The 102,140-nt window shown below is 42.7% G+C and overlaps 10 protein-coding genes across 18 annotated transcripts; 5 read left to right on the plus strand and 5 right to left on the minus strand.

Annotated features, from left to right (window-relative positions):
* Positions 1 to 3,815: 3,815 nt before the first annotated feature.
* map3k3 (mitogen-activated protein kinase kinase kinase 3) lies at positions 3,816 to 19,997 on the minus strand. Its single transcript, XM_041062227.1, has 17 exons — positions 18,613 to 19,997; positions 15,385 to 15,455; positions 14,716 to 14,837; positions 13,505 to 13,545; positions 12,931 to 13,030; positions 12,522 to 12,635; positions 12,189 to 12,309; positions 11,423 to 11,556; positions 10,938 to 11,011; positions 10,743 to 10,810; positions 10,173 to 10,268; positions 9,872 to 10,033; positions 9,368 to 9,516; positions 8,078 to 8,209; positions 7,329 to 7,458; positions 6,990 to 7,167; positions 3,816 to 6,078 (listed from the first exon to the last, which is right to left on the minus strand). The coding sequence occupies exons 2-17, from the start codon at positions 15,386 to 15,388 to the stop codon at positions 5,850 to 5,852; spliced, it is 1,854 nt and encodes a 617-aa protein (XP_040918161.1). The 5' UTR covers positions 15,389 to 15,455; positions 18,613 to 19,997; the 3' UTR covers positions 3,816 to 5,849.
* Positions 19,998 to 20,268: 271 nt separating this feature from the next.
* limd2 (LIM domain containing 2) lies at positions 20,269 to 30,618 on the minus strand. The gene is made up of 4 exons (XM_041063604.1): positions 30,420 to 30,618; positions 23,792 to 23,836; positions 23,418 to 23,554; positions 20,269 to 23,312 (listed from the first exon to the last, which is right to left on the minus strand). The coding sequence occupies exons 1-4, from the start codon at positions 30,420 to 30,422 to the stop codon at positions 23,153 to 23,155; spliced, it is 345 nt and encodes a 114-aa protein (XP_040919538.1). The 5' UTR covers positions 30,423 to 30,618; the 3' UTR covers positions 20,269 to 23,152.
* Positions 30,619 to 31,664: 1,046 nt separating this feature from the next.
* ddx42 (DEAD (Asp-Glu-Ala-Asp) box helicase 42) lies at positions 31,665 to 38,970 on the minus strand. Of its 2 annotated transcripts, XM_041063596.1 has the most exons (18): positions 38,914 to 38,970; positions 37,789 to 38,007; positions 37,502 to 37,652; positions 37,341 to 37,402; positions 36,864 to 36,900; positions 36,324 to 36,476; positions 36,096 to 36,200; positions 35,886 to 36,005; positions 35,606 to 35,782; positions 35,349 to 35,477; positions 35,142 to 35,241; positions 35,011 to 35,058; positions 34,831 to 34,928; positions 34,463 to 34,739; positions 34,036 to 34,262; positions 33,817 to 33,927; positions 33,469 to 33,588; positions 31,665 to 32,988 (listed from the first exon to the last, which is right to left on the minus strand). In XM_041063596.1, the coding sequence occupies exons 2-18, from the start codon at positions 37,998 to 38,000 to the stop codon at positions 32,392 to 32,394; spliced, it is 2,724 nt and encodes a 907-aa protein (XP_040919530.1). In that variant the 5' UTR covers positions 38,001 to 38,007; positions 38,914 to 38,970; the 3' UTR covers positions 31,665 to 32,391. The 2 variants fall into 2 exon arrangements, with proteins under 2 accessions (XP_040919530.1, XP_040919531.1); XM_041063597.1 differs by lacking the exons at positions 36,864 to 36,900; positions 37,789 to 38,007; positions 38,914 to 38,970 and having other exon boundaries at positions 37,502 to 37,558.
* Positions 38,971 to 39,008: 38 nt separating this feature from the next.
* Positions 39,009 to 48,396, plus strand: strada (STE20 related adaptor alpha). Of its 5 annotated transcripts, XM_041063598.1 has the most exons (13): positions 39,009 to 39,154; positions 39,774 to 39,837; positions 40,386 to 40,443; positions 43,269 to 43,297; positions 44,832 to 44,934; positions 45,082 to 45,203; positions 45,438 to 45,546; positions 45,680 to 45,803; positions 45,975 to 46,146; positions 46,277 to 46,381; positions 46,542 to 46,795; positions 46,903 to 46,945; positions 47,158 to 48,396. In XM_041063598.1, the coding sequence occupies exons 2-13, from the start codon at positions 39,826 to 39,828 to the stop codon at positions 47,311 to 47,313; spliced, it is 1,287 nt and encodes a 428-aa protein (XP_040919532.1). In that variant the 5' UTR covers positions 39,009 to 39,154; positions 39,774 to 39,825; the 3' UTR covers positions 47,314 to 48,396. The 5 variants fall into 5 exon arrangements, with proteins under 5 accessions (XP_040919532.1, XP_040919534.1, XP_040919536.1 ...); XM_041063602.1 differs by lacking the exon at positions 43,269 to 43,297 and having other exon boundaries at positions 39,140 to 39,154; XM_041063600.1 differs by lacking the exons at positions 40,386 to 40,443; positions 43,269 to 43,297 and having other exon boundaries at positions 39,010 to 39,154.
* On the minus strand, positions 48,222 to 50,913 carry rnf113a (ring finger protein 113A). The gene is made up of 10 exons (XM_041063603.1): positions 50,759 to 50,913; positions 50,053 to 50,132; positions 49,860 to 49,958; positions 49,561 to 49,668; positions 49,279 to 49,388; positions 49,083 to 49,189; positions 48,875 to 48,964; positions 48,701 to 48,794; positions 48,496 to 48,602; positions 48,222 to 48,369 (listed from the first exon to the last, which is right to left on the minus strand). The coding sequence occupies exons 1-10, from the start codon at positions 50,862 to 50,864 to the stop codon at positions 48,302 to 48,304; spliced, it is 969 nt and encodes a 322-aa protein (XP_040919537.1). The 5' UTR covers positions 50,865 to 50,913; the 3' UTR covers positions 48,222 to 48,301.
* Positions 50,914 to 51,452: 539 nt separating this feature from the next.
* On the plus strand, positions 51,453 to 63,887 carry rundc3aa (RUN domain containing 3Aa). Of its 2 annotated transcripts, none has more exons than XM_041062803.1 (11): positions 51,453 to 51,713; positions 59,800 to 59,927; positions 60,194 to 60,327; positions 60,484 to 60,569; positions 60,806 to 60,895; positions 61,283 to 61,363; positions 61,451 to 61,616; positions 61,706 to 61,863; positions 62,260 to 62,373; positions 62,476 to 62,582; positions 62,987 to 63,887. In XM_041062803.1, exons 1-11 carry the CDS (start codon positions 51,607 to 51,609, stop codon positions 63,127 to 63,129), a joined length of 1,314 nt encoding a protein of 437 aa, XP_040918737.1. In that variant the 5' UTR covers positions 51,453 to 51,606; the 3' UTR covers positions 63,130 to 63,887. The 2 variants fall into 2 exon arrangements, with proteins under 2 accessions (XP_040918737.1, XP_040918738.1); XM_041062804.1 differs by having other exon boundaries at positions 51,454 to 51,713; positions 59,800 to 59,915.
* Positions 54,295 to 57,373, minus strand: zwi (zwilling). 2 transcript variants are annotated; one of them, XR_005896345.1, is made up of 2 exons: positions 56,777 to 56,950; positions 54,295 to 55,709 (listed from the first exon to the last, which is right to left on the minus strand). XR_005896345.1 is itself a non-coding variant. In XM_041062805.1 (2 exons), exon 1 carries the CDS (start codon positions 57,202 to 57,204, stop codon positions 56,956 to 56,958), a length of 249 nt encoding a protein of 82 aa, XP_040918739.1. In that variant the 5' UTR covers positions 57,205 to 57,373; the 3' UTR covers positions 54,295 to 54,738; positions 56,777 to 56,955. The 2 variants fall into 2 exon arrangements, 1 of the variants encoding a protein (XP_040918739.1); XM_041062805.1 differs by having other exon boundaries at positions 54,295 to 54,738; positions 56,777 to 57,373.
* Positions 63,888 to 65,282: 1,395 nt separating the features above from the next.
* Positions 65,283 to 73,488, plus strand: fam117aa (family with sequence similarity 117 member Aa). Of its 2 annotated transcripts, XM_041063594.1 has the most exons (8): positions 65,283 to 65,793; positions 67,361 to 67,506; positions 69,898 to 69,993; positions 70,178 to 70,291; positions 70,589 to 70,705; positions 71,391 to 71,616; positions 71,720 to 71,894; positions 72,321 to 73,488. In XM_041063594.1, exons 1-8 carry the CDS (start codon positions 65,670 to 65,672, stop codon positions 72,532 to 72,534), a joined length of 1,212 nt encoding a protein of 403 aa, XP_040919528.1. In that variant the 5' UTR covers positions 65,283 to 65,669; the 3' UTR covers positions 72,535 to 73,488. The 2 variants fall into 2 exon arrangements, with proteins under 2 accessions (XP_040919528.1, XP_040919529.1); XM_041063595.1 differs by lacking the exons at positions 65,283 to 65,793; positions 67,361 to 67,506 and adding an exon at positions 68,919 to 69,349.
* An 822-nt stretch (positions 73,489 to 74,310) lies between these two features.
* On the plus strand, positions 74,311 to 80,245 carry slc35b1 (solute carrier family 35 member B1). Its single transcript, XM_041063099.1, has 9 exons — positions 74,311 to 74,841; positions 75,861 to 75,964; positions 76,050 to 76,180; positions 76,298 to 76,328; positions 76,890 to 77,050; positions 77,205 to 77,331; positions 78,660 to 78,766; positions 78,918 to 79,071; positions 79,543 to 80,245. Exons 1-9 carry the CDS (start codon positions 74,717 to 74,719, stop codon positions 79,593 to 79,595), a joined length of 993 nt encoding a protein of 330 aa, XP_040919033.1. The 5' UTR covers positions 74,311 to 74,716; the 3' UTR covers positions 79,596 to 80,245.
* Positions 80,246 to 81,049: 804 nt separating this feature from the next.
* ndufa4a (NDUFA4 mitochondrial complex associated a) lies at positions 81,050 to 83,051 on the plus strand. Its single transcript, XM_041063101.1, has 4 exons — positions 81,050 to 81,207; positions 81,974 to 82,062; positions 82,256 to 82,316; positions 82,787 to 83,051. Exons 1-4 carry the CDS (start codon positions 81,166 to 81,168, stop codon positions 82,841 to 82,843), a joined length of 249 nt encoding a protein of 82 aa, XP_040919035.1. The 5' UTR covers positions 81,050 to 81,165; the 3' UTR covers positions 82,844 to 83,051.
* Positions 83,052 to 102,140: the final 19,089 nt, after the last annotated feature.

Consider the following 102,140-nt stretch of genomic DNA (forward strand, 5'->3'; position numbering starts at 1 on the left):
TGGAGATGAGATTGTGACCGACTCTCTGCTCTCCTTCTGCAAATGTAAACCCCTGAGGACGAGAAGAATAAAGGCATTAAAGTCCTTGATTCTATCACCACAATCATGTTCTCAAAAACAACCTGCTTAATCTCTAATTTACTGCAAATATTGTGTAATTTCAGGAAGCTAAACATTTTGAAAAATAGAGAGGTTGTCAGACAAGTGAAAAGTATAACTGAAAATGTTAATAAAAATGGGTATAAAAGGAAATGTATGACCTAATTCTTCCTTTGACTTCCAATCAATTCCAAAAAAAGTGAAAAAGAAGAAAAAAAAAAAAACTTATTTTACTTTTTCATCTCAGTTTTCCTGTTAATTAACAATTTTGTGAACCATGATTTTGTGTATTGGGGATGTAATGGTCACTGTGATGGATTTGAACAGATTCCTGCATTATTTGGAATTAACAAGATAAGACTTGCAGAAACACTGGCAGGGTCACTGAACTGCTGTGTTGCTACAGGTAGTAAAACCACAACAACAGTGGGACACAAAGGTCGTCTTTGTTACTGGGTCATCAAATCACAGCGAGTGGAAACCATTGGCACCGGGAGACAGCGAATAAAGCGTATGACTCTACTATCTGGCTTCGGAGTGTTGTTTCTTTTAAAGAAGAAAAACAACACAGTGTCTTGAATTCCAATTGGTCTCCGTTAATAGAGGTTAAATGAGATGGCACACTGTAAGTCTGGCAGAGATTTGTTGATTTTAAAGGCTCCATCTCTAAGGATTAATGGCACGGTTGCATCATTAAGGCGACACTAATTGTTTCGTCTCTCTGGATTTTTTAGACAATCGCGGCCGTTGCCTCAGATCTGGTCACTGAGGTAATATGTCCCGAAGATTAAACATCCACACGGAGACAGGAGAAAGGGGTGGTGCGGACCTCTCCCTCTCCTCCCTCCCTGCTGCTGGAGTCGGAGGAGGGCCAAGTCAAACAGCTGATTCATGTGTCTAACATGAGGAGACCATCTCATTTGCAAGACTTACAAGGAAAAGAGGTGCAAGGCAGAATCTTAATGCTGCTGGATCCAGACTGATCTCAAGCCAAGGAAACATGGCTGCCAGCTAAGTTTGACTGAGTAATACCCAACACTCGCTTTGTGCTCTGGCATTTTACACCCAGAACGCCCAGTGTGAACCTCTCAGCTGCCATCCCTCAGCCCTACTGATGGCTGGATGTTCATGGCCACATACCAAACTGAATCCTGGCCAACGAGCTGGAAATACTGTCTCAGCCTCACCTTTGTCACTACATCAAGGAACAGTTCAGTGAAACACATCCAAAACTTTAGCTAGTCGCTTCTAATGCCTGTACTAAATTAAACAAGATTCAATCCAACCACCTGTGTGTGTCCTCATTAGTGAGAGTATCTACACATCACACACACATTGCAGGAGTGAAAACAGACAAAACAATGGAAGCAGAAAAAAGAACAAGCAAACCTGATGCCAAAAGCCTTTAACATTTGGAGAGAAAGTGTCACAGGTTTTCTTCGAGACACAGGACCTGGTATGTGTGAAAATGGTTTTGGAAACTACATGATTTCATTAAAAAAAAAAAAAATAGAAAGAAAAAGTAAAATGGAATTCGGAAATTATTACTGGTTTGGCTGGTGGTGCGCCTTAGTCATCGCCAAAATAACCCAAATGACTGATGGGATCCATGTGTGTGGCTCCATATAAAAACAGCATTAATCTAAAGTTAAACCTGCTTCCTCTGAGGTTTAATTTAATGTCCCCACACACCCAAACTCATTACTTAAATTTTACCTGGTTTGCAGCTCCTTTGGCTGAATTAACCGTGACGCTAACTGGTGCTAAAGGAATGTAACTGAGGTGAATCTGCTCAAGGAGTGAAGCTTTGAGGTGTTTGTGCTTGTGCTGAATTTAATTTCATGCACCTGAAGACTTTAATGGGCCATCACTCACACAGGTGTTTTCACTTACCTGGCAGATTGGACCTCAGAAAGACTGTGTGGATGTGCACAGACTGCTCTCGATTGACTTGTCCATACTGCCTCATGAAGTTTGGTGACCTCGTGCATGTCTGAATTCAGGACTTTTACCTGTAACTGAGTGTTTTTACTGTGTGGATTTGATAGTTTTACTTACCAAAGGATCTGAATGCTTCCTCTATCACAGGTGCTGACTCTCTGGACCTCTCAAGTGAGAGACATCACAGGTGCAAACAACACAGCTGAACGCTTGGGTGGCACTGAAGCAGCACGGCCCCATGGGAGCGGGCTGTGATGAAAATCAGGGGGGCTTAACTGGGACAGTTACAGACAGGCCGGCCATATGACTCAGCACCACTAGGTCCAAACAGAGTGCAGCCACAAAGAGGGCCAGTGAAGAGCCGGTTCAGACCCGAAGCTCCAGTCTGCCTGTCAGCAGGAATGCTGGGGGCCCAAATGTACCACACAGACAGATCTGCATACCACACAAACACATCACATAAAAAGCACAGTGCTCAGATACAAACCCAGGCTGTGAACTGCTCAAACCATACATGGCGAATCGGATCTTTAAATATGACTGATCAGATGTCACATTCAGGACTAACTATTAAAGAAGTGGAAAAATAGAAGGAAAGAAAGAAAAAGAAAGAAGGACAAGTGTAATACAGCACAGCTGCTAACCCTAACCCTAACCCTCCTCTGTTCTGGCTCAGTTTAAAAAGACATTTAAAAAACTTTTATCTACTGTATCCATGTTATCAGTCTAAGCTTTCCTTGTTAAGAGCAAAAAAAAAAAAGAGAAAGTGAATCAGTTCATTGAGGCAATAAAAACCAAACCTGTCAAAAGCAATGCATCTCTGTGTCACACCATTTCAAGAAAAAGGCCCTTTGTTCCACACGGTCTGTTTTCCCGTCTCACAGCCAGACACGGGCGCAGAAATCTCTCCTTCCTGTGTCTGCCTCCTGTTTTTTGTCATGAGAAGAGCGAGAGAGCAAAAAAGAGAGGAAGAAACAAAGTGAGAGAGCAAGAGGAAAAGCGAGTGCATCAGTCACATAGTTACTGCCAACAATGAGCTCAGTCTCCTGTGTCCTTTCATTTACTGGACTCACTGAGTCTGGACAAGCCACAACTGTAATCCTACACATGTAAACAAACTTTGACTTATTTTTAAAAACAATTTATTTTCCGGGGAGAGAGGCCATGACACACACACATTATATATATGTATCACATGTCATTAAACATATTATTCTTATTCTTTTCTTGCTGTAAAATAAATTTGATACATTAGACTTTGCACTGCAAGTCCTGTCATGATACATAATCATACATTTACATATATAGATTTCTAACAACTATGTCTTCATTTGCTTATCCCAGGGCCCTACTTTCTCAGAACCGCATCTTTGTCGACACTGAACATTTTTTTTTATTAGCTGCCTTTAGCATGTAGCAGCTCTACAGAAATATTTTTACTATTAGCGTTAAGGCAGCAGCAAGCCCCTTGCCCTGAAAATCATTTAATACTGGAGTCGTCTGAGCCCTGGGATAAACAAAGTCGTCATCTGGGTTGAACAGCGAACTCTGACATCCAGCACTGGCTCCAGTCCTGCTTGTCTTTGGCTCACACACACCCCTTAATTATGTTTTAATAACACTGAGATCACACAAAAAAAAATTATTCCCAGCAGCTTCTTTTGTAATTTAAGCCTTAAAACGTTTCATTCATGAGGCTGCATAGATGTTACAAAGTACTATGGCTAAATGATGCAAGTTTCCATAACCTGTCAGGTAATACTGTCATCTAAACGTAAAGCAAAGGATGCTTGGAAATGTTTTTTTTTTTTTTTTTTAAGCTGGAACAAGAAGCAGGCCGCCAGAGTTCGTTTTCCATCCATTTTTCATTTATAAACCCCAATTCAGTAATGTCTGCAAAACCAGCTGCTTTCAACGATTTACTTTTTTTTTTAACAACACTCTGTCCTGAAAGTATCATTAGATTTGACACAGTCTAGATATAAAAAATATATTTATACATATATATTTGCTTATAAAATCTAATTGGAACGGACATGGGGATATAAATAAAAGTGAAACAATTTTCACATTTGAAGTTAAAAAAAAAAATCTAATTTGGTAAAGAGAACAAAAAAAAAAACAAAAAACATTCATTTTACATAAAAGTGCATCTGATTTAAAATTGATCCTTAAGCTAAGGCTTCTCAGTCAGGGCAGTTTGGGCCAGACACACATGGACAATGTGATCTCTGGCGAAGGCAACGGGAATCACAAATATAAGGCCTTTAGTTTGTATTTTTTTCTGACCATAAAAAGCACTGTCTGCTTCACTCTCACAAATAACTAATACCAAGTCCATTCCACAGTCCTTTATCTGTCCCTTTTGGCACTTTGTGGACTAACAACACCTGTGATACCAAAGAGCTGCAAGAGGAGGATGGAAGGTAGAAGGACAAGTCACACCGAGGCATCAGGTAGAACGAGACCGGGAAGAGTCGCTTCAAAAAGCAAAATCTTCAAGGAAAAAAAATCCAAGCTCAGCTCCTCTTCACACTGTTACATGTCATCCTCAAGCTTTATATGATTATTAGATTCAAATTCCTAGATTGTACTGAAATGCACTGACTCTTAATTTTACCAGGCCGCCCCTGATTCAACCAGATACTGGACATGTGGAGTGTATGTGGCTCCTATGTTGGATTTCTGATTGTTAAGCTATGCTGAACGATGTCCTCTGTCTTCTGAGGGGCTGAAACCAAAACGTGTCTTAGCTTATTTACTACTCATGTTTTCAACAGCTGAAAATTATTTTGCTATTAAACTCCAGTGTAGCTACTCTACACATAGCTCCATGTGACGTCACTTCCTCTGCGTTTTACTGAAACTACACAAATTTGTAGCCAGAAACGCAAAGTGCATCACAAATAGCTTAACTGGCTTTCAACAGAGCTGTAACTGCAGAGCCCCAATTAAACTCCCAGCTGCAGACATCACGTAGTCGTGTGTTTGTACTACTTTTTAGTCCTCTTGGACCAACGGCCATTATTGGGCACACAGATGTCGGCGCAGAGCCTTGCATACACATGATGATGACATTTACATCCCTCGGACCTTAGTGGACCCTCGCGTACTTGTGGATGCAGAAAGTATAACACTAGCTTAAAGGCAGACTTTTCTTTGTTCCAAAGTGAGAACAAAAACAGGAAGAAGTTGCAAGATGCCAAAGCTGAGGAAAAAAAAAAAAAAGAGAACCTCTCCATTTAACACCATTGTGCACCAGTGGTGTCCAACTTCCAAGCTGAGCACTAGGCCTCCTGTAGCTTTAAAATGGTGCTCAGCTAAACATTTGAAAGTCAAACACGTGGGGCTTCCTGGCATTTCTCTGCCCAACAAGTGAATGTAAACACAGGAGTGGATACTTTCTGAAGACACAAATGGTGCATGAGCTATGACTCGGTGATGCTGCATTTGGAGAGTGTGTATGTCAGTGTGTTTGTCTCTGACAAAGATCAACACCCCACCAGATACTTCATCTGTGTTTTGATTCCCCCTGGTGGTGACTTTTGTTTTAACATGTACTTGCATTGGTTTTCAAGGCATTTCACTGACCGCAGCTGGCAAACCGTCGCCTCTTTGGATTTGTGTGAGTGGACACTGACTCTTCTTTGAAGCATTTGCTTGGCGGCAGACGCTCAGTGGGTTTGACGCTAACACCCAGGCCAGTTCCACGTCTGGTCCGCCGTCATGCTTGGGTTTCAAGGAAGCTACAGATTCTGCTGAGACTACTGTGCTACTACTGTGGTTAAAGTTCAGAAACCAGGCAGGTTTCAGCACAGAATCTGGGAGAAGGGATGCCTGAGCAGCTCCTCAGCACTGGGCCTGTGTTTGGCCTCCACAAAGATGCAGCGGATAAAGTCCCGTGCCTGGTCAGAGGTGTGCATGGGTAGCAGCGGGTTGGTGGGCTGGGTGGCGATCTTGAATATGGCTGCCATGGCCTCATATTCAGCCCACGGAGGCTTTTCTGTCAGCATCTCCACCACTGTACAACCAAGGCTCCTGTAAAAGACAGAAGTGATTAATTTCTCCTCAGTTTAATCTGCAGTCGAGTCACATTAACAAGCTGAGACAAATACCACATATTATGTCTCAGCCACTCAACACTAAAGCCTTAAAGGAATGTTTTGAGTGGAAACCTTCACGCTTGTCTGCAGAGGCCCTCCTCCACCTGTCTGGGAGGTACAAGCCCTCCTGGGAGAAATACTCCCCCTCCAGCCCGGGCTGAGAACCTGGAACATACCAACCTCTGTTACGACCTGTCTGACTGGCCTTCAGCCAGTCACAGCGCTCGCCTGGTTGGTCACCACCCATTCAGGCTGCATAAGGGAATGTTGTCTGCCCTGTGTGTGGGAGGCTGGTAGGAGCTGGGAAACATACAGCAGGCTCCACACTTTTTTTAAAAAAGTGTTTTGAAGCTGATATTTTCCCTCCTTTCACATTCACATGTCTCATCCTGTCAGTCCCTGGTAACTGTTCACAATGATCTTGTTGAATGACCTTTGCCCTTATTTCCAACTGAACTACTTTTGCGAAGAGATAAGCAGCTGGTAAAAACACACTTGCACGCAGATGTTTGCCATTCCCATCAAACTGTTGCTTGTACGTAAAAGTGTAAAAAGCCATGATGTCTGTGTTCGTGCAGATGTTTGTCAGCCATGCGAGTCTCAGTTTCACACCAGCAGCATTAGCAGGTTGTGACACCAGATTATCAGAGTGTCTACAGCAGTAAAATCTGCTCCACAGTATATTTTACTTCTTATGATCAAATCTATTTGAAAGAGAAAGCTACAATTTCAATATAGAAACCTTCTCAGCTAATAGTGATGTAGGTCGAGCAGGTCATCTGTCCAGCTGTGTGATGACCTGGGATCAAACTCTAAATTCAGCTGCTGTGTATTTCCTGGCCTTACCAGACATCGGCCTTCCTGCCGTAGCCCTCTCCACTGATCACCTCCGGGCTCATCCAGTAGGGGGTGCCGGTCACTGAGCGGATGCCGGTGCCAGACATGCAGATGGTCTGAAGCCTCTTGCTGGCACCGAAATCTCCGAGCTTCACGTTGCCTGCTGAATCCCGCAGGATGTTGGCACCTGAGAGCCAGAGTCGACGTGGAACATGTAAATATTTTATCTCACTTATCCTCTTCCACACATGGTAAGACCCATACATCTATAAATTAATACACTGTCCAAACATTTATCTAATGTTTAAACAGTATAAGGCTCAGGGCTCTGTAGGTAAACAGGACTACCTTTGATGTCCCTGTGTACGATCATGTTGCTGTGCAGATAGGACATGCCCTCCAGGATCTGTCTCGTGTACTTCCGGGTCACATTTTCTGTCAGGGCTCCATAGGCCTTCAGCTGGTCTTTGACTGAACCCTGGTATAAAGAAAGCACATGAACTGTGAATACATGCAGGTGTAAAGTCCAGCAACCTATTCTATCGCCAAAGTTTTGAGCCAAGGACGCAGGGAGCAAAGGAGCCAACCTAAAACCTGGAACCTGAAAGATGTCTGAGCAGTGTAATAGGAGTCCTGGAAACTGAACTCAAAAACTACTCAGTATAAATCTGTATGATACCTAAACTGATATTTGTATGAAGAGAAAAATGCCAGAAAGGACCTGCTCTATAATTAGTTACTCATGGATCCCAGGAAAACTAGCTGACTACTGGTTGACTGCACAACAAAGTGCAGACTCTTTTTTTTCTGGTTCTTTTTCTGTGTATAACTGCCATGCCTTATGCTTCTAGTTTTTAGACAAGTACGGAAGTTGGCCACACATTGTAACTATGGCCCAGGAACCCAACTGAAACAAGGTTCCTGTGAAATCCCTCAGTTCCTAAAATTGTTCCAAGAAAAGTTCCTGTTGCTTTTTTTAAGACTTAGGGAAAAGTGACGGGACACAAAGACTGAGGTTAGAGAACCGATTTCTAGTTTTTGACTTTGGGAAACGACCTTTCCTCTGAACCTGTCACAGGAAAGTCGCTGGAACTCACCCCTGGCATGTACTCCATGAAAATAGTGAGAGTCTTCTCATTGTGGTCCCTCAGACAGCCGTAGTACTGAACGATGCGCTCGTGATGCAGATTTTTCAGCAACTGGATTTCACACTCCAAAGCACTGACCTCCTGCACAGAAACACGGAGACGTCGGGAAATCACACACTGAAGATTCAAAAAACAGGAACGTGATTGAACGTAAAAGCTGTCTGGGCCTGAACAGTGCATCTTTGTTCATTTACTGTTTTCGTGTACAAACAAAATGCCTTTTTTTGGATATGCCTAATCCCTTCAGGCTCTCAGATAACAGGTTATTGTTACTACTGAAGACAAACAAATGCAACCAAACAGTAATTTATGACTGCATGTGGAGTCTGCCAAAAGTGAAACCTAAAGCAGAGTAAATAGAAGGCAACAGTACAGTTCCCCAAAAGAAGTTCCTGTGTTTACTTCAGAGAATGAGGCCACAACAGAGAGAGGCAGAGAGAGAGGGAGGAGGGGGGGGGGGGGTCCCAAAGTCCCAAAACAGAAGCTGGTTTAATAGAAAGAACCACTGATTCGTATCTGGTACAAGCTGGGGGTGGGAGCTGGGGGTGGGAGAGGAGGGGCTGTGTAAAAAGGGTGATGGAAGGCCAAGGCAACGCTGACCTGTCACCCTCCACCACCACCACAACACTTGGCTCCTCTCAGATACAGGAAGTGACAGTGCATGTTTTCTCAGTGGCAGACAGGAAAAGACATTAAAATGGGGAAGGGGGGGGGTGGAGGGAGGAAAGATAAGTTCTTCGATACATTCTGCTTCTTCAAGTATTGAATCCCCCCCCCCCCCCCCCCCGCACATTATTTTGTTTCCATGTCAGGGGTTAAAATAAAGTTTGTGGCTCAGCTCCAGACCTAAAAATGGAAGCAAATAGAAGCAAAATGTTTAAGATGGTTAACTCAACTGCCTGCATTCCAGCATAATGGCGAGATTAGCGTGTACAACATCTGAGGTAATTCTTGGCAGCACTGATGTGTGATCTGTTATTACTCAACATACTCAGGTTTAATATTTCACTGTAATGTTTGGAGACGTGAGCTTTACTTTCAGAAGAGTGAGGGAATGATGGAAAGCTATTTCCTGTGGTAGCAAAACAATCAACATGTAAAGTCAGCAACGTAAATAAACAACAACAATAAAGCAGTAACAGGAAGCAGAATCCAAAAGCAAGAGTGGAAATATTCTGAACAGTATCAGGAAGAAAAAGGAGGAAATCACCGTGTAATGGTAACTACAGAGTATCTCACCTTGCTGGTCTCAGGACTGTCGGGATCGAACTGGACTTGCTTGGCAGCCAGTTCTCTCCCAGTATCCACATCGTAGCACAGGTAAACCTGTCCAAACGCTCCCTGGCCCAAAAGCTTCCCCCGCCGCCATGTCACTGGAGCACTGGGTGCTGAAAAAACAACAACAACAACAACAACAAAACAAACCCGTCAAAACACTCTTTCCTCACAAGCTAACAGTTTCTCCCAGCTTTCAGCCTTTGTGCTAAGCCAGGCTAAACAGACCGTTCTCTGTTTTGGATGCAGTAAGCTGAAATGGATCTCTATCCTCTCATCTGACTGTGGGTAAGAAAGCAAGTAATTGTGTTTTCCAAAATGTCAAAGTGTTCCTTTAATTTGAACTGACATTTTTAATGAGGCACCGAAACTCATATGGTTCAAGTTTTAACAGGAATTCATTTCTACTTTTCTTATTTTACTGCCCTGGGTTCCAGTAGTTCACAGGGCAGCAGGATCAACACTCACACTTATGGGCAACAGAATGATCCTGGGGACGGAACCTGCCCTGGGCGTCGACCAGCTGCCAGCTGCCCAGACTCTCCTCGCTGCCATTGAGTGACCGGCGTGAAGGCACAAGAGTGAACAGGTTCCCCTGGGGGCGACGGATCCGTGGAAATGTTCGACGACCTGAGGGAGGTCAAGAAAGGGGCTGACTGAGGTTAATATCACACGACGAACAGGAGAGATTAAGGGAGGGAATACCACAGAGAGAGAGAGAGAGAGAATTAGAGACCAGGTACATAGTGGATTAACGGAGATATCTCACCTTCACTGTGGTCCTTATGATGCAGGGAGACATGGTACCTACGGGGATAGGTGCCTCCCTTTCCCGCTACCCTGTCATACACATGATTCTCCCTGTCTGAAAGCAAATAACCAAAAGTCAAAGATCAGCAGGATTGCTCTGTGATTCAATCACACTGAAGGTCAGTTGCACACTGAGTCACACACCATTCATGTGAGCTGCTTTATTACTTTCCTTTACAGCTCATACTCAACTTGAAAACACATAAGCTTTCAGCTGGTTAACACTGTATAAATTCAGAGGTCGCTAACAAACAAACACTATGAAGAGTAAATTTCTCAGTCATGTTGTACCCTCGGCTTTTTAAAGGCACTGTTGACATTACAGTGCTCGGTTTGCTGTAAACATGAACCTTCACAACTTTCAGCCACAGTCTTCCGCAGTGGTGCCCTGGTGGTTTTCAAGAAATCACAATGTGGCTATCACAATGTTTTATCCCCACAAGATGTGAATGTGCCACATTAACACAATGTTCCTGCATCGTTGCTGAAAGCTTTAAAGGATGGTGCTGTTGGAAAGACCTTTTCTTACCTGCGCACTCCTGACGGTTATCAGGGTAACTTTTGGCTCTGTGCATGCGAGACTTCCTCAGCGAGGGGCTGTGAGAGAAGAAGAGGAAGATCGTAGTGTGAGAGACGTTGAGCAGTAAAACATGTAACAAGCAGAGAGCTCCTGTGCACAGGCAGCTTTAAGTGTTCATGTTAGCAGGCATGGTTTGTTCCTCACCTATCTGAGCTGCTGTCCAGAGACTGACAGCTTCCAGAGACAGAGTTCTCTGCACTGCTCCAGGGATCCAGCACCTGCACGGGGCACAACTCAACATGAAGGATGTGTATACATATTTCCTTTGTGTACACGTTTCATAAAGAAAAATCCATCATAAAAATTCATATCTGGGGAAATTGGAAGCACAAACCCAATATTTCCTTTATTCTAAAACAGCTTTGCTGGCAATGTATGTATAAATGCATCATTCTGGAGAGTCAATGAATTCTGTTTGACCTTTTACTCACAAATTAATTGTGCCTCTTCATAACCCTTATCGTTCCTACTCAAAATGTTTCCAGAATCCCAGTAAATCAGTCATAGCTGTTGAAGCTGAGTTGTTTGTTTAAACAAATCTTAATAGTCTGAGATCGTAAACACGCCGCCTGAATTCTTTTTTTTAAGCTGGATTTTTTTCCCCCCGTAATTCTGAAGTTATGACTCACACACTGATCGCTGGTCTCAGGGATGAACTCCCCCTCACTGTTTATGCTGGTGTATGAACCTTGGCGGGCGATCCTCTGCTGGCGCTCAGGCACGTAGCCAGGAGGAGGTGAGCTACGCCCCGTGTTCTGAGAACCTGGGATTAGACAGCAGTTATGAGCATAAAGGAAAAGATTAGATATATGAAAAATATGAATTTAAAACAACATATGAAAAGTGTATGAAAAATGTCAGCAACGATGTGCTTTGAGCACAGTGACATTGTAGGAAAACTGCTTTGAAGAAACTACTGGGCCTTGTTTCTCTACACTGAGAGCTGGTTTTAGTATCTGTGGCCTGCTCCAGTCATAAAGTCCAGATCTCAAGCACTTCGACCCCCACCGCTCCAGGGAGGAAAAAAAAAAGAGATCCTAAACCAGGCCACTGGTCCACCACACTAATAGAACTCCATAATCTGATTGGCTGCTGTCCAGCAGGCATCGTCTAGTGATGGTGAACAGGAAAAGGAAGAGGACCCATTGCTAGAAGGGGAAGCCAAAGAAAGAACAGCCAGAGAGAGCGAGAGCGACGGCGACAGGATGGGAAATTGAGGTAGTAAAAAAAGAAGCGGCAAAGGCACGAACACACGACGGCTACCCATAAATGAATATCTAAAAAATGTTGAGGCCTTTGAGAGAACGAACATGTTCACGTTTCCTCTTTTGAATCAGTGTGTGAGCAATGTTGTAAGATCAGAGAGGACTCTGAATGATGGCTGAAGGTATGTACCGGTTGATAGGTGGCGCCCTCTGGGCTCAGCGGACTGGTACACTGTGCTAACGTCTCCAGTAGACTGGGAGGACTTGATCCTCACCTGCTTGCACGGCACATGGTGGGAGGGGGAGGAGGCCTACAGTTAGAGACAGGATGGGAAGGACAAGAGGTTTAAACACGACCACGACACATGATGAAACCACGGCTTTACGTCAGCAAGCGCGGGCTAGTGTAACGCAAATGGAAGGGGAACCTTGATTTTTCACAACATGGCTCTGTAATGAAGAAAGGGCAGTGGTGCAACGGCGCACTGTAAACGGACGCCCAGTGTGTGGATGTGTGTCTCACATTGCTGTGCTCCTGAGTGAGCAGCAGGATCCTGATGCTCTTCATGTTGGAGCTTCGGTCCAGCAGGTCGATTGCTTTGTCCAGGTCATCCTGACCTCGCAGAGGGATGGACAACTGCCAGGATACAAAACAAACACATTCATGAAAAATCAACAACAAAACAAAATCAACAATATATATGAACAAACAAAAATTCACAGGCACAGAAGGGCCGATCAATAAATCAAATAAGGAAGCACACGTATAGTATAAGCAGATTAAGCAGATGTTTACAACAATAAAGACAAATATGTTTATTAGATATCTCATAGGATAGAAAATGCACTGATAAATTGAGAAGATAATAAGCACAAATAAAAGTAAGTGGCGAGAGACGGGCGGTAAAACTGCACCGCAGCCTCCACTTTACCTCATTGTTCATGTAATGCAGGTCTAAGTGCTGCCCAAAGACAGTCTTAACTTTCTGCTGGATTTCCTCGAACTGCACAGGCCGTCCAAACATCAGGATCCTACACATAACAAGGAAAAAAAAGATTTATCCAGAAATCACAGAGACGGACAGATTATGAGAGATTTGTACCATCTGCTGAGGAAACTGCTTTTGAGTTACATGCACATGTAAAAGGAAAATACACATAAGCTGCTGTTTTTACTGAGCGCAGATTCCTCTAAGTGCACCTTGCATATTTGTGGTTTGTACTGGCAGCCGCACACTAACCACAGTCCTTTCCTCTATATTGTCCAGCTCACATACCGGTCTGAATTAAGTGCTGGAGCGAGTGAGTGACTCTGAGATGTGCACTTTCTCATGAACTACAACATGTGACAAGAACAGCATGTGAGTGAGTGTGTTTGTGCCTGTGTGTGGGGGTGTTTACGCTACTCTCTCTCACGTATGTATGTAGAATACATACACACACACACACACACACACACACACACACACACAACATTCCTGTAAACAGAGCATTAAACAAACTCACCTTCTCTCTCCCGAGAACTCAAATTTCATCCTGACATCGTCCTGGGGGAAAACAGAAACAGGAAGGTCAAGGAGCGGGCACAGGAGGTCATCAGAGGTCAACACATAAGAAAGACTGCTGAAATTTTAATTACTGTACCGTACCATGCACCAGTGATTTAGGTTCACTACAAACATAACTGTCAGATATGTGATTTCGCCAAAAGGATGCAACTCAAATAGTTTGACTTCTGGGAACTGCAGTACTTTTTTACACAGACTTGCATATGTGATGTCTTCACCTGTATGTATTACACAAAGATTGTTTGCTGGGAAGACATGTCACTTTGTACTTATCTCATTGCTTCATCATTTATGAAAACTCACTTCCACTCGCCACAAGCGCAAACTAAGTTATAGAGCTGGGAAATATTCTCTACAGCTGCAGCTCAACGATACGGGTAAAATGCAAAGGTGGGTGGGCTACCAGCCTCTTTTCCACACAAGCAGAATATATTTTTAGACAAGTAGTTGAAAATAACTGGATTTAATTAATTTCAGATGAATAAGTACCATAGTTGTGGGTGGCTACTTCTACAATCCATCTGTCATTATGCGAAATTAGCTAACTCTGTGAGCCAGGGGGAATACTACAAGCAATCAGACTATACCTTTGTGGTTATACACAATTACATGGTGTTTTATTATAGCAGTTATCCATAATAAAAATTCTATGGTCGACACACCCATGGTCATGAGGATTTAAAAAAATTGTGTCATTCATTTTGAAGGCTGCTGAATTTCAGAGGTCTCGCCCGGTGTGTTTAGTTTTTCCACACAGTGATGCAACTGTGTGCAAATGGACGGTTGAAGCTTTATTCAGTGGACAGAAGACTTTCCACTGTTTATCACATTTCACCTTCCACTTAACTATTCAGGACTCACAGCAGTTTTATTTAGATTTTATTTTGACAGTCAGCAGACACTCCTGTATTGCTGAGGGACACTCCAACAGAACACACAGCTGTTCATGGACAGACATCTGTGAGGTTGATGCTGAGAGCTGGGGATTTCAGGGTCTGGATACTTTACCTCTTCAGAACTACAGAACCGAAACTACTTCAGTTGTATTTAACTTGAAGAAAACTTTCATACGACTTGATTTCCGTGCAGGACCAAGATCTCTGAGGTAGAGTCAGGTTCAAATCCTGGTTTCTTGAACCGATACTGTACCTGTCTGTTCGTCTGAGCCGGTGTCTTGGGTTTGCTATTGTCATATGACAACACAGGCTGGCGCCGCGTCATCTGGAGGGCAACCAGGTCCTTCATTATAGAGTGGAGAGCCTGCCTCTCATCTGGAGAGGATAATGGGTTGGGGAAAAATACACAATTAGAGTGCAGATTGGAAAATGGATGGTCTGAGTGTGTATGTGTGACATAAAGAGGGAGAGATACGAGCCCTTGGCACTTAGCTCTGCACTAAAAGGTGTGTGGAGACAATTAGTCAGTCATCTTTAACTACAGCCATATTGAGACTATCCTGTAACATGGTATTTGAGCCAGGGAAGGACTGCACTGTTTTTGATATGCCTATTCCCATGTTTGATTTCATGGCAAGCTCTGCCTTGGCTGGACTAACTCACGAAGAGAAAATATTCTCCTTGTGTAGCTTGGACAGACATCATACAGCCCCCAGGCCAGCGGAGGGAACCAGACCCCCATCTCCACAACGCTGAAAACCAATCCTTCACCCGGACAGTGTCTGGAGCAGCAGCTCACACAGGCTTTGGCCTCAGGGATGGTGTTTGGTGTGTGTGTGCGTCTGTGTGTCTGTTTTTATCTCATGCTGTGAGGAAACCACGCACTAAATGTCTCCCTAACATCAGAAATCAGAAGACTCACTCATTGTGGCGACGATTGCGTGTGTGGCCTACAAGCCCGTCTTCAGAAACGTGTCTCTGCTGTGCCACAGCCTGTAGTGATAAAAACAGAAAACAATCAATAATCAGCTTGTAAGAACTGCTGTGATAAAGTTGGCAACAACCAAGGTTACCAGCCAGTCACACAAAACCTCAGCACCTTATCCTATAAAAAATTTATATAAAAAAATATAAATTACATGATAAAATGTTTTAATGTGACGCTAAACAGGGAGTCTAATTTTCATTTACAGCACAAGCCTTTTTTTTCCATATCTAATTCACTGCAGGTGTGTAAAAAATGTAGCCTAAGCTCACAGAACACAGACCTAAAGATTTTCCCGACTGAAGGCCTGAGTGGATGAGAGAGTGTGCAGTACATGAGAGAGTGTGTGCTGTGTGATTTGCCCACGAGAAAAAAAAAAAAAAAGACAATTGGAAACGGCTGAAACTCGAGCTACACTGGCAGCGATCGCTCTGGCACGGTTCATATGGGAAGAATGTTTTTACGGGGAGTTTTCTGCCATTTTAAATATCTACCAGCTTTAAACTTCTCTGATTGCACGAGCTGCAGAAACCTAACTCGGCTGTGTTATAACTCCATTGTTGATGTTAACAGGGCAACACAGTATTATCTGCACTGTTCAAGGCGTCAACAGCATTATAAACTGAGGCATTTCCTTGAATGGAGAGAGTTTCCCCCAAATTTATACCAATAAACCAAGGAATTTAAACTAATTTAACAAAGCTGAGCACAACAGGCCTTGTGTCCTTGTGAGTCAACACAAAAACTTAGTTTTCACAAATACAGTAGATGATAGATGTAAAGCAGAGCTTAGAAAAACAGACATGACTGAGTTTCCTTTACAAAAGGTAACAGAACAAAAAGACAATCCCTTACTCATCAAATCAGAGACTTGATTAAAATAAAGTGTTTTCTTCCCTGTTACAAGTTTCTGCTGATACCGAACTTGAGCCGATACCGGAGCTCTCTTTTTCAAACAGTTAATATCTGTGTACAGCACGGCATGAAACTCTGAAAGAAAAACCTTTTTTAACGCACAGTAACTTGAAGACAGGGATTGCTGTGACGCTAAAACCCGATTTGGCAGCCTGTGTGACTGACATGGACAAAGAAACCGCACACAGCGTGGATCTGACACATATGTCCGATACCTGATCTGCTAAATAAGACAGGTATTGTTCTGGTTAAATCAGTTGGCTGATCCTCTGCTATAACTATCATTGTCAGGGCACAGCACAGGTTTTAATCATGCCAGGATCACAACGACACGTTTAGTTTGACCATAAGCGATGGAAACAATTTCATATGTCTAAGTAACAGGGCAAATTATGTCATTTACAAACAAGATCGGCCTCTCGCACAAATCACTGGTCAATAATTTCCCATGAATGCTCTAAAAGGTTTTAGAGAAGAGGAAGATGTTAACACAGCAAGTGCTTCACCTTCCTAAGAAAAACAATATATAGCAGCAAGTCAGTCCATCTACAGTAACTCTGTGGTTAGGTGTTTGGTAAGCCGGTGACTAGTTTAGTTTACAATATGGCTATGGCAAGGAAATCAGGACAGAGAAATACCAGACATTGCTACGAAACATGTCTGAGGATGGAGCCTACGGAAGAGGCAGCAGTTGTCTGAGGTCTGAGGGTTGATTTGACACAGTCAGAAGAACCGAGCAGAGAACGGGAAAGCGGGAAAGTTACTTCTGTGCACGAAATGGGCACCATCAGCACCTGAGGCAACTCACTGACTCTGTGGATTTCTGGGTAATAATCACCCACAGGAATGTCAGGCACGTCCGTCTGTGGTCGGCAGAGCGTTGCCACGTCGCTTTCAAGCTTCCGCCACTCTCATGTTGCCCGGGAAAGCGGAGTCGGTGCCAAAGACTTTTGTCCTTCAACCCTGCAAACTTCATGCTTATGGTATTTCGTCCTCTACTAAATAGCATGAAGTTTACGAGGTGTGCAATTCCTCCACTAATTACGTGGATGCACAGTCACTTCAGGTAACACGGAACCATTCTGACCTGGTGCTGGATCCAGTACCAGATCCAGCTCCCTTCCTGGTGAGAAAAGCTCAAATTGTGTACCTCAAGGAGTCCTTGTAGTCAACAACACAACAACTAACCTCTGTGTCCAATCCCCTAGCTACCCTCCTCTCTCTCTCTCTCTCTCTCTCTCTCTCTCTCTCTCTCTCTCTTGCTTCTCCTGATTTTAATTACCTCCCAAGCGGAATGTGGGGAATTCAATGGAGAAGGAGGCTGCGCTCCACCAGCCCAGTCAGCTGTGCCCGCTTTATTTTCCTTGTATCACATTTCCAGGACTAGCAGGATTTACATGGATTTTCCTCCCCCCTCTCTTCTCTGTCTGCTTTGAGAGGTGTTTAGTCTGAGGCTGTTTTTCCCAGCCACAGTCCTCTCTCTGTCTCTGGCCAGTGATGCATCTGGACTCAGGGCTTCAGAGCAAAATCCCCCTGGCCTGACGACTCTCCTGTTTCAGGTGCACATGTGCTTTGGATTCAGCCTAACCCACCACATTTAAATATTACTGCAATCTCAACAAGTTGCGTTCTAGTACTTGCCTTGGCTAAAGTTTAATGCTACGTACTGCTCAAACACATACAGATACACTTACACAAATAAAATAAAAAGCTTATGTTCATTCTCGACAGGCACACACAGTGCGAGTTTTGGAAACGGTTTGTGATGCTGCTGAACTGCACTGAATCATAAGGACATGTTCTTCTATAGTCCTGACCCCCCCCATTAATATCACTGATAACTAAATAACGCCTCTTCGCAACACATCAGCACCACAAACTACATCCGCGAAAATTATCATGTAGTTGAATCAACACCTCCCTAAAACGCTTTCAGTGAAAACTGATCAGTATACGCTTCATGCAATCAAGATTTATTACAGGACGAGGATAGGTGTGCCTAATAAACTGGACGTACAGCTTTATGCTGGGAAATTCATTTCTGAACTACCTGAGAAGCATTTTGTATACTTTGTTTTGTACACTAAGGCTGCATTGGACTCATGACCCCAGTATTTAAAAACATAAACATCCTGGCTCCAGCTGCTTTCAAGCAGAAAGTTTGTTTTTCCCACATGACCTGAACGCAGCATGAAAGTCACTCATCATATACCTGTCATCCGTGTCACGTGCACAGCTCACGACCCTCACCTGTCGGCTTGACGAAATGGGTCGGGTCCCGCGTGGAGCCGACTCCGGTCACCGGTGCCTCGCGGCAGAGATGACGCAGTAGGTCCGCCAGTCGTTCACGTCCATCGGTGTCCTCAATCAAACCGACACACCGGTGAGTGTGTCTGTGCGCGAGGGCGCCATGGCGGGGCTGACCCCCACCCCCACGCCCCCAGGTAACGGGAGTGGGGGGGGCGGCTCGTCTTCTTTAACGGAAAGTTGGAGCAGACACACAAAGCGACGCTTCCCAGGTGGTGGAAAGCAAACACGGTCACATCAGACGGCTGTGAGCCTCACACGGGAAACGTTCCGGTGGAAAAGCCTACCTCAGACCGCTCCAGCTGCGGCACAAAGACAAACCTCTGTCCCGCTGCAGCCTCGGGTCGTTGGAAAACTCCAATTTCCAAAACATTTTCAGAAGTCACATCAGAGAGTCACAGGCTTGCAGGGGGGGGGGGGACTCCGGTCGTGTCCCGTCACCGTGTCAAACATGAACCGAAGACTACCAAACCAGGTGTAACAGTAACCGTGTGGCCTGTATGAAATCCATCTGTGAGTAACAGATTCTGACGGCCTCTGTTCCCGCTAAGTTTGCAGACTCTCCTTCTCCGTGTTACCAGGTTCGAGTCCAATATATTCTAGGCTGGAAATACCTTAACTTCGATGGCTGCGCTGGATAAAACCGTCTCGCATTGCAACCTGAATTCGGATCTAAACACAAAGGCCCATCTCTGACCTGTAACTGAAGTACAGAGAAATCATACTGCGGCACAGCGGAGTTTAGACCTGAACTGAAAACCAGCGTAAATGACACTGATAGGAAAAAAAGTACTAAGTGTTTATTGTACAAATTAAACTCGATTTGTTGTGTGAGGCGAAGCCAAGTTGGACAAACTCCGCAGAGCTTCGGACTCTTAAATTGCGGTTCCTGGAGAACTCACATGAGAACCAAGCTGACTTTTGTTTTTTGTTTTTTTTTTTATGTGGAAAAACAAAAAAAAACTCAGTCTTTTCCCAACGATCCCGTCACGAAGTTGTCGCACGACGTCCGTAGTTAACGAGGGTCCACAACTTTCGACAAACCAAAACAAAGCGAGAAATAATCTTCAGCCGAATACGTCAAACTTCCTGACAGAAAAATATCGCCACCGGAACCCGATTCGGTGCCTCCGACAAGTCGCGAAAACTCTGCTCCGAGCTTGCATCCATGTTTTCCAAACGCCTGAGCGTCCGTCGTCCGCACGTATGCGAGAACATGGATTTTATTCCCGGGGGGAATTTCTGATCTCTAAACTGTCTAAATTAGCGCCGTGCAGCCGCGGGGACGCGCTGTTACTCGGTCGAAGTCTTTCCACGGGAGCGCGCTCAATATATTATTAGAGAGGTGGGACCAGCTGTGACGTCGGTTGGAGTCATGCTCCCTTCACTGCTTTCGGAAAATCGGAATTTCAGCTCCTCGCTCGCCTTTCCTTCTTTTACTTAAAGAAACTGAATGCTTCTTCCACCACACCAACATGGAGTCACAGGTTTACAATCTATTGGTCATATTTATTTAATAAATTGATTGGTATCCGTAACCTCTTGGGAATTTAAGGATTTAGACACCTTGACATAAATAAACACAAGAAAGTCGATGCATTCAATCAACACCAGCATTTTATTTTTTTTTTCTCCAAAAGCATGTAAAAAACAAAAATAAAAGAAAGAAAATGCACAAAATGATTGTGTATATTTGCGCAGAAAGGGGGCGCTTACATTTTTTAAAATGTTCATACCACAGCTAAGCAATAGAGAGAAGGGAGAACAGAGGAGAAAGACTGCCAACACAGTCCAAGCGTCCTTTTGCTGTAAGGCCACCTCAATCCACAGGTCAAGTCTGTAATACAGAATACATTTTTCAAAGATGCATACATTTAAAATGTCTCCATGACAACAGCATTGAAAAGTAAGTCCACATCAAGTTTAGCACAAAAATGAAATGACTCACAGATTTAACATTTACCACGTTACACTGCAATCATTCACCTGAGCCTCTTGGCACCAGTGTAAAGTGTACCTTGTCTGCTCTGTTACACTTAGAAGTTGCAATTCACAGATTTTGCAGCTGTACCTTGGCGAACTGCTAACGGAGAATGACAAAACAGCATTTCTAGATACAATACTCTTGATCTTAAAGCATTCTCAGGGATCCAGAGGACCATTTTAAAATGACAAAAATGAAATATAAAATATACATTGTCACACACACAGTAGAACTTGAATTATTGTACATTACACGTGGCTAAAAAGTGGTTAGATAGAGAAAAAAATGGCTGCTGGTTGAGTGAAGTAATTCAATGATAAAAAGTGGGACTCAAGAGTAAGCAGGTCTGTTTCTGAAAAGGCATGATCAGGAGATTTCTTTGTAAAGAACTGTGCACTCAAAAGGTCTGGTTTGAAAAAGCAATAAGATCAGCTATTTATTTCTAAGGCTTCTCTTTAAAAAAAAAAAAGTAGCAAATATCCATCTTAAGTTCAGCTTTCTATTCTGCACAGCATGCTTAAATTCACAGTAAACCTTCAGTCACAAAAAGTACTTTGTGTCATTCAAGTGTCAGTCAAGTCTCAGTGGTATTCAGACATTTTCTAAAATTAGATATTTGAATGGCTTCTGACTCATTCTTTGTGTAGAATGAAATAAAGTTGTGGAAATCTTGTCTAACTGGATTCGTTTATCTTAGGTGCTGCGATTAAATAAGATCAAAAGTGGCTGGAGTGCAGCAGCTGCACTGCAGACTGAGGCAACGTATTAAAAAAAAAAAAAAAAAAACTTCAAATAAAGGCTATGTTGAGAAGTTCTTGGGCAAAGTTATGTTTTTTCCTCTCACACTCAACACTACTGTCACACTTTCCCCAGCAGAGGGTGCTCTGCATTGGGTTTTGCATGGAGCATGCAGGAGCACATCAGGGGACCAACACTGTGACAAACTTCCCATCCACCTACTGTAAATTCCATATTAAGAAATAGGTCCAGGTGCTAAGATGTATTTAGCTAATAAGACATGAGATGAGAACAGGAAGGCATTCATTTAAAAAGGAAACCTGCCCACGCTTACTAGGTGGGACCGGGGGGGGCAACGAATAACAACTGATGTTCAAGACACTATGTTTGGATTGGATCTATGTCCCCATCAAAAGTAGCAAGTTATAAGAACACACTCAAATACAGCGGGGGTGGGGGGGGTCATCACAAGACGCCAAGAACTGACAAGAGAGAAGTGACGATGGAACAAAAGTGTGTGGTTTCCTGCAAGGCTTAAGCTCTGTCCATCAACATTCTCATCTGTGGCACAGAACTGTAACTGAAGTAATCCATTTAACCACATTTTTACAGCTCTTCTTAAAATGTTTCCTACGATGTAGTGACGGGTGTTTACGGACGAGGCCTCGGTTTCCCTGTTATTATCAACATCTTGTCTGGTGATCATGTGTGGTTGCGTGTGCAAGACGAGAGCACAGTATGATGGGGAATGTTCACTAGTCACAAACTACAGCTCTATGTACAGATAGTATACAAAACACAATTTGAGAATTCCATTAAAATTTCAACCATAAAAGCTCAGAGAGGATCAACTTATGCAATGACATCAATCGAATCCAAACTCAAGTGCCTCTAAAAACGTTAAAAAGTGAACTGCTATGCATCAATGAGACAAATAAAATCATTCACAACACAAAAGGTCGATAAAGTCGTAAGATAAGGCTATTAAGACCCAGTCATACCAACATGCAACGATAAGACTCGAACTGGTCGTTAAAACAAGAACAAACCATGGGATGATGCGAACAATAATAAAACTAAAATTAAAAACACGGAGGTGAGCTGTTGCTGATGTGCGCGGTTATTTTACAGTACTCTGTACCCTGTTTGTTCCTCAAATATCTGAAACCTGACAAAAGTGTCTCTGACAGCAAAGTCACAATACTGAGGACTATTATTTTGATTTGTGTTTTGCTAAAATGAGGAAATATGCAATATTTTTAAGAATCCTTGGGTGAAAATTGACCTGAGTGTATGCTCTACTGCAAAACATGGATGCACTGTAACCCCTCTGATATGTTCGCCTGAGCATACAGTTTTCCAAAAAGAACGGGTGCAAATTATTAAAAACAAAAAAAAAAAAAAAAGAAGAAGAAAATAAAAGAAATTATTATTTTACTCCCCATACCAGAGAAGATTTTTGGTCACAATCAACTACCAATTCCAAACAGGAAATTGGAAAATAAAGTAAAAAAAAATACAGATTATCAATAAAATCAAACCCAAAATATCCCTAAAATGAATTTTTAAGTGGTATGGATTAAGACTGGCCAGTCATTTCCGAACTGTTTGTGCATGTATCTGTTCTGATGGCATTTAAAAAGCGAGTGAGCGTGTGAGTGAGCCCCAGCATATGAGGCATGTGCTCATTGTGATGTATTGGAGGTGTTAGGAGGAAGCAAAGGAAGAGGCAAGGCTGGGATGGGACACAGGGAGACATGATTATGCTGTCTTTGTTATATTGTCTGTATCCTTGGAGGCCCAGAGCTCTTTGTGCTGTTTGCGTCCAAAGCCCTCGTCGTAGTTGCCTTTGCTTTTGAACAGCTGTTGGAAGTGGGGTTTGCAGTAAAATTCACCTTGAAGAGCTGCAAATGTGCCAAGGCTGCCGGGAAGGGAGGGATTACACAGTTATATACAAACCAAAGGAGTCAGGAGAAGAAGAAAGTCAAGTAAACACACAAAGAAACAGTGAACTGTATATAGTCACCTGAGTTTGGCGTTGCAGTGCTTGCAGCAGAAGCATGCTGAATGGAAGACCTGGTTGTTGGCAACCAATCTCTCCATTGGGTATACCGTTTTCTCACATGATGAACAGACTTCCTTTTGAGTCTTAAAGCTGAAGGACTGAGCATAAACACAGATTTACCATCAGACACACAAACAGGAGGTGATCTAAGCCTTGATCTTCAGCAAGACGAAAGCTGGCTTTGACAAAAGACACAAAATGCAGGAAAGACTTCCTCCGCTCTCTCCTGAGATCAAAGGCCGATGAAAGTGAAGTGGGGCAAGAGCAACACACACAGACGAACAGAGGACAATGTATGAGAGATGAGAAAGAGAAGACGGACAATGTATATTTACCTTTGATCGCTGGACAGGTTTCTCTTCAGTGGGGGTTCTGGTGTCCTGGGAAAGCAAAGGAAAACAAATTTAACATGAACAAATGTGTTTAAACGTGTGTACAGACGTCCGTTGTGTTCTACAGTGGAACAACAAATATGGGTCGACATCAGCAGTCAATATCTGACCTATTAGGTTACAGGCAACAAAAGAGCTTCACAAGGACGGATATTTTGTACTGTCCTCTTATTACCTTTATCAGCGTGTTAGTATTGTCAATCTGATCTGTCTTTCTCTCCCCCTCTTTCTATTTGCTCCATCTGTCTCTTTGCACCCCTGGGAGAGGATCAGGTGCCTTCTGTCTGGTCATGTGAGCCGAGCTGCGGGCGACTCCGCACGGGGCTGCAGCTCAGAATCGGCCTACCGGTTAAGAAACTTCACAAGCCAGTATCACACGAAATCTCTTACAAAATGTTGGGAGATTTCTCAGTGAAGTCACATGACTGACACCTATTCTGCCGGTCGTTACCTTTGAAGCTACCTTATGCTTTTACAGCTTTGTAATCCATGCATGTAATGAAGCATTTCCTTCACTCAAGCCTATAATCATGCAAAACTGTGGCTTTACTCTTTAATTTTCAGGCTGCCATTTAACACAGGTCATCACATTTCTGTGCACACTGTAGGCGTCGATGTTTTTGTCACATAATTGCAGTTTGGTTAGCAATGACAGGAGGAACTGACCTCGCCGAGGCACTGAGAAGGTTAAGAGGAAAGAGAAAAGCTTGCACGATCTCAAGCTGGAGGAAGTTGCACACGAGTAATGACTGTATCTGCCCTCTGGAGTATTGCAGCCGGTCCCCAGGAGCAACAAGCACAGCCTCATCTTTAAGCAGGACTAACAGGTAGTTCAAGCAGATAATAAACAGAGAGACATTCACACGTACACAGTGACTGCCATGGAAAAGCCAGTGTGCGGGGAAGAAGGGCAGCCCCTGTTCAGGCGGGGGGGGGGGGGAAGTCCACTGCCGACTCTGCTAAAACCCTGTTATGTAAGGCAGTTTGGCTGGAGCTGGAGGTAGGGGTGGATGAAGGGGGATTGTGGGGCTGCGACCAAACTTGCAAAGAGAGTGAGTGAGAGAGCTTTGGCATCAGAAATAACTGCTGCTTACTCCTTGAATCGATTTGTAGGAAAAGAAATAAGAATAGTAAATAAAAATAATGACATATAAATAATGATAATAACAATCACTTAGCAATCCAATACTGCTGAGTCCTTGTAACTTGCCGAAAATATTACAGATTGTAAACAGTAATCAAGGCTTTACCAGAGAAACTTTTCATTTAAATATCAACTCTGGCCCAAGTGTGGGTAATAAGAAGTGCTGAAGCTAAGCATGCAACAAGTTTCTCTTCAAAAGGTGTCACCGTCATGACCAGCACAAAGTTTTCAGTGTGCATTAACCACAAAACTCGTGCTGACCCAGAAGTCCTGCTCACTGATGTGCAACACTGCTCCAAAGCTAATACAACCAGAGATGTTAAAGTCACAGTGATCACAGTTTAAAGAGCATGACGAGATCTCTGGGATTCACAAATTCATATAGTCTCACAGTGTATATACTGTTATTTCATGTTTCCTTATCTGTAGATCAGTTGTGAGTTCATCTGGAGGGAGCAGTCTACAACTGCATGAAAGCTGCCTCTGTGTTGTAATTTGCATACTATTTTTGCCCCTCTTGAGTGGTACATTAGGGCAACAGCAAAGTACGATGAACAGCAAGACTGTTATCTGCACTTATGGGAACCGGATGACATGCTTTCGAAATAATTGTCTCATTAACAGTGAGGCCACGGAGCTTCCTGTAGATGCAATCATATCTGTCTCCTCTTTATCCCTGGATCCTCTTAAGTTCAGTTAATGTTGCTGTGAGCAGCCCACACTTTGCCGGTTGTCTAGAGTGCTGCATGCTAGACCACTTCCTGTTGGTGCAGCACAGCTGCTGAGCCATTTGATCTTTTCAAAATTATTGAACATAACTGAAGTTTGAATCTGTAAGTTCTCACAGTACGTTTACAGAGAAGGTTTACTTCGGTGGGATGCTGAAAACGAGGTCAGTCAGGGGTTCATTTGTACATATGAAATCATGAAATTAATGTGGCCAAAAAGGGAAAAGTGATCTAAGTGAAAGCATAGAATTGCCAATTTCTTTTTTTTTTTTTTTGGTAAAAAGAACGCAGCAAGCTTAGTTACCATGTTAGGGGATAGGCATGCATTCCAAACACACACAGACACACACATACACAGACATCCAGGAAGACTTCAGATTAGCCTGTGCCATCTTGTCTTCTCTTGCCTTATATGTACATGAGTCTCAATTGCCACCAAACGGCACAAATGTGACAGGAAGTTGTTATGACACATCTGGCTTCCTCCGAGTCCCAACGGGGACAGCAGCAGCTAAACCCCTAGCTGACATCCATCCCAATAAATGACTCCTAATGACCCTTTGTCCTGTATGAATGCTTTGGGGTACAGGGGGCATAAACTACAAGAGAATCGTGATATCCGCCCGGAAACATACTACTCACAAATTACCACAACAGTCCTCCTAACTAATACAGGAGATAAGAAACTGCATGGAAGTGCGGGCAATGAAAAGTGAACAAAGTGTCCAATGTAAAGTTGAATAAAGCAGGTTTGTGGTGTATGTAATTAGCTCTGCCATGCCCAGCTCTGTTTTAACTGTGAAGCAATTTGACATACCAGTGTGTGAGAGAGGCTAGAGCCAGCTGGAGAGTTGTATCTTACCAAACAAAGACCACTTTCACACCAGTGGTGAAATCTTCTTGCAACAGAGCCTCAACTCTTACCTCACAGCATCAATCCCTCACAGTGAGCCCTCGCTTCAGTTTTAATCACACCTGCACATGTATGCCTGTGTGTTTGTGTGTTTCTGTGTTCAGGTTACAATCACCCCAGAGCTATCTGATGGAGGCTTTCTCTGTTTATGTGTTTAAAAGGAAAAGTATTGGGAAATACAGTCATTTGCTTTTTTGCCTTTCTCGCCAGAGTTAGATGAAAAAAACTCAGATACCACGTTCATGTCTGTAGGGTAAGTATGAGGCTACAGTCAGCAGCCAGTTAGCTTAGCTTAGCATGGAAACAGAAAAAACTTCTTAAGAATTTCTTGAAGAGAAAGTCTGGCACATAACTTCTGTGTAAAACCACAACTTGACATTTTTTTTTACAAATCAAACAAGATATAAATGTTAGTATGTGGATTTTTTTTTACCCTCTGACAGAGCGAGGTTAGTCCCCCACACAGTACACACTGTGTGCACTGCAACAGGCCCCTAGAAGGGAAGGCAGGCCTTATGTTAACAAATGTCTTATGTCATTAATCCAAAGCAAGGCTCAGACTCTCTCTCATTCCTTATTATATTTAGAAACAACATCATTGTTTAATCGTTTGGGACAGCAGGGAGGAATTAAAAAGAAAAAAACAGATGTGAAGCACCTCGTCCTTTACACACATCAAAACAGTGTTAATAAGTCCATCTGTCCGATGTCAAGGAGTTTGACATGAATATAATCATAACAAAAAACATTTTCCAGTCCAATGCCAGCAACATAAACCACGAGTCTTAAGATTGCATCTTACTGCGTATTGCATTTTCTGGACCTGCAAGCCATGGCACTGATCCAACAACTAAAACTGCTGCTGCAAGGAAGATATATAGCGTCTCCCTGACAGCAATCTTCCATTAGTAACTCTGAACATGCAGAGACCAAGTAAGTTATGTGGACGAGATGACTGAGACAAAAAACACTCATGTCTGGTATGAGCTTAATAAAAAAAGTTTCCCTGTGATGGAAAATTGAGTATGAGCAGAACATGAGGTTTTGACACTTGTTGGGGAACTAAATGAAAGCAGAATGAAACAGTCTGATCCGTCTGCATGCAGACAGAGGCTCATCACACCAGTCTGTGGAGCGATTGGTCAGCCACTACTTCTCTACCCCTTTAGAACTTCCTGTATACAACGAGATGACGGGGCACTTTGCTGTGTTTGACTGCAAAGAGACATTTGGTCTGTGTGTCTCTCTAGCAAACTGATGGACACTTGTTTTTTCACTTCCTGTCTGCGGAGGCTGCTTATCCAAACATGCAACGATGTTAATGTGGGATAACAAGCACTGCAACACTGGCTGTCACGAAAAAGGTGGAGAAATAAGGGCTACAGCTAACGTACAATTTCTCAGAGCACAAGATGATGTTTTCAAATGTTTTATTTGACCAACAGTCCAAAACTAATTGAATAATTACATTTTTGTTTCAGCTCTAGAGACAGTGTTTATGAAGTTTTTTATTCTTTCTGTTGATTCAAAGAAGAACTGAAGCTTTTCAGGTGTTAGGGAAAAAAAACAAATTTTACTATGCATCGTTTGCATGTTCCATTTCTGAGAAGCAGGCTGCCCTTTCAGATAGAGAAAAGTGAAACTGATTTTTCACTTTTAATAAGTCAGCAACTTTTGCTCCCATAAAGCTAAGTTTGGTGCTGGTATGCTGCAGCAGCTGGTCTGGTTATATTTTCTTTAAGTGCAAAACCAGTGTCAGCCTGTGAAAGAATGTGTCGAGGACCCAGAGCCTGTGTTGACTTGACACAGTGAGAGGTTGCTGGATGGAATCTGCAAACTCTCTGAAGGTTGTGAAGAAATAGCCTCAAGTGCTACAAATGATCAGATGTTATCATGTGCTGCAGGAGTGGGAACCCTTCACAACAGAACTGTCCTTCAGGACTGGAATTCAAGACAACATGCCCTATCCTGCCTTTGAACAAAAAAAAAAACAAAAAAAAAAATCTTACATGCAAAGATCTCCCCAGAGGAGAAGAGAAAATGAGGTAAACTTTAAAATCATACATTTATAAAAGGTTTCTAAATGTTTTTAATTGGTTCATAGAGTGCACTCGTACACATATACTGTATGTGCCAAATAGGCAATCAGACATTTGTCTGTTGTCTGAAAAAGATTGACCTCTAAACTACACACAGCTGATTTGGCTTGCAAAAAAAGTGTCCATGTCCAAGTGCAGCACACGTCACAAAACACAATTAAGACAAAGAAAAAAATCCACGAAAATGTGAATAGACAGGTATGCTGCTAGTTAAAACTATTTCTATGACCACTTTTGCCTGCAGCTCTGTGGCTTGGACCTGCTGGCGACCCATTTAATACTGATCTGCACATCTGACAGCAGGCAAACATCCCCCCCCTTCTCAGCATATGGCACTTCTAACAAACAAAATCAGATTTTTGTGCCGTTAATGGTAATTGTTTGACCGGTGAGCACACGGTCAAACAAAATAAATGTTATTAGTCCTCAATGTGCAGCTTTGTATAATGTGCTTTGTCTAAATCCGCATTACTTATTTATTTTTTGGACAAACGAGTCAGTCAGTCAAATTGCAACAGCAGCCTCTAAAATCCATCAGAACACTGGCGTAAATCAGCCAAAGGAGCAGGGCGTCAATCTGTGCTGTCAACTCTGACTGAAATTACAGTCAAGCAGTCCACTGACAGCGGCAGCAAATGAAAATGACCATATACTTACTTAAGCCTTGTCACCATATGCCAGGGTTATAATGACAGACTGCTGTAGATGTGGTGCCCTGGATGGATAAAAAGTGGTTTTACCAGACCACAGAGCAGCTTATAAACTACTTGACAAAACAAACACAGGCGCTACATTTGTATAAAACGGAGCGTTTTGATCTAATGCTGAAAATCCAGTCCCCTCATCCACTCATCTGACAATCACAGCAGCTGTAGGTGAGTTCATAAGCTGCAGTGGATATTTTATGAACCATTTAGTTTGAATGAGAATGGCTGCATACACACTAGTGTCCTTAGATAAACCGGTATTCAGCAGGTTTAAAATGAAAGCACTGCTCTCATCGCTGTGCTTATTTGTTTAATTTGGTTTGTTTAGGGTTTATAGGGTTAAATTATTTGCAAATCTCTTTCACAGAGTACTTGACTGTGCGGACTTGATTTACTACATGCACCACTCAGCAGGCCAGCTATAACCCTGATCTGCAAATACACAAATTCATCTGCTGTGGTTGGAAACTGCTGCTCAAACAAAACAAAAACACCACATAAAATTAAACCACTCATCAATTTACAATTCGGCCACTACGAAGAAAAAAATTATTAATGATCAGGTAGAAAAAGAGGTTCTCCAGCAAGCAGGGATAATGTGATTTAAATGTATTATTGACCTGATTTAAATCGCATTGTTAGTTAATATTAATTAGCCTATCAAGCTAGCTACTAGGCGTTAAAACAAGCGGCGCATTGCTAGCATTTTGAGGAGCACGGTGGCGGGCGTTTAAATATCCTTTAAATAAACAAACTCTTCCTCTAGTGCCTAAATACTGCATTTAAACCCAAGATTAACACCGTGGCTTACACAACAAACCGGCTCTTGGTTAGCTAAACCACGGGTGAGCGGACGGACATCATCACCTCACCTCATCTCATCTCACCAAAAAAGAAAAAAAAAAAAAACAGGAGCCGGGAGGAGAGCGGCGGAGGGAGGGGAGGCTGCAGACACACAACAGCCGAGCAAAAGCACTCACCATCTGCGCTTCTTGTCTGCGGCACACTGGCTGGAAAACGCAGAGTCTGTTCACTCGGTTGGCTGGAGGTGGATATCGGCTCTCTCATTCACTTTTCTGGGAGGCTTTGTTGCAGACGCTGGCCCCGGAGCCGGTGAGTTTCTACCCTGCGTTTCGCTCCTCGTCTCGGTTTTCAACAGAACGTTTTTTTTTTTTTTTTTTGCTTCGACAGGATGTCGCACGCTATTGGTTCACATCTGCTCCCGATGCCTTCAGGGGTTGTCGGACAAATCATAACTACGTCTGGAACACCGCATGTGACTTTCAAGCTCTCATGTAAATATTACCCTTCCACGCTTCCACTTCCACATTTATTTAAAGAGTTTTAAGTCTGTTTTAGTCTGTCCTACAACAACAGACGGGTTCTCGGGTGAATAATGAAGCAGCATGTGCTTGCTGTAATAATCCCTCCTGTTCTTACCTACTTCCATTAAGAGATCTCTTCTTAATGAGCTTTCAGTGTAAGTGATGGGGGACAAAATCCACAGCCCTCTGCTGCAGTTCAAAAGGGAAACACGGTCCTGTACCCACAGAAGCCTCAGCTTGTTTTTCTTGAGCTATGTTGTGGTTTGGATTTTGATGCCTGCTGTGGATCATTGTCCTGTAGTAGAGCCCAGACTCTTTTCAGTTTCACTTTTTTTGACTGACTGTGGGACATTTTTATCCAGAATTTGCTGATATTTGGTGGAATCCATTTTCTCACATCCACATTTCTTGTGCAACTGGCTGCCACCCAGCCTCAAAGCAGAAGCACTAGGGTTCACTGCCCTCAAGTGGGGAAAGTGAGAAACGATATATATTTGTAACAAAGACCTTCTCCATTTGTTGCTCATTATTGGTCTGTTTATCTCAGTCATCAACTGTTGGTAAAAACTGTATTAAGATAATAGTTCTGGTATTAGTTTATTTTTTAAATGTTGTTTATACTGAAGACTGAATGCATGGTATTTTATAATGTATCCTCCAAATGTAAAATATTCTCTTTTTAAAGCAGTCAGCATGTCTGTTGCTCTGCCTCTTGAATTTCACATAATAGGTCAAAATAAAACAGTATTAACTATGTAACTGCTTGAAAGAGCCAAGTATTGCAGATGAATTAAGTGATCAGAGAATTTTCAGAAGTGAGCACAAAACCTTGTGTTCTATGATAAAACTGAGTGGTTGACACAGATTGACTGTCATAGAAAACACATACGAAAACAGATGCCAAAGGAGTATTTTTAATCAAAACTTCACATTTTCCAGTTGTGAATGAACACATGAAATCCCTCTCATACAAATAAATGCATCATCTTCTTCTTCAAAGCATAGACAGACTAAATGCCAACAGAAGGCACTTTACTAAAACTTGAATACCAGACACAGAGAGAGTTATACATAGTTTTTTTGAAATGCTCTTGTGTGACTGAATCATCACAGAGTGCCTTCAAAAATCAAACAGTTCTAAGAGTTAAGCTTTGTACATTAACAAAATTCAAACACACACAAACACACTTGGCAAAAATCCATTAGGAAAAGATAACACGTCAGGTTTGCAAGCACAAAAGCATGTTAGGAGCTAAGTGAGAAGATACAAGTAACAACCAACACATCCTAACGTTGAATTGTTCATTGAATGCAGGACTCATTGCAGCTCTATTGCTTGATCCTACTGACTTACAATAACAACAGTCTTGATGGTGTATGTACAGTGGCTGTCTCTGAGCTGCTTGTGTTGATCTGTCTGACACACACTGTTGAAGCTCTGACCACATCATGAGGTCCTAGCCAAGCTGACAGTAGCATCAGTACACTTCTCACTTATTTGGTGTTCACAAAACCCACCCTACAACCCTGTGCTTCTGCCATCCTCTGATATCTGCCTACAAAGACAAGCTTGTCATGGAGCAGTTGGTTGCACATATTATTCTACTGATGTGTTTATGTTTTTTCTTTAGTTGTCCCACCTGCTCTTTCTACGCTTTGGTGGTTCAGGGACCGCAAAGCTATCATCTCCTTTGTCCCTTCCCTCACTACTCCCCCTGTCTCCCCCATCTCTGTCACTCCTTCTGTCATCTCTGTCCCTCTTGCTTCCATCTCCGTTACGACTATCGCCGTGGCGGCTGCTGCCGTAGCGGTCCCGGTCCCCGTAGCGGTCACGATCTCTGTCTCCATGCCGATCTCGGTCACTGTAGCGATCCTCACTGCTGTGCCGGTCGCTCCTCTCACTGTGGCGGTGGTAACTGTCCCCATGGCGACCCCGGTCCTCGCCATGTCTGTCCCGTGAGCTGTCTCTCTGTGAGGGAGGTGCAGGTGGTGGGTAGCTGTGCTGTGAACTGGTCTGAAGGGTGGGCACTGAGCTCAGGGAGCCAGGGCTGGTGAAGCCAGACATTGACAAGGTGGCACAGTGGGACCTTTCTGAGCCATTGGCAGCCTCTGTTGGCACAGAGCTCAGACTGCCAGCACTGGTCCAGCCTGACGAGCTGCTAGACTTGGTGCTGAGCTTAGGAGGGCCACTGGATGCAGCCACAAAGTGGCTCTTATACTGAGCCTACAAGAAGAGGAAACATTGAGAAGAAAAGATTAGCTTGGAGGCAAAACAAGGTGCAATAAAACCTCAAAGTAGAGATTTTATTGCCTTGTAACATGAACTGAAAACAAAATATATCTGCACAGTGGTGATGGGAGTGTTAATCTGCTCAGTCATATTAACATTTTTGCCTGTGCTCTCTGGAAACTTCAAAACCTAGAGTTGCAAGTGAGAGAGTGGCAACACAACATGTCATTCCTTAGCAATTCATTTCGGATCAGCGCAGCACAGCATTTGCAATTGGCTAAAGGAAATCCTAATGCAGCAAACAGTAGGCTGTTTAACACGACACGTAACAAATGGAATGCAAATATTAGTTCTAAGTTAAAGTAACTATGGAAAAAAAAATGATGGAAACAAAAAATCGTAAATAGCCAGAATGAATTAAAAATGAAATTGTATGAAATAACTGCAAAATAAATGTAGTTGAAAGACCTTTACCTGGAAGGCTTGTTTCATCGCAGACATGCGGTCTCCCATTGCCCCAGTAGCTGGTTTGCTGTAGCCCTCGAAGCTACTGGTGGACGACAACAAACTGCTGCTGCTGCTGCTGCTCCGTTCCTGCTAACACAACAGAGCACTGCTAGTATCTTTCTGAATTTTAAACAAATACCATCAGTCTCCTCAATCCAGAAGAAATATCTTAGCCATCATGGAGGTTTCAATGCCGTCACAGTTCCAGAGTTCAGGGGTTTAATCTGCATCATTTCTGTTTCTTCATTATTTCACAGAACACAGATCATTATGATCATGAAAAGCAGATTTAATGTCTAGTGGTCAGTAACTCACCGAACTTTCAGCCCCCAGTCCTGGTCTCTCTCTGTAACCAAGACCACCTCCACCAATGTTCAGCTTCTTTCCTTTACCACCCTTGAACCTGGATTTCCTAAACCACGAATTCTGAGAAAAAAAATGTGAAAAGAACAAAGTTAAACTCCACTCCAAAAAGCTAAATGTTTAGGCTGGTTACTAAAAAACATTTCTGATTCTCTCACTTATTTATCTCACCTGCATGGCTAAATCCATCAGTTCTTTAGAAACGGCTTGATTTGCTCCCTCCAGATTTCTCACAAGGTCTCCAGCAAATGTGGTGTCTTTGCTGGTGAGGAGAGTGTAAGCCACGCCCTTCTCTCCAGCACGACCAGTTCGACCAATCCTGTGTGTGTGAGTGTCAATGTCTCGTGCCACATCGTAGTTCACCACTGTGCGAATGGATGGGATGTCCAGACCACGAGCTTGGAAGGAAAAAAAACAGTAGGTCAGAAATGTTCATTTGTGTTAAAACAAAGTAGACAGTAAACAGTTTCTTTACAAATCAAATGCTTGAAATGGGACAAGAATAGGTTCATGTGGATGTTTAAATGTAACCCCACAGGAAGTAAGTGGAACATACAAAACCTCTCCCATCTCCATCACTACCTAGTGTTGTACTCACCAGCTACATCAGTGGCCACCAGAACGAGCAGATTCTTCTTCTTGAAGTCACTGATGACTTTGTTCCTCTCGCTCTGGTCCATATCTCCGTGCAGGAGGCCAAGGCTGTAGCCCTCCTGTGTCAGGTTAGTGGCTAGTTCTTCACAGTTAGCCTTCTTGGTGACGAAGATGAGGACAGAGCCAGCGGAGGTGAACTCGATCAGCCGCCGGGTCAGCCAGCCCCATTTATCTGCCCCGCTGAGCAGCAGCTCCACTACCTGGGTCACATCCTCATTGGCCTGGTCGGAGAGTAAACACACTGCATTTTTGCTACATTTCTAAATATAAGGGCTAATTTAGCGTTGGCAGATGATGTGTGATTCTATGCACCTCTCCAATGTCTCCCTGCACCACACGGATAGGATCTATCAGGATGTCTCTGGCAAGCCTCTCTATCTTCTTTCGAAAAGTAGCGCTGAACAGAAGAGCTGTGAAGGAAATCATATTAAGAATTTTTTTTTAAAGAATTATTTTATACTCCTGACTATGAAACATTGTGTTAATACTTACTCTGTCTATCTGGGCGGACATGGCTAGCAATAGATCTGACCTGATATTCTGAAAGAGAAAAGAGAAATAAGCTGCAGTGCATAAAACAGATTTACAACATCTTTGTAACAGAGCTGATATTTTCAACCCACCAAAGCCCATATCAAACATGCGATCTGCCTCATCAAACACCAGGTATGTCACTCTCTGCAGGGACGTGGCCTTCTTTTTTACATGGTCGATCAGACGACCCTGTGAAAACACACATTAGTAGTAAACCTGTTTGCCGCAGCAGTGGAGCGTGAATTTTCTTCATAGGAGCAAAGTTAAAGACAAAAGGTGGTAGTCTCTCCTCATACCGGAGTGCACACCACAATCTCTGCCCCCTCCTGCAGAGCTTTGGCCTGCTCCCACATGCTGCCTCCTCCATAAACTGCCACAGAACGCAATGAGTAGGCTTTCCCAAAGCGCTTACATTCTGCATGGATCTGGAAAACATTTGAAGTGACACGCATTAGTGCATCAACTGTCTGAAAAAAGTATTTTTTGTTATTATTGCAGCAAAAAGAATTAATCTCTCAAAAACTGACTGAAATCTCTCCTGTTCTTTCTTTACCTGCTGACACAGCTCTCTGGTGGGACACACGATAACTGCAATGGGACCCTCTCCTGCTTCCAACTCCTTCTGGTCCATGATATGAACCAGCATTGGCCAAATAAAAGCTGCAGTTTTGCCACTGCCAGTTTTTGCAATACCAATCATGTCACGCCCGGACAGAGCGATCGGCACGCCCTAGAACCCAGATTCAGAACAAAAACCACGTAAAGTCTTCATCATCGTTAAAAACATTTAATATTCAATTATGTTGCAACCTTGAACTAAGCTTGCACTATACCTGGCACTGAATAGGTGTAGGCTGAGTGTACTCAGACTTGCGGATTTGGTGCATTAGCTGCTCATCAAAGCTGAAGTGGGCAAAGCTGGTGCAAGGTTTTGGAGGGGCAGCACCAGATACCTGAGAAAGAACAGAAGCAGGAAAAATGTATATCACTTTAGCTATGTACCATTAATATACTAACATTCATGAAGTGAGTTGTGGACTTGCCCGCAAGTTCAGTTTCTGCCTTAATTCCAGCATTTGAGCTCCAGTCAGGTTGCTGAGCTCCTCATGCTCATTGTAGAAGTTTTTCTCAAAGGGTGGGTAATCAATCTATGAAAATGGACAAAACAGGTTCCAAAAAGCAAAAAACTCTTCATATAACACATGTTGAATGCATAAAAGCTGATCCACCGTCCTGAACTGTCCATGTTCCTTCAGTATTGTCGACTGTACCTCAGAGTGATCAATAGGAGGAAGTGGCATGATGATTTTCTTGGTGGTAGAGGCAATTGGGTTCCCATCACTGTCATAGTCAATGTTCTCCTCCTCCTCCTCCTGGGTCAGCCCGGCTGTGGGATTCTCTGCCATGTAGCGGAAGTAGGCTTCCTGCAGAGAGCACAACACCTCATGTGAAAAAACTGAGCCGGATTGCTGCTTACCACAGCATCCAGGCACAAAGAACAAAGGGGCTCACAATATACCTGAGGAGACATTCAGCTTTGAAAAGCAAGGATAAATTACTGTTCACAATTTCATATCAACTATTCTGTGACTTATGTGATATATAAAAACATGCTTTACACAAAACAACAATAATAATGTACAAAGGAAAAACATCTCCATCATAATGATCATAAATATGCAACCTGTATGGTCAGATAGAGGGGAAGGCAGGGGGCTTTATAAGAACAGAGAGGGGAAAGAGAATAATTGGTCTGGAGACCTCTCTGATCAGCGATGTAGTGGATTAAAAACTTTGGAGGGCTCACTCACTTGTTCATCTTCTTCTTCAATGTCATCACGAATACCCCTGAAATGACAAGTGGAGAAAAAAAAAACTTCCCTGCGGCTCGTTCATACACCCAAAACAGCCCACATCCCACTATAACTAAGGTCGCTTTGCTTACCTGATGATATCTGTTAAGCCAGCAAAAACACTGCTCTATGTGCCATTCTTTGGGCCAGTAATTAATTAAAAATTAATATATAATTTCTGCATAAAGCTAAATTGATATTGGTTTATGACCTTTGTAAAAGCAATGAATAGTACAAGAGTTAAATAGAAATGACCAGTATGAGTATCCCAAATTAGTGGGCTTTTGGTTTGATTCACAAAATAAAATTCTGATTCAATGGTGGGCAATCCTTTTCCTTCTGGTCAAATTCCAATTTAAACACCTACCTAAGGAGTTCTGAAGCGACTAAAGAAAATCTAACTAATGAAAAAATGTGAACAAATTTAATTCTTACTTGGCTGATTTTTTCTCCTTTTCTTTTTCCTCTAGTTTCTTCATGTCTTTAGCTGCTTGGTTCTGAAGGGAAAAAAACAAGGTTTGTTACAGAAAACAGCAGATTAAGCATTTGGAAATATATACCAGTTTGTCTCTCCCTAACTGCAGTTCTCTTCTCACCTCAACCTCTGCCATGAAGGCATCCAGTGGGTCATCCTCACTGTCTGAGCCACCACCAGACTGCATCTGCTGCCGTGTGGGCGAATTCTCAGCGGGGATGTACGGCAGATCCACATTGCTGCTGGCCTCCTCTTCATCATCTTCAAAATATCTAGTTGAAAAAGACAAAGCTGCACCTTTATAATCAATCAGTACAACAAATCACATCACACACTGAAAGTTTTCTCTGGGGTTGAACTGAACATACGTATAAATACATGAACATGAATGAGAGATGTAATACTCACGCGTTTTCCTCGTCAAAATTAGCTCTTTTCGTTCCTATTTTGTAGAATGATGGGAGCTGCTGGTTCTTCCCATATCCCCCACCTGATCCTGTGGCTCCAAATGATGTGTGAGACTTTTGAGCAAGGCGGGGTTCCTCTTTTTTCCCTGCAAGAGAAAATCCTCCAAACCCAAACCCTCGCTTCACACCTGGACCACCTTTGCTCCAGTTCATGGCTGTGCTGTGAAAAGGAGAGGAGAAACAATATTATACAGTCTTAAAATCCCTCTATTATTGTCCCAAATCTCATTTTAAAAATGTGGTACCTTGGTTTTATGTTTAATTCCCAACAAAATGTGAAGAAGAACTTGTCTGAGCATAAAAATCCCTTTCCATCTTTCCATTTAGTCAATAACAACCACTTATAGAAGGTATATTTTAGTGGACAATCAGGTTTTCACTGTTTATGATAAAGCCAGGTAGTAAATCTCCCTGATGGCCTTTTACTTTGCCAGTGAAATCAACAACGTAAACTTTCAGATACTTTCGCTTTAATTGACGAGCACTCCCCCCACCGCAGCACCATTATCAAGACCAGGACTACCTAAAAAACATAAAGTATAGCGACGTATCTACGTAGCAGTGCAGGTTAAACATAAGACGAATGTTACAATAAATACTCGCAAATCATGGAATATTTTCATTCATGTCCACTGAGGCTTGCATGTCTGCCAAAAAGCAATAGTACAATTACCAGACATATTTTAAATGGGGTTCTGCGGGAGACGACGCTATCAGTCTGAGAAACGTCACCGTGTTAACATGAAGCTAATTAGCCATCTACGAAATACGACGGTACAAAACAATACGGCAGTAGGGTTTTCCTGCTGGTTCCGGTCTGCTACTTTTCCTTACAGCAATTTCATAACAACTGATCACTGGCCATGATTTTTGTACACACAACGCTAGCGTTAGCTCAAGGCCGCAAAATGAGGCCGAGGAAGGGGTGTGCGAGACTGGGGTCGACACTGCCGTGAATGTGGCTTCGTTAGGGTTCCTTTCAGAGCTTCGTGGAGCTCACACCAACGTTTTTCCTTGACTGAAAGTATCAATAATTTTGTAACGCTGGCCAAAAGTGGGTAATTACCTGTTTCGGGCGCCAGAGAAAGCTCCTATGCTGTCATTAGAAGAAGCGGCGCCTACGTCATCAGCGCGCGCTAAGTTTATCCGTGGGCGTGTCGTCGTTCGTGCGCGACACGGCAGCCAGCCAAGAAAGCGTAGTGGAAAGCTGTCAAAAACATCCCACAGGAGAGAATGGGCAGCTAAATAAGTTGTCCTAAAATATAATATTACTCCAGCCAGGCAAAGCTGTTCTAAACATCATAAAGGTAAGTCATTAAGACATTAAAATAATTAAGTTTCTTGTTAAAATAAGTCATAGTAGCTGCTTTAGCTAACGGTAATTTACTAGTGCTAGCTTGCGCCCTCCATCATGGCAACATTAGCGAGCCATTAGCAAGAGCTGAGCTCTGCTTGTGACGATCCTTATCAGTATTAGTGATTTATTTTTTTCTTGGACTGTTGCAACTACTTTGTATCCAATCGCTATAAGTCCGCTTATGTTTTTGCATACTACCCACCTATACTCAACCTCAAAATCAACACGAATGAAGAAAGCAATCATAAAAAGAGAATAGTAATGTTAGTGAAACTGTTATATTACATTTTCAGGTACTATTTAAGACATTCAACCCAGAGATTTATAATACGAGATATGCAAATCAATGAAATTGGGGACTATTAGTGTTAACAGAAATATGGGCTAAATAAGACAACATTGTGCTGCATTATTAGACACTAATTGAAACATGTAAAGAAGAGGCACATACATAAAAAATCACAGTACATAAAATACATAAATCACTCTGACACAATAGCAGGAGACTAAACAGAGACAAATTTTCTCTTTCACATGTTTTATTCATATTTATTCACTTGTCTTTACAGATATTCCCTGGATGTGTTTTCAGCATTATATGTAACACGGTCAAGAGGATCCATGTCTTTTCTTGTAAGTATTTGCCAAGTTTGTCCTATTTTAGACATAGGCTTACAGGGCCTGTTACCCAGACAAGGATTAGATATTGTGGTAAACCTGTGATTAAATCTAAAGTAATCAAATGCTTTCCATTGCTATTTCCATTGAAGTCTTTGTTTAGTCCAGGAGGAGGCTTAATCCCTGTATGAGAAATCATTCTATAATCACATCTATGACAGCTTTTATTGCATGCAGCCAGAAACTATTGTTATTATGATAAGACAATTATGTACAGTCATATTTATAAAGTTCTTGCAGAGACCAATTTTCCCATTGACCCAACACTGCTTACAGACAAGAAAGGCTGCATGAAATTTCTAGATTTTTAAAAATACCTCTTTCTATGACTTTCTCTTCCACAGAAGTGACAGAAATTGTATATAGCTGCAAATTTACCATCAGCATGAACTGTCTTTATTCAACAGCTTTTTGTTTATGTTTCTGTGGAACCCTTCCTTATTCTTGCTTGCATTTTCTCTCTTTTTTCCATGTCTGTTTTATTAACCCTCTGTGTCTGTCAGCGTTGGGTATCTGAGAAATTGAGTGTGGAGAGCCTGCGGGATTTGGAGTTATTTGGAGGTGAGGTTCAAGGCAAACCAACTTACAACAAAAGGGTTCATCATTCCTAAATCACTGTTTACACACCAGGCCCTTCATCAGCACAGACAGAAACATTCAATTCTAGATGAAGCTTTGCTTGAAGTGAGTGTTTGCTTCCCAGACATTATCCTTGAATTACAATTATGAAAGTTTGTCAGTCAGTCATCTGTCACCTGTCTTGAGTGCTGTTGCCTCATTGTTTCTGTTTGCTACAATAATTTATCAGCACAAGCAAAATAGCTTCTTAATCAATGTCTCATGGGCTTGTCACATACAAACAGTCTGTGCTAATTTATTTAATGCTTCTTATGATTTGTGCTGGTCTGATGTGCTTATCTTGTGTGTTAAAAAAAAAAGGGTATACTTGTTTTTGGCAGTCGAATATTTTTGTTTTGCGGTTGTGCCTAAAATGGACTTTTCCCTCTTGTGGAGACTCCTGTTGTTTTTAAACACATCTTGTTGTAACAAGTTTTGAGACAGCAGTTTTTAGCCACTGATTTTCATGCTTCACTGTTGCACTCATACTATAATGAAATTATTATAAACATGAGCAGATAACTGGAAAACCTTTCACCTCAGTGGTAACTATGAATAACATGCTTGTTTTCATGTGGGCTGGTGTATCTTATGGTGTCATGGTTTGCAGAACAGCACAAGTTATCAGTCTAAGATGAATTCAAAAAGATCCAAGAAGAATCCAAATTACAGTTATGTCTATGGTCACAATAATACAACCCATTTTGCAAACACATTGTATGTAAAGTAAGAACTACCGGATAAGAACAAGAAATGCAGCGTAGTTCTCTTTATTAAGCCCCCTTTATTTTTAGCAACTTAAAGCTGACAAACTTTTTTTTGTCAAGAGCAAGGAGATGTTCATGAATGCACTTCCTCATTTAGATACGGTGCGGTATTATGAGGGCGTTCCTGGTTTTACAGGGTTCACTGCTTTTAAATTCCTAACAAGCGCTACAGTGTCTTTGAAATTCAAACATGTAATTCAGTTAATTTAATTGGGGATTCAAGAAGCGTTATCAGCTGGCTGCATGATCCACAGCTTCAGTTAATCAGACCCCTGGGGTTTGATACACTGAACTCTGTACGGCAGCAGCAAGACATCCCTGTTTTGATCCAAATATCAGACTTGGCCACTCACTCCTAGTTTATCTCACTTCTGCCCAACTGACATGTTTACATACATCAGTTACATCGTTGTGTGCTGAAATACTGTAGTGCAAAGCAAATATGTTAGGAGGAGCATGGTGATAGGAGCGATGACGGTCACTCACTTGCAGAAAGAAAAAACCTTGATAAAACTGGGAGCCTGTCACTTTATTTCAGCCACAGTACGTAACCAGTTTTATTCTGCCACAGTGGAAAAGAGCAGTAAATAAATGTTTGTGGTAGGTAAAGGAAATATTGAGGCTTAGTTCTGCTGTGTGAATTTTGTGTGCCAGTCCTCCAGACAGCTAAGGATAAATCTACACTCTTGACGTAATGAAGGTCAGATTGGGAATAATTTGAATGTTCATCCAAGTAAAGAGAATGGAGCTGGAATGCTTTATTATTATTATTTTTTTTTTTAACCAAGTACTGAATCCACTGATGGGTACAGAGCTGCCTCTGGCAACTGGAGGTTAAATGTCTTGTTCAAGGGCATCCTGTTAGATTCTTATTCACTTTTTCCTGCTCAGCCTTTCCCAGCAGTCTGTGACCTGAGCCTCCTGTCTTCCAGTCATCAATCTGTCAGTTCCTGCAGGGCTGGCTTGATGGATTGCATTTTTAGAAAAGAAAAACATAAATAATTATGCTGGTATTGGTCAAAACCATGCAAGTAGAGTAATCATGTTATTTTTGAAATGGGACATTTGAACTTGAATTTGTAGAATTGCTTATTAGTCAGAAGCTACATTTACATTTCTCAGCCGGTGCTGGTGGTGATTCCTCACTATGACTCATGGCAGTGGTTTTATTTTTTCTGTGATATTTCCAGCACTCAGTTTAAGGCCAGAGAAAGCATATGGTTATGATAATGAGCTGAGCAGAAATATACTAAATGCAAAAGTAGAATGAAAGAGTCATTTTCAAGGCTGTAGTTTGTGAGTTACAAATGATGCTTTTCCAGGTGTCCTGAAGCTAAAAGACAGTATGTTTGTGGCTTTTTATTATTGGTTTGTTTATCTTTTTATGTGCTATATTTCTCCATACTAGCAATAAGTATAATTTCAAGCATACTTTTTATGTTTTATGGAAAGGTTCTGGAGTGGATTATGCTTTCTTTGAAAGCTTTGCCTCATTTCCTCTCTGGCCCGATCATTGCTCAATGTTGCATGTTTGTTCAAGTGTATCATTTCTGTTTTGGCTGTGCGGTGTTCCCATTGCCTTACATAATATTTGGGAAGAACCTGCTGGGTTTAGCAAAATAATTTTTCATTTTTTTTCATTTGCTTTGGTGGGAAAATATTTCATTAAATCATTCATGCAGATGTAAGCACTTTGCTGGGCTGAGAATTCATTTTTGCTGTTGCAGTGCAGTTTTAGTTTGATCACGTTCCCACAAGTTATCATGAAAACTGTCTGTATTGGTAATGGTGCGTCACAAGGCAAAGCTACTGCTTCTGACAGATACTGTTAGAGACAGAGAAACCAACAAAGGTCATCAATGAAATTCTGCAGCATGTGTCAAACTCTGACTACCAGGGGCTGCTTCCCAGTTCAAGAGCTGCTCTAAACACAGATCCTTCTCTTGTTTTGTGTGTGTGTGTACATGTCTTTATGTCATTGATGTGGTTTTTCTACCCCAGAGCAAGCTCAGGGACTCTCTCACAGGAAAGTAAGTGTGGTACTCCTGTCACTGCATCATTATCCCCCATTTGCCCTCTGTGTATATGCGTGCGTGCATGTGTATGTGCGCATACAGATTTAAATATAGAAGGAATCCACAAGCACCTGAGGCTTTGCACATTTATGAATGCATGAGTGCTCAGTTTCGTGACACACGCTGCACATGCTTGTAGCCCAAAGGCCATTTCACCCCACTCACCAGGGCTTCTGTTGGAGAGCGCGGGGAAACAGTAGAGTGTGTAGTGAAGCTTTTTCCCTTAAAGAGGTCAAATAATTCTCTCATACAGCCGATGTGAATGGTCCTGTCTGAGTCCTCAGTGTGCTGTTAACGTTCAGGAAACTGCTGCTTTGTTTGGGTTTTGGTGTCTCACTAAAACTCTGAATTGTTCTAAGGATTTTGGTGTTGTGAGTTCTCAGTGTGTTTGCGTTGTGATACTGCCTGTCCGTGCTGACGGCTTGTTGATTTGATGGTGAGCTGATAAAGTGTCACACTTTGATATCAGCCACCGTGCGTCCTTCCAGGCTGTAGATATAGAGACTTCCATGTGTTCAGCTTTTGCAATGCATGGCAACCCCTCCTGAATCTGATCACACTGGCAGTCTCGAGTGTAGCCCATGTGATTAGATCAACATTTTCGGATGCTACCTTAACTGATGGCTGCCATAGCATGTTTGACTTTACCGTCATGCCATGTTTTAATTAAAAGCGTGTAAAGTTTACCTGTGGCAGACGGCAGTATTTGAAACTGACCACACATGGAATAACTCCTGGTTTTATCAGTGAGGATATTTTCAGAGTCAAGATCTCGGATCTTGAAGTCATCTCTGACTCGTAGGACACAATTATGCTCGAGGAAGTGCACTATTCTAATTTTGAATGTGTGTCTTCAGCCTGGTCACCATGGAAATACATGTTGCCTTCATTTCCCTCTACAGCTTGCTGCTGCAGTCTGTCCATTTCCATCATTTGAATGTTGATAAATTGATGGAACTCAGGAGTCCTCACTGCCAACAATAAGAACTGTTTCTTCTATGTGTAGTCCACACTTTGTGATTCTGTATTTATGTGATTTTTCGTCACTACACGATATTATAAAACCTTCCTCAAGGAAAAAAACACGTATTATTGTTTCACAAATACTGATACTGTCTTTAGCCATAAAAACAACATGCACTGCTTTATGTTTGCTCATACTCTTGTTTTGAAATATGTTTAATTACTAAATCTACAGTAGATACCTGTGTATTTTTAAAATATTTTGCCGGTGGTGGTTTGAGTGCCAGTATGTGTCACTAATGTCCTCCAATTCTTGTTTTTTTTTTTTTTTTCCTTCTTTGGCTAGTGCCATGGGTCATGCTAACACACCTTCATAACACTTTGGTGATTTTTTTTTTTAACAGATATCACACATATGACCAAGCCTCTGGTTGTCACTTACAAGCCCTTAATCCTACACTGTAACAAGTGAAGTCAGTGTCACAACCGATCTTCATTTGCTCTGTTTCCTCCCCTCTACCCTCAGGCCCATGAGGACAGTCAGGAGAGTCTGACCTCCCTCCCTCGTCGGGACACCATGGGCAGCTTCCTCCCTGACAGCGGCTCATACGAGCTCCTCGCCGTGATCGGTATGTAAAGGCAAGGTTTTTGTTTGGTTTGGTATTTTACAACATCTTTGCAGCAGAAGTATTCAGTAACCAAAGAGTGGAGGATACTTGTGTGACAGTGACATGAATATTTTTTAAATGAAGTCTTTGCTGTCTTTGCTGTTTTAGGCCGGGGCTTGGATGACTTGATGACTGTGAACCTGGCTCGATACAGACCCACAGGGGAACACGTGGCCATCCGACGAATTGACTTGGAGTCGTGCACTAATGACATGGTTACCTACCTGCAGGTCTGCATCATTCTGTCATCTTCCTTCAATCCTGTCAGTCTGCATGGTCCAGCTCCTCTGTAGTTTTTACCGTTCTGTTTTTAGTGCATAAAACTCCCCTTTCTTATGTGTGTGCTCTAATTAACTTCCCCATCTTTACCGCTCAGCCGTCAGTTCCAAATTAGATTCAGAATCATCTTCTCTGCCTGTCGTCCTGACATAATAAGATGTAATTTCCTTTCCTCTGCCTCCCAGGGTGAACTTCATGTGTCAAAGTTATTTCACCACCCCAGTATTCTGCCCTACAAGAGTGTCTTTATAGCTGAAAATGAACTGTGGGTCATCACCCCCTTCATGGCTTATGGTAAGAAATGCACTTAAACGGTCGCTGTATTTCATCATACATAACACAAGTATGTTAACGATATTTTTAAGCAGTGTGTAATAACGGCGGAGAGCTTTCTCACCATGAGTATCTGCGTTTGGTCATTTTTCAGGGTCAGCCAGAGATCTGATCTGCACACATTTTACTGATGGTATGAGCGAGCTGACCATCTCATACATTTTACTGGGCATGCTAAAAGCTCTTGAATACATCCACCACATGGGATATGTGCACCGGTAAGACATACCTTCAGACTGGGTTTGAGTTTTTAAAGGAAGACTCTCTGCTCTTCATTATTTCTCCTTTAGTGCTGGTTTCTGGACCTATACTTCCACTAGGTTTTAATAAATTGACAAATCTGATAAACCAAACACCAGTGTAACCTTACTGTGTCTGGTTACGTGTAGGAGTGTGAAGGCCAGCCACGTGCTGATCTCAGCGGATGGACAGGTTTGTATGTCAGGCCTGCGGAGTATCTTCAGTCTGATCCGTCACGGTCAAAGAGCCAAAGTTGTTCATGACTTTCCTCAGTACAGCATCAAGGTGCTGCCTTGGCTCAGCCCCGAAGTGCTGCAACAGGTACTGCATTTCTCTGCTCTGTTCCATTGTACGACTCTGTGGTAATAATAGTCCACAGGTTTTGGAAATGTTGTTCTGTCTCGATGAAATGGACAGTAATAATAATTTCATGTGTGAATGTTTTTCTCAGAACCTGCAGGGCTACGACTCTCGGTCAGACATCTACAGCCTCGGCATCACAGCCTGTGAGCTGGCAAATGGACATGTCCCTTTCAAAGACATGCCAGCTACACAGGTGAATGATTGAATTATTGTTTACACTGAAGAGCACAGGGGTAAAATTCAGCTAGAAAAACTGTACACTGATGAAACTTTTTCTTACAACAGTAAAAGTCCTCCTAAACGTAAAGGGAAGTTAATCTAACACTTAATTGCTCCTCTCTTCACTTCCTCAGATGTTGCTGGAGAAGCTAAATGGGACGGTGCCATGTTTGCTGGACACCACCACTATTCCGCCTGAGGAGCTGTCCATGAAACCATCCCGCTCTGGGGCTGACTCTGGGATCTGCGAGGGTCCTGGAGCCGGAGGGGTCAGACACTCCAACGGGGAGCCTTCCTCCTCATCGGCAGGACACCCATACAACCGAACGTTCTCCCAACACTTCCACGCCTTTGTTGAGCTGTGCCTACAGCGAGACCCAGAAAAGAGGTGGGTGTTTTTCTTCCTGCACACTTATAAATATCGTAAAGGACATATTCAAAAAAATTTTAAGGTTCAAGACACTAATTCTTTTTTCCCCCATTGTTTTCCATCAGACCGTCTGCCACCACTCTCATAAGCCATCCGTTCTTCAAACAGGTGTGTAAAATATCAGAGTAGCCCAGATATTTTCCAGTCTCTGCAGTACAACCAAGACGTCTTTGAAAAAGCCTCACCATGCTATCGATGTTGCTACTTATTTTACTTTGACGTGCAGGCGAATGAAAAGATGTGATTTAGAAATTATGATGCAGAAAATAAAATTTAAGACTGCCCTTCAGTTGTTCTTGTTTATTTTTTCTCTCTCTCAGATCAAACGACGGCCCTCGGAGGCGCTGCCTGAGCTGCTGCGGCCCGTGTCGCCCATCACCAGCTTCGAGAGCTCCCAGCCACAGGACTCTCCCTCTGGACTCGCCAGTCTGGAGTCAGGTCTCAGCCACCTGGAGGTGGACGACTGGGACTTCTGACAGTGGAGGACTCAGTGGGGAGACTCTTGCAGGATTCTGATGGGAAGCCCTCTGAGCAGACAGGACAAGATTTGTTTTTGTAATGGCCCCCTTGTAAATAATACAAATCTCACACTAAAAGGAGATGCTGTTCTCAGACAGAGGTTAAAAGCCAGCAGCCATCTTGCCTCTTTTTGATGTCTCTTGCAAGCTTTTGTTCTCTAGATATGCACAGACTCTTGCACTGCACTGATGGCCTCTCTCACACACACACACCCGTTTACAGATTGTACTTACACATAAGCCCTCTTACACATAGGACTCCTCTATTCCTCACACTGTTGCTGAGGTGTCAGAGGACGGTTTATGGATGTAGATGTAGCCTAAACCTAAAGATTCTCATGAAACGGATCAGTAGGACGCCGCTACTAAATATTCAGAGGGGACTCTCTACCTCTTGTTGGAACAAGGCCGCCGTATGTGGTCCGCCTGCTTGGTGAGACCACCATAAGGGTGCACACCAGTCCTCACAGCTGACTCATTTAGCCCTCTACACCAGATGGAAGCTTTCGACTTTGCCCCGAGGGTCACCTAAAGGAACAGCATGTAAATGCATTTCTTCACTCTCTGCCTGTGTTACAGTGTAAACTACATCTCATGCTTTACGTCACTTTTGCTGCACAGAGGTTAACAAGCTTAACACCTGTTTAGTTTGACCTTCAGAGCATAGAAGTATGTATTTCCTTGAACTTACTCTGGGCGTGATGTTACTTATGTCAAAAGTGAATGTTACTTTGGTGCTTGTTTTGTCTGCATGCATTTGAAAGTGAGGACAAAGCAAAGTGTTGCAAATGTCAAACTTGACTTTTAACAATAAACCTTGTTCACTTTAATGTTTTAACTTGATGGTACCACACAATGAGTCAGTAAACCTTCTAAAAAAAGTTATTTTATTCAAAATTTACACGGACAAACACGTAGGGGGAGGGTTGGAAAGCTTCAGGTGTTGCTAATCTTCCTCATCTGAGGGTGGCTGGTCTGTTGCAGCATGATGTTTCTCCATCTTGGCCATTAACTCTGGAATAAAAAGAAAATAATAGAAAACGTGACTGAAGGGAATCATTAACTTGCATTCATCCCTTGAATTCCTTAGGAGTAGTTTATTTGCCCCCTCTCACAGGTCTTTTGACAGACCCAGCTTACCTTTAGCCGGGTTGAAGACACCGTTGGTTTGCGTGTTGCACACATAGCAGCGCTTGGACTTGCGGTAATGCTGAAGAGCACAGGCCTCACAAAAATAGTGCCTGCACCTGGGAAACATTTGACTGGTTAACGCACTGCAACTGGTAATAAGCAAGTCTCTGCACGATGAAGAAGCAGAGAACAACATGCAGAAGGAGACACTTACTTTGTGACAATGGGATTCTTAAAGGATTCTCTGCAGATGAAGCACTTAAAGGGCAAATCCTCCTCGTCACTGCTCACTTCATAGTTTTCGTCATCTAGATGAAAGCACAGTATTGTTCAGCAAATGCTGATACAGGCACAAAAAAATGCCACAAAATCCCCGTCCTGGACTCACCGTTGGCTCCATATCTGCCCTCTTCCAGCTCCCTCTCTATCTGCCAGCCATGTTTGTAGTCGGATCTGTCGTGAAGGAACTTACAGCTGTCTAAAAGCAGGACAGAAGCACATGAAGAACACTAACATGAAGAGTCAAGATTGAGAAAAGTTCTCAGTTATTCAATCCCGGGACTTTGGCATTTTAATCATACGAATCTAACACTCACCTCCAAAACCACAGAAACCAGTCTCCTTATAGTCTTTGCAGATGTCGGGCTGGTAGTCCCACCTGACTGTGGCTCTCAGGTGTTCAGGGGCTCGGATTGGTCCTTTTCTGTACAAAGGTTTGAAGTAAATTACATGAATCAACACTGAGCATTCATCACTCATATCTTATCAAAGCACTTTCACCTTAGTACTCACCTGACCATGCCAGAGGAGGCATTGCCCATAGTGGTATCTTTGGGCTTGATGAATTTTTGGTAATTGTTGATGCCACGGTAAATTTTATCGTCCTCTTTACCTGTCAGCTCCTGTTGAAGGATAAAAAGAGTTTATACAGTGAGTAAGAAACTTCAGAATTATTTGACGGAAAAACTGTGCACAACGTAACATTTACGCAGGTGCAGGCTTTTACCTTTGTGCAAAGGTTGGTGAGAAAAATCTGAATTATTTGATATTTCAGCATAATGCTTTCTCTCTTACCTCTTGGATTTTCTGACTTCTCTCAAAAATGGCCTGAGCATCCTTGTCCCTCTCTGTGTCCAGCTGATATGTAGCAGTTGCACCCATGTCCTCGGGTCCCTCTGGTTTCTATTTTTGGACAAGATCGGCAGAATAGTGGAAAGTGAGGAAAATCTCTACTGGAGCTCCATCAGCTCCATCTGAGAGATTCACAACAAGGTGACGAGTGCTTCTTGTTCATTTTTCCTGACCAGGCGGTTTAAACCATGATTCCCGGAACTCCACTAAAATGTGATGTAAAAAGAAAAGTTTCAACTCACTGCTGACCGCGTGGACCTGTAGGCAACAGTGATCTTCTCGTCTTCTTTGTCATCTTCACTTTCACTGGAAGATACAGCGTCTCTCTCCACCTTCTTTGACTAGACAGGGCCAAGACAAGAGTCATGCTTATCTCATCATTAAACTCAAAAAGAATTTTAATTATTTTAAGTATTATTACTGTTGCTGTTGTACCTTTTGAATCATGGGGTTGATTCGAGTGTCTTTCTTCGCTCTTCTGACCACAGAGCTCTGGTCCTCGTCACTGTTGCCATCTGATAAAACAAGTTTGACTTATTTTTTAAATCTTGACTCGAATTCAGCATGATATTTAGCAAGAATATTATTAGGAACACCTGTGCACCTTTTTATTCATGCAATTATCCAATCACACAACTGCACTGCAATACAGAAAACCCTGCAGATACAGGTCATCCAAGTGATCCTCTGAGCGGCAGCTCTGCCAAGGAATGTACCATCTTCCAGCATGATAATGTTCCTTCCTAATAAAGTGCTCGGTGAGTGTAGATTATTGGGTTGTTACACGACAACTGAATAAACTGTAGACAGGGAAAATGCGGGCTGCACTAACAAGTCTCCAAATTCCGAGGTAACTGAAACGCAGCTTGAACGAGGGACATTTAAAAAAAAAAAAACGTAATTTCACAACCTGCGTACTGTTTACAGATTTCTTTCATTTTTCTGTCGCTAGTAACGCGTTTGGTTCTGAATCAGGTAACTATCACTGTCCATAGAAAACATACGGAGAACAAGAACTCACACAAGACCCAGCTAGATAGTTTGACATCTCGGGACTATATTCAAAGCTACGGCGTGAACGGCACAGGGTTTAAATGTCGCTAAAACCTAACAACCGTTAGCTCATAAAGTTAATTGTTACCTTTATCGCTGTCGCTCGCTTTTCTCTTTCGCCCGGAGAATTTTTTAGCAGATTTTTTGAACAGAAAAGTGCAAGAACCCGCTTTCGGTTCTTCTGACTCCGCCATCTTGCCACCAGTGAATAAATAACCACCGTCGCCACAGCGCCCCCTACTGCCCCGGAGTCAGCCCTGGGTAGTTGACCTACGTTGATGAGCAGGAGATTCACTACTGTTAAAAATGTATGAACCATGTCCTTGTTCTTACTGTGTGGGCTGCATTTTTACTGTGTAGTTTAAATTTTGTGGCCTCTCTGAAAGTCAGTTTCCCTTTGGGATAGTAAAGTTATTCAATCAGTTTGAATCAGAATCGGAAAAAAAAACTTTATTGATCCCTGCAGGAAAATTGCTTTGTTACACTTGCACAACACACAGTTATTAAAGAGGAAATAAATACGTAACAAAAGGAAAAACTACTATAAAATAGTAACATAGTTTGAGGTTGTATTTACATCTTGACAGCTGTTTACATTGACCTCTCAGCTGTGCCAAGTGCATGACGTTAGCTGAATAAAACCGGAAATGAAGACGGAAATAAAAGTATCATCATCATTCTACAATTAACGCAGTGAAACTCAAATGAGTGAATGTGATTTCATTTTGAAAGTTCCGACCGGAAGTTCCGCATTTAATCGTGTCTAACTTGACGCTGGTCGTTTCTGTCCTGTCCTCCTCCAGCAGCAGCAGCAGCAGCAGCAGCGTCTGTGGCTCCCCTGCAGAGGACAGCGGGTGTTTGTAGGACACAGGGCCCACGGAGGGAGGGGTCCTGGCCTGGGCACGGATCCCGAAGAGGCCCCGGGGCCGCCGCTGGATGGAGTCGGGCTGCATTCAGACAGCAATGGCTATGGGTCTGTCATCGAAAAAGGCGTCTGCTCGGAGCGTCGGCGTGGAGCGAAAAAACCTCATCACGGTCTGCAGGTACACATCACGACACCGTCGACATGCTAAATCAGTCTGCGAGTGCCAGCCTGCTGCTCACTTCTCAAATATAATAATACAGCCACAGTGGAGGATATATATTTATATATTTCTATGTACCAGTCTTGCGCTCAGTCCTGAGGTGAAGCAATGACAGCGGAACACAAATGAGATGTAAAATAATGCAGAATAATGGACACATTTTTAGAAAGGCTAAGGATGAGGAGGAGGCAGGTGCGTTCAACTACCTCTGCCAGATCACACACGCTTATATAGATGACAAAAAATCGATTACCTATTATATTCCTTCAGTGTAGTGTATGGACATTTGCATTTCCTGGATGCACATTGCTGTAACATTTATTCAGTATCCCTCTGAAATCCCTTTATGGAAAGTCTTTTTTTAACAGGTTGAGACACCTGCTTGATTCCTGTCCAAACTGGTAAATGCAGCTTCAAAGGACAAAAAAAAAAAAAAAAGAGATTAGTGGGATAATACTGTCATCCGGAGAATAGAGTTGGAGAGGAAATAAAACAGCCAACAGCAGATTTCCTTCTCCATCACCGTCGGGTTGAATACAGTTGAGTGCTGTATGGGACAAGGGCACCGGGAGCAGTGCAAGGACTCCCCCCCACCCCCCACCCATCATTGGTCCTCAGCCTACAGAGAACATCGAGTGCTGATGGACTGTGATGTGCAGTCTTTATATGGCTCCCATAAATCACTGTCTTTCTTCTACATTGTTCGGAGAGGATGGGGCTGAGAGTTCCTGTGCATCAGAGAGTTCATCATCCATCACTTTATCCATATATCATCATATATTTATCAATATATCAGTGTAGTATTACTATAAATGTTCTTTTTGGGTACTGCCTCTGAGACACTCAGTAACAGAGTATTTGTGATGAAATGTTCCTATTTTATAGTATTTTAGTCCAATAATATTCCTCAAGAGGCAACATATCCATAAAAATTATCCTGCCTTAAGGTATTTTTATTTTCAGTCATATCACCTGAGACTTGTGGGGAAATTACAGCTTTACTAGATAGTTTTGATAGTTTTATAGTTCATAAAATTTATCACAGTGTTACTATGGGTCTTGAATTGCAAATTGACTATAGTCATAAATGGTTTTGCAGACCGGGATATAATTATTAGTGTAGTGTGCAGGTGCTCTATAAGAACCTCATGCATCCACATCTCGTGGTTAAGTCTTTTCTGACTCCACCATGAAAAAAGACGTTGAGACTGAAGCTGACACACAATCAAGCATTTTTATTCCAGTACCTTTCTGTCCAAGGTCCTTTCTGCATTTTAGTGACACGCACAGTGAAGCAAAACACACAACATCACACAGAGCATACCTGCAAATAAAGAAAAGTTCTAACAATGGACTCACAACACAGAGAGAGATTAGTGAGGGCACAACAACACCGTTGTTTTCAGTTTTGGCCTGACCGTGCTAAGACCGATTTAATCATTTAAACATTTTAATGACAATCACACTGGACAAGACAGAAATAAATCTCAAACAGCTTTCCATCAGTAACGCTTACTACACTGTTTCTTTCCATTTTCTAATGAACAACATGACATTGATTAGGTTCACTTCCAGGGCAGTTTCTTCCAGGCTTGTCTGTGTCGCCTCCAGGTCTGCATCACCTCATTCATGATGTTTCTGACCTTCTTGTGTTCTTCTACTTGGTGTTGTTCTGGTCAGAGTTGATTCAAGTAGTCATAGGTTGTTGTGATCATACGGTCTAAGAGATTCTGAATCAGCAGTGACCCTCTGGCTGTGCAGGAAAGCAGGCTGGGCATCATGTTGGTGCAGGATACAGGATCCAGGCGCTGTCGTGCTGACTGAGACAGAGCTACTTCCTCAGCTTGAACTGCCGCCTGGCTACAGTAGCTAAGCTGACGTTAGTGCTTGATTAGTACACCAAGCCAAGCTTTTATTTTTCCCTAATACATGTGTATATGTATAAAACCTGACCTTTTCCCTCTGACATGTTTAACATACAATCAGCACACACAGAGATTAACACTTTCAAATCCCGACAGTTCATTTGATGAAGTTATTTCATTTTTGTGGAAAGGGTCTGTTCCTGTTCATGTTTTCGGGCTGAGAAATTCACATTGTTGTTGTCTAATGTTCCTCTATCACTTGTGATCGTAACAGACACACAAACTGTCATCACAGTCTTTTTTTAAAAGTGTGTTTTACTGGATCTGGCATGATGTGCGTCACTAGTACCAGACACAGAAACCTACCTAATGTCTATGTGTTTCAGTGCCTTGTTTACAGTGTAATACTTAACAGAGTGAACCCATTTTAATTAGAGACACATGTGTACAGCAATAGACGAGTGTGTATAATAAAGGAAAACCTGATCAAACATTTGCAACACCACAGGGAACAGTTTGAGCACGAGGCCTGTCACAATAATGTCATCTGTAAATAAACAGAATCCAGAGTCATAATTAAAATAATAATGGCAGAAAAAAATAAATAAAACTGACGTCAGGTGAAAACCTTGAAACTTCAGAATATTTCTGGTTTTTAACTTGATGTGTTTGAGTTTATCCAGATGGTTTTATATCATCCTACAGGGACTTGTGCCAGCCCTCAGGTGACATGCAAATTTCTTTTTTTTTTCAAAACCAGCAACATAAAATAATCCAAAGGAATTTAGCTCTAATGGCTTATAAGAGACTTGGTGATATTTATCATGTCCACAGTGACAGCAGTGTCATCTTGATTGGCTGTATCTCTGTGCTGTTGCCACTAGCAACAGGTTTTATCTTAACGTGGCAGGGCTGTGCCTTTATGCAGTCAGTGGAAATTTTCATGCAACTAAAGGTTAACTTTGTATATCTGAGCTTAATTTGACAAAATGTTGTTTACAGGCCCCATGCTGCGCTCTGATGTTAAGAATGTACTGTTTTGTTGCTTCAGTCATGCCTAAGAGCTGTCACGCTGTCATCAGTGACCGGAGGAACGTGTTGATGTGGACACGGTGAACCTACGAAAACATAGATAAGATGAGTGAGACTTGACAGGTCTGCTGGAAGGTTTTAGCCCCTCAGCTGCTTCCTGTAAACAAAAGGAGGGAGGAGGGCGGCTGATGTGCTGCATCGTGGCTGAGGTCTGAGCTCTTCCGGGGCGTGGCTCGAGAGGAGAGAATAAAATGTTCTGTACTCTAGTAAACACAAATACATATTCACATCAGTTGGACATGTTTCTGCAAGTGGGTAGCTCTTTGTTTTTTATTCTGGGCAATAGTAAAGGGTGACAGCTGCATTTTCGTGCCACTTTCTGTCTCTCTCAGTTACATTTTTTAAGAAGTAATAGGACATTTCAACAAATCTTTGAACCTGCGTATCACTGATATCACTGATTTCTTGTTCTCTTTCTCTGCAGCCTCCTTTTGCATTTTCCCTGATTTCTGAAGCTCCTTTTATTTTCACCAACATCGTCAAGTATGTGAAATTACAGCAGAAGTTTCTATAGGTTTGACTAAACGTTTGGGCATCTCTCACCAGTGGATCAGCCTGCTCTCTCACCACCTATTTAACCGTGGCATCCTGTTATTCCTCATTTTACCCCCCTGCTCGTGCTCAAACATCTGATTTACGCTCTCACTGCTTCTCAGCCCAACACCCTCACTGCCCATCTTTCACCGTGATCCCTCTACACCTCCTCTGACCTTGAAACACTTTGCCTGGACGCTTATTCACAGAGGGGATGGGTGAGAGAGAGAGAGGGACACACCCTGCTGTAGTTGCATTTTTACATCTTTTAGTCTGTTTGGATTTGGCCCAAATTATGTTTCTCATCTTAATATTCATCAGAGCACAAGGCATTCTTTCTCTTGACTGTATGTGCCAACCCAGGACAGGACAGGACATCTCCACCAACAGTCCAGGACGATAAACACAGTGAGGCCAGTGGGGAGTCCACCTGTGTCATCTGATCCTGCTGGTTATGCCAAGACTAAAGAGAAACACAGAAATAAGGAGAGAGAGAAAGAGAAAGGAGTCATGGAAGTGTTTATGAGGGAGGAAAAAAAAAAGAAAGTTTAGAGCGTTACTGTGAAGCTTTGTGTGTTTAGGTTAGGCCGATACGTGCAGCTTTGGTTATCCTAGGTGGTGCTGCAGATCAAACACTGTTGTGTAAGTACAGTAGAGGGGTGAGAACGGAGAACAAGAGGGCATTTAAAGGGAGCTGAGAGTGGGCTTGGCGGAGATCCAGGCTGAGTGAGAGGGGGCACAAAAGAAGCTTGTCAGGAGGCCCTGCAGTTGTTTTTCAGTGTCAAATCGTACCAAGAGCATGTTGCTTTTCCACTCCATCCATTTGCATTTAAGGCATGCCAGTGGTTCCCCTTCAGATCAAAGAACTTCAGTTAATTTACAGCCATCTGCTGTCATGTCCCTTTCGAGGTAGCGCTGTCACTTTATCAGGTCAGAGAGGCCTTTTTCAGCAGTCGACTTCCTTCTGTTATGATTTTAAATGCCATCACATCAACAAACGGGTCGTTTAGCCATAAATCCTGGATCCCATATCGGGACCTGGGAACCACTTGGGGGCACTTGTTGGTTTTTTCAAGGGCTCAGCACACTACACAATGAGGAGCTGCTTGATTTCACACACTTTCTGTCACAGGAAGTGTGCACAAAGAGGGAGCCTATGACCAGTTTCGACCACGTTTCACTCCCCATTCTTCGTCGTGAATTTTAGACAGAACATTACATTTCTTTACAAAGTCATATCCAGCAAAGCTTCTTTTCTGATCACATTCAGACAAAGTAATGTCAGCGTTGCGCCTGTGGTGTAATGCAGAGCTTAAATGTGACAATGATTGTGAAAAACACAGTATTTGTGCTTACTAGCAAACAAGACATCATCTGCCAAGTGGATTTTTTTTTGGCTCATGGTGGAGCAGAGCACATACTTGCAGGGGCCCTATCTAACACCCTGGAGCTCTGTTATACTTTAAAACCTTGACTGAGCTACACGGTCTTTGCAGAAAACATTATCAGACAGAGTTAAATGCCACTGACCTGTGTACTTGATAAATCCGGCATCACCATAACAAGTCAAAGCTCCAAAAGTAAGTTTAATCCAGTTTTCAGACCCTGTTCAGATGGTGTAGTGGTGTCCGTACGCTCTCTGTGATGATGCTCTTTTCTTGTGACATTTTGCGCCAGTCCCCCCACCCCGCGATGCCATCCCCTCTCATCTAGAGCGTCTTGCGTTTGGGGAAGATGGCTTTCCGAAAAGAGGTGGTGGTGGTGCCTCTGCTGAACGAGGCGCTGCCCAAGGAGATCTTGGTCTTCCCACTGGTGATGGTGGAGGAGCCCAGAGATGTCGTGCTCCTGCCCCTGGTGATGGAGGAGTTCCCCATGGCAAGCTTGGTCTTCCCCCTCTTTATGGTGGTGTTGCCCAGGGTTAAGGCCGTCTTCCCCTCGGTGAAGCTGGTGTTGCCCATTGAGGAGAGGCTCGTCTTCCTGACCCAGATTCGACGGCGGGGTTCGGGGCTCACTCGACGCAAAGCATCGCACACTCATGCAGCACGCCCTGCTCTGCAAGACCTCAGGGGTAATAGTAACATCAGCTGCAATCCAGAGCAGACCAGAATGCTAAGCGTGGATAGCGCGACCCCCGTGTCGCATAATGCCTTCGTTGAGCTGGTCGACGTGGGCTCTGGAAGGCCACATACCACCCATGTGTGCCTGTGAATGGACAGAGGCAGCCGTAGGTGGCCACAGCCTATCTGGGGAGTCTGGGACAGTGGAGCGATTGTCCCGTCGCCACGACGACACCGGACGGTTGAAGGACACATTGTTGCAAAGGGGACAATCTGTGGTGACATCACTTTCTTCTGAGCCATTGTTCCCTATAGCCTCTGATTGTAAGACATTCCCTCTGTGTACGACTGTATAGACCATATGTGGAATGAGTCGCGTCGTGTCAGATTTGATAAGAGAAAGGATGAGTGCCTTCGTGTTCTCCACATGTGCTTTAGGCTTTGATTGCACCCATCCTGTATTTGTGTTGTCCCCTCCACTTGAAATATAGGTGTGGTCCCTTCAGCTGGTGTTTTTGCTATCCGTCTGTGTCCTTGTTGAACTTTTTACAACCCATTCCGGCAATTGAGTCTTTATTTTCTTCTGTTTTATGCCACCGAAAGTCAGCTCTACATACAAAACAATCAACCCAAGCAGTGTTTAGACATGTTACTTTTATAAGCACTGTTACATCAGTCAGGTTGTACAGTTTTCTAGTTCAAAACTAAAAAAAAAAAAGTTTGTTGTTGAAAATTTGGCATTTGAGTAGTTATGGAAGTGCAGGTGGACTTCAGAATACCAACCAGTCTTATCCGCATTCCCAGATACACCACATTTATACCAAAGATATAGACAAAGATGTTGATGACTATACACACACACACAGTATAAAGGAGAATAGTGCTGATGAGAAGCATACACACTCTCTTTTGTGTCTCCACATACATCACACATGGATGTTTCACGCTTCCCCTCCCTGCCAAGTTGACACACGATAAACCATCATCTCATCGCCGTCACATTTGCATAACACGCTCAAGCATGACTCTTGATTGCAAACCCATTAGATCTGCAGCTCACTCAGCACTCTGGTACTTGAGAACTGGCTCTTGTACTTTGTGCAGACATGGTTAAACATGAAAAAGGTCCCGCTTATTGACCTGTAACTCTCGACACACATTGATCACAAACATAGCAGCTGTTTTTTTTTTTTATTGACTATTATATTACTAACCTGCTAAAACTGACCAGATAGACATATCCTTGGGTTTTTACGTGTGTGCAGGATTCATGTGTGAAAATCCCAGTAGATGTTGCTGTGAGTTTCTTTGCCCCTGGTGAGGGTGGTTTTGACCACAGACACAGACTTGGTCCCGTGAGTGAATGTCAGAGTGGTGAGAGAGCTTGTGGTCTCCCCTCGTGTAACAGATGTTTTGCCCACCGCTATTCTGGTGTTTCCCAAAGTTATGGTGGTTCTGCTCCAGGAGATCGAGGATTTACCCCAGGAGATGGCGTACTTAGTCCTCAGGATCGAAACCCTGCCTTTGGTGAAGGAGGTCTTGCTTGACGAGAATGTGGTTTTCCACTCATTGTTAGAGCCTTTTTTGGACAGCTTGGAGGCTTTGGGTGTCTTAGCCCCGGTTTCAGGGGTCCTTTCCATTTAGGTGTTCCTGCGCTTGGACGTCAAGGCTTTGCGGAAGGAGGTGGTTGTGGTTCCCCGGCTGAAGCTGGCCCGTCCCAGAGCCACGGTCGTCTTTTGCCTTTGAATGGTAGAGTCTCCCATGGAGGTGGTAGTCACTCCCCTGAAGATGGAGGAGTTGCCCAAGGAGACGGTAGTTTTTCCCCTGGCTATGGAGGTGCTTCCCACTGCCAGGGCAGTCTTGCCCTCTGTGATACTAGTGTTGCCCATCGAAGCGGAGGCAGTCAGCCCGAGCCTGTGCCTGAATGCAGGCTCCTAACATGCAGGCTGCATAGCTTCTGTCCCGTGGTACAGCAGGGGTAGCTGGTGAGGTCAAAAGCCAAACTAAAGCTGCAGCAGCAGCTGCCCTAAATAGATCAGACCACAATGTATAGATGAGGGGGAGGGAATTATTTGATCATTCTTTGATGCTGGCCGGTCCCCCAATGGGACATGACCCAATAGGACCTGGAAGCACAGCGTGCACAAAGGCTGAAAGGACAGGGGATTAATTGTATTGTTGTCATGATAACACTGCCAAAGCACTGAAGGGGTACATTGTGCAGTACACAAGACAATTGGGGTGACCTCAGTATGATAAGATGGCGTGGTTCCCAAAAAAAAAAAAAAAAACCTCCTCCCCGCTGTTGTTACAGGGTTCAAATACAGTAGTACGTTTGTCTGCTTGGATACAGTACACGGCTGCATTTCACTGGCTTGTGCAGCAGGCAACCAACTGAAAGTTCAAATCCTTCACAAATGTGAAGTAGGTTTTTCTTTCCATTTTACTGTCTTTGTGTTTTTCTAATTCCACTTTCTCTGTGTGCTTCTATTTCAGATTCTCTGTAAAGACTCTCCTAGAAAAGTACACAGCAGAGCCCATAGATGACTCATCCGAGGAGTTTATTAACTTTGCCGCCATTTTAGAGCACATCCTCAGCCATCGCTTCAAAGGTAACACTGCAGGTAACATATAGCACAGGAAAAGATGGACAAATCAGTTAATATGACTTTGGAAGTGAGACAGTAAAAATATATTTAATGTAAGACTAGAATAGACATTTCTTTCACCTATTAAACTGAAAATATTAACCATATAAACAAGGCAACATTACTATCAAAAGGCCAAAAACAGGTATGTCAGCTGTGCTGTTGCTGTAGCTGCATGCCTCGCAGTGTGGGCTGCTGTCAGAGCAGAAATGATTCAGTTCTGTGTTCAAATCTTGGACCAGGTTCAGGAAGCTGGTTCAGCTCAGATGGACAGCGCAGTTTCTGGGAATATATCCGGCTGGCGTGCAGCAAGGTGCAGAACAACTGCATCGCCAGCATCGAAAACATAGAGAACATCAGCACATCACGAGCCAAGGCAAGCATATTTGTATGCACAAATGTGTGCATGATTTGCTGGTGTGTGTGTGTCTGTGTGTGTCTGTGTGTGTGTCTGTGTGTGGTGGGGCGTATTGCTAGAGAGAGCATCAAAGAAAGCCCTCTGTTCCTACTCACTTCTTGCGTTGTCCCACAGGGCCGGGCGTGGATTCGAGTGGCGCTGATGGAGAAACGTCTGTCCGAATATGTGTCCACTGCTCTGAGGGACACGAGAACGACCAGGTCAGACAAATTATTTAAAGGGACAATCCACAAATTTCACATTTTGTTTATACTAGCCATATTTATGAATCTAAGTGACCTCTGCTGCAGGGATGTAAAAGTAAAAGACTTTCAGGTGTATACTGTCCAGAGGACAGTACACACCTGCAGCAGATGTTTGGAACATCAGCCTCAGATAGCCTCACTCTTGTTATATCTGAAAGTTCAGAGGTGATAATCACCTCTTCACCTGACAGGAGGTTCTATGATGATGGAGCCATTATGCTGAGAGAGGAGGCCACAGTTCTGACCGGCATGCTGATTGGACTGAGTGCCATTGATTTCAGGTGAAGACGTAAACCACAGACTCTGATCAACACAGTACACACAAGACACAATATGCTATATTAAGATATACCACATTCACATTTTTCTAACCTTTTTTTTTTTTCAATAAAATTATATCAAGGCATCTGTCTTAGAAATCTTATTTTACTTATTTCTGTGTCAGTTATTAAAGGGAGAGTGTGTCTGAAACATAAAGTGGCCATTTTTTCCATTTCATTTAAAAAAATATTTACTCCTTTTACAGTATATACAGAGAAACTCCCATATAGCTTTTCAGTACACAGATATTTACTGATGGATCATGTACACACCCATAGAAAATAGTTTTTCAGTCATTAATGGCATTCTAGAGAGCAGATCATCCTAAAAAGTCTGTTTCTGTGCAGTTTTTGCTTGAAGGGCGAGACTCTGGATGGGAAATCTCCGGCTGTGATTGACTACACACCCTACCTGAAGTTCACTCAGAGGTGAGCCGATCTTGTCGCTTCACATTCAGCGTTGCGTGTGTGTGCAAGTTCAACTCTGTGCAAGCCTCCTGCCTCTCTGTTGTATAGTTATGACTACCTGAGCGATGACGAGGACCGCCGCAGTGTGGACAGCAGTAACAGTGAGGAGAGTGTCCCGGAGCATCCCTACATCCCTCTGGTGACTGACGAGGAGAGCTGGAGCAACAAGTGTCGCAAAATGGAGCAGAGGTTTAAGATCGTCTACGCCCAGAAGGTGACTCACAACGACCTCTAAAACCCAAGTTGATGCTATTTAAATTCTTCAGCACCTAAACCCTGTTTCCTTTTGTGCATGCCGTGCAGGGTTACCTGGAGGAACTGGTGCGTCTGCGGGAGTCACAGCTGAAGAACGTGGAGACGGAGAACAAGCGTCTGAGATCCAAGGTGGAGGAGCTGACAGTCCAGAGCGCACAGGAGAAGAAGGAGCTGGAGGCCATCGTCCTGGAGCTGCAGGCACAACTGTAAGGAAGCACAAGAACACACTTTGGATTACATTTGTTGTTACAGCACCCAAAGGTGCCAATAAATTCTCAGTTTCCTCCATAGCGTACCAGGGATGTTTTCAAACTCACCTAAGAACTGTGTACAGTTTCACACTATGTTTAGAAATTGTGGGATTTGTCGGTGCTATTGGATGCTGTAAAAACATCAGGGAGTCTATGTTTAAGTAAGAGTGATAGGAATGACTTCAAAAAATACTGAACTTCAGTCCCACAAAAAAGAGACTCATTGACATTCATAAGGGATTACGCATTTTTTTCACTTCCACCTTTGATGTTCTGGTACACATTTACTTGCTAAAATCAAAAGTATTTCTTTGAAATGAATCATTTCCTTTCTGTGATTCGTCCATCCAGCTCTTCTCTCATGCCCTGTGATTCCTCCCATCTGGCTAAAGACCTCTCCATCCCGCTGGTCAACCAGTGGTCCACCATCACAAACAACCAAGGCGATGTCAAACTGTTTCGCAGGTAAACATTCATGTACACAGGGTCTGGAAACTTTAATTCCTACTAGAAATGAACATGCACCAGTATTCATTTGTGACATGATGATATTTTTTGTCCGTCCAGGAGGAGTTTCCACAGTTTGGAGCAACTTTCCGCTGAAGTCAGTCTGAACTCTGACTCCCAGAAGACTGATGGGAGACAGAACGGAGACGCTGCCTGGACTTCAGCTGGTAAAGTGACTTTTTAATTGCCACTGAAACACATCACAACATTCAATTTAAATCTTATATGGTAAAATGTGCAGCAGTTTGTGGTGCTGACACTGAGCTCACAGACTGTAAGTGGCTATCTGACCATCAGAAAATGTTTTTATTTATTTATTTATTTTTAGTAACTAGAATTAGCATTGCTTTGTTGTTGTTGCTCTAACATACAAAGCACAGTACTAAGTTCACAGTAATACATTTGTACCCTCCCCGGCTGCATAAAAGCCTCTCAGTGGCAGCCACCCATGCACATGTACATGCTTATACAAAGGCAGGCTTGATGCCTGTTTATGGTGCTCCATGTGGGCAGCTTGAACTATGCGTGATTTTTTTTTTTATCTTGTATTTTCTCTGTTTTGTCCCTGTAGGGAAAGACAACACTCCCTCCATGCTGGGTCTGTGCGGCTCTCTTGCTTCGTTACCGAGCTCCAAGTCCCTGGCCAGCCTCAAGTCCAGCGAGTGTTTGGTCAACATCAGCACTGAACCCAGCCCTGCGCTCTCTCCCAGCTAGGAGCTCCAGACCGACCACAACCGAGATTTAACCCCCAGCCTGTCTGCCTGGTGATGCTGCGTTGACCATGTCCAAACACCTGACCAAAACCCCTCTCCCACCATCCGTCCAGCTCCATGAGAATAGAACAGGAAAGTCACGACACCATCTCTGGATTTTTGTACACATGAGAATGAAGTCGTCGTTAATCTGAAAGGATCCATCTCTTCGCCTTATCCAATCTACTCACACTCTCCCACCACCACTTTGTACTATCTGTGAATCTCTTCATCCAAGATCATGCAATTCCTCCGTCATACCTTTTCCAAAGCATCTATTTATTTCTTTAAATTGTTTTCAATTCATTATCAGTATTCTCTGTGTTAGTGTGCCTTTGGCCTGGTGTTTTATTTTTTCTTATTTTCTTGTCGAAATGTAACCAAACAGCACTTGCAGCTCTTTGGACGCAGCCACTAAGAAAGAGAGATGTGATGGTCATTTTAAGAGATGAAGGTTAACCATATGAAGCAGAGGATGGGTTTTCACACGCTGTCCTAACAGTGACATAGACGTGTGTTTTGTGAGTTTGACTGAACGGTATGTGTCAAGGGTATGCCACCCCTGGAAGTGCGTATCATTCCTGCCTGAGTAATCAAACTGTTAAAGTATGTCTAAATCTGTGCAGCTATTTATTTATTCTGTCAAATCTTAAGATACCACATTGTTCATTTATCTCATTTACTTTAGTTTATTTGTTTTGGATTTTTTTGTTGCAATAAACTGCCTTTTTTTCCATTAATTCCACTGATTGTTTGTATTTGTGACAAAACAGTGATTTTGAAAATGGTTCCTGAACAGCAGGTTAATGGAGATGTTGCATAGGACTCATGTAGTCTGGCTCCATCTTGTGGTTTTACATTATAAGGCATAAAATGCTGCATGAATGCACAAATTCATTATTTCCTACAACAGCCTGAGGTTCATACAGGGGGAAACATGAATAGCTCATTTTAAAATAAAAATAAATGTTATTCTAATGAACTAGACCAGGTTGGACTGTACACATGATTCCTGCACACGGATGACTGCAGCAATATGATGTAGCTGCTGAACTCCTGACACTGAGACGGCTGCTGTTTTATATCTAACCCTGACCTCTGACCTCCCTGTGGAAAAGGATGGGAGAAAACTGCAGCAACTGAAAACAGAGGCTTTTTAATGGAGGGCGTTTTCAGCCTCTCGTGAGCTGCAGTTGTTGCTGCTGATTGATTGTAATCTCTCCATTGAAACAGATCTGAGTAACTCGTGCTGTTCACCGGGGATCTGGTTCGCTTCTCTCTCACTTTCTTAGCCACAGCTTTTTTCAGAGAGCACCACATCCCGCCAGCAGTTACAGAGCAGCAGATACAGTGAGAAAGCTTTATTCTTGTCACCACAATGGCTCTTAGAGTTGATGAAACATTTACACACCCACCAAATTCATTTGTTCTCATGTCATTTTACATGATTCGATAACCTGGTACACATGGTTAGAATTTATTTCAGGACTGCAGTCCTCATCTGTACACACAACATTCAAAGCTGGTTATAATGCTGGAACCATGGAGCCCTTCTGCAGGCTTTCTATGGACTCTTGTTGCATTTCATTATAACTAAGCTGGTTAAAAACTCATTGTGATTGTGTGTGTTCTGAACTGAGCAGTAACATTTAGGAAGGAGAGTGATTTGTTCGAAGATTTTATAGATGATTTCAAACTTATATATTTATATATTATTGCACAAAAGCTTCTGATTGGAAATGTATTGAAAATGCATCCTGGACCTCTTGAGCCTCTTGAGTGACCTTTAGAGGTCCCTGAACCACCTTTTAATGACCACACACACACAGAGCCACACATCCACACTGTGAATAGACCCAGGGATGTGGGTTTGAGGGGGCGGAGGGATGGGGGCATGCCCGACATGGTGCAAGAAAAAAATCTCAAAAAGTGGGTGGGAACTTTAAGTATTTTTTTGTGGGGGGGCGGGGGGGCTTTCCCTTCAGATGACAGATGGATGTGACGGCCAATAGGTGCTCAGTAGTATTCTGCAGCAACCAACCAGATCGCTCTTGGAAGTATAGTCTACACGAGTTAGTTGCACAGGTTGAGCTGTTGTGTTGTCACTTTGCACGCACTAGGGACACACGCAGAAATGTATGAGAGGACCGCGTAGTGTCTGCAGCTGGTGTCCTGTTCAGACTGCAGGGATGAGGGGTGATATGCGATTTACTGTGAGTGGTTGAAGTGCAAAACTCGCTCGGCTCGTCTCTGCGTTATTTCCAACTTGAAAAAAATAAGCTGCGAGGCAGCAGAAATCATGGTCATCATCACAAAAGAAAGCTCCAGCAGGGTGCCCACCAGGAGGCCCGGTCAGAGTTTGGGATCATCTCTGTGGATGAACTGAATGTGGCTCGGGGAGAGAGCCAGCGCCGCGCAGAAGAGTGAACGACGGGAAAAGAAGGAAAGCGAAGCCGTGTGTGTTTTCATAAGCGGAGCTCGGCCGTGGGAGCAGAGTGGGGGATGTCGGGCAGAAGTGGAGGAGCGCCTCGGGGGTGCAGCAACCCCAGCCTGCAGCCCCTCAAAGCCACAGTCCCATACCAGCTCCAAAGGGGCTCAGCTCTCCTCTGCAGAGAGGTCAAGACGGGTAAATACACACTCAGGAGGAGGGGGTTCAGATCTCCATTCACCTCCATGTGGTCCAGTGTGGACATTTTAGTTTTAATTCCATTATCAGCCTTAAAATGATGTTACCTGTGGTCAAGGGAAAATTGATTTCTCTTCCCATCACTTCCTCTTTATTGTATCGCGGAGGAAAGTAGTGCTGAAACAAACTGTCCATTAATCAGCCAGTTGACAGAAAACGAATCAGTAACAGTGTTAGAAAATCGATTAATCATTTGGATCATTGTTTTCAAGTCAAACTTTGCTTGTTCCTGCCTCTTCAGTGTGAGGCTTTGCAGTTTTTTCTCTGTCTCATACACTTGTTATTTTTACTTTTTGGATTTCTGAGGCACTGAGAAACAACTAGCTGGTAAACCAAGAAAATAACCAGCAGATTAAATGATATGGCAAATAATCATTAGTTGGTTGCAGACCTAAAGGAAAGCATATGACATTAGTTCCTGTTGCTCATGAAATAACAAAAATAATGTCGATTAATCAATTTTTGAATTAAGTTCTTTGCTTTTAACTTGTGCTTATGAAGACACTGATTATTTACTTCACACTTAATTTGATAAAAATAGAACAACTATTTTATTAATTATTCTTGCTTTGATGATTCAGTGGACATCATTCAGATGACATGTGGACGTGCTTCTCATGCTACCTGAGACAATAAACTGCTTCAGTTTTTTGACCGACTCCAGCTCTTTACTCGAGTTGTGGTCTAAAAAGTACAACTTTCAACGTGCCATGTGAAAGTTAAGTCAACAATGAAAGCCGCTAACCCTGAAACATAACACTGTTCTCATAATGTTATTTGGACACTCAGTCGCCCCTTTGCACTCTGACCTGTGGGATCTCTGCTGCATGCTTCATGCTAACACAGCAGCCGCTTTAAAAGCCTCTTTGTTTTACTTTGGGCGTGTTGTTCTTTAACCGTATCCATGGAAGTCACATCTGCATGTAGTGGTGTTTATTTATACATCCTGTCTGCCCTGCAACCTGGGCTGATGACAACATACTGTGTGTGTGTGTGTGTGTGTGTGTGTGTGTGTGTGTGTGTGTGTGTGTGTGTGTGTGTGTGTGTGTGTGTGTGTGTGTGAGAGAGCTTTTATGGTAGATAAACTAGTAGCCTGCAGTGACTGTTGCCCGTGTTGTGTAGTTGAATGGCTTTGCTCCAGGTCAAAGGCATGGCCCACACCTGCCAGAGATTACAATGAGCTGCCAGCATGCACACACACATAGAGACACACACACACACACACACTTACACTCACACAACTCTACACACCGCATGCTTATTGGTGGGAAGAAAGCCTGGGAGCAATTTGAACAACTACCACTAGTATTAAAATACTGTTGGGCCTCTTAAAGAGAGTTTTTTTTATACACATACACATGCAGTGTTACTACAAGCTAAACATGATCACACAGGCGTAAGCTCTTATCACCTCTGTGAGACAGAAATAGTTTTGACATGGAAGGGAAGACTTACACAATGGCGACATGCAAACCAACCTAATGTGTTTTATATCTGTTCCCAAAAGCTGACAGGACCACGGCTCGTCCTCCGAAACCCACCATCCGCAGAACTCTGTCTTTGGATGCCATCGTTGGACCCTATCTGCAGGGACAGTGGCCCAAAGAGACAGAGACTACAGCTGTTACCTGTGTCAATGACAAAGCCACACAGGTGAATATCAACATGTCATGACACTTGCCAAATTAGTTGTGATATTTTGGTGTAATTACTGTAATCCAATGAGGCCGGGTTTAGATAAATGGCTGTTTGCTGCACCAGTGCAACTGGTGGTGTAGGAACGCATCTCCCATAAAACCTGTTGCTTCATGTCGCAGAAAAACATGAGACACCAAACGTTTCTCTGCTCTATTTCTCTTGTATGTTAAGGATTTCTGTAGAGCACAAGATATCTGATGTTGGTGCTGCAGGTGTTTGGTGGTTCCAGTTCGACGCTGCGAGTGGAAGGCAGCCAACTGGAAATAGTCGTTTTTGTTCTTCTTTAAAATCTGCCGTTCTTCCCTCGCTCCCCCCTCGACTGTATCTGCTCCTAACTAGTGCACAAAGCCCTGACTAACATCACCAAGCTCCGCAGCTTCGTCTTCGCTCCTGACACAGTTTAAACCTGAACGAACCCCCTTTGCCTCCATTGTGAGGAACAGACCCCTCCTGACCTCATTATGCAGACACCCCATCCCCCAGCACTCTCCTCAACCACACACACACTCACATGCACACCAGCACGTCACCCAGCAGCTCCTTCTGCCATGGTTCCTCTGCGTTACTTAAGATGATATAACTGATTGTTCTTTGCTATTTCATCCCTCCTCTGTCATAGTATTGCACTTCCGCAGCTCTGCTGCAAATACTGCTGAAAACTCACTGAGTTGGATTGGTATTTCTCGTGATTCTGACATTATTAGATCAAAAATATGTATCTTTTACTTTGTAGTATGTAATCCAAAAAAAGAATAAACCACAACCACAAAATGTGTAACCAAATCAAGAAAAGGAAGTCAGTGTTTATTTCAGCTCCAGCAGTATAATGTAAGGTGTTCCTGTTTCATGCTGAAGCTATCAGCATAGCATAGCATATGTCAGGTTCACATGGCATTTGCTAATTAGCACAAAACACAAAGTACAAAGCTCAGACTGAGGGGAATTAGTTTTGCAGGTCATTAACCAAAGAAGATGTGACGTCGGGCTTTGGTAAATTTTTCATATTGTTTTGATCTTTTATAAACTGATATCATCAGTTAATCAAAATTATAACCAACAGATTAATTGATAATAAAGATAATAATTATTTGCAGCTTTGTTGCTGTTGTTGTGTCCATATTGCAAGCAGGAATTAAGTAAACATTCATAAATTGCCCAAGTTGGAAACATTAGCCATGCAGACCAAATGCTCTGCTACCTTTGAGTCTTTTTATAGGTTTGTGTCCCATGATCCCCCTGGTCATGTATTGGGGAGGGTGGGGTTCTTGGTGTTGGATGATGGGTGGGTGGCAGCTGTAACTCTACACCAATGTCACTGAATGACTGACTCATGCTGCGTTCGGACTTATTTAGCCCTGCGATGGGCGACGCTATGAGTTGACTGGACAGTGGCGAGGATGGTGTTGGCGTTTTCCTGCAGGCAACTATGGCACCAGTAAGATTTCTCTGAGCTGTGGGGCCGACACTTGAAGAACAGGTTGTATTTTGGGGACAGAAAGCCATGACGTGGCCGTGCTGCAGGCAGTGAGAGCTAACTGACTGTGTGTGTAATGTTAGCTGCCTTATGAATGTCATGGACACCCATGAGTGGATCAGATTGTTAGCAAGTGTGTTAAGCAGTTGACTCCGAGGAGGCGGTGGAGGCAGCAGAACTTGGAGTATCTGATCCTGTTGGTCAACTCTGCCTGGGTTTCACCTGTTCATGATGAATTGCCAGTCGTCTGCACCCAACCAACAGCCGGCAGCGGTCAACCAGACTCCCACTGGTAGAAGATCAAGAGTCAATGTGAAGAAATCGGTACAGACATATGTGTGCCAGTAGGTTGTTGTAGAATTGAGATTGACAAAAGAAGAGCACAAAAAGTCTCTTTGTTGGCTGTTTGTGTGAGTCGTGTTTCCTCTACAATACATTTGTGAATAACAACATGACTGCACGTGTGATAAAGTGTGTGTAAGTGCAACGAGGTGTTGAATGCTGATAGTGACACTGTATTTATAGTATACAGTGATGTGGTTTGGATGTTTTCTTATGTGTGTGGAAGCGGGGCTGTTTTGCAGCTCAGAGTGGTTTTCTCATCGCCTTCCTCTGTACAGCTGTTGTGGGGCAGGTGTGCAAGACAGCTGTGGTTCTCCTCTTCAGCGTTTTACTCTCAAGTTGTAGTGTTGATTGGAGTTCACTGGGTTTAAGAGGAAAAAACAAGAAGCCTCCCAAAGGTCAGCCCCGCTGACAGCCAGAGTCCCTGCCAAAAAAAAAAAAAAAACGCCATTTTCTACCATAGCTCCCAAAGGTTTGATAGACAAAACACTGGGCTCTTTATTCACCACACTGCTTTTTTTTTTTTAAAGACTCCAAGTTCCTGGGCAGAGGACACCAAGGGAAGAAGAAGTGTCGGTGGACACAAGCGCTCAGCTTCGTGGGGCAGTGCAGAGCACCTGAGGGAGGCAAGTATTTCAGTTCATCATTATAGCAGTTCATTAATCAGTCCCTCAGTTTCTCTCTCGTACTCACAGCCTTTACTGATGGCATCAAACTTTAACGGTCCCAAAGGGGGAAATGAGTGACTTCTCCCTTTCAGAATGAATTGTGGAGACTCCTGAATCATTTTTCTCTCCACTCTGCCCTCAGGTGGCCAAGCTAAGGCACCAGCTGCAGAAGCGCTCCCGCCATGCCCCTCCCTCGGCGGGGTACGAGCTCCCCCACCACCCCTTGCCAGCAGGTCATGCAGCAGGCATCACTCAGGTAGCCAACTGCTCTTTTCACTATGAGGATATGTGAGTTAAAGACATACAGAAGAAAGTCTTCTTGATTACTACAGATGCCGAACTGGTGTTTACTGGCAGACTGGGCACAGCTTAGTAACAGGGATATAAAAAACACTGGTGCTTTTCTTAGGAACGGCTGTCATCAAAGTTCCTGTGTTACTGCCAAACCAGCATATCACACCGTATCATTCCAACAGTATAGATGGTCTATAACAGACACTGTACCACACAGATACCACTCTGAATTTGCAGTATTTTACTTGCTCTTCCTCAGACTATACCCCTGACGCCACTGAACAGACTCGCCCCGCGACTGCGACGTAGTGTTGAAGGCCTCAACCTGGAGCTGGAAGAGGTGTTTGTGTCCGAGAAACCCAACGATCAGCATGAGGTTAGGCCAGAAGTTCTTTTATGTTTATAAAATAATTATAAACATAAAATATTTGTTGAGCAAAGACATTGTTAACATTGTTGAAAGAGCCTGTTGTCATTGTCATTGTGTCATTAAGACGTGTGTTGAGGAGAGTGTAGTTATCTGTCATATTTTGTTTTCTAAAGACTACATAATAACTGTTCATTTATCTCATTGTTCAAATCTTTGTTCAGCTTATGGTAATAATTATTCTGATAGCAGAGGAAAACTGTCTGAACTTGATATGATTAAGAACTTGTGATTTCTTTACTACATGTCAGTCCAAGCAGACTTCAATCAGGGGCAGCTGGACTTGGTTGTAGATACTTTAAGAATATCTACATATGTGGGGTCGGTATCATTGATGACAGCCTCACAGAGGTCAAATACCTGGGACTTCCCACCAGTCAGAACTGAAGAAGCCTCTTAGATGAAAGGCGAAATGTCTTCAACCAAGCCCAGTTGCTCTCAGTTCAACTTATAAAACAATAAAAATGACCTGGATGACTGAGAATCCTCACTGACAAACTGTCTGAGAACAGAAAAACTTCTTAATCATGACAAAGCTTTGTTGTGACTGCATGATAACAAGCTTGATATGGTGTCATGAAACATTTTTTGCTGTGATCATTGGAAACCACGACCATCCACCTGAATATTACAGATTTTGGATATCCCAGACGGCCACAGGGCTCCTGTTCCTGCCCAGAGATGCAGTAGCGGCTCTCAGAGTGAGCCCTCCCCGGGGCCCCTGGATCCTTCCTTCCTCTCTCCTTCTCAGTCCCCTTGTCCTCTAGATTCATCACTTCTGTCGCCTTCAAATTCCCCTTGTGCCTTGGACCCACTGCTTTTGTCTTCATCACAGTCTCCCTGTCCCATGGGAGAGCCAGGTGAGATAACTCAGCCATTTAATTTATTTGGAGAGTCCCTTAAGTTCTGAAATAGTTTTATATATTATCAAAAATAATTGGACATTTCTGACCCTGTGCACAGAGCCAGTGGACTGTGAGACCCTGTGTCCCTCTCCATCTACACTGCTTCCTTCATTTGCACTGGATCCTCCCCTGCTGCAGCCCTGCTCCTCCTCCCCTCGTCCCAACAAAACCTACTCCTTCCAGCGCGAACCGCCAGAAGGCTGTGAGCGAGTTCGAGTATGTGAGGAAGCAATGTAAGTATCACTTTATAGACCAGAACAATATGCATAGATCATAATGTCATGGCTGGAATAAGATGCCTGGAGGCCTCAGGGCAAAAATTTACTTTGGAACCTCATCAAAATCCAACCTCATGTACTGACAGAGTGAAGTGAGCATCATATCATCAAAGCTCCACATGTAGATCAGTGGATGTAGATCAACTGGTGTAGTTGTATGAAGGAAAAAAGGAAGCTTAAGAGGGAGAAGTTGAAATACTTCCCACTTTCTCTCCTCCTCACTCCAGGCCACTCGCTGTGTGAAGTGGGTCTGCTTCTTGGATTGTCTGTTTTGGAAGGTTACAAAAGTTGTTGGCTGTAATCTGAAACAAGAACCTGAAAAACACTTTGTCTGAAAACATACTACTGACTTCATTACTCTCTCCCTCTCTTTACCTGTAGGTCTGCTTGTCAGGATGAGCCTCTGCTCCAGCCATCCTGCCCTGACCCCAATAAAGTCAACTTTACCCCGCACGGAGGCTCTGCTTTCTGCCCTGTCAGTCTTCTGAAGCCCCTTCTGCCCTCCATGGACCTCCTCTTCCGTGGCCTGTCAGTATCTCCTGTCACCGGCTGCCCAGGTCAAGCCTCTCCTACCAGGCACCTGGGCATGCAGTAGGCTGATATCTCAGTGGAGCCCCTCAGGATTAAACCACACTGCACTGCCAGGACCTGGACAAGCTGGATCTGTTTTACATGCGGGGTGCCAACAGATACCTGTGCTCACCTGGCTCATCACTGCTGTAACATGACATGATCACTGTGATCAAAATAAGAGACTTTGAGACTGTAAGCATTTGTTTTCATCATACTTTAGACTAAGTTTGGCCTAAAAGTGTGGCTGCTTTATTTCCAGGATGTTTGGATTCAGCTGATATTAACTTCATCAGCACTTGAATTGTCCTACTATTCCCCTATATGGACTATGGAAAAGACTACAGGACCTAAGCTCTGGACGTTTTATGGATGACTGAGTTTGTGAAATTGTTCTTTCTGGATTTTTAGTTATGTGTCAACAGCTCAGACGAAGACTGCATTCTGCTAGGGACGGTTTTAATGTCAAAAACCCGAGCACTTAGATCATATGTTGACATGAATATTATTTCTTGCTATCCTTTACTATTGATTAATACCCTAGTAAAGCATGGTTAAGTTTAGATGAAGTTTCAGCTTAGCCTGATAGACTTCCTTGTTGAAACAGAGTACTTGATCGATTCGTTCCTGAAATTTCATAAAATCTGTTGGTTGAAGAGAAATATGTTTGGCCTATAGTTTACTCTGGCCTACTTTTCTACAAATGTATTTCTAGCAAGATATATATTTTTGTATCTTTTTAAGGAAGTTATGAGGCTGGTGATGCTGTTTTTTGTATTCACTAAAGAAATCGACCTGTATTTCTGTGTATACTTTGATGGTTTATAAACAGGAATGGGGGTTTTATTAGCTTTACTTGCCTACACTGGGCATTGTTCTAAACAAACTGTTGCAGTTTTGTCAACCATTTAAGATTTTGAGTGGGTCACACTGAGTTTGACTGACTCTGACCGCAAACATGATTCACTTTGTTGTGGAAGAAGTGGATTCCCTCTGTGTGAGTTACTGTTTAGTGGATAAAAACACAGTCTTTGTCAGCATGATCCTATGGAACACTGGTTTAAAAATGACCTACAGTAAAAACATGATAGAACAAGCAGATGCTAATGATCAATCAGTATTTTTTGTCAGCCCTCTGTTTTCTCAGACCTGATTATGCACCCCTTTCTTACTTTTCTAAGGGTGAGTACAGATAAGAATGTTTAGTGTGCTGTTGCCATTGTGAAGAAAATAAAATAACCAATTCTTCTGGGAGCTCAAATACTTTCATTAATACTTGGATTCCTGTGGTGTTGTTAGTTTTTTTTTTCTTCCTTCTTTTCTTTTTTCTTGTTGTTGTGCCTGCATTTGACACGTGGATTTGTGGGTTTTAAATGTAAGTACTGCCTCCCCCCACACCCTCCACGAGACCCAAATCTGCTTTCTGATTGGCCCGGAGCGGCTCTCTACTGCCTTACATGGACCAATGAATTTAATCCACATCCTAGGACGACATAAAGAAACGCGACATTTTCAAAGGAGGACCTCCCATTTTTTAATAGCAGTCTTTACAGCTGCTTTATCACAAAAACACAGCCGAAAAGGTCAGCTTTAATTTAAAACGATTCGCATTTCCTGTAGCTTGGTTTTGACGCTGGTTTGATATGGTTTCCGTAAACAAACCATCATGCTTCTATGTTCATGATTCAGTCAGTGAAAAATACATTTACCGGTTCAGGCTTGTCTTCTGACACCACTGGGGTCCTCTCACAAAACTAATAATCCTGACGCGACTTGTTTTTTTTTTTCTTCCCTCTCTAAATATAGGTTTGATTTCTGAATGAAAACACGAACTAAACTCATCTGACAGATTCACCTGTGCAGGTGGGGATGGGATGCTGTTGATATCACAGCTGTCCCGCAGCAGATAGTTGGAGCGTCGGAGGCAGGAGATAAACCGGGATGACACAAAATTAACGATAATGACTTGATATCTCCAAACAATTCAAGATACCGTTAGCAAGCCCGGGGAAATAACACTCTCTGTGCACAGCAGGGTTTGGTGATATTTATCAGCGAAACCTTCGTCTCCTGTAAAGCCCACGGGTGAAAACGCGAGCTCTATTTCCGGGCTCGTGACATCGGCTATAGTGGAGCGGGACGTTGGTGTGAGGGGCGCGGGGAGCGGAGCGGTGTCGGTTACCATACCCGGGCTGGTGGACGACAGCATGGCTGCGGGAAAGGGAGCAGGGAAGCCCCCCTCGCTGTGGGACAATATGCGGATACGGTTCATCGTTTGCTTCTTCGGAGTCTTTGTGTGTTATTTTTACTACGGAATATTGCAAGAGACAATGTAAGTAACCCCGATGCTAACCACCGATGCGGATGTCCTTCTGTCCACTGCCAACCTCAATTCAGAAATCTGCTAGTTTAGTGTTGTCATGCATATTGAAAGCGTCCTTCGAAAGTATGATATCCTGCATAATTTGTACTATTTTTTCATTTGATATAGCTACAGACGAAGCACCACAGAGAACCGAATGTGCTAGTGTGTCCAAACCTTTCGTTTCATGTCATGCAAATTTGCCCCTACCGATGCAAAAAGCTACATCGACTTTAAATTGTTAGATTTTAGAATGGAGTTTGGTGACATTCTGTTAATATGTGAAAATACCAAGTATTGCCCCATATAACGGTCCTGTATGTTTCTAATTCAAAGTATTTTTCATATCATTATCCCTCATAGATGGAATAACGCCTTCGTATATGTCAAAAACAAACAGTCTTTTCCATATTTTAACGAATATGTATGTGACAAACTCAAGTAGTAATGGGTATTTGTGGTTTTCTAGAAAGAGTAAATGAAGTAAGGGGAGCTCAGCCTCTATTGCATATCACATACTGAGTCGTGACACATCTGGTATGCTGTTGCCTAAGTCACTGGAGGGGACAGGGATAAGATCTGGTTTCAAAATGATGACTCGAAACTGTCTCTGGTGAAGCAGCCTTTTCACAACCTGAGTAATTAACTTCTGTTACAAGCTGTCATCAGATATTAACGACACAGTTTACTGTGAGTTCTTGATTATAGTTGTAAACTGACACCAGCAAGCAAGACAGCAGCTAAAAATTCTCTGTCCCTTAACAAAATGTCACCACCACCACCCCGCGCTGTCAGTTGTAATTTAATGCGTTATGGCCTCTCCATTGTGAACGGCTTTTTCAGAGCTTGGAGACTGGTAAAAGCACTCCCCTCTTTAACCCCACCTCCCATGCTCATGCCAGGAAGCCCAGTGAAGTGTTATTCACTTTCAGATTTATTGTCTGTGATCTGTTGCATTCAACACAGTGTTGTTTCTGTGACTTTTCCAGCACTCGAGGTGATTATGGTCAAGGAGACAAGAAAGAGAAGTTCATATTCGCCCGGACACTGGTCTTCATCCAGTGCATTATCAATTCTGTGTTTGCTAAGATCTGTGAGTATGTGCTTTACAGGGGAGACGATTAAAAAAAAATCATGCATATATTTCTGAACAAAAGCAACTTTCTCTCCATCATCAGTGATCCAGTTTTTTGAGGGCTCAAAACCAGATCACACCAAGAGCTGGCTCTATGGCCTGTGTTCCCTCTCTTATCTTGGAGCCATGGTGTCCAGTAACTCTGCCCTTCAGTATGTCAACTATCCCACACAGGTGAGTCGCCCGTTTTTAGATGGGACAAAGTTAGTTGGTTAACATGTTTTTGGGGGACTTTGTATCAGTGCTGCTTGGTGCTCTTATATCCTGAAGCTTGTCTTTTTCTTGTGATAGGTGTTGGGAAAATCCTGCAAGCCCATACCAGGTAAATTTCAACATACCTGTACACTTTATCATTTCTGCTGATGTCTGAGGTTATGTTTTCGCTTTGTGGAAATAAAAATCTTCCTTTATTTCCCTATAAAATGTTTTTTTTTCGGTGGAAATTTTTCCTGCATCGCAAATGGGGGTAAAGAGGGTCGTATGCTGTACAAATTCCAACGCCCTTCGAAACGAATTACTGACTTTGTGATATATAAATGTGTGTGATATGTGAAATATGTGATATATTGTGTTTGTTGCTGCCAGCGTTGGGAACAGAAAAAGATGCAGGCTTCTCCCCTATAGAGTAATAGAGTAAACAAATTCTTTTCAGATGTGTGAAGGTTACATTATGTTATGTTTGTACATGAAGGTTATGTCTCACAGCTCACAGCTTGCTATCTGTTCCTACACACACACCACACAATTTTTCACCATCCATATGTTCCACTCTCAGAGGTGAAGGCCTGATATAGTATCCACGGAGAGATTAACTCACACTGCAGACATGTTACACTGGCACGCAGAGCTTAAAGTGATTCATCATGCTGTTGTGTTGTTCCAGTGATGATTCTTGGAGTTACAATACTGAGGAAGAAGTACCCACTGGCTAAGTACCTGTGCGTGCTGCTGATTGTGAGCGGTGTGGCTCTGTTCCTCTACAAACCCAACAAGAGCTCAGCTGTTGCAGATGACCATGTTTTTGGCTTTGGAGAGATTCTGCTGGTGAGATAACCGAGTCCATCCATTTCACTTCTATCACATTTATTGTCATGTGTTGCTGACCTATCTGCATCTCCTTTCTGTATCCATGGTTACTGTGGTTTTTCCATGACATTTGTTTCATGGCTTGATGGTGTGTTTGTGGTGTGTGTCATAGCTGGTCTCTCTGACATTGGATGGTCTGACTGGTGTGGCCCAGGACCACATGAGGGCTCGCTTCCAGACGAGCGCCAACCACATGATGCTGAACATCAACATGTGGTCCACTCTGGTGCTGGGACTAGGTGAGCCAACCGTGTTTGTCTGCCAGGCTTTCGTTTAATCGAATAAGTGGCGTTGAGTGCCAGGAGCATGGAGTGTTTTATTCCAACCAAAACTACATCAGGTCATTTCACTGATTGGCACACCGGCAGCCAGAGAGGAGAACTTAATGAGCAAAATCACCTTGGTCTGGTTTGGTGTTGCCAAAGAATAGCAGAATGAAACTGAAACACTGGTGCAGTGAATGTCCTGTTACAAAGATTTCTCTCTGAATAATTCTCAGACAATGCTAAAAGCAAAGGTTAAAACATTGCTTTTTCAATATAGAAATGTTTATCAATTTATTGAGAAACCTATAAACTTATTTAAACTGAAAAATATTGCAAACCAATGCTGATAGTTGTCACATTTCACTGGTGTAGTGTTCGTGGCTGTTGGTGTAATGTGGTGTATTCTTAAAAGGTTACGTCATTATTAGCTGTGTTGATTTGTAAAGTCACAATAAATTCTCACAAAGACCCCAGGACAAATAACTACTATAGTGCAGTAGCTAAAGGAACTCCTAATAAGTAAAGAACCCAAACAAAAACCAATAACAGCGGTGTTAGAGGCTCTTTAGGAAAAGGTGAACATTGTCTCTCAGGAGGAAAAAACTCATTAATTCAGTCAAGGCAAAGTTTTCAGCGTTATCTTTATAGATAAGGAATTCTGCACCTCAAAGCCCTCGGTTCTGTGAGGAGGTTGCTATAATATGCTGAAGAGTAAGGCACATAAAACAAATGCAATATAATGAGGGGCTTTCTAATGGTCTGCATGATAAAGATCAAAAGGTCAAAGCCAATATGAGAACAGGGACTTTTATCATTCTTTAAACAAACTAATTGGCAGCACCTGCTATCTCTGAGTAGGTGTCCGTCTCTCCTGAACATCTGCTTCCCACGTTCATAGGTTATATTACATAAAAAATTCAATATTTGTTTTTCATTACTGTCAAATTCAGCTCTAGGCTGTGTTAAAATACCTTCACATACCCAGGTACGCTCCTGCTACCTTTATTAGAAATCTGCCTTCAATAGCTTTGAAGTGCAGCAGAAGGTATTCTTATTCCTCCACTCCTATGAATCCATGACACCCCCACACCAAAGCTTCATCTGACTGCTATTACTGTATTAACCACTTGGTGGTGCCATGTGCCCACAATGGAAACACTATGATCTGGACTTCTCATCACATCAGTGTTGAGGACAAGAAAACTAAGGCAGAAAAATGTGACATTAACATCAACTATGTTTGAAATGACATTAATGTTATTTTCTTTTTCTGTTGCTGTTTTCCTCCCCTCTGCTCTCAGCTGTGTTGTGGACAGGGGAAGTGTGGGAGTTCCTGAGTTTTACTGAACGCCACCCCAGCATCTTCTACAATATCCTTCTGTTTGGACTGACCAGTGCTTTAGGCCAGGTGGGTGGATGGATGGATGGATGGATGGAAGGACCGATGTGGTCGTGTGTAGCTGAATTAAGTAACAGGAAGTGTACTCTTGATGAGCATTGTGAGAGGAAATGCAGCAGTACTAAATATTTGAGTCTTCTTTTTTTTAATCCTTTACCAGACCTTCATCTTTATGACGGTGGTGTACTTTGGGCCTCTGACCTGCTCCATCGTCACCACCACGAGGAAGTTCTTCACAATCCTTGGTTCTGTTATTCTCTTTGGCAACGTCATGAGTACGATGCAGTGGGTTGGCACCATCCTAGTTTTCCTTGGTGAGAATGAATTCTGGTTTAACACCTTTTCCTCCTGCCTTTACTCAAAGATCCCACATTTTTCTCATTAATGCAGCGTGTTACTGTAAAATTAGTGACAGAGCGTAACGCTATCAAATGCTTGCAAAAACATGGCTGACACTATCAGCAGCTGTTGCCTGAGACAGCTACTGTGTGTGTTTGCTCTATCAAACAATTAGGTCCAGAATACTTAAGCTTCCCACGCAAGCCATTTGGTTGACTGGTAAATTACTCACACAGAGTATAGTTGTAGAGCACTCAGTAGTCACTCAGTGAGTAAATTTAATTCTGACATACTTGGAGAAGACGCCAGCGTGTTCATATTTTCACTGTTCTTATTGGTTAAATTGGAAATTCTGTTGGTGAATTCCAGAGTATGAAATGATGCTTGTTTAACTGCTCCGGCTTTCCTTTGGCTCCTTAATCACATCTTTGGTTTTCCCACTTTAGGTCTCGGATTGGATGCCAAATTTGGCAAGGGCCCCAAGAAGACGACACACTAAAACATCTGAAGCACAGAGAAAGACAGAAGCATTGCAGAACAAATGCAAACACTATATAGCCAGTATCTTATTTTCATAAGACATCCTGTTCAGGCATACTGTATGTGCCTATGATTTGTTCAAGTACAGTCAGATTTTTTTAACTTAACTGTATTTAAAAGAGTCGTCGTAGTTTTCAACTGCAGCTTCTGTTGAGTACTGTTGATGTCCTGAAGAAAGCATTTTACTAGGGATCAAGTTTCGAAAGAGCTGTGACAAGCATTAATGTTCTTTGACCACAAGCTGCTGCACTTTTGTGGAGGAAATTGTGGTAAATACTGTATTTAGACAAATCCTTAATGTTTCTGAAACCAGCTCACCTCCCTTCGATGGAAGTTGAACCAAACAAAGCCTAAGAAACACATTTCAGCATTTAACTCAAGAACTTACCAACAAATAAGGCTTGGTTTACAGATTGTCTCTTGAATACATGTTATTATCACATATGTAGTTTATTTCTTGGCAAACAATTAGCCAAGTGTCATGCCATTTATAAAATACAAACGATTGTATGTAGCCTGTTGTGTTATGTCCAATCTTACTATTTACCTGTTTTTACTTTTATTTTCTACAAGTTGAATATAACTTGCCATAAAAGGGAAATTGTGATATTTCATGGTGATTTTCTTTTCATTTCACAGACTACTTTTGGTACTTTAAGTATATTTAATGCAACTATTTTTGTACTCTGAATGCAGGATAGTTACTTTTAACTGTATTTCTACACTTTGCTAACACACTTTTAATAGTAGGAATTAGAACCCGAGCACATTGGACTTCTAAAGATAACATCCTTAAACCTGACTGAATTTCGTGAAAATTAATGTAGTTTTCCTCTTGTCTGATGAAGGGAAACAGCGCCATCTGCTGCCACATTAAGATTCAGACAGTTCACCAGGAGCAGTAAACTATTTATCTCCATCAGGTCACTCACATTACTTATTCAAATCGACCGCTTACATGTATTTTTAATTAAACGCAGGTATTTTATCTATCTAAAAAAAATCTTATGCAGTCTGAGTTACAGTTAATAGTGCAACTTTATTGAATTATCAAAGACAGCTACAGAATGTGAAACATGGTTAAATACACGTGTTACATAATATAGCATACACACAGTCGTTAATGAGAATATAAGAGTGAGATGTTTAATATGGGTTTATGGGTTGGTTTTGTTTTTTGGTTGAAAACTGGCGACTATGGCGACATTTCAACCACTTTTGATTTTGCCAGAATAAAACACTATATGGAAATAAAGGCTGAAGCGAAACAGCCGCATATTGACGAAACCCTGAGAAATAATTCTGCTTTTATCGCACGCAGTGTGATATAAGTTAATATGTGCAGCTTTACATGCTGCACATATTAAGTAAAAACGTGTGTTTTGCTCAGGCACTATGCGCAGCATCCTACTTGTGTTTCCTCGGCCTTTCTTCCGCCCCGATTAAATTGCGCACCGTTTTGGCAAGACTCGTCGTAATCCGTTTATTTCTGTACAAACTGCGCTAAAGCAGCCTTCTCAAAAGTCGCAATGCTCGCCACAGTCCGCAAACAGCTTAGGAGCCACCCAGCTGTAAGTACAGTCTAGTTATATTCAATAAAAAACATTTTTGAGGGCTTTTCCGATCTTGGATCATCTGTTTTTTAGTGGCTAACTTAGCTTAGCTAACCTAGTTAGCGTTGCTAGCTTCACAGGCTAGTTCCCTGACGTTGACCGCGCTGACTTTGAGAAGATATGTTAAATATACAAAGATGCTTCGTTGTTTGTTTTAATCCGTAACGATTATTGATTAATACACAGTTCCCAATGCCATGTGTGCCAAGACTTTTGGTAATTGATGCTTTGTGGGGTAAGATCAGGTGACGGCTTCACTCACGTACGATTAGAAGTTTATGGTTTTGTCGGGGAGACGGTCTGCTGTGCTGGAAATAGCATCTACTAGCAGTGTGGGTCACGTTAGCAAGCAGCACGTCTGTGTTGACCCTTAACTAGAGACTCACATTTTCTAACCAATGCGTGTTACGTCTGTACGTCATCTGACTTGAGTAAGTTAAACTAGTCAAGAAGCGGTGAAAGAAGAAAACTGTAAACAGCAACAGCTGAAGTTCGCAGGGGCACACGATTTGAAGCAAAGTGAATAGATGTACTGTTTAACATCAGCCAAGTTATATAGGTAACAGCCTGTTTGTAAGCAGTTTTGCTCTGGTTAGTTGTGCAGGGCTGTGTTGTCAGTGTACACAGTCTGGCAGCAGTCTCAGTGTGTTCACTGATAATAGCCCTGCCAGGTTTTTCCCTCAAGTAGATGAGGGTTTCTTACCTTCCTGTCTGTCGCTTACAGCTCATCCCCCTCTTCATCTTCATCGGTGGAGGGGTAACCATGTCCATGATGTACCTCGCTCGTCTGGCCTTGAAAAACCCAGATGTCTGGTAACGAACCCAGTCATGATGCACATGACTTTGTTGTATCTTTTTTTTTTAACCATATCTATTTTTCCTTTTGACTGTGAGATTCGAAGGTGACAGTGTTTGAGTTCATTTATTGTGATATACATAATTTCCCTATGATTGTTTCTGCCTCTACAGCATCTTTTATAATATATGACTGTTTTTCCCTCTGCAGCTGGGATCGCAAGAACAACCCAGAGCCCTGGAACAAGCTGGGCCCAAATTATCAGTACAAGGTGTGTGTCTCTCAGTAAATCATGTCGTGTCACAGCCTCGATTGGGCTGTTTTCTGAACTGTCACTGAAAGAGTGTAGGTGCTTATACTCGGGGATTATAGTATGGACCTTTGCCAGTTTTGTTGCTGAGCCTTGGATTATTCCTTCAGTTGGATTAATCAAAGGACATAATCTGGTTATCGCTGCCTTGTAGTAACAAATCTCATAAAATCATTAACTGGTCACACACAGTCAGAAGTAATGGTAGGACTTTCCAGAAGATAACAACAGTGCAAATGAATTGCCTGTGTATTCAGAGACAAGTATTTAACTTTATTACAAGAAGATTTTTATGAATCATTGTTTGAGATTGAGTGATTCTGTGAAGTGAAGTCTATGGCTGTGCCAAGTCACCCGAAGTTTACTGCTAAGACATTCTTTTGGGAAATGTCTGTGTTTGTCCTCGAGCTAAAATTTGTTTGTATTCTCAGTTTTTCACGGTCAACATGGACTACAGCAAGCTGAAGAAGGATCGCCCCGATTTCTAAAGATCACATCTGCTGGACCAAAAGCACAAAGATGAGCTGATCCGCACAGCCCCGTGTGAACTTATGGGATGCAGAGGCTAAACCCGCACAATGATTCATATTTAAGTTCCTCATTGCGTCCCATTGGCTTTTTTTGAAATCTCGTCTGATTTTTCTCATTTTCAGTGGCTCTCAATAAAGTAAAGGAGTCTTTTCTCCTCCATACAGAGAAAAGAACCTGTTTCATTTATTCATGTTTTACTTGTGGGCACTCTGTTCTCTCTGTCCTCGATCACTTTCAAAGGCATATCACACATACTCACTTGCATTATCACTTGGACCACTTTCCACACTGTGTATACAGTTAAGTCCTGCACTGCTGTCACTATCTGGGCTTTGCTTTCACCTCATTTCACCTTCATCCTGCCTTAACCCAGCTGCTAGTAAACAATGTGCCAGACTATTCTTGGCTGCTATCCAGAGCCTCATCGGTATGACTGAGGCCAGACTTTAACCTGGTCACATTCTAACAGTGGGCTCCCTCTGGTGGCAGCTGTGGCAGTCCAGAAGATGCAGTGAGAAAACCTCTCAGGTATTTAGTCTCACTGGCTTCGCAGTTCTCTAAACTTACAGAAGATGCAGCAGTCATAGACTTTAAAGGGAAGAGTGTCTCTCTTCCTGAAAAGGCTGACTGATGGATGTTTAAAGAAATAACATGTTTATGTGTAGCGTGCAGCGCTGGAACCAGGCCTCGGTGGTGGGACGTTCGGAGGTGTTTCTCCTTATAGAATGCCATCGCTCTCAGCCAGATGAGTTTGTAAATGTCAGCAGGTCACGCTTTTCCATCTGCAGCTTGGAGAAATGCGACAAGGATGAGCAGCCAACGCATTGCAGAAAATGTCAAGGAGACCTTCATATTTGAATAGACGCCCATGTCTAAATCTTCACCCAGCCTCTCCGTGGCAGGAACACTCCACACACGTATCTGTCTCTTTTTTCTTTTCACCTGGGGAAATGAAAATTAACTTCTGGCACAGCTTGTAACTTCTCCATTCTGGAGCATTTCAAGTGCTTCAGCATGTTCACCTTGTTGACTGAGCATTCAGGCTTTTTCCTCCCAAAGTAACTACTGTTATCAGTTCAAATAAGTTATTGAAAATAGGAATAACAGAAAAAATGCCTTTAATTTTCTGAGCTCATTTATTTGTTGATGTAACCTGTGATTTTCATCTTAGTGGAACCAACATGAAAGTGAGTGACACACTGTGTGGTTGGACAGCAAACAGGCTGAATGGTTGGGGGGTAAAAACAGAAACAAGATGAATTAATGAATCACTCTGGGATGAAAAATGAAAACAACAAACTAAAAACAGACTCCTTTCCTGCCTACTTTCATGCTGCCACTGTGGGGTTAGGTGTTATTAGCCTTCTGTCTTTGTGTGGAACAAATTATTTCAGTCAAGAAAAATGAATCTTGAAATGTCGAAAGTGATCAGTCGAGTGTGTTATTGTATTAGAACAGTAGCAACTGGTGTACTTGATGTGAATGAACAGCTAAAATGTGAAAATGAGCTTCTGCTTTGGAAGAACATGAAAACCAAAATTTGACATTCAGAGTTTGTACGATTCAGAAGGCCAAGACTGAAAATACTTCTGGTAGTTTCAGGACATTTATACACTTTCTGAACCTTAAAAATGTTTACATTTTTTACATCAGTGGTTTTGTAAGTCAATTTTGCTACAAGAATAAATAAATTTATAAATATTTTTTTAGTTTTCCTGGTTGTTTAAAACCCTTAGATTCATCCTCAGAGAAACACTGTTGTCTTTACAATATTTCATGGCAAACAATCTGTCCAACAGTTATTCAGTGGTTTAACACTTATGTTGAAGAGCACCTTTGTTTGGTTTTCCATTTTTCTGTTGTTGACTCAGGGAAATCGCAATAACACAATACAGATAAAATTGATTTTCTTTACACGTCCAGTGTTTTGTTGCTTGACATTAAAGCTCTGTAGCCACTGTCCGGTTCATCATTACTGGTTCCTAATCGTCAAACTAGAAAACAGTCAACACTGAGGGTCAGCTTTTGACAGACAGCTGCAGGGTCCAGAGTTCAAATGGCTTCATGGCAGTGAATTCTCTGAGGACACTGGCTGAACGCAACTGTAGAGCCACTCTGACCTGCATCTTTACCCTCCTCCTCCTGACCTCTGACTCCTCTGTTGAATCCAGCCCTTTTCTGCCACACTGCAAAGGTAACATTGAAAAAATAATGAGGGAAAATAATGTGGGCCGAGGCACAAGGCGAGTGCTGCCGCTTCAAATTGTCTTCTAAAGGTCATGCCAAAGGTCAGGTAGTCCAGAAACAGGGGGAGTGCAGAGACTCCTGCATCCTCATTGTATCTGTGTGAGAAGGAATGATTAACAAACTCGGTACACCTGCCTCATCTTACTCCCACATGCACGCGCAGATGTCTTGATTGCTAAGTTATATTGTTCACTTGAAAAAAGCCATATTTTTTTCACAGTGATCAACATGAAATGGACACAAAACTCATGCAACAATGACTAAGTCCATCAGCAGCAGCACGACTTTGCAAGTATTTTTACTTTGAGTATTTTGCTTTTATTACTGAGATCAGCCATAAGGATCGTGCATAAATATAGTTAATATATTGGATCAAAGGCACTAGGATTAACCAATTCAAATACTAATAACAAACTATTTCAATTAAAATCTTATTAATGACTTTATTTTAATTTTAGTTTGAGTGTTTTTTGTTTTTGACTGGGTCCCAAAACTTTTTCAGCATTTAACTGCGTCCCTCATTTACACAAAGAGAGACTTTTTTCTTTGGAGTTTTTAAACAAACATAAACAGAAATCGATGTTCTTGCCACAGCTGAAGAAATGAAATTGTATATTTAAAAAACGTTCTGTTTACACCTCTAGATGTACACAAAACACTACTAAACTGCAACTAAACTGCTCACCATTAGTCAGTGTTATCTCCCACTGTTTCCTTTACTACAGCTCCTCTTATCACTTAAGGCTAAACCATTATGTCACCTTCTCTTTCTAACTCTTTATTTTTCTATAAACTTCTGATTTGCAGATGATAAACACTCTTTAACATATTTTCTGTCAGCAGGGAATAGAAGAGTTCAACATGTTTTCAATGGCAGCACATTAAAAACACCCTGTTTAGGTTTTTATTCTACAGCTATTTTGAACAGCCTCATGGTGAGAAGAAGCGAAAAGGAAAAAAAAAAAACACACAGTGACATCTTTCATCCACTTTTATCTGTGTCAATATTGCCTCTGTAATGCCTTAGTTACCTCTCAATTACCTCTCTATTTTCACTCAGCCAGACACATACACAGACATACACAGTCACAGATGCATTACTGGAGGAATAAACTGCTTTCCCTCCCCTGCTGTGAGCTGTGTTGAGTAATGAGTGAAAGCTTTTCTCCCTCTGATTCTCACAGAGAGTGCTTCTCTTTTTTTTTTTGCCATTTGGTGTTCGACTCAGAGTTGCTCTCCTCTAGTTCTTGCTGTGTTTAACCCCACCTTTGTCCTTTGTTATTCTTCCTTTGTTCTACCTCATTCTTCCTCTTTCAAGAGTTTTTACTGTCATGAAGCCCCAAACCCGGACACACACACATCAGCCAGCAGACAGGGAGTTTGTCGTGGAAGTTTTATTCCAACAAAACCTCATTGATCCTTGAGCTTGGTCACTCACGATGACAGAGTGCCATTTGCAGCAGTCGCACAAAAAGGTCAGGGTTGTCGATGTATTTTTGCATGAGGGATTGAGTGAGGACGCAACAATTTAACAGCCGTTTCAACAGGAATACCACAGGAATTAATCATCCTCGATATCTCAGGGACAGAGCAGGGGCTGCGAGAGAAATGCTTTATGTAGTGTTTCAGAGCATGCATCACTCACTTTGGGAGCCAATTCAGCGCTGAGGCTGGCTGGATGGTTAGAGACTGTCTCATAAATACAAGGTCTCAGGTCTGATACCTGAAACAACCAGTGTGACTTGTTAAAGTGTCCTTGAGCAGGACAGTGAATCCCATTGGATAGGCTGTCAGCCAACCTGTAATGAAAAAGGATGTGTATATTAGAATAAATGTTAAAGAGCAACATTCACATGTGTGATTACTCTCTCAGCACTTTATGAGGATGGAAAAACATGTTAACAAAAACCAGCAGACACATCCGATCCAAGTTCCCCATCATGCTTGGCATCTGTGTTTTGATGAAATCTGTTTTTTTTTTTCTTTTTGCATCCATGGTAGGAAAGCAGGTCAAAATTTAAATAGCTGAAAATAGAACATCTGGCTGGGCCTTGTCAGTCAGCAGTGTGTAATGAAATATGGAAATTGGGGCGCTCTTCAAAGAGATGCGGGCCTCTCGGTGCCGTCCTGGGTCTCCAGCAGGCCCCTCAACAGCCCCGGCGGAGCCCCGCCCATCTGAAACGTGTGCTACATTTCCAGGTGCTGACGCCGCGGCCCAGTCCGCCGCCAGTGCCAGCTCGTTAGCGCTCACAGCCTGGTGGAGCTGGCAGCTGGCATCATTAAACTTCAAACCGGCTTTCGACCCGGGGTGCCGCCGCGGGGAGAGACCGCCCGCTCATCCGCGCTGCCAACAGCTGATCAGAGCCACGCTGACACCAGCAACCAGACTCCATCCGCACGCTATCCAAAAAGCATATCCACACGCCAGCAACCCCGCCACAAACTACCCGAACAGCGTAACATTATAACAACCTCTCCGGACCGGACCGGCCTGTCCCACAGGCCTCCAGAACCGTCTCTCAGCCTGAACGAGAACCACTTCAGTTAATAGCCTTGGTCTGTAGGAGAGCAAAAATTAATTTGGAAGCTGTCACTGAAATATCATCCTGTCACATTCAGACTCAAACCAGTGAGCATCATGTGCAAAGACATGTTTGGTGACTTGGCAGGAAAGCGAGATGGAGCGACACTGCCATCACTAACAGATTTCATGTTCGTGCTGAGTGACGGTGGGAAAAATAGCCGGACACTAATAATGTGGACTTTTAATGGATTAGAACAGTCAGCATTTCAGCCAGGTATGTGAATAGGCCTATTCTTCTGCATTAAACGTCTTTTATTGTGCACTGAGCCTACCTTCTCAACACTGATGTGCACTTAACAATACCTGTTTTAGTCAGGATGAAGTGCCCTTAAAACAATAGTTTGACATTTTTGGAAATTATCTTATTCTCTTTCTGTGCTAGCGTTGGATGAGAAGACACATAGACCTACTACTCTCCCATCTGTACCCCCAGTATCTAGTTGGAGCCGACAGACAGTTAGTTTAGCTTATGACAAAGATAAGCCTTTGTGTCACCTCTAAAGCTGACTAATTAAAACCAACGTGTAAAAAGAAGACGTTGTTGTTTTACAGGTTTTATGCCCAGGGGTTATCTGCCAGACATGGTTTCTGGGAGCAGCTGCTGAACTCTCCTCTGTTTGCCTGACAACCCCACAGTGACGACAAGCCTTCAAGAATTCGCTGCTTCGGGCAAAGAAATATTCCTGCACATATATTTTTTAACAAACAGAGACAGCCTAACAGTGGTAATGGTCTTCTCAGTTAACTCTTGGTAAGAAAACGAATAAGCATTTTCCCAAAAATGTCAGTGTCTTAACACTTTTGGGAAAGACACTGAATGCTTTGTATCCTGAAAACTGATAAAAGACAAAGTTCTGATGCAGAGACATCCTCCATGCCCTGACCACCATCACCTCAATGTCCTTCACCTGTGTTCACCCATGTGAACACATGTGGACATCAGCTCACAACTACAATCATCCATTACCAAGACATTCAAATCTGCTTTTGGAGACAAAGTGGAACAAGAACAGACAAATGACAGCATGCTACTTTTTTGTCATTGTTATAAAATATTAGACGTAACACAGCAAATGCTCAGAGGGAACATGGTGCCTGAATACTCTCCTGATGTGATTCTCTTTACAGATATTGCCTCCAAATAGATTGTTGGCCATTTCTGCTCATTCTTTGCCTTCAATTCAAATGATGAAACAAGATTTAATTTGCACTCAATCAGGCTCAGGTATGGCAGAGCTCCCATATCTCGCCAAACCCCAGTGACGCACATGAACACCGGTCCCACCGGAGCCACAAACTGGTTCGAGCTCCATCATCATCCTTTTGTTTCCTCACATGTCTGTTCTTTTTTTCTCCTCTGCTGCTGGGCACAAGCAGAGACTTGGTAATTTCCTCTGTGATTGAGTCATGAATGATAATGGCTTGATTATTTGGCCAAAATTGGTCTCTTTAGATTCATTTCATGTTCGGTGATAATTGAGAAGCTTTGTCGGTCCAGATAATACCAAAACTGTCTGACTGACTGCCTTTACACGTCCCTCAGTCTTTATATTTTTCACAGCTGAGTTCTTTGGGCCAGTGGAAAACTCATTAAAATTTTCATGCGGTGGGAAAATCTCCAGATAATTTCCATTAAATCAATGTATCACCATACCGTAATTCTTTAAAGGAAACCTAAAAGCCAATGCAAGGAACCTCTAAGTCTATTCCCTCTTTTGAGTAAAGACCGACCTCCCATGATACCCTGCAGTTCATCAGAGAGCTGTCAAAGAATTTGGTTCTCCCTTTGGGCTCTGGGTCGTCTTTGAACAGTCCACTCTGTCACGATTTGGAGCTGCAGCCTGGAGGAAGCCACTGTCACTCCTTTTACAGTATAACACCAGATCTGAGAAGTCTGTTATTTAAATATCGATAAGTACCTTGGGATTTGGTCCGATTTCTTTATCGCTGAGAGGAAGCTTTCGCTACAACCATAACTTTTCTTCCTGAATAGCAGAGAATCCATTAATGTGCTCTAAAGGTACCTCTGGGAGCAGCGTGGGCTGCTGGGAGGAGAAACAGCCCAGTTATGCTGCTGCTTTTGGAGAGAGGACCTTAGTCATAATTCAGCTCCACCGCTAATGAACACAGACACCCACAAATATCAAGGCTGATTCTGGTAAAACCCAAGCAGGGAAGAATTTTGTAATCTACAGAGAGATAATAGAGAACAGATATGAGGTCTGAAAGAGCTTATGTAAGGACAGCATTTTTCCTTTTTCTTTTTTATTTCGATGAGCTCCTTTTAACGAGCACTGTGTGTATCATTACAAACAAATAGCAGGAGGTTAATAGCAGAACAACTGGTGTGGGTGGCTCACTCCTTAAAGGGTCCCTAATGAGCTCGTCGTGCGTCTTTAGAGACCTCGTGCATTGATTTATCACAAAACGACAGACATAAAGGTCACCGAGCCACCCTGTGATGGACTTCAGCTCTTTGGGGCTTTGACCCTCTGACCTCCGCCTCGCATCACAATCCTCTCCAGTCGAGCTTTCACACAGTCCACATGCATCACTTTGCATCCAAATCACTCCTCTGGGATAATACATTGTCACATCAATATGTACAACACATCCAGTTTGGCACCTCTCCCTCGCTCTCCCTCTCTATATCTCTGTGAAAAATGAGCTTACATGGAGCCTCCAGTCTTGATAATTTCAAAGCTGGCATTGCTGAGAGACCTTGAGAGGACATGTTTTGTCTGAGTAAAGAAATGCCTCCGTTCAGGCTTCAGACTTCAGAAAGAAGATGTAGTTGTTGCTTACATCCACAGGGAGGCAGCAGAGTGTTTGAGGGAGAAGGAGGTGGCAGGACGACCCCACTCTGTAAGCAGTTGACCCCCGTGGCTGTGGAGGGCTGGGGGCCGGGCGCGGACCCCATGTTCCCCTGGCACGGTGCCCTCAGGCCTGGGCAGGAGAGAGCTGGCCTGAGGAAGCAGAGCTGGGACCCGAGCAGAACCTTCGGACTCCATCTGTCGCTTCCTCCTCTGCAGAGAGGAGGGAGACAGGGAGAACCGGAGACAGGTGGGCCCACCCCCCACCAGCTGGCACTGCAACCAGCATCTGCCCACAGCCAAGGCAACTTTCCTTTCTCCTCGTCATCACAGCTCAGACAGCTCACAGTCTCTTCTTCCTTTCCTCTCCTCCTTTCTCACCACTCATGCCTCCACCCTCTAAACTCCTTTTACTTCTTACTTTTACGCAGTTACTTTGTACTTCAGAGTGTCTTCAGCAATCAGGATGCTCAGGTTTTTTTTTTTACACTTGCGTACACTACACTATGCTGATCAAAGATTTGACTCTGCTGCCTGCTCTGTTCTACTACTGCTGCTGTCTTCAGTCTACAATTCAATGGTAAATCAATGACAGCAAAAAATGAAGTGTGGGAAGTCGGCAGAAGGATGTAAACAAAAGACAAATTAGGAAAGGATTTTTATGCTTTGAGACAATTGAAATGTGAGTCGGGAAAAAGAGCTGCAAGTTAGGAAGATGTAGAGAAAGAATTCTGACCAACAGTACAGGTTTTAGACATGATATGGATGTGTCAGGGCTGGATCCTGAAATAGATTGTGGGGACCTTTTTTAAAGCATATTTTATTTTGGGGCATTTTATGCCTTTTATGAAAAAGTCAATAGCAGAGAGGTGGCAGGAAATGAGGAGAGAAATATGCAGAGGACCGAAGTCCCTAGCCAGACTTTAACCTGGGTCACTGCAGATGGGTAGTGCCTCGGGCCACCAGAAGCCATCCAGAAGCTTATTTCTGAATCTGTTTTCATCCATTGGCTCTGATCTGTCGCTGCATGTTTTCCAGATTTTGTTTTAAAAAAATGCTGGTAAACACTGTAAACATGTTCTTACCTTTTAATCATGGTTGTGGACAAGTCGGGCTCATTTTTAGATACATTTTTGGAAACTTAGAAATGTGCACCAAAGCCCTTTGCCGTTAAAGACAAAATATTTGAACTGTGGCAGATAAAATATTTGAAACGTTTATTAAACTTTGTTTTGAGATGAATGATTGATGAAGAGGTCAACGCAGTTTTTGTAAAATTAACTCTGTTAAAGTGTCTCTTGACTTTGTTGTCATCCACGTTTTTTCGAATCCATTGTAGACGATGATTTGAAAGAGAATTCAGGGTATCTTCTCCCGTGGGCCTTATTTTCCCAGTTTTTGCCAACATAGCTATTTAAAGTAAGCTATTGCTTACTTCACTACAGAGCTTTACAGAGCACCAAGTCTGGGGAAGGACCTCTACATGCTAACACAATATGGAGAGGGGCCCTGCAGCAATAAATTTCCAAAATTCTGGTCCCGGCCCAGGACGGCACTGTGAATCACAATGGACTTGGCCTATAGGGGGCGGTGTAACCTCTCTGAACCTGTCACTGAAATGATGCAGGACCTCAGTGCATGTCTGACACATGCAGGAAAAGGTTCAGCATCGCACATTACTGCTTTGCCTCTGAACGACATGAGACACTGTGCAGTCCTGACTGTGGCAGGCTGTGAACACTGTGATAGTGGAGTGAAGTGCGATGATAGCAGCCCCCCTCCTCTCCCCTCCTGCCTAATTCTGCAACATCTCTGGTGGACCAGGCTAATTTAGTTGAAAATTGATACAAGGATGGGGATAAAATGTTAAGCAAGACAATCCAGCAAGTCTGATTAGGCTGTATGCTGCCAATTAGGCCTACTGGCTCCCATCTGAAGTCGAGTGAGCGGCAACCAAAGGCACATTAGCCTACTGGAGAGCTTTTTTGTCTGTCCCATAACGTAATTACACCCATGCTGTTACATTTAATCAGATTCATGTCAGATTTAACGTTCTTTTAAAGTGCAGACAAACAATAAAACTAAAAGGGCAAAGTGCAGCTTGTACATCTATGATTTCAGAGACCGTCGTAACGGGAGTATTTGCTGGGTGCAGTTTGACGTCTCACTCGCTAACCACGTTAGATATGTGGCTAAAATTGGAATGTAATGTTAATGTGGCCACTGTTTTATGACTGAAACATGCAAATTGTCTGCGTGTTTCAGGAACAAATCTGCCACCGAGTTCTGCCATAAACAGACAAACAGGACTGATTTATATGATGCTAAAGGGCCCGAAGTAGAACACGAGTTTAACTCAACTGAACCTTTGTGGTTACACTACTCACCCACCGTACTTTGACATTTTGGAACACAACTAACAAACCTAGATCTACATTACACTGTATGTATAATTTTGAAATCTGGTTTATTATTTCTGAGCTTACACTGCGGTCAAACTTGTTTTAATCCACATATTGTCTTCATCTTGAATGTCTTCCTCTGACAGCTGCTTTTGTTTATGGTCTTTACCACTACTTTGCCTGTAAGTAACATCCCTTGAGTTTTTATTCCCTTCAAAAGAAGAGGAATCCAATTTAAAAGCTTGCTCCATATCTGCTGTAATCTTTGAATGAGTTTTAGAGGAAACAGCAGTTGGTGGTGGGCTTACCCAAAAATAACATGCAAATGAAGTCCTATATATTGCTTTCATAACAACACGTGAAATGCAAACTTGCTTCCACATCACAAGTATAAATTAAAAAAAGGAATTGACAGTAAGTGCTTAACTTCTATTTTTGAAGTCAAGACATAGCGTACTTTGTCACTGTTGCCAGTGATATAAACAACTTGTGTGTGCTAATGTAAATTCATCATCCAAAAATGTCGGCGGTCATGTAAAGACACGAATGAGTGATCAGTAGAAAAATAATATTGCCTCTGATTTGTTTTTGTCTGCTTATTAGCTCCAGTGCCACGTGTTGTCTGCCTCTGCTGCCTGCTGGGTTTAATCTCAGCTCTCCATGGACCCCAGTGTCCATCTATTCACGATGATTAGCCTTAATAGATGTGCAGTTGGGTTCTGTTTGATGACCCAGGTCTTGATATGTTAGTTTATGAAATGCATTAACCTGCAAAAACAAACTGTTTCCTTCCACAATGACTCAAAGTCACTCACGCAGAAGGACTAGAAGGTTTGTATTAAAATGGAGTCCTCATACATGTATTTATAAAATCTATTCATAAACTCTTCATTCCTTATTATTTCATTGTATTTTAGTACAATAATACTTTATAAACCAGATTCGTAGCTACATAAGGAAAATTAAAATTTTGCGTGAAAGACAGATTGAAAAACGTAGATGTAGATTCTCCTGCAGGTAAATAGGCGGAAAGTTTGCTTCAAAAACCCGAGAGCTTTTCAGACGTGACAGATATGTAATGTGAACAGGTTCTACTGAGAGACAATAAGCTGATGTTGCCAACAATGGCAACTACACAAGCACTGGAGGCTCATACAGACTGTATGGATAAAAGGTTTGAATGTAAAGTGATGTTCTGTATTATGTGAGACATTTCTCTGGGAACCATAAAAAATATGAGCAGTTAAGTTAAATAGCAATTTACAGCTGGATATTTATGATTGATAGGGGATAAGAATTTAATTTCTTTCTTGTTGAGTCATTTAATGGACAGTATAGATAGCACAGGCAGTAACTGCATTATTAATATGATCCAGATTTTATTGTGAGTCAAAAGCTTGAACAAGAGACAGACCTAATCTATGGCTCGAAAACCGAGGATTTTCAATTTTCAGCCTGCTTTTAGTTTGCTAAATACATGTTTAATAGGCCAATACACCAAAAATTCATGATGATAATGTCAGCTAAATCCGGCCCATTAAAAACTGCCTCACAGTACTGTCACTGCACTGCACTGCACTGCCATATTTGCACTGTGGAGGAGACAAATGTCCCAAATCTCCCTCTTTCACACTTTTATAAGAGGTCTAATCCCATTGCTAGTTATTGCCTTCATTTGTCTCTGGTATTATCATTACTGGAGGTGATTGGCAGTCCCTCGAGATGCTTTTTGGCGGGTCCTCTCTTCGCTTGAAATGTGTGAGCCAGGCGTGATGGAGGCGCCTCTTGGCACCACATAGTACCTATCTTCTGATCATCTGTTATCTCTGACTGAGCATATTGGATTATTGATTCGGAGAGGGAATGTGTTTTTGTAGGCGTTCAAAGACCCACATTTGTCTGTAGAAGCCTAACATGCTCATTGTAGCCTAAATGTGACCCGATAAAAAAAAAAAATAAATAATCCCGCCGTGACAAATTCCAGACCGGAGCTGTCCGCGGTGCTGAATCTGATAGTTTTACGCTTCAGTCTGAAAACATCGAGGTGAACTTGTGCTTCAGTTTTAGCCTTAAAAGAATACACCACAGGTTTAACGCTGCACTTCTACAACTCTTTTTCACATATGTAGTAGTAGTAGTAGTACTCCCCGACACTGAACAGACTTTACTGTGTAAAAACGGAGTTCCCCTTTAATTTACATGCAGCAAAACTCCTTCCTTTCAGCTTTAAACACATCATACCCATGTGTAACCAACTCACGGCTAATTTTCCCACACAGACGTCCAGATTTAGATTGAGGATAAGAGGCCGTGAGATGTTTAAAAAAAGAATATTGAAAGACACACATTCACAGATACACAATATAAGCTTGGCCATCTGGGAGCAGGATTAATTTCTGGACTGTTACTCAACCTCATCCATAATGGGTATTTGGTGCACCAAATGTGTAACTGTGCATCACGAGTGCACGTGTGCACACAAAGGGATAAAACGAGCGGGTAAAGCAGGAGAAAGAAGTATAATACAGTAGGTTGCACTTTGATGGTTCCTCAGGAGGATCTATGAATTAGGACAGCCTGAAGATCAGCAGAAGGAGAGAGGAGGAGTCTGTCAACAGGAGGAGAGCGAGGAGGGAATACGCGGAGACATGGCAATGAATTTTATTGACATTTCTCCTGCGTTTTGTCAGTGTGTATGTGCACGCACACGTGTGTGAAAGAGGCGGAGAGTGAGAGTGAGAGAGATTGACCAGAGACACCAGACTGCTCTGCTGCCAAGTTACATTAATTGTATATCAGTAACTGGCTTTCATTCCTCCAGTCTGCCTCGTATCTGGATGCTGCTTCGAGTAACACCATGATTATTTTACAGACCTCGCTGAGAGAGACATCCGATGCTTTCTATCTTTGGCCTTAATGTGGTTTTAGCCAATCGTGTTAACTTAATTTAAATGCTCAGCCTTGCAATTAAAATGAAAACATGCAAGAATTTTATTCATTTTATTTTGTCTCTTTCTTTCACTTCTTAGTCAGATGTTATGGGCAGTACTGTAGGTACAGTAGGTGGTCAGTGCTCCAGTAATGTACCCAGTTCTTCTTTAATAATATTTCGGTCATACTGTACAGTAAATGTAAAATGCATGAATTCCTGCACGCCAGAGTTTCCCCCCACTAAACAGACACTGGATGATTGGAAGAGTTAATGTATATTCATGAACTGGGAATAGGTTGAATCACTTTTATGTTTTATCATCTCTTGCTGATTGATATAATCAGGCATAGAGATTGCGACTCATAATCATGGATAGAGGAAAAAAAAAAAGTAAAGTATTTATTTCTGTGACAATGTTGCCAAATATTCCTTTGAACAAAGCTTGTTTTTCCTCTTTCAGATGGGTGAATTTCAACTTTGAACTCCTTTCTTTTTGCATGTTCCCACGTTGGCCTGCTCTCATTGTTTACCGACATCTCAGTGGAACAATGAGGATCAAAGTGTGTCTGGCTGCAAAAATCTCGACTCTCTCATTTATGGACTGTGAGACAAGTGCCTTCTTCCTCAGTTGTACTATTACCTGGCCCTACTTTCTCTCCTCTGTTCACATACACACACTTGTCCCGGCTATATTAGCTGATGGCATGCTGTCTGGAAATGGGTAAAGCACTGGGGACCTGCTCCTACTGTCCCCAGTTGTCTAAATGAATTAGTAACACACAGTGCCACTGATGCTAGCAGATCACAGTCAGGCACAGCAACATCTGTGCACATCTGTGTACATCAGTGTGAGTCTGAGAGTCCTTGAACTTAGCGGGGAGTTTGCCCTAAGGACACTGGCAACTGTCAGACAACCTGTGGGGCCGCTCTCAGGTTTAACCTACAGCAAAGAGCAACATGTCCTTTTATTCACTTGTCCTGACTGCTGCCACATGTGGGGGGAAAGATGAGACGCTTGCATTGCGTTCAGGTGAAGTTTTGAGTTTGTCACGTTGACAAAGACTTTCTCGTCATCCATCCACCCACCACCTCTGCTAGACCGTCACCTCACCCCAGAGCTCTCCTCGCTTTCTGCTCATCACTTCTTAAACGATCCCTTCCATCTCCGTTTTCTATTTTAGTTTCCATCTGTTTGTTTATCTCTCTCCCTCTTTCTCTCGCTGCACAGCCCCCTTTTTCTTCTTGCAGGCAAACAGAAGCATTGCCAAGAACAGCTCTGTTGGCCTGCTTAGAATTTACATATGTAAATGAGAGCCAGTGTTGCTCGTAGATCTGCAATTAAGCAAACAGCTGAAGCTTACAAACAACGTCGGTCCCCATTACTTTACCAATAATAGAGTTTCTTGTGCTCTGATTTATATTGCTAACCCCATTACCTTCTTTCTTCTGCCTTCATGCAGTTGGTTGAAGATAATGTCCTGGACCCGACTCAAGGTCTTTGATTAGTGGAGCAGCACAATGTGTTCAGGTAGAAAAGCAGCTCCGTGCCCAGGCTGAAGAGCTCTTCAAAGCTCTGTAAATCTATTTACATGCCGTACTCTACAAAGAAAACCCCAGTTTTAATGAGTTGAAAAGTCAAAAGTCATGACCAAGATTTAGATTTTATACCATTGCGGATTATGTCCAGCATCCAACAGTGTGCAACCCTTTATGTGTGAAGAACGTCTCTTTACTCATTTCCTCTGAGCGAAGTAGACCAAACAACCTGACTGTGTTGGTGCATGATACTGCGTTTAAGGTTCCAGTTAAGATGTGAAGAAACCACAATGCTACTTAGATTACTTAGACACAGAGTTACATGGGCATCCTGTTGGAGTATCCTTTTTTGCCATCTGTCAAATGTTTGTTTGGATTTCAGCCCATGTTTTGTTGGCCAACTCCAAAGGAAAATATCTGCGTCTCTTTGGCATGCTAGCTTTCCTCGCTAGCTACTCACCTTGGTTTCTCAGCACCAACTTGTGCACCAACAACTTTTTTTTTTTGCCAAATGGGCGACAGACAGTAAGGCTACCTAGTGAGCTCTGACGTTCACAGTTCTCATTCTGCCTCTCGCCTCAAAACATGCAGAGACTTCCTCTGCGATTATGACGTTCCACATGATCAGAGCTGATACTGCAAACGCTCAGGTAGCCTATTGGACGTCCTGCATGACCCGATCAGACTGAAGAGAATTTGGACCTGGGAGCGGCACTGCTAAGTGAATACATCGGTATTAACATCACAATTGTTAAGATGCCCAGATACAAACCTGAAACTCCAATGGAAACAGCTAATGTCATGTGACCAAATTTATCAATATGAGTGAGATGGATTGTATCATTAGCAAGTTTTCAAATGAGCAAAACTGTATCTACAAACAGTACATTTGAATTTCCCACACAAGTTGCTTGCAAAAAAATAAAACAGAAGGTAACTGTGAGGATTATAATCATGTTAAAAGTTAGAATGTGCAGCGTTTACAGTAAAAGCTGCCGGGCTGACATGATATCAGATAATTACATCTTGGAAATCTCCAGCCCAGTTCCTGACTTGGATTTCCTTGCGGTGGCTCTGTTCCACAACTCTCTTCCCATGTAGAAAGTTAGTGACTTTCTAGCATCTTCTGGATGTAGTATTAGATACAGCATCTTGTGCCAACCGGAGATAAGGAGGTCGGTCTTGTTATTGCACCCTGGTAGCCCCAGTGCTGTACAGAATGTGTGGAGATTTGAGGTCACTGTGACCTGCCCCATGTGTTAGGTGAGTGAAGGCTCTCCAATATCACCTCCCCTCAGGACGATTCCTCTACAGAGGGAATCAAAGGAGGGATTCAAAGTGAAGATGTTTGGTGGTCGGGGAGTCTGAAGTAGTCGATCCAGGTCATGCATTTTTTTGTCCCGATCTCTTTTCTTGCCTCTCACTCATGTAAGTTAGAAACCTTGGAGGGATTGACTCAAACCTAAAATTTCACAACCAAATAAAGAATAAGCCAAGCCAAGCTTAGAACTTGACTCAGGTTGTCTGGGGCTGGTTTGCTTACTGTTGCGTGGAACCACAAAAAAGAAAACATTGGAAAAAGAAAACAGTGGTGCTTTTGTTTTGGATGCACCACATATCTGGAACAAAACGTCTGAAAGATGTGAGGGCTACACTGAAAGCTTTTTTTTATTTTATTTGCCACTGTTTTTATTGAAATGTCTGATAATTGATTGATTTCGCACTCTTTGTCTTTTGAATGTCGACTTAACGCCTTCTCACACCTTACAATACCTCACATTACTTTGCCTTTGTGTTTGAAAGCTGCAACACAAATAAACTTTCTTTGCCACGATGAGAAGAGAAAAAAAGGTCGCATGAAACAGTGGAATTGGATTATGGCACATGATGAGAAATTAGGCCTGAGACTGCTGAGATGTTAAGTGTTATAGTCCCAGACCTTCTCTAATAGCGTGAAATGAGAACAGATCTGTTAAAGCCTCAAAGAACACAGAAATGGGATGGGATTGGCTTTATGCCGTCGTACATTACCACCCTCACACTGATAGGCCCTTTATGAGACTTAATTAAAAAGTCGATGGCATCTTTAATGGCCACAGCGCTGGTTGTTTTTCTGTGTTTTTAAAACGCTGGTTCTCTAATGACCAGAGGCAGCCTCATTTGGGGGGTGGAGGACAGAAAAATGTTTCGACCTGCGGCATGAGGTCATTATGCCCCAGCTGTGTCAGGAAGACAGTGCGCCACTGTTTTGTACAGCTCCACTGTGCTTTAGCTGCTGGTTAGTAAGCAGAAAATTGCATCAAACAGGTGGACGCCTTCACAGATGCATCACCAAGACGGAGATGAAGTGGTTAAATGAAATGACTAATGGAGTGCCTGTCAGTGAGACGCCGCTCGGGTTTGTTCTTCGTGCCGTGGCTTTTCTGGCATTTTGTTTCATGTCCTTGTTTATCTTCTGAATTAGAAACAGAGTGATAGTGCAACATGTTCGAGATGGAGCCAAGCGTGTCAAAGCCTTGAAAGACAGCCAGTGTCCTTTCTGTCTCACAAAATACTTTAGTGGAAGTTAATGACTGCAGTTCGAAAGACACAGATGAGGACGTCTTTGGAGTAAATGTACTGAATCATATTTTACACTGGTCTTAATGATTTTCCTTTTTTTATCGTCACTTGTAGCTCAGAGCAGTGTTTGGGATGCTGCTTGAATTTGGACCATTTGTCTGTTGTGAATCCTCCAGTTTCATAGAACAACATTAACAGAATAGCTTGAGTAACCCTTTAAATTTTAGGGTTTAATGTGCTCACTTTTCAAAACTGAAAAATACAGTGTTTGACTTGTGTTTGATCTTCGATTCAGCTGTTTCATATTTAAGCCAAGTTATAGCATAAAAAATATTCAAGACCTTGTACCTTAATGTGCACTTGTGTCTTCACTTGTAGCAGTTCACATACTTTTACCCTGAAAACCTTTCAGCTTCAGTATAACCCTTTACAATGCAAATGTTGCTGTGCAAGTCAGCGCTGGAGGGGAATTAGCTTTTGGAGTCAGTCAAATTGAGCTGCGGAGCTCAGCCTCTGACAGCCTGAGAAAAACAAGCATCTTTCATTCTGGTTATGTGTCTCATACTTTTCACATTGTAGTTGTTAATTAAGATATTAATAATTTGGTTCACTGAGGCAAAGTATGCTGCCAGCAAGGATGTGCTACTTTCCACATCACAATTTGCCTAAGTCAGAAGAACACGTCTGCGAGTGTGCAACTTTTCAGTGCTGCGTTGATGTTGATGTGAAAACAGCATAAACCCATTGTTGTCAACGCTTGTTGTCATCAACCCTTGTTGTAAACAAAATGCAAAAATAACTAAACAGGAAAAATAAACAAAAGAGATTTGACTAGGCAAAAAAAAGTGTGCAAGTGTGGGGTGGAAATATTTTCAAAACAATGAGAAGTGAAGTGAAGATTCCATCCATTAAACACAACGGGGAGATCTTGAGTCTTGCAGGTGCCTTCGACTCTCTTTTTCATGAGCTATCAACCATGTCAAGGCTTCAGTCGCTGCCCGCCATAGTTAAATATATTTTCCCACCTTGATATTTTAATGCATTTCCAGGCTGTTTGAGTCTGACATTAGTGAGGGACTAAGCGTAAACAGCTCTTTTTTCTCTGTCTCAGAAAAAATGATCCTCGTTCAGAACAGCGAGTCTGTCTTCCAAAGGATGCCTCTAATTGGAGGAGAAAAGGCTTCTGTCTGAAGGCACTGGAGATTTCAAATAAAGCCCATTTGCCAACGTAAGGAATCATTAAACGTGTCATTAAATCCAGCTTCTTTGATATAAGTAGATGAAGCTCTGGATTCTATTTGGTCTTTGAGAAGGATGATGGAATTTAAACTGGGCTCATGGCTGTGAAAGAATCATGCTTGACCTGCCACACACACACACACACACACACACAAATCCACACACATAAATGCATGAGCTGCCTATTCATACACAATGTGTGGGTGTATATTGTGTGCTCAAAGGAAGACTCTTAAAGTCTATCATTTTCATACAGGAGGGCACCAAATCATCCCATTACTGAGGGAAAGGAGTATGACATTCAACCACCAAAAGACGAGTCCTTGATGTTCTCAGACTGGTCACGCTCTTCTGTCTGACTTGCACTTCTTTGTTTCACTGTTGCAGTTGATTTTTTTTTTTTTTTTACTCAGTGGTCTGATTTGGCCTGCAGCGAGCGGCTGGTAAGTCCCAGTGGAGATGTCGGCCTAAACAGCCGGGTCTGAAGTGATTATGTGAGTGTAGTGTGAGAGATTCCTTTAGGGCCTGTGGGAAGCCTGCACATTCTTTGTTGACAGTAGCAATGAGAGAGAGAGAGAGAGAGCGAGGGAGAGGAAGGTAGAGGGGAAGGAGATGATCTAAACAGACAGAAAAAGTGCTGGAGTCTGCGAGATTAAAGGTACGTTCAGATATAAAATCCCTTTTTTTTCTGGGGAGCTATTAGGTTTTCCTTTATTTGTTCATCCACATATCCAATTAGCATGAGCTCTGCCTTCATGTAAATGCCAGTTACATCTTATAACACTGTCAAATTGAATCCAGGTAACCTCCCCGATATATCTTACAATGCTGTCATGCTGTGTTTGTGCAGCCTCCTTATGTATATACTGTAAAAGTGATTTCAGAGTTTGACAGGAGATAATAAAACCCCTCCTTTTCTTCTATGATTCAACTCATGCA

Source organism: Toxotes jaculatrix, chromosome 18 (genome assembly GCF_017976425.1).
Source record: "Toxotes jaculatrix isolate fToxJac2 chromosome 18, fToxJac2.pri, whole genome shotgun sequence".
Classification (NCBI taxonomy): domain Eukaryota; kingdom Metazoa; phylum Chordata; class Actinopteri; family Toxotidae; genus Toxotes; species Toxotes jaculatrix.

Excerpts from the sequence above, each read along its gene's own strand:
- map3k3 (XM_041062227.1), bottom strand. Across the intron at positions 11,012-11,422 it reads CTGAGACCAGCGATCAGTGT|GTGCTGGATCCCTGGAGCAG; the intron begins GTGAGTCATAAC and ends TGCCCCGTGCAG. Across the intron at positions 7,459-8,077 it reads TCATGGAGTACATGCCAGGG|GGTTCAGTCAAAGACCAGCT; the intron begins GTGAGTTCCAGC and ends TCTTTATACCAG.
- limd2 (XM_041063604.1), bottom strand. Across the intron at positions 23,555-23,791 it reads AACCTGTCCAGCGATCAAAG|TCCTTCAGCTTTAAGACTCA; the intron begins GTAAATATACAT and ends GTTTATGCTCAG. Across the intron at positions 23,313-23,417 it reads CACTGCAACGCCAAACTCAG|CCTTGGCACATTTGCAGCTC; the intron begins GTGACTATATAC and ends CCTTCCCGGCAG.
- ddx42 (XM_041063596.1), bottom strand. The coding sequence starts at position 38,000 with ATGAACTGGAGCAAAGGTGGTCCAGGTGTGAAGCGAGGGTTTGGGTTT. Across the intron at positions 37,653-37,788 it reads AATTTTGACGAGGAAAACGC|ATATTTTGAAGATGATGAAG; the intron begins GTGAGTATTACA and ends TTTTTCAACTAG. Across the intron at positions 34,740-34,830 it reads TGCAGGGAGACATTGGAGAG|GCCAATGAGGATGTGACCCA; the intron begins GTGCATAGAATC and ends CTCTCCGACCAG.
- strada (XM_041063598.1), top strand. Across the intron at positions 46,147-46,276 it reads GCCCCGAAGTGCTGCAACAG|AACCTGCAGGGCTACGACTC; the intron begins GTACTGCATTTC and ends TGTTTTTCTCAG. Across the intron at positions 46,946-47,157 it reads GCCATCCGTTCTTCAAACAG|ATCAAACGACGGCCCTCGGA; the intron begins GTGTGTAAAATA and ends TCTCTCTCTCAG.
- rnf113a (XM_041063603.1), bottom strand. The coding sequence starts at position 50,864 with ATGGCGGAGTCAGAAGAACCGAAAGCGGGTTCTTGCACTTTTCTGTTC. Across the intron at positions 49,190-49,278 it reads GCCTCCTCTGGCATGGTCAG|AAAAGGACCAATCCGAGCCC; the intron begins GTGAGTACTAAG and ends ACCTTTGTACAG. Across the intron at positions 48,370-48,495 it reads TGTCTTCAACCCGGCTAAAG|AGTTAATGGCCAAGATGGAG; the intron begins GTAAGCTGGGTC and ends TTTTTATTCCAG.
- rundc3aa (XM_041062803.1), top strand. The coding sequence starts at position 51,607 with ATGGAGTCGGGCTGCATTCAGACAGCAATGGCTATGGGTCTGTCATCG. Across the intron at positions 60,328-60,483 it reads TCAGCACATCACGAGCCAAG|GGCCGGGCGTGGATTCGAGT; the intron begins GCAAGCATATTT and ends GTTGTCCCACAG. Across the intron at positions 61,864-62,259 it reads CTGGAGCTGCAGGCACAACT|CTCTTCTCTCATGCCCTGTG; the intron begins GTAAGGAAGCAC and ends TCGTCCATCCAG.
- zwi (XM_041062805.1), bottom strand. The coding sequence starts at position 57,204 with ATGGGCAACACCAGCTTCACCGAGGGGAAGACGGCCTTAACCCTGGGC.
- fam117aa (XM_041063594.1), top strand. The coding sequence starts at position 65,670 with ATGTCGGGCAGAAGTGGAGGAGCGCCTCGGGGGTGCAGCAACCCCAGC. Across the intron at positions 69,994-70,177 it reads GTGCAGAGCACCTGAGGGAG|GTGGCCAAGCTAAGGCACCA; the intron begins GCAAGTATTTCA and ends CTCTGCCCTCAG. Across the intron at positions 71,895-72,320 it reads CGAGTATGTGAGGAAGCAAT|GTCTGCTTGTCAGGATGAGC; the intron begins GTAAGTATCACT and ends CTTTACCTGTAG.
- slc35b1 (XM_041063099.1), top strand. The coding sequence starts at position 74,717 with ATGGCTGCGGGAAAGGGAGCAGGGAAGCCCCCCTCGCTGTGGGACAAT. Across the intron at positions 74,842-75,860 it reads GGAATATTGCAAGAGACAAT|CACTCGAGGTGATTATGGTC; the intron begins GTAAGTAACCCC and ends TGACTTTTCCAG. Across the intron at positions 75,965-76,049 it reads TTCTGTGTTTGCTAAGATCT|TGATCCAGTTTTTTGAGGGC; the intron begins GTGAGTATGTGC and ends CTCCATCATCAG.
- ndufa4a (XM_041063101.1), top strand. The coding sequence starts at position 81,166 with ATGCTCGCCACAGTCCGCAAACAGCTTAGGAGCCACCCAGCT. Across the intron at positions 82,063-82,255 it reads TTGAAAAACCCAGATGTCTG|CTGGGATCGCAAGAACAACC; the intron begins GTAACGAACCCA and ends TTCCCTCTGCAG. Across the intron at positions 82,317-82,786 it reads GCCCAAATTATCAGTACAAG|TTTTTCACGGTCAACATGGA; the intron begins GTGTGTGTCTCT and ends TTGTATTCTCAG.